Source organism: Astatotilapia calliptera, chromosome 1 (genome assembly GCF_964374335.1).
Source record: "Astatotilapia calliptera chromosome 1, fAstCal68.1, whole genome shotgun sequence".
Taxonomy (NCBI): Eukaryota; Metazoa; Chordata; class Actinopteri; order Cichliformes; family Cichlidae; genus Astatotilapia; species Astatotilapia calliptera.
The window spans coordinates 8,077,922-8,222,100 of record NC_137422.1 but is presented as its reverse complement, the minus strand read 5'-3'; the positions used below and the strand labels follow the sequence as shown (position 1 = coordinate 8,222,100).

Genomic DNA, 144,179 nt, shown 5'->3' with positions numbered 1-144,179 from the left:
TGATCTTGGATGTAGTAAGCGACGTACGAAGAACGGGCCCCGGGTCATAACTTCTTACCTGAAGTTCAGTTCACCTGACACTCGGACCAGCGGCCGCCTCGGGTCTCTCCTCCTCCTGCCTCCCCTTTCCCTCATCCACCTGCTGGCCTCTGCGAAACCTCTGCCATAGCCACCACCAAACAACTGAGTTATTTTTACACATCGGCCAGCATCTGGCCAATCCACCACCTTTCATTGTTTATGCTGTTACAAGAAAAAACAAAACAACAAACAAACAAAAAAACAAACCATTGGCCGATAAAAACAAAAAATCACATCGGCCTACCGGGCATTTGCCCGGTATACCCAATGACCAGTCCAGCTATGCCTCTGTGACATTGACAATACAATTCTGGTTAAATGCATCGTCTGCTTCAACTTGCAATAGTTACCAGAAATATTTTGTGGATATGTCATGTATTTGTGATACTTTTTTCAAGTACTTTAATACATCCTGAAGTTTGTAAAATTATTTTTAGTACAGAAGCGAGCCAGGTTTAAGACTCAGGAGTCATTGTGTACGTGGGAAAACTTATCTTTCAGGGATTTTTACCAGAATTTTCTTGCACATAGCAAGTATTGTCTGAATGAGTGTAGTTTAGCCCAAAGCATCTCTTTTTCTACAAATCTAAACTAGTGATTTTGGAGACCAAATCAGAACCAAAATGAGTCTTGTGATATTATTCTGTTATTATATGTTACCTTATAGATGTAATCAAAATAGTTGAATTATGATATTGTTGTAGATCATATTATACCCTTTAAAATAGAGTGTGTGATCTGTATGTAGTTTAGTTCTCATTATACTTTTGAGTTAACAGAACATATTCACATATTAGTTCATTAGATAAATGTGCATCACTCTGTATCCTTGATCTGCTGGGAATGTGTTACACTGTTTTCTTGACATGCTTAATTGTTGAATCATGAAGAGAAGGTTGTAAGCAGGAGACTCTGTGTCTAAAGACAGGGGAGATAGATAGACCACATTCCACACCCCCACCTTACAGAAAGCAGAGAAACAACTGCCGAGGTCATAACATAGGCGCTGTAACAGAGAAAAAATGTGATGTTTTGGCTTTTACGACTAGCTGGGGGCCACTAGAGACTATAAAAAGCTGAGCAACCCGTCACCATTTTGAGACATGTGCCTGACCCTCTGGTAGCATCTCTCCCGTCCGGACGTTGTAATGCTCTTATTGTTGAATTGTATGCAAATAAATGATTGTTGATTGAGCATTTATACACCGAGTATTGTCCTTCCTTCAGCCCAAAGATTCAAAGAACTGCGTGTTTTCAACAACTTGGTGCCGTGTGACCCGGATCTTTGGTGTGCTGAGGAGGTGTAGATTTGGCCTTTGGTGAGATCGTGAGGCGAGGTGAACAGAGGACCGGTCCAAAAATAAAAAGGTAAGCACAGCCTGTTGTATTATAAATACCAAATGTGCATATTGGGCTTTCCAAATTAATCTGTTCACTGAGTCACATGTATTTTCACAGTAAATTTGTCGGTGTCTGGTTTTTGGCGCAAGATACTAACAACATAAGTTGAGGCTGAATTCCAGTGTGTTAAATAAACTGCTTCTACCGAGAAACTAATAAGACACTACGTTGAGCTAGTTGCAGTAAACTGCTTCTACCGAGAAACTAATAAGATATTACGTTGAGCTAGTTGCAGCCACTTTACCTTCCACATTTAATTTTGTCTAATACTGGCTTCTGTAGCAATAATACGTTAGAATTTATTCTGAAGACGCGGCCATTAGTTCAGTACATTGAAGTCGAGGTTTGAAGTTTGTTTATGATGTCGGTTACGTCCTGGCTTTTGCCGGCTGTGAAATAGAAGTTGATTTAAGGAAAAGCAGATGCTGGCTTCACGGTGCGGTTAAACACTGGCAACGCGAGAGCGAAACACGTCCGTAGGTTTGGTTTATGATACGGCGTGTTCCGGTGATATGCGGCCGTGAAGTGCAGTAGTGGTTGGTGCTAATTTTAGTACATTGAACAGAGGTTTGACGGTGGTTTGTGGCGTCAGTCGAGTTTTTTTTTTAAGGGCTGCGGTCATAAAACAAAGTAAAATTTTACTTGCCAAAGAAGTACATAGAGCAAAACCTGGTTTATGATGTCTGGTATAACTTCGGGGATGCAAGCATCACTTTTATGATGCGACTTTGCTCCGTTGTGGCGGTCATAAGCGCAGAGAAAAGGGTATTTTGGTCTATGGTGCAGTGTGCTTTAAGAAGATCTAATAGTTGAGCTCAGAGGTTTCTGTGTAAAATTCCCGCTGAGGAAAAGTGTTGTGTGTGTGAGTGTCAAAGCGCGCTCTGGGTGAGAGAGTGTGTGTGAAGCTGCGAGGCGCGCTCTGGGTGCTGTCTTGTGGGTGAAGCGCGCACTGAGGGAGAGTGTGACTGAGGCGCGCTCTGAGTGTGTTTTGTGTGGAGTGTGAAGCGTGAGCACAGTGACAGTGACGGTTAATGTGTTTGATTAGGAGGACATTAGAGCAAATACACATTTTAGGATCAAAGGTTGATGCCTAGTGTACCTGTGGAACTTTGCCTATGGAGTAGCGACCCTCCTGTCCAGGGACGCTTGGCCAGGACCGGCGGCGTCCGGGTGCCGAGGTGGTGACTTGGGGAGGTGAGGGCCCCCGCATAGCCACGGAAATAACACTGGAACGACCGTGTAATCACGGGTTCACATTTATTTCCGGACTAGAACAAGACACATTTTGCGAACAAACGTTGAGTCTAGATTTAGTAAAGAAATATAAAAAGGTTGAATTCCTCGTTTCAGTGGTTGAAATTGTTGTGTGCCTGTCCCCTGACGAGTGTGAAATTAGAATAAAGAGGGAATTTGGAGCCACATAGAGATAGACGGGCATAATTGGGTGTATTACTCTGTGGTGTAATAAAAATAAAAAGGAGAGATAGTAAGAGGTGTGCAGTGGAGAATTATGGAGGAGTACAGAGAGGAATGAGTTGGGAGACTGGCGTACAGTTTACGCTGTCAAGGTAGGCGGGTTGCCTGCTTATCTGTTTAACAGTGATGAAAATGAAATTAAATAAATCTCTTAGTGTGTTAATACAGGAAGCTGCGGACCTGGACCAACTGCCCCCACAAGCACAGCGGCCGAAGCAAAATTATAGGTAATGGGAACCACACCCAGCACGAATCAGCAGCTGTGAAAAAGACAGCAGCGAGGAGAGAATTAGAGGAGAAATTAAGAGAAGCTTTAACACATAAAATTGGGGCCAACGGACTTGTGGAGGTTGGGAAGGCGTCCGGAGCATCACAACAAAAAGGTGAAACAAAAACACACACAAGCAGAGAAATCTGAGAGAAAGGCTCCTTTTAAGGTAACGCCTAGTTTGAGAAAAGATAAAATTAACCTGCTTTTATACAAATGCACATACACGCAATGAAGAAACAGCTTACACTCATGAACACGTGAAGATTTTCCAGCAAGGTTAAAGAAAAATTAACATACTTAAATGATGAAGTCTATACATTACTGACAAAGAAACCCTCTGGGTTGCAGGACAACAATTTAACAAAAAAAAAAAAAAAGGAACACTGGTCTAACCAACCAGGCAAGACACAACAAATTTAGTGGTAAAAAGATTCAAATTGTGACATGTTTTCTGTTGATTGATTAATAAAAGTGATTACTGAATGAAAGAAAGTTCCTTTTTTGGGCTTTTAAACATGATCTTAAGAATTTTAACATATACCGGTGTTGTCCTGTCAACTTGGTGGGTTAGGAGTTGATTATATCGGGAGAAAAAAAAAAACAAAAAAAAGGGGGAGAGAAGGCTGACACAGGGCCTGGCCCCATTGCCTCCCCTCTGAATAACACAGCCAACACAACAACATTTTCCTGTTCGTTTGTTTTTGTTTTTTGTTTGTTTTTGTTTTGTTTTTGTTTTTTCTATACATATTTAATTACAGGCTGCTTTGCCGGCCCTGAAAGCCGAGGCTGACTGGACTCCTGCTCTCCCCCATACGTGACACTGACCAAATGCTGCAACAGCTGGACCCACAACAACGACCTGAGAATGTCAACAGACCTGCAGGAATGTGATCTCATGCAGCCGAGACGGAGAGCACTAAACCTAAGGCCCGTTTCACTACACGGGGGAAAATTCCCAGACTGCGTCAGCTGACAGAGCTGTAAAGAGACGCCCGCCAAGCCCGAATGAAAAGTAAGGCCGAGCGAAAGAATGCTGACCTTGATAACTTTGTAATAGATGTAGATGTAATCAAAATAGTTGAATTATGATATTGTTGTAGATCATATTATACCCTTTAAAATAGAGTGTGTGATCTGTATGTAGTTTAGTTCTCATTATACTTTTGAGTTAACAGAACATATTCACATATTAGTTCATTAGATAAATGTGCATCACTCTGTATCCTTGATCTGCTGGGAATGTGTTACACTGTTTTCTTGACATGCTTAATTGTTGAATCATGAAGAGAAGGTTGTAAGCAGGAGACTCTGTGTCTAAAGACAGGGGAGATAGATAGACCACATTCCACACCCCCACCTTACAGAAAGCAGAGAAACAACTGCCGAGGTCATAACATAGGCGCTGTAACAGAGAAAAAATGTGATGTTTTGGCTTTTACGACTAGCTGGGGGCCACTAGAGACTATAAAAAGCTGAGCAACCCGTCACCATTTTGAGACATGTGCCTGACCCTCTGGTAGCATCTCTCCCGTCCGGACGTTGTAATGCTCTTATTGTTGAATTGTATGCAAATAAATGATTGTTGATTGAGCATTTATACACCGAGTATTGTCCTTCCTTCAGCCCAAAGATTCAAAGAACTGCGTGTTTTCAACAGTCTGGATATAACACTTAACAGGTGGACAGCAGAAAAAAAAACACTTATTATTCAAGCTAATGCTATTGTTAATCAGTGCCTTAATCAGCTTTCTTTCTTTACCCTCTCCCTGTGATTAGCATTATACACAAGAAGCATTACATTTCAATCTAAAAGATAGGATAACTCTGCTCAATTTACATGGTTTTCTGGCTTACAAGTTTAGTGCTAGCTTCGTAAGCATGTAGGTAGTTACAAGGGAATAACAATCTTACATTAAGAAATGGTGTAATAATAGCTCTATATATTGTATAGATACACAGTAAGCACACACATATTATAGTATAAATGAAAAGTTTTAGGCTATATATGTGGGTCATATCTAAATCATAATCAAGCTTAGTCAACTTGGACAAAGTTGCATGTTTAGCTAGCTCCATGTTCAAGTTCCTGACGTAATCTTTGCCTAAATATAGTATTGCCATATTTTTGTACTCCGCTTTAAGACTGTGTACTGGATGAGACACTTTATTTTTATGTTGGTAACTTAATCTGTTTCCAGTTGCCTGGTAACCAGACTGAGCTACTTTCGTTTATAAGTTTCTAAAGCATGTAAATTAATTAAGTCAAAGCAGTAATTACATGAAACACAGCATTTGCAGGTAGTTGCTAATTAAAGCTCAAACATTTGTAACATTTGCTAATGTAATACCTCAAATTAGCCATAATTTTGTGTGAAACTTTAGAGGTTTAGATGTTTTTGGATATAAATTCCAGCTAGTTTTCTCCCATCATGTCTTGGCACATGTGCTACTGTTTAGATGTTCTTGTTTTATTGTTTATGGTTATGTTACTTTTAACTGGGGTCCGTTCTTCGTACCTCGCTTACTACATCCAAGATCAAATGACACATCCAAGATCAAATGACACATCCAAGATCAAATCATCGCGCTAACTTTGAGCTCGCTATTCCGGTTCTTCGAACACACGTGTTGTTGACGATTAGTATAGCTGGATGAAGTAATGTGAGATCACTGGGTGGCTTAACAGGGGCTACGCATCGATAGTAGAAACATTGATGGGCAACCCTTTGACTGGTCGGCGAAAATGTCGAAGGACCGCGCTCGGTATTTTTCAGCAGCAGAGCAAGAACTCTTGATTGAGGGATTTCAGGAGTTTCAGAGTTTCATTAAAACGCAAGGGAACACTGCAAAGGCTGCAAAAGCAAGGAGAGAGGGCTGGCAGAAAGTTGCTGACAAATTAAACTCGTAAGTAGGGATGGGTATCGTTTAGGTTTTATCCGATACCGGTGCCAAATCGGTACTTTTGAAACGGTGCCGGTGCTCAAACGGTGCTCAAACCGGTGCTTAAAGAATGGAGAACACAAAATTGGTCCAAAAAACTCTCATGTTCAGCTGGTTTTTGTAAAAAGATAACAATGTTAGCCTTTTCTGCAGCTATAGGGCATATATGGGATCACTCTTGGCTGGAAGCAGTGCTTAAACAATGGAAAAAACACAAACTTTATCCAAAAACCTCTCATGTTTAGCCGTTTCCCTCTTTTTCTTTGGTCATTTTAGCCTTTTTGGCCAGGGTGAAGGGAGTATCTGCCATCAAACAAGAAGACAGCCGCATGTAGCTATGATGATGTTTGCTAGTTCACCTTACCTGCATTAATGTAATAACGTGGTTAGCCTACTCAACGTAAATTACACACGAACAACATTAAGCTACTCACGCAGAGAAGAATGGCTGCTGCTGCATCATCATCCGTCATCATTTCTGCTACACTGGCAGGGCTAGGGGCCAGGACTCTATTCTTCGTGTTTTTGGGGATGTTGCTAACTCCGGGTCTGATAACAGGCACCACACCTGAGGTAGATGTGCACGGTGTGAGGTCTCGCAGCAAGCTATCAAATACAGCGCATTTCTTGGCTTTTAAAAAAAAACGCTATGCGTCGCCAGGTGTTTCATCGGATTCGAGGTGTTACCTCCTTTGACAGTATCACAGTATCAGCTTAAAGCACTTGTTGCAGGCTGCTGAGTTTGCATATTTTGCTGTGAAGTACAGCCAGACTTTTGACCGCGTCGCCTTAGGCATTTTTAATCTGTAGCTCTGCTCTAAAAGAACGTACGTACCTGGACCCGCCTACTATCCTCGGAAATGTAAAATGATTGGCTAGAAGTGTATCACAGCTCAGGAAAAAAAAAGCACCGAAATAAAGCACCGAAATGTGCGCTGCTTTACGGTCTGGTTACTACCGTTTATGTCAGAACCGGTGCCATGATGGCACCGGACACCGGTACCCATCCCTACTCGTAAGTAATTTAATAATAATAATAATAATGGATTGGATTTATATAGCGCTTTTCAAGGCACCCAAAGCGCTTTACAATGCCACTATTCATTCACTCTCACATTCACACACTGGTGGAGGCAAGCTACGGTTGTAGCCACAGCTGCCCTGGGGCAGACTGACAGAAGCCAGGCTGCCATATCGCGCCATCGGCCCCTCTGGCCAACACCAGTAGGCGGTAGGGTAAATTTATTATATTACACTATATTATATTATATTATATCATATTATATTATATTACATTATATCCTCATTCACATTAGAGCCACGACAGGACCCACCAGAACATGGGAACAAGTAAAAGTGAAATATAAGAATATTCTACAGAATGGTAATATTTATGTCACGGTTCGGGGCAGCAGCCGTGTGAAGAGTGGAAGGAGGACTCAAATGCAGCACTTATTCAGATGTGAAGGGTGATTTATTAACAATACCAGACATAAAGTGGAGATGGCAAACAGAACTAAGGATGAACTAAACTGGGATAAACTACACAAAGGAGTGGCAAACCTGAACATGAAGGGAGAACAGCAGGGAGAGCACGCAGGGGATTTCACAAGGTATGAATACAGACGACGCGACGAGGAACAGAGGCAAACACACACTATAAGTACACAGAGAGACACTGGGAAATCACACACAGGTGGGAGACACAGCTGGACCTGATTAACCTGACGAGACAGGGGAACACTAACACCAGGGACCAATAGAGGGAGCACAAACCAAAAACCCAGTATCTAAAATCCCAAAACACAAACCATCCCAAAACAGCCCAAGAATAATAAAGAGAATAATAACAATAAGGAACACAAACACAAAGTCACTGAGTCATGGCCGCAGGACCATGACAGTACCCCCCCTCAAGGGCTGGCCCCTGACAGCCACAGAAACACACCACCAGACCCGGGCGAGTGGCAGGGGGCCCAGGACGGAGGGACCGGGCCATGACCAAAACGAAGGCCCCAGAGTCCCAAACAAACGTTCACAAAACTCACAGGGGAGCCGAGTCCGAAGCACAGTTCAGGCGGCCGTCCACGAAGAAGGCCGTGGCGGCGCGTAAAGAGTTCGGGAGGCCGTCCACGAAGAAGGCCGTGACGGCGCGCAAAAAGTTCAGGGGGCCGACCGTGCGGAAGGCAACGGCGGCCGCTCAGGCGATGGCGGTCCGGGGGCCGGCCGTGCGGAAGGCAACGGCGGCCGCTCAGGCGAAGAGGGTCCGGGGGCCGGCCGTGCGGAAGGCAACGGCGGCCAGTCAGGCGACAGCGCCCGGCCAGTAGCCTAGCCAGCGGTCTAGAAAACGGCCGTTTAGCTCCAGACCCAAACGAGGCTGGGCCAGGCGAGGCTGAAGGCACGGAAGCCGGGGCCGCAGCGGGCGAACATGCTGAAGACGCTGCTGCAGGCGATGGTGCGGATGCTGAAGACGCTGCTGCAGGCGATGGTGCGGATGCTGAAGACGCTGCTGCAGGCGAAGATGCAGACACGAAGGCTGGACCAGACGAAGATGAAGCTGAAGCTGGACCAGGCGAGGCTGAAGCTGGGCCAGGCGTGGATGAAACCGGGCCAGGCGTGGATGAAGCCGGGCCAGGCGAGGATGAAGCCGGGCCAGGCGAGGATGAAGGCGAGGATGAAGCCGGGCCAGGCGAGGATGAAGGCGAGGATGAAGCCGGGTCAGGCGAGGATGAAGGCAAGGATGAAGCCGGACCAGGCGTGGATGAAGCCGGGCCAGGCGTGGATGAAGCCGGGCCAGGCGTGGATGAAGCCAGGCCAGGCGAGGATGAAGGCGAGGATGAAGCCGGGCCAGGCGAGAATGAAGGCGAGGATGAAGCCGGGCCAGGCGAGGATGAAGGCGAGGATGAAGCCGGACCAGGCGTGGATGAAACCGGGCCAGGCGTGGATGAAGCCGGGCCAGGCGTGGATGAAGCCGGGCCAGGCGAGGCTGCGTCCTCAGGCTGAGGAGTGGCAGTAGCAGGTGGTAGCGCTGCAGGTGGTGGTACTGCAGGAGGCGGCGCTGCAGCCACGGGTGGTGAAGCAGCCACAGGAGGCCGGACGGGCTCCTCGGGCCCCCCAGCTAGCGAAGCAGGAGGCTGGACAGGCTCCTCGGGCCCCCCAGCAGGCGAAGCAGGAGGCTGGACGGGCTCCTCGGGCCCCCCAGCAGGCGAAGCAGGAGGCTGGACGGGCTCCTTGGGCCCCCCAGCGAAAACAGCCGCAGAACCAGCGGGCACGTGGGCCTCTGGCACACATGAAACAAAACTAGGAGGTACGTGGGCCTCTGGCGCACGTGAAACAAAACCAGTAGGCACGTGGGCCTCTGGCGCACGTACAGAGGGCTGCAGCTGCGCAGAGCACTGACCCTGCTCAGGCAGTGACAGCCCGGTGCAGTTCACAGCTGGCATCTTGGCCTCCAGGGGTCCAGAGTAAGCTGAGGGCAGTAACCCAGCCTCTGGGGAAGCCCCGGAGTGAGCAACAGTCTCTAATGTTGCCAGCTTTTGAGGAACAGGTCCGTTGTAAAACAGTTCATCTCCCTGCTTAGAAACAGCGGTGGAAAAACAGTGTGAATATTGTGACTCAGCCATTAACTGAACTACGGGTTGCGGTGATGCAAGCGGTGGTGGTGGCTGAGTGGTTAACTGGAGCGGCGGCAGAACAGGTAATTGTGTCCTTGGGGAGGCTAGCGGTTGAGCTACAGACTGGGAGGCTTGTGGCTGGACACAGAACTGAGAACTAGCCCCAGAAAACAAAGTCCCGGAATCTGGGGAAGGCAATGCATCCCGCTCACTCACCGCATCGGGCTGCTCGAAAGTGAATGCAGACGGGGGGCGTAGTCCAAGGTCCAAAAGGAGAAACTCCCGCTCCCACGAACAAAGCGAGCCTAGAAGCCATGGGAGACCGGTCACCAGACGCTGTAGCCGCCTCTCTATAGCGCGCAGGGACTCCCCGCCCGGGTTTTCCAGCCATAGGTCGATGAGCTCCTGTGTGGCATCGATGAGATTCTCCCGTAGCTCCTTAGACGGATTAAGCGCTGCTGGGTCCATCTTGTGGTCGCGTCGTACTGTCACGGTTCGGGGCAGCGGCCGTGTGAAGAGTGGAAGGAGGACTCAAATGCAGCACTTATTCAGATGTGAAGGGTGATTTATTAACAATACCAGACATAAAGTGGAGATGGCAAACAGAACTAAGGACGAACTAAACTGGGATAAACTACACAAAGGAGTGGCAAACCTGAACATGAAGGGAGAACAGCAGGGAGAGCACGCAGGGGATTTCACAAGGTATGAATACAGACGACGCGACGAGGAACAGAGGCAAACACACACTATAAGTACACAGAGAGACACTGGGAAATCACACACAGGTGGGAGACACAGCTGGACCTGATTAACCTGACGAGACAGGGGAACACTAACACCAGGGACCAATAGAGGGAGCACAAACCCAAAACCCAGTATCTAAAATCCCAAAACACAAACCATCCCAAAACAGCCCAAGAATAATAAAGAGAATAATAACAATAAGGAACACAAACACAAAGTCACTGAGTCATGGCCGCAGGACCATGACAATTTATCACTTATATTGCTTTTAGTCTCTTGAAAAGAGACCCTGAAATAATCTGTTTGTTTGTTTATAACAGCAACCAAGAAAAGGGCAGAGCAGAAGAAGACAGGTGGTGGTCCTGCACCCCCTCGTCAACAAGTTGGTTAAGTAAATAATACCCTCACGGGAAAATCGATATCTCTCTATGAGCACACTGTTGCGCTGAGCTAAAGGATCCTGTCTATCCCGCAATATACGCTGAGTTCTGAAAACTCTCCTTATCAATCTTGCACCTTCCGCAATGGGTTGGTCGCGTATACGGACAGGACATGGCTGCGACAGACTTCCCAAATCCACCTTCGCTTTTATAGCCGTGGTCTCTCATCTTGATTACACGAAGTAATTTACAATTACAACTCTAAAATATGACTTACATCTGAAATAATCAAATACATGAAATAGAATGATTAATAGTACATTTCCCTTTTTTTAGGAAATGACCTGTATGTATCTGTATGGAATCAATAAAAGAATCAAGTACTGCATTATCTTTAGTTACATTGATAATATTTATTTGTGGAAAAACAGTGGTAAAATATTGCTGTTGCTTTCGTATACATGAAGCGGACATACCTGAGTGTACGCGATCTAATCTTGTTTACATAAAGTAAACCTGCTCCTGGGGTCCGTTCTTCGTACCTCGCTAAGTAAGTTAGCTGGATTTGATTGTTGACGATTTCGCGTGATCTTGGATCGTTCGGTTCTCCGAAGCTCATCCGGGACTTGCTGTCATAGCAACAGATCCGTAAGCGTAAACCTGCTCGGGAGCAGGTTTACTTTATGTAAACAGGATTAGATCGCGGCCACGCAGGTATGTCCGCTTCATTTATACGAAAGCAACAGCGATATTTTTCCACTGTTTCACCATAAATAAATATTATCAATGTAACTAAAGATAATGCAGCACTTGATCCTTTTATTGATGTCACACAGATACATACAGGTCATTTCCTAAAAAAGGGAAATGAACTATTAACATTCTATTACATGTATGTGATTATTACAGATGTAATTCATATTTCAGAGTAGTAATTGTAAATTACTTCGTGTAATCAAGATGAGAGACCACGGCTATAAAAGCGAAGGTGGATTTGGGAAGTCTGTCGCAGCCATGTCCTGTCCGTATACGCGACCAACCCATTGCGGAAGGTGCAAGATTGATAAGGAGAGTCCTCAGAATTCAGCGTATATTGCGGGATAGACAGAATCCTTTAGCTCAGCGCGACAGTGTGCTCATAGAGAGATATCGATATTCCCGTGAGGGTATTATTTACTTAACCAACTTGTTGACGAGGGGGTGCAGGACCACCACCTGTCTTTTTTTCCTCTGCCCTTTTCTTGGTTGCTGTTATGAACAAACTAACAGAGTATTACAGGCCAGTATTACCTTGCCAAGAGACGCAAAGCAATCTAAGAGATAAATATTACCATTCTGTAGAATACTCCTGTATTCCACTTTTACTTGTTCCCATGTTCTTGTGGGTCCTGTTGTGGCTCTAATGTGAAAGGGGATATAATATAACATATTATAATATAATATAATGCCATATGATATTGGACAATATAGTGTCATATGATAGATCTACCCTACCGCCTACTGGTGTTGGCCAGAGGGGCCGATGGCGCGATATGGCAGCCTGGCTACAACCGTAGCTGCCTCCACCAGTGTGTGAATGTGGGAGTGAATGAATAGTGGTATCGTAAAGCGCTTTGGGTGCCTTGGAAAGCGCTATATAAATCCAATCCATTATTATTATTATTATTAAATTACCTAAGAGTTTGATTTGTCAGCAACTTTCTGCCAGCCCTCTCTCCTTGCTTTTGCAGCCTTTGCAGTGTTCTCTTGCGTTTTAATTAAACTCTGAAACTCCTGAAATCCCTCACTCATGAGTTCTTGCTCTGCTGCCGGAAAATACCGAGCACGCCCCTTCGACATTTTCGCCGACCAATCAGCGGGTTGCCGATCAATGTTTCTACTATCGATGCGTAGCCCCTTTTACGACACCCAGTGATGTCACATTCCTGCGTCCAGCTGTAGTAATCGTCAACAGCAGGTGTGTTCGGGGAACCGGATTAGCGAGCTCACGGTTAGCGCGATGATTTGATCTTGGATGTGTCATTTGATCTTGGATGTAGTAAGCGACGTACGAAGAACGGGCCCCTGTTCTCTTAATTATTGTGTTTATCCTGCGGTACAAAGTCACTGACAGTTATTATTTTATAGAAATAATGCAGTTCCATAAGTGAGTTCTGTTGTGCTGTTATTGACCCTCGAAGCACAGTGTGGCACAAGCCTTTTAATAAAGAGCTCCCCCTACCAGCTTGGGGTCAAACAGCAAGCTCAATTCCTGTGTGGTGCTTCCTTGTTAAGATTCTTCTGCTTGCCACAATACAAAAAGGATGAGAACCAAAAAGGGAGAAATGTGTGAACAAATGAGGGAGACTACAATCACAAATGTGCACTGTATTTTGTAGGCTGAATTTCTGTATTTCCCATGTGATTTCCTGGGTGCAAGTTTCATGACCTTTAAAGACTGCTACAGAAATCCAAAAAGGTGCACAAACCCAGAGTTTAAAAAAAACCCACACACACACAAAGAAACTGGACACACATGAGAGATAACAGCACACACCAGGCTGATTGGACACAGGTGAAAATAAGTGGATTCTTTTTTATTAACAGGTAAAACCAAAACTAGGGGAAGACAGGGAAACTAACACAAACACAAGAAACATTCACTTAGAAAGATGAGAAAGAATATCATAAATTTAAACAGATACTAAAACTAAAATACTGAACACAACCAAGCCTGTGGCAGGTGTATGGTAAGCTGCAAAAAATAGATTTGTTAAAGTTCAAAGAAACTCTAAATCTAAAGAACGAAGATGAAGAAGTCAGTTTTAAAAGGCGACCAAAGATAAATGAAACAGGAAGCATAAAGAATAAACTAAACTTAAAAAACAAAAACCTGACACAGACTTTAAATAAATTTCCTTTAGTTGGTAGAAGTTTGTTCCATTTAAGGAAAAGTAAAAGCCTTAACCTCACCAAGAGTAGCCTGGGTAGATGAAAAAACAAAAGCAGAGCACTACAATTCCATGCACTAAGCACACCTTTAATGTCTTCGTATGCTTTCTGTGGACTGGCCGGTAAGTGACTGTCAAAATGGTGTATTGTAGATTATCTAAAACAAAATTCAGTAAACAGTTTAAGCCTTGCTGCTAATTAGACTCCTGTGTTTATTACATGTGGAGAAACCATAGCAACACTGCTTCTGATAGCTGCCCTAGCAAATATTGACTGAAACTGCTGAAATTTCAAAAATGGATTGACTTACACCTTTTCTTGTGGTAAGAAGATTTGAAATGTGATGATACAAAACCCATTATCAGTGTTGGGGAGTAACGGAATACATGTACCGCCGTTACGTATTTAAAATACAAAATATGAGTAACTGTATTCCGTTACAGTTACCGCTTAAAAAGATGGTATTTAGAATACAGTTACTTTGTTGAAATAAATGGATTACACTGCGGTACTTTCCTGTTTCATTTTGTCGCGGGTCAGGACTGTTTGGGTTTTGTTTGACAGCTACGTTCTTTTGTTCCAGCCGGCAGCGTTACGGTTGCCATGGTTACAGGGCGACTCTCTCTTTCTGCGACTGTGTGTTTCCTGGGTGAGAGAGCGCCTTTTCGTTGTTGTTGTGCTAAGCTAACAGGCAGAATGCTACAAGCATAGCTCTAAAGAATGTAGCATCATGGGCAGTGTAGTCCGTGTTGCAGGGAGAATGGACTACTATACACGTTATGTGTCTGTGAGAAAAAGAAAAAGAAAAAATTGTGACTATGTTAATCCAGTTTCTTCCTCGTTCCTTAAATCCCACAAAAAAGCCTAAATTGATTAACTCTTCAAACACTGCCTTTATTCTAATTATCTAATGTGTATTTGTCGATAACAAAAGTTATGATCAAACAAATGGAAGGCCACAAAGCTATAAGCAATACTTCATACAACAGATTCACAGTATAAGTGAAATCACAAAAGTAGCAAAACCAGTGAAAAAACTGCTGGAAAAAACATAAAATGCATTAAGAAATCATCTGATATTAGATTCTTATTTAGTAATCCATGAACAGAGAACTAATTGGAGCTAGACCCAAGTGAAACCAGACCTGACTGCACCTTAATTAAAGCTGCTTTCTAGCTTGGATAATGTGATATCGATTCATTAAAATCCTGAATCGATTTTTTTATATAAATTTATTTTGCCCGAAATGCCAGAATCTCAGGTTAAACCTCACAAATTTTCAACAACCACCAAACAGCTAAAACAGTAAATGAGAGCAGGTACACGGATTCTGCACAAAGATGTAAACACAAAGCGCGGACCCGCTGAGACGTTGCCTTTCTCACCCGACAGGGTGCACCTTTAAGACCGATTGTCTGCATGATCAACTCGGTCACCTATAACATCTCCAAGTTTCTGGCTTCGAACCTCAACGAGCTGGTGGACAGCTCTGAACACCACATCCAGAACACCCTGGATTTTGTTGAGAAGGTGAGAGATGTCATTATGGAGGCAGATGAAACCATGGTCTCGCAAGACGTTACATCTCTCTTCACTTGCATCCCAGTCACGGAAGCATTGGAGGTAGTCTGTAAGAGATTACAGGATGACACCAACCTCAGCAACAGGACCACTCTCAGCATCGACCAAGTGTGTTTGCTTTTGGAACTGTGTTTTCATTCCACCTACTTCACATACAAGGTTCAGTTCTACAGGCAGAAACATGGGTGTGCCATGGGCTCCCCAGTTTCACCCATCGTGGCCAATTTGTACATGGAAGAAGTGGAAAAGAGGGCTTTGCTATCCTACCCTGGAACACCACCAAGCCATTGGTTCAGATATGTGGATGACACCTGGGTGAAAATCTGACTGCACTCAGAGCAAAGGGGGCTGAATAATTATGCACACCCCACTTTGCAGTTATTTATTTGTAAAAAATGTTTGGAATCATGTATGATTTTCGTTCCACTTCTCACGTGTACACCACTTTGTATTGGTCTTTCACGTGGAATTCCAATAAAATTGATTCATGTTTGTGGCTGTAATGTGACAAAATGTAGAAAAGTTCAAGGGGGCCAAATACTTTTGCAAGCCACTGTATACAGACATAGGATACAATCATTACAGTAAGATGCTACTCACACAGCACAGCAGATTCCCAGCTCAAACTTTTAAAAGGGAGAGGAATGTGCCAGTCACAGAATCTGAAAGTAGTACAAATTAAAGACATAAACAAATTTTCTCAGGTAACTCCCAAAGATCATGCCCTCAAGTCAAGGAGAAACAATTAGAACTGGCTTTAAGTGTGGACAGAGCAGTATTCTCTAATGTAGTGCCATTTAATTATCTGAACTTTCAGGGGCAGAAAGGCAAATAAATAAAAGAGTGTATAGACAGAAATCACTCAGTTATCTACACCAGTGGTGGAACAATACAAGTGCTCGCAAGCACAGGTAGTAAATAAGGTTGCTCTTTAACCATATGTTGTTCTTAACAGTGTTCTTATTTGTCAGCATAACTTGAAATTGAGTATTTTACAGGCATAAAATCATTTTCCCCATCTGCTGGTGAAGTCTTCTGCTCACTAAGGTCAGCTCAGTTCCTGACTTATCTCATGAGTTTTCATCATCTGATGAGAAAAGTCTTAAATAATTTTATGACAGATGAATACAGGCAGGAAACTGTGTCTGAGTCTAGTGTCATCTAGCCATTGGGCAGGCAACTTTTAACTGATGATGAAATAAACAAAGACGCTGCCGGGCAGTGAGTGGGCAAGACTGCCCCAATCAGAGTGATAAATGTCTGTATGTCACCACCCACAAAGAAGGAGATAAAGTAGTGTCTAAAGCATTAAACTTTTCTTCTACTGTAAAAAAGTGTAAGACATATCTGTTGCATGAGGAGAGGTACTAGCACTTGTACTAAAGAAAGAAAAGAAAAACTTTTAATTTGTATGCGCTTTCAACAGGTGGTAAATGATGCTAACCTGAAGCAAACAAAGGAAATTTCCCTTCCAGTTTGCAATAATTTGTTTGTTTGTTTGTTTGTTTGTTTGTTTGTTTGTTTGTTTGTTTGTTTGTTTGTTTGTTTGTTTGTTTGTTTGTTTGTTGTTAATGTGAATCTCCAGAGGTGTGGACTCGAGTCACATGACTTGGACTCGAGTCAGACTCGAGTCATTAATTTTATGACTTTAGACTTGACTTGAAAAAATGTTCTAAGACTTGTGACTTGACTTGGACTTTTACACCAATGACTTGGGACTTGAATTGGACTTGAACCGGTTTACTTGAAAAGACTTGATATTTTACCCCAAATATAAAATTTAACATGCATATTATATAGAGATTGAAAATGTGACGTCATTCACGGGTAGAACCGCAAAGGATTCTGGGAACTCGTGGCAAGAGGTACTAGCGCACACAGACTTTCAATTGAAATCAGTTATACAGCAATAAAAAGAAACACAAAAATGTCAAGAAGCTGTTGTATTATTAACTGCAATAGCCGGTCGCATGACAGCCACGGGAAGCCGACGGGTAAAGAGATCGGTTGTTATCGGATTACGTCGTTGAAGAGAAATTGTTCGAGCCATGTTTCCGAAGTAACAAAGACGCGACGGATGGCCTGGATTGCAGCCATTCAAAGATCAAATATAACGTCCTAGAACACTCCAGCTCACAGGTTAGTCTGCTCCAAGCATTTCCACACAGGTCAGTCTGCTGTTGTAGTTAATGCGTCATTTTTCTTAACATAATTGGTGATATAGGTTACAAGCAAGTCTGGCGCTGAACAGAAATTGTCGCGCTATGCTCCTTTATTTATTGTGCATAAATAGTGAATTGTCCTGACACAATATTGCGTTTCGCTTCTGTTATTATGGTACACTGACAAAAACACATACTTTTATTCACAGGATAAAACGGGTTTTTTTGTATCACTAATTGCCCAGTAGGATTACAGCATACAATATTATTGTCACTGCTACATTTCTGTGATGCTACCAGAAATTATTTCCACTACTAATTAATTATCGTTGAGCTCAAAGGTCCTATTAATAAACGGTTAAGGAATGTGTATTTATGACGACGATTTGTGAGACTGGTAAACTTATGATATGTACGATGGTCTTTCGTTCTACACGGTGCATTTCAAGGTCCTGCACCCATCCGTCGGTAAACTGTACCTGGGCTTGTTGCAGTGACCTGAAGTTACTAAACTTCATGAGTGTATGCACTCACTCCAAGAACCGTATAATTATAAATATGCATATAAATATGCTACGATGAGATAGCTGACTTCATCTAACTAGCAAATGTTGTCCAGGCTACTTTGGTGATGCAGTTTTTTTTTAATGTGTATGATATTTTTGTCATGCGATTTTAAAGCCGGTCCTACAAGCGCATCCAAGAATAACATGCAGCTTATCTCAGAACTATCAGTGAAAATTATTCTTGGAGCTAGGTTTAATTGAGCTGCATTTTAAAGAGGTGCAATTTCACAATTTGTGTATATTTTCTAAGTTCACTATTTTGTCATGTGTTGAGAAAAACACAGATTTAAAAATTACATGGTCTAATATTTACATTTAGCATATAACTGCAACATGCTTTTGTTCGTTTTTTTGAATGACTCGAAAGGACTTGAAATTCAAAGTTTCAGACTTGTGACTTGACTCGGACTTTTACACCAGTGACTTGAGACTCGACTCTGACTTGCCTGACATTACTTGAGACTTGACTTGAGACTTGAGGATAAAGACTTGAGACTTACTTGAGACTTGCAAAACAATGACTTGGTCCCACCTCTGTGAATCTCTCATTGGATAGTGAAGTACAAAATTCCACAGCCAGTGACATCTGATGAATTTAGTTTAGTAAATCTGGCCAGGTTGTGCAATTTAGAAAAATGTGTGTACTTTATGTTATTAATTTTGTGGGTTTTTTAATGCAAACTTATTCCAGACTTGTACTTCTGTATCCTCTGTTTATACTATCAGTTATTACTCAGAGTGATTAAACATTTTGGAGAAAAATCATAAAAATCTATTAAAAGTGCAGAATATCAAAAGACAAGAGAGATAACATTCACATGCAGAAAAATCAAAGCATTCTGTAGTAAAACAGTTGAACTAACTGTGCAAAAGTTTCTCGTTTTCTTTACTTTTTAAATTCCCTCTTTGCTCCTGCTGAGTGACTGCTGGCAGTTTTTGAAACAAAGCACTTTCAAAGAGAAAAACATTAAAGGTAATGAGGCAGATGTTGATTTTTTTTCCTCTGTGCTTGATGCTGGACTTTTCATGCTGCAGTACAGCATCAAAGGAAGCATGTAAAATATATTTAAACTGGTTATTACAATAAATGTGTTAGTAACACTTTTGTATTTCCCTATGATTTTGCTTAAAAAAAAAAAAATCTATCCGGTCATTTGCCTCTACATTTGTTTTACATTATAGTTCCAGAATTATTCACTCACCCATCCAAATCATTGAATTCAGGTGTTCCAATCACTTCCATGGCCAGAGCAGACTAAGTGGATGCTAAACTTTCTGCAGAGCCAACTGCTACAGACCATAGAATTGATATCCATGACCAAGCAGCTGCCATGTCCAAGCCTTACATTACCAACTGCAATTAAAAATATTGGATTCAGTGTAAAGCACACCACCACTGGACTCTAGAGCAGTGGAGAATCACCCTTCTGGCGTGATTGGATCTGGCAATCCAATGGATGAGTCTGGACTTGGAGGTTGCAAGAGGAACAGTACTTGTCTGACTGTACTGCACCAAGTGTAAAATTTGGTAGAGGAAAATTATAGCGTGGGGTTGTTTCTCAGGAGTTGGGCTCGGTCCCTTAGTTCTATTAAAAGGAACTCTTCCTGCTTCAGCATACCAAGACATTTTGGATAATTTCATACTCCCAACTTTGTGGGAACAGTTTGGGGATGGCCCCTTCCTGTTATAATGACTCCCCACTAGTGAATAAAGCAAGGTCCATAAAGACACGGATGAGCAAGTTTGGTGTGGAAGAAAATAACTGGCCTGCACAGAGTCCTGACCTTAACCCAACCGAACATCTTTGTTATGAATTAGAGCAGAGACTGTTCTAATAACTGATGTTGACCTTCTCGTCCAACATCAGTGTCTGACCTCACAAATGCTCTTCTGGAAGAATGGCCAAAAATTCCCATAAACACACTCCTAAACCATGTGGAATGGCCTCCCAGAAGAGTTGAAATTCATATAACTGCAAAGGGCAACCTGATATTATATGAAACCCTATGGGTTCACTCAAGTTCAAGTCCATATAAAGGCAGAGGAGCATATTTTAGCAATATAGTATACTTGTAAAAGCCTGCAAAAAAAAAACATGCTGTGCTCACAGCTCTTCTTGTATTTAGCCCTAATTCATGCTTAGGTGTTAGCATGTTCAGTTTGATGGTGAGCCTGACAATTCTACCAGCTAAACATGAGCAGGTCAGCAATCACCTCAAACTGCTTCTATCACCTAAGTTTGCATTCGTTTTAGTTTTAGCCAAACATAATCAAATATGGTTTTCTTTTTTTTGGAAGAAAATATATTTGAAATGCAATTTAAATGAATTTTGTTCACACATATAAAGTGTTTGCGTCAATGATAGTTTTGGCAATACTGAACTATATAAATGTATAAACAAAGACAGTTGAGCATTAACTTGTAGTCTAGTCTTGCTCAACATTGCTAAGGTCCTCTTAATTGTATGTGTGATACATAATAATGCACTATAATAATCAGTGTGTTGTGTTAAACTGAACAGGAACTGCAAATGTGTTGGATGTGAAAATATGCAGATTATCTGCTATAGTGAGCAGCATTTGTATCATCAAAGTTGTAGAGTGTTATCAGCCTGACCCAGTGAACGGCTTTTATCAGTTTTTTATCACACCAAGTATCACCCGTAGGCAACCTCATTTACTCCCTAACAGACTCAGTAAGTTGTTATTGCCTCATTTAACAGTGGTCATGTCATGTTGCTGAAGAGAAATAATGGATGGCTTGTTTCCACTTTAAAAGAGCAGCCAAAGTCCATATATTATACTTTCCGTGGGTCATTTTTGACCCCAGCAGACCCTTGTGTACTCACTGATGCCGAAAGTGTTACACTATATAGGGTTCCACTATAAATTAGCCGAGTTCAAGATGTGTCCTCTGTTTTAAATTTTGTTTTGACTGACCCATTTCTTGATAAAGTTTTGGCACCACAGTAATTGTTTGGGGTCAGAATAAAGATAATGTGTCAGGGTTAAAATGATCCTTGCACAACATTAGCAACATGTCAGAACAGTTGACATCCACTGGAGAATTTGTGTATTTACATTTACAAAACCAATCAGAGTTTTACTGAACTAACAGCAGCCTGTTATATAATCAGGGATACTCGAGAATGAGCATGATGGAAGATGAATCACCTATTAAAATACTAGTAGGGTACAAGAGGATGCCTATTAACCACACCTAAGTGATTACATCAGATAATGCAGTGATTCCTGACATTAGGGACAAAACAGGTTTTAATTTTCTAAAATATATTTTTAGATTTTTTAAAAAAAACATTTACATATAATTGTTACACAAAGTTTTGGCTGTCTCACCATGTTCTGGTACAATCTCCCAGGTGTAATAATTTACGTTTTTGCTGGAGCAGTGCAAGGTTTTTGTCAACACCATCAGACACAAAGAAATGCAGGGGTGGCTGTAGCTCAGGTGGCAGAGCAGGTCAGCCACTAATCAGAAGGTTGGTGGTTCGATCCCAGGCTGCATCCTGGCTGCATGCCAAATATCCTTAGGCAAGATACTAACCCCGTGTTTGCCTACTGGTGGTGGTCAGAGGGCCCAGTGGCGCCTGTGTCCGGCAGCCTCGCCTCTGTCAGTGCGCCCCAGGGCAGCTGTGGCTACAATGTAGCTTGCCATCGCCAGTGTGTGAATGTGTGTGTGAATGGGTGAATGACTGAATGTAGTGTAAAGTGCTTTGGGGTCCTATGGACTAGAAAAGCGCTATACAAATGCAGGCCATTTACCAAAAATATATATTTTAAATTAAGTTGTTTCAGCTATTTTGACTATTAGCAGCTTCTCTATTCTATTGTTTATGCACATATGTTTTCAAAGTAATTATACCGCATTTAAAAGTAAGATTGTTTTGGCTTTTTATTATTAGAGTTACAGTCATACATATTTTCAGAAGCTTATATTTAATCTGTATAAGAAACAATCATATTAAACAGCATGCAAATTACACATTTTTATTGAGAAAATTACGTATTTTTATTGGAAGATCATGAGGGAGGAAAATATATGGTTCTCCAAAAGAGAAAAATAAACAAAAACTCCATATTATGGAGTTGACAAGGTGCTGACGGTGGTGACACAAATCTGACGGTGGTGACACACTAGTAGAAAACAAGATATTATTTCTTTCAAAATGACCATTAAACCTTAACAACTTATGTAATATCACAAGACACATCATAACAATTCTGTTTTTGCACATGTCAAGTTCAACATCTTAATAGTTCACCAGCAAGTAGATACCTAATACTCCTTGATTCCTAAAGTACTCTGTGGTTGTGTGTTTAGACCCCCCTGTACTTTCTCTCCTTTTGTCTCTCTGTGCTTGTTTCCAAAATCTTCTCTTCTGCCTTTTTTCTCTTCCTGGTGTTCTTTATTTTTCCCTCTTTCACTCCATTTCTCCATCTTTCCCTTTCCTTTATGAGAAACTCTTTCTTCAACTCAGGCTGGCTGTTAATCTTCTCTCTCCTTCTTTTTTGATCATCCCTGTTCCTTCTCTTTCGTTTCTCTACTGACAGGTTCCCCTTTGCCATTCTAGCCTGAAATGTACCATCTTGTAATTAATATAATTTTTCTGACCCATATGCATTTATACAGATTAAGGATGAATATTCACAACACAATTATGTATTAAGCAATAGAAATGCTATCCGGTCTTTAAGTCTGATGTCATTAGCCGTTTCCAGGTCCAAGCTCCGCTGCAGATCCCAAAGTCAAAGGAACTCTGCGGCACCACTGAGAGTTACAAACTGTCTAAATTCTTTCATCTTTAATAAAAAGATCAGTGTGGCTGCTCTACCAGGTGGAACATCCAGGCATCCATGAAAACAGAATATATGAAATTTAATAGAGTTATAATAAATTGCTTGTTTCCACCTAAACATGATATACCAGCTCTGCTATTACTTCCAACATAAATGAAGACAGAAAACTAAACAGCAGTGACTTCTGTAGGGTTGCTAAAGTTGGGCTAGCTGGTATATAGTAATGTGCTATGTGATCACTAGCGACACAGCTACAGTGGCTTGCAAAAGTATTCGGCCCCCTTGAACTTTTCCACATTTTGTCACATTACAGCCACAAACATGAATCAATTTTATTGGAATTCCACGTGAAAGACCAATACAAAGTGGTGTACACGTGAGAAGTGGAATGAAAATCATACATGATTCCAAACATTTTTTACAAATAAATAACTGAAAAGTGGGGTGTGCGTAATTATTCAGCCCCCTGAGTCAATACTTTGTAGAACCACCTTTTGCTGCAATTACAGCTGCCAGTCTTTTAGGGTATGTCTCTACCAGCTTTGCACATCTAGAGACTGAAGTGCTTGCCCATTCTTCTTTGCAAAACAGCTCCAGCTCAGTCAGATTAGATGGACAGCGTTTGTGAACAGCAGTTTTCAGATCTTGCCACAGATTCTCGATTGGATTTAGATCTGGACTTTGACTGGGCCATTCTAACACATGGATATGTTTTGTTTTCAACCATTCCATTGTTGCCCTGGCTTTATGTTTAGGGTCGTTGTCCTGCTGGAAGGCGAACCTCCGCCCCAGTCTCAAGTCTTTTGCAGACTCCAAGAGGTTTTCTTCCAACATTGCCCTGTATTTGGCTCCATCCATCTTCCCATCAACTCTGACCAGCTTCCCTGTCCCTGCTGAAGAGAAGCACCCCCAGAGCATGATGCTGCCACCACCATATTTGACAGTGGGGATGGTGTGTTCAGAGTGATGTGCAGTGCTAGTTTTCGGCCACACATAGCGTTTTGCATTTTGACCAAAAAGTTCCATTTTGGTCTCATCTGACCAGAGCAGCTTCTTCCACATGTTTGCTGTGTCCCCCACATGGCTTGTGGCAAACTGCAAACGGGACTTCTTATGGTTTTCTGTTAACAATGGGTTTCTTCTTGCCACTCTTCCATAAAGGCCAACTTTGTGCAGTGCACGACTAATAGTTGTCCTATGGACAGATTCCCCCACCTGAGCTGTAGATCTCTGCAGCTCGTCCAGAGTCACCATGGGCCTCTTGGCTGCATTTCTGATCAGCGCTCTCCTTGTTCGGCCTGTGAGTTTAGGTGGACGGCCTTGTCTTGGTAGGTTTACAGTTGTGCCATACTCCTTCCATTTCTGAATGATCGCTTGAACAGTGCTTGGGAAATCTTTTTGTAGCCTAAGCCTGCTTTACATTTCTCAATAACTTTATCCCTGACCTGTCTGGTGTCTAAATCCAATCGAGAATCTGTGGCAAGATCTGAAAACTGCTGTTCACAAATGCTGTCCATCTAATCTGACTGAGCTGGAGCTGTTTTGCAAAGAAGAATGGGCAAGGACTTCAGTCTCTACATGTGCAAAGCTGGTAGAGACATACCCTAAAAGACTGGCAGCTGTAATTGCAGCAAAAGGTGGTTCTACAAAGTATTGACTCAAGGGGCTGAATAATTACGCACACCCCACTTTTCAGTTATTTATTTGTAAAAAATGTTTGGAATCATGTATTATTTTCATTCCACTTCTCACGTGTGCATCACTTTGTATTTGTCTTTCACGTGGAATTCCAATAAAATTGATTCATGTTTGTGGCTGTAATGTGACAAAATGTGAAAAAGTTCAAGGGGGCCGAATACTTTTGCAAGCCACTGTATGTTAGCATAATATAAACACAGTGAAGCTGGAGGATGAATGCTAACTTTTTTCCACTTGATAAAAGTTAACGTGAGGGTTCCCGATGGTTAGGCTGACAGTGATCACTGACTGTTTTTAGCGGCTTGTTCAGATGTAATAGAACAAGATAAAAAGCATTAAAACATTTTAACAGCACAACAGGCTTAATAAAGACAGAGTAGTTTAGGCCTGGAAGCAGGATTCATACATCATCACTTAAAGAACAGCTCTCAGGACACAGCTAGCTCAGTAGATGCCACATGATCGGAAGGTTGGGCATTCAAATCCAATGAACAGCAGCTATCCTAGATTGGTAGCTGCCCACTGCATCACTGAGTGAATGGGTTAAATGCAGAGAACTAAGCATTTTCCTACAGGATTAATAATGTATACATAAACAATGAGATTCAAGATAAGGCAAATTTGATAATATTTGACACATCTGTGAAGCAGAAATATCAGTAAATTACACAGGAAGTAATATATCTGAAATATTAGTAAAAAAATAACTTAACATAAATGGTGAATAGCACACTTTTGTGGAATTTGTCAACACCATTAGAAAAAGGGTCAACACCTGATGGTGTTGACATCTGATGGTGTTGACAAAATACCCTACTTTCTCTCATAACACATGTTTTTCTGACAAAAGCCATCTTGTTTTTCATCAGTTGCTTATGGCCTCTACATTCTACCTAAATTAAGCTCTTTTTACAAAAAAATAAAATAAAATCTTGGATTACATCGACTTTGGTGTTGACGCGCAATGGTTGTGACACAGAGTTTTATCAGAAAGGTGTGCAATAAATGAAAAAAAAAACAAATAAATTATCACAGCAGTGACCTCATGGCATGTCTATCAAACAGGAAGTGGTAAAGGGGTCTTCAGAGTGTAAGCTACCCAACATTAATTCCTGATTTTTTTGTACTTTAAAAAAAATCTGATGGTGTTGACAAAAACTCTGGACACGATTTTAATCACTTAAAAAATATTTAAAAATAAATTTTCAATTGCATATTTTGATATTATATAAGGTATTGACTTAAATACTTAGTGACGAGAGCCATGATGTTTAATTTTACATTACTTTTAATTTTTTTTCTGTATTTTAATATTATCACACCTGCTTCTGGACAATGGATTTTTAAGGTACTGGTAATATATATTTACCATTTAAAATAAATATATATTTATAAAAAATGCAAAATCATACTTTTGTTGTATAAACATTGCCTTGGTTTGTCTTTTAGGCAGTTGGGTTAACACTTGTATGCATATTTTTAACCACAAAATTGGGTTTTATCTGCCGGACATGTTTTGTCCCTCATCTCAAGAATCACTGAATGGCCATTCAGTCAGTTGAGGGTATTCAATGTAGGTCAACGAGTGACATGCTTGCAGGAGCTTTTAAATTATTATCATTATACTTTCCACTTCTTCTGTGATTTCTCAGTCGACAGCAAACAGTATGATATATTTTCATATGGCTATGATGCCTTCAGTACTTTAGCGGCTCAATGTAAGAGCAGACTGACAGACTGATTTGCAGAGGGGATTTATTGTCTCAGCCAAATTTCCGTTTTGTTATTGTTCATAGCTCTGCAAGCTCAGCATGTGTGCTGTCTGAAAAGAAGCCAGTGACAACAAGGAAAACAATAACATTTATTTATTGATTCATAGGGTATATATTTCATGATATAATAGCGATATATTATAATTGGCAAAGATACTATAATCCAATAGCATTTCTATACATAAATACAAAATCTGAGGTAGAGCCTCAAAGATTGATGAAGTTGAAAATAAATAAATGCATTTCACATATATTATATATATTTTCTTTCTTGTTTTTTTTTTGTTTTGTTTTGTTTTGGGGGGTTTACACACATCACACACATTTTAAAACATAATTGTTATAGTGTATATCTACTCTTAATTTTAAAATTAAATTGATGTCATGGGCTTTTGGAGGCACATATCTATATCCATAGGCAGCAGTACCTCGCATAGAACACACAGAAATATATGACATTACTCAAGTAATTAGAAATTTAACCTATGCATTCATAGGTCACACAATAAAGTGCCAAAAAGACACAACAGACGTAACAATAGGAATACTGGTACCATATGAGACAGACAGCTATTGTGTGATGTTATTTCTGAAATACATATAATATTCTACCATAAGAGGACATCTATAAGGCCAATGGTTACCTGAAGATGTTTTGTAACATATTGGCAAACATCAAAGAACACTACATGTTATATGAATGGCAGTATCTCGACCTCCTATACGCAGATGACACATTCCTTTTTTCTTTTAAAGATTGCTTTCTGTTTTCACTACAACCCTTATATAAATTGCTCTTTCTTTGGTTACTTATACTGCCCAAAGTTGACTTGCAGGCTAAGCAAATTAGCAGTTCTTTTTGGTTGCTGTTGTTGTTGTTTTGATTCTTTCACCTATGTAAAAGGACAACAGCAACCTTCTGTTTCTTTATGTAGAACATAAAGTTACCTAAAGTAAACATGCACTGTATTATACTATCGGGAGGAAAAGGACAAAGATTATTATACATGGACATCAAGTTACAGCAACACAAACTGCACATGCAAGCTCTTCATTACATTATATGGCTCCATGTGGTTTCAACTAAACCCTAATTTAGTTTTGTTTGTTTTTTTCTGAAAAATAAAGGCAGAGAATCTCTATAGAAATTGAACATAACAGGGCACAGAACAAGGCCCCGAGTGAAAGCATTAAAATCTCTCTCAGGGCAAAAAAGGCTTTAATCATTCAAGTCTTATAGCAATACGCAAACGGTCTACTACATCCAACATGATTTAAAATGCCAACCTGCTCATTTGGCCAGCCCTGCTCTAATTTGCATGAAAGCCATAGAGTTCAATGTTTTTTTTGGAGCAGATTAGTGTTCATAGTCTGCTTTACCCAGCTCGAGTTAATAATTTGTTCTCCAAGATCCCCACATCATCAGAAATGAGAACTAGGTGCATCAAACATCCTGTAAATCTCCTCTGCCTGTTTCAGCAATCTACTTTAAGACTGACCATGCAAACATCTGATTGACAGGTAAGTGGAAGTTCATTTGAACTAATATATAGACAAACACACACATACAAGCATACACAGACATACATTATTATCACATTGGAACAAATAGAGCTAAATGCACTACATATTACCCAAAGCAACACTGCCTAGCAAGCACACTATTTAACATCAGGGTATTTGTGCTCATCGATTGATCGCGTTTTGTTTTCAAACCATAAAACCTCTTTGATCACAATCTGTGCTATGTACATGTCAAGTTCTTGAAAATACATGGCTTAGAGAAATAGTTAAGGAGACATTTAAACTCTTGTCTACTGTTATAGAATCTATACCTGCAGCCTCCATTAAGAACGCTTACGCCACTCCACAATTCATCACCTGCAGTGTTAAAAGCATAGTAAAGCCAATTAGGAATTTTGTCAGCATGAAAATGCATATCCAACTGGTCAAATTGTGGAAAGTACTAATTGCTTTCGAGTGGATACATGGTGTTACTTTGAAGGTAATTGGTTGGCAGCCCACAAAGTAAAAGTTGGCTGCCACACATGTGACATTTCAAGAGGGTGCAAAGCCTGTCTGTCTACCTGCTGAGCTTTACTGAACTGTTCTTCAAGTTGCTGTGGCGTTACATAAGGAGATGACTTTTACGCCCCCAGAAACAGTGGCTCATTTGTGCTGAGGATATCTTAACAGGATGAGTTAAAGGGAAATATGTGCTAAATTACAGCATTATGGCTAATTCTACAGGATCACAGTGTGAGTAGAAGTTGGTGAGAGCTCAGAATTTTCTTCCTTTTAGAATGAAACTAATCAGTGCATTGATGATCAACAAAACTGTTTCAAGAGCTAATTAAAGTTCCAGTTTTGAAATGTGACTTTCTTTTTAATTAATTTTACTCATAATGACCCTCCTTTAGCAGTGCACAGGGTTGGTCAAAACAGGCTAAATCACTTGTGTATCTTTTATATTCATTGCACCGAAGCAACAGCAAGCAAAACCAAAGCAGTGCTGCATTGAGATTATCTGACCTTTTGCAACACACTTCCACACCGTTCCCATTATAATTAAGCACTGGGGTGGCTCTGCTGTTTTCTGTGCACTGGCTGCTACTGTTCCCACAGCTACCAGAGTAGTCTGAAGGGATCGAGTATACCTGAGACCCTGTTTTCATGAGGACACACGTAGAAGCGAGGCATACGTCTGAAATGACAAAGAGGTCTCAAGAGCTCTACCACAAACAACAAGAGACAAAGTACACTTCCAGGATAGAAGGAGGCCATTTTCTAATCTTCATCTGCTCACATATAGCAGCAGTTCCTAATTTTTTGAGGACAGGACAACAACACACGCTTACTACTTAAAGAAAGTCTTTTTTTTGTACAAAATATTCCACAACTAGGGTTCAGAGAGGCATTACTGCCCCTCCCACACACACGCAGACACACAAATGCGAGTCCCTGTCTTGCTACCTCTATCACTGCTATATATATATATATATATATATATATATATATATATATATATATATATATATATATATATATATATATATATATATATATATTACACTGTTACTCTACTGATGCGATGTATATTGGAAAGAAGGTTTCGTCAGCTGGCTTAGCACTTTCACAAATACACGTCTAAAATATATGCACAAATAGCGACTACTAGGTTTTCAGACCTTAGAAGGTTAAATGGCCACGTTATCACCTTCTAGAGGAAGGCTAGACTACTCCTACGTTAGGAATGTGCTACTTTAAATTCTAGGACAATACAGCAGGAATACAACTTAATAAATAGACAAAGAGAGAGGGTATCACAAATGGTCCCTCGGGTTCAGAATGAAAAATAAACCCAAGTTTGTACCATACTGTAGAGTCATCTGAGGCCAAAGTGTATCTATGGAAAGTAGTAATCAGGATGCATTCGCTACTCTACCGGGATGTAAGAGGCACAAATTGCAGATCTTATAATCTATTTTTGACAAAGCAATAGCGACTGAGTGGAAGCCCATATGAATATACATATATACTGCTGGATAGGAACAAAATGTGATAACAGAGCAAATTGTGTTTTTTGTTTTCTTTCCAGGCAGTTGATATTATTTGTATTGCCGATGGAATTTTGTACACAGATGGAACCAAACAAAGATCCCCACTGAGCTCGTTGTGCCGTTTTTTGTTTTTGGGGGGTTTTTTTCTCTGTCGCTCAATTTTCTTTTTGTTTTCCTGTGTCTGCTTGCACCAAGATGATTCATTATCTGTACACACGAATTTGATGGCACGCACATACACTTAAACTCACGCGCGCACACACAGAGAAATACACACAACTCCATAGGGAGCAACTAGGGTGAGTCTAATATTGCAAGTGCAGTCTGAGCTGTGTCATTTTATGACACAATTTTTCTCTTGGAATAAAGATCCCTGGGAAGGGTTCTGGAGTAATCAGCGGTCATGTGTGGGAGGCAATGGTAGCCCATTAAGAGTGTACAAAGCAGCAGTGGAAGAGTAGACTCCACTTGGGCAGCTACTCCTCCCTGAGAGAAGAAAGGACATGATGCAGACATAAAGGAAGAAGAGAAGGAGCTTGTTTCCACATCCACGATAAAGCAAAGAAGACAAGAAGCAAAGAAGGCTTAAGTACAGAGCAGGAGAGAGAGAGAAGGGAGAAGACGTGGGGATGGAGACGATTCCCACCACCCACCAGTGCCTCCTACAGGGCTTGGAAGTGGTGGATGTGGTGCTGTCAGGATGGCTGCTACTGGTAAGAACCAAGCTGGAAGTCCTTGGGGGGCAGCTTGAGGCCCAGGGAGCTGGTTCCCAGTGGGTCGATCATGTTCTGGTAGCGTTCTCCACGGTGCTTCATCAGGAAAGGACCCCAGTCAGGCTGAGGGGAGCAGACCAGCTTCAGGCGCTGCATGACAACAGGAAACACAGAGCACTTACAGGTAGCGATAATACATGAACTGCTCTCTTTAACAAATGCTGGCCTCTTGTTAAATTACTTTTTTTTTGGCTTTTGCCCTGACTTTTAACACATTGATAAAGCTACTTCTTGCACATTTAACATGTCCATAAATATTCACAGCCTTTGCTCAATACTTTGTTGATGCACCTTTGGCAGGAAGTACAGCCTCAAATTTTTCTGAGTATGATTCTAAAAGCTTTGCACACATATTTTTTGTTCTTCTTCTTTGCAGAACCTGGTTGGATGGGGGAGCATCGGTGCACAGCCATTTTCTGATCTCTCAAGAGGTGTTCATTCAGCCAAACGGGACAGGCAGAAAAAAAAAAAAAAAAAAAAAAAAAAGGTGTTCATTCAAAGACATTCATAGAGTGGTCCTGAAGCCAATCTTTTGTTATCTTGGCTGCGTGTTGGGGTTCACTATTATTTTGGAAAATGAGCCTTCGTCCCTACCCTCACCTATGGCCACGAGCTGTGGGTAGTGACCGAAAGAACGAGATCGCGGATACAAGCGGCAGAAATGAGCTTCCTCCGAAGGGTGGCTGGCCTCTCCCTTAGAGATAGGGTGAGAAGTTCGGCCATCCAGGAGGGGCTCAGAGTAGAGCAGCTGCTGCTCCACATCGAAAGGAGCCAGCTGAGGTGGTTCGGGCATCTGACAAGGATGCCCCCTGGGCGCCTCCTGGGTGAGGTGTTCCAGGCATGTCCCACTGGGAGGAGGCCCCGGGGCAGACCCAGGACACGCTGGAGAGATTACATCTCTCGGCTGGCCTGGGAACGCCTTGGTATTCCCCCGGACAAGCTGGAGGAGGTGGCTGGGGAGAGGGAGGTCTGGGCCTCTTTGCTTAGGCTGCTGCCCCCGCGACCCGACCCCGGACAAAGCGGATGACGATGGATGGATGGATGGATGGATGGATGAGCCTTCAGTTAATGAGATGGGACCAAGAACTACATGTGGACAGGTGTGTACCTTTCCAAATCATGTCCAATCAACTGAATTACCACAGCTGGACTTCAGTTAAGTTGTAGAAACATCTGAAAGATCAGCGGTGGAAACAGGAAGGACCCGAGCTCAATTTTGAGTGTCATGGCAAAGGCTGTGAAGATTTGTGTATGTGCTTCATTTTGTTTGATTTTTAATAAATTTGCAAAAATTTCAAGCAAACTTTTTGACTTTGTCACTATGGGGCATTGTGTGCAGAATTTCGAGGTGAAAAAGGATTTGACACTGTGATGATTACGCGTTAATTATGATCAAGAAAAGCAAAGCAAATCAAATGTAGCGTTAGAGGTGTGTGATAGAGGCTGCTGTCAGATACAGAGCGCACAAAGATGTTAGACCAGAAAGGCCCGTTCGTCATCATCATCATCCATTAATCAAAGCATTTTAAAGAGACCCACAAGACTCCCAGAAAAAATGTTCAAATTAATACTCAGCCTGCAGCCTTCCTCTCTCTGCTAATGAGCGAAGGATGAGACTATTGATTTCCTCGACAGTGCGCGCGCCTGTGTGTGTGTGTGTGTGTGTGTGTGTGTGTGTGTGTGGGCGTGAGAGAGAAAGAGACAAAGATGCATGTGGGACAGTGTGTGCGTAGCAGACAAACCCAAAACATTACGTGACAGTTTTATCACAATTATTACCTCGATGATGGTGCCGGGGGCCAGGTGCATCTTAATGACGAACATGATGGGGATCCAGATTACAGAGCAGATGACCATGAGCCAGCCCATAACCATGGACCAGGTGGGGTAGGTGTAGTCCTCATATGTCATCACCTTCCACTGGTAGAGACTCAGCCCCAGGATGCCCTGCACACGCCCGGAAATCCGAGAAACATTTGTTAGATGAAATGTCACAGCACGGTATTTCAACTGCTGTTACCTGATGCTGCTCAACTGTGCAGTGATTGTCAGCACTGACTGGTATGGACTGTGTAGTAGCTTAACTGCACTGACCTCAGGGTCCAAGGCTAAAACTTTGTCTGCTGTTCTATATCAATGAGAAAATTAGATCTTTAGTTGTATTATATGCAGAGAGTACAAAAACAGGAAAGGCAGGAGTGGGTCGGGGGGGTGGAAAAAGTATAAAAAAGTGAATTTGGTTTGAAAGGATTAGAATAAGACCAAAAGGAATACAAACAGAGAAAAAATGGCAGACAGAACTAGGTTAGCCGGAGGCTGTGCATCAATGAGCTCCCGGAGGAAATGTGATCTCGAGAGAGAGAGAGAGAGAGAGCAGCAAGATGGCCAGCCGCCTCGACTGCTGCTCCATTTGTCATCGTCACCTCTGCTTTGGAGGCACAGTAGTTTCCATTACGACTACTAACATTAATGCTGGCCAGTGTCCAGCTCTTACGTGCCTTTGTAGTGAACTTCGACTACACAGAATTCTACGTAAAGACTCTCAGCTTTACAGAGACAGGTTTCTTTGGAGATATGTGTATACTCTCTACTGATCATGTACATGTTCAGTGCAGATCAAACGCTGACACATTTGGAATTTGGCAGCTTCAGTTTTGAAATGACAATCAACGTGAGAACCTGTGACATGACGGGAATGTGAAGGAGGAAATAATTTTTCGATTTCTGAGTACAGGAGCAATTTCTCCTCTGTTCCTTTATGATTGCAAATCAATGAACTTGAAAGAAGACAGTGAAAATAGAGGCATTTTGGGCTGCACATGTTCATATGTGCCCATGTGTACGAGTGTCTGTGTGCGTGTGTGTGTGTGTGTGTGTGTGAGCGTGTGTGTGTGTGTGTGAGTGAGTGTGCGTGTATGCGCATACCAGGGAATGAGATGAGCAAAAACAAACATACCGTCAGAATGGTTGGAGTCACAAAGGCCCAGCACAGTCTCCAGAATCGGTTTGGCTGGAAACCAATCATCATTTCAATGTCCTCACAAAACCTCTGTAGGCCTGCAAAGGAAGAAGAAAAAAGAGAAGAAATAAAAGAAGAGAAATGGGTGGTTTCCAGAGAGAAGGCATGGAGTGTGACCTGGGTTTGATAACGTCCCTTTAAAAAAAAGGATCGGTAAATTCAATCTGTCCTTATGAGCACATGTGAATGCGTTTCTGTGGTCCCTGGAAAAAGTGAGTGAGCAGATGGCTTCATTCCTCTGCCTTTATTGACGGATAACTGTGAGTGACATGAAGTGGCAGAGTCACACAATCATTTCAATATGTCACCTGCACTGATGACAAACTGGAGGCGAGCTTTGCTTCTTGGTAACAGCCTTCTGATACACACCTGAGCTCTCTGCCTGTGTGTGTGACAGAGACTTGTGCATTACAACAGAGACTCCTAGTGGTCACCGCAGGATTAACAAGTGAGAATTCGTTTCCAGCACGAAGGAGCTTTGGACGATTGTCCCCTTTTGCAGATACGCATAATTGAGATGCAGAAACCCGTTATTTTAACTATGCTGTTCTTTTCAGTTTGATTTTTTTTCTTGTTAAAACTGCTACAGCCTGAAGATATTTTGATTTTATCTGTTTTACTATGACAAAGGATTTTAAGTTCAGGAATAGAAATGCCTCAAAAACCACCAACATTCTCTGCTGCACCCTGCACTGACAGTAATATTTTAGGGTCTCTCGGCTGATTATACAGTTTGGCCCTGCTGTCTGTGGAAATGTGTCACAGAAGCAAAGTCAAAGCAAAGAAATTACACACACAATATCAGATATCTAGATTTTCAGAAGAGAAAGGTATTCTTGCATTTATTATTCTATTATATGCACATGCCTCTCTGAACACACAATCAAACTGGCACTGGCTTTTTATGTAAGAAATACAAATGAAAAAAAAGTGGGTATAGGTATGTCACCTATTGGTTTGACTGAAAAAACAACAGACTTATAAAATAACAACTTGGCAACCGTAAGTTTGCCCAAAAGGCCATGAAATCATCAGAGAAGTATTCACTAGATCAAATTTAATCTGTCCTTATGATCTTATCTGTCTACATTTGCAACCAGAGCAGTCGCCCCCTATTGACCATTAAACAGAATGCAGATTAAAGGTACTGTCTGTGGAAAGAAAAAATCACAGCTGTGACTTCACATGCTGAACCTAGAGTGGCCTTAAAGTGAGCTTTCATGGCAGCTCGTGTACTTACCATAGAGGTACGAAATCCCCACCAGCTCAAAGATAGCAATGATGACCAAAGAATAGGAGGCCGCAAACGTGTCCACCAACTGGAGCATGTACATCCCACTCTGTAACAAACACACACACACACACAGAAAATATTACAAAATCTATTCAGCCTTCATCCTGCAATGTCATCCCTCCTGTCACCCGACACTTGGATTTGTCCACGGTCACAACTTCCTTTTAATAAGACTCAGCCTACTGTTCCAATCATTGCACCTGACATCTGAAGGCCAGAACTTTGCTTGACATGCAGAAAAATTGGCATTGTATTCAAAGTCAGAGTCAAGGAGAATCAAGGTGCAAGGAGAATGCTCAAGTATCCACTGTGAACCCAGAGTGCAGCAGAGCACATACCTCTGTGATCATGGGAAATCCCAGGATGAAGAAAGAGACGCAGCAGACCAGGGTGAAGATCGGCTTGTGTTTCCTCAGGTATTTGGGGTACTCATCTGACACAGAGGTGACTATGGTCTCGATGGTGGCAAACTGGGATGGAGATGAGAAGGGGGGAATATTAAAGAGAACTAGGGAGGAAATGTGTTTAACCATGGCAGATGTTTAATAAACACATTGTTCAAACATTGCATTTTCTGAAAACAATCGCCAACTCTTTATGATTCCTATTTAATATTAATACTTTTGGCAACAGCTTACAGTAATCCTGCTTGGCTCCACTACAGAATCACTAACAATTGTCCACCCAGGCCAGGGCGTAGCAGCAATTCCACTAAATAAAAAGCCTCAAGTCAGCAAGTTTACCTCATCTGAATCCAAGCGGCCGCTGCTGTCATAACTTTAGCATCCAGCATTTGTCTTCGGTTCATCCAATAAACACATAATTTCATTTATTTCGCAAACAAATAAAGAACATTATTCTAACCCTGAGCAGAAGAACTTCTGAAAACAAATAAGTATGAAGGATTTAGTTTACAATGGATAGACTTTGATAGGATGAGCCTGTCTAGAGAATTGCAAATGTAACATGATGGTAAAAGGGACTCGGAACCCAGAGGACAGCAGCGGATGAATACATAAACATGAAAATTGAGCGAGGGTTGTATAGTGTGTGCGTATGCATAAGTTTATTGTAGAAATGGCGCTGCCATCAAGCTATCTGTCACTTCCCCACTTCTTCCTTTTCCTCCTGAGCTCCCAAAACTAATTTCCCGTCAACATCCCAAGCCTATTACTGCTGAGCTGCGTTCCACGACAAAACCACAGCAGCAGCACTCTCCTCTGTGCTGCTGCTGCCAAGGCAAAGTAACATCATCATTTACTGTTACTGTTTACTTGTGTCTTAATGCACCACTGTGCCCTCTGCTCCTCTGCTCAGCTCAGGAGCATCACAATGCACTTGAAGGAGTTTGTGTTTTATCAGGAACTGTTTACCCAGGATCATGGCGGGAGGTGCTCTGGACTTTAAAAACATCCCGAAGACGAAAAGTGTTTGTTCGCTGAAGCTGCGTGAGGCATAACTCAGCGCAGTAACCGATATCATGGCTAGTGGGTCCAAATGAAACCATTTTGGGTTCTTTTAGGAAAACATAGTGCTGACATGGAGCAATAATATAGTCAGTTTGAAGTTTTTCAGTATACTTGTCTTTCACTTTTACATTTATGGATCTCCTTTTTAAAATGTAAAGGCACAGGCCACTTTGTAAGCTATTGCTTTTTGACACAAAAATCTAACCATCCAATCATGTGGCAACAACTGTTCAAAACAACCTGCGGAAGTTCAAACCTAGTGATGCTGATGCTGAATGAAGCTGTCATGTTAAAATCTCTGAGAAATGTTTCCAGCAACTTGTTGAATTCATGAAAAATTAAAGCAGTCCTGAAGGGAAAAGGGGCCCAAAACTGATGTACTGCATTTTGAGTAAAATGCAAATGAAAAATATAAAAACAATGGTTTATTTACACGCTTAATTAATCATTAAGGAAAATAAGCTTGGTATGAACTGAAAGTATACTAATCCATTCAGTATTATTTGGTCAGCTTCCATTAAATGTAATGTTTTACATTATCCACTGAGAATTTTGGACATAAACATTTTTAATGTAGAATAGCTTCCTGAAAATGAATTATATCTTAAATCTGTGCAGTTATTGTTGGTATTCTCCACACTCCATATGCTCAAACTGCAGCTGGAGTGGTTTTATTAATATTACGATTGATCTTTCCATCATTTCTGTGATGGAATGGTTAACAAAATGAATTCTTATCACCCACAGTGTAAAGCACTGTGTTCACATATCACATTTGATTGTTGTTTTTACTTCCTGATGTTGCTCCAAGACTTTAAGGTCAACCTAGTTTCACTCACTCCAATCACACAGACTCCCCTCTGTTCAAGTACCTGGAGAGCTCAGGCACTTCAGGTGAAATCAGTCACAGCGGGTGCTGTGCATTTGTAATTATGTTAATTGGGTCAATGTGTGCAGTGTGCAGTGTTTATACATCAGCTACCAAACCCAAATGTTAACCTCGGAGCAAACAAAAGTCAAGAGACTCGTGTTTCTGACTGTCACAAACTTTGAGATCTTCAGCAAAATTAAAACAAAGTGGGCCTGAATACCTACCACAGCAGAAACAGATCATTTACCTGACAGACCAACGTCTCACGACACCTCGTTTACAAACACATTACACATTAAAAATGAACACTGGCATCAAGGTCGAGATTGGTTTCCCTAATCTTGACCCTTGAACGAAACAACCTCCCCTCACTGCGCTTTTTATTCATATTTTTTATATTAATTATTGCTTGAAAATGTTTACAATTATCCCCAACTCTGCACTTCACAGAGCTTTTTAGCCATTATCAGCTCATTTTTTCATTTTATGTTTTAAGTGACACACAACTGGACTATACAAGCTTTGGCAGAAAGAGACTACTAAATATTCCTTTTGTATTTATAAGTTATATTCGTTAATAAAGAAAATCAAACTTTGTGCTCCTCGTTTGTGCTTGTAATTTTAAAAAAAACGAATATTTTAACATTCTTGTAATCTTGCTCAGAAGTGAGAGTGTCACTTTTTCTTAAATACGTGTTGCCCTCAAGCCTTTTCTCCCCATTTCTCCTTCTTGCCTCCATCTCAGTTGGGACGCACTAAGATGTGAGGAAACAGGGCGAGGAAGACAATCAAAGACGAACACACTGAGAGATGAGGTGAGAGATGTTTCTCTCAAGCACAAGAACAAGATCATCTCATCCTCTACGCAAACACTGTGGTGGACAAGAGGGTGATGATTGGTTTCATAGGTAGTGTGGAGCTCTTCTGCCACCAACTGGCTAAAAAAAAAAGGAAACTCTTTTCTTGTTTGCATGTCTTGCTCAGATTCGGGTAAGAAGATTGACATCATCTTTAGCAGATGGAGAGCTTGTGCAGGATTTTACTCCAGCAGTAGAGCAAAGACTAAAAGTGATGTTTCATGTTCTTTAACATGTAAGTTCAAATAGAGTTACTTAAAAGTCATTTTATGGGCAAATTGTTTGCCTGTTTCCAGCTATAACTTCCAAATGCCATAGCTCATATTTAAACTTGGAACTTGATTTTTTTTTTCATTAGTATTAAGAGGATGTAAAGGTTACCATAGTATCCAGGCCAAGGGTCAGGAGCATAAGGAAAAAGATGATTGCCCAGAAAGGAGACAGGGGAAGTCTGGTCAGAGCCTCTGGATACACCACGAAAGCTATACCTGGACCTAACACACACACACACACACACACAGACAAACATATATACTACATGTATGGTATTTCAATAGGAATACATAGACACTGTCTCAAGTGCAGATAAAAGCGGTGCTGACCTCATGCTACTGCCGGCCAGTTTGGGAGCTTACCTTCATCAGCCACCTTCTCTATTGGCACCTTTAACTCATGTGCCATAAAACCAATGACAGAGAAGATGACAAACCCAGCAAATATACTGGTGGCGCTGTTTGTGCATGTCACTATGATAGTGTCCCTGCAATGAAAAGGAAAACAAGAAGAGAAAGGAGAAACGTGAAGTGAGCAAATATATTTGTTGTGACTTCAAGAGTTTTTAAGTATTTAAAACATAGAAATATGAATATGAAAACTGTCCAGTGGTGCCAAAGTCCTTCTAGAACCAGGTCTCGGGATGAGGAAGCCATCTTGCAACGTCTCTTGGCACTTATTTGGGCGGTTATTTTGAAGCATTGCCTAAATTCATTTGAATTAAAATGATCACTGGAACATAAAAATCTCATTACCATCGAGTCAAATTGGATTTTTTGTTTATTAATGTTTGCCAACTTTGCCACAGAGTAATGATTTGAAAAGCTTTTCATAAGAAGTCAAACTTCTTTCACCATCTTTACGGCAACTGAATTCTCAAACATTTCATCGATCTGAGTGTCACATCCCTCTGATAATGTCTCTGATGCTCTCATACTTAGAGCCCTGTCTTGTGTACAACATTTAAAAAACACAATTGGCAAATATATAATAGTGGATAATACTACTAAGCTTTCATTTATAGTAATGAACCATGTGTATATTCAGTTAATGTGCAGATATTGTGACTGCATGGAGTAAATATATATATATATATATATATATATATATATATATATATATATATATATATATATATATATTTCTTGTGAATCAAAAAAGTTTCACACATTTAGGCTTTTGCATTTTTTTTCTTCAAATGCTGTGGATTACTTTAGCGATAAAACAAAGCACAGGAAGAACAAATTGAGAGAAAATGAAAGAAACAGCTTGCTGCAAAAAGTCACATTTATTACTGACATTTCATCCTACCAGACATTCAGACACATTCAGACATAGCGTCATGCATCTGTGGTGACAGGTGGAATTTGTCTGCCAGAAGCATAGTTTACCTTTTATGTGTTTACCTGTAGCAGTTATTGTGGAACTTATTGTAAGAAGACAGCGTGATGAGGCCGCCCCAAGCAGCCGACAGGGAGAAGAAGATCTGAGTGGCAGCGTCTTTCCACACCTAAGGGAGAGAGGAGCAGCTGCAGGAGAAGGGCAAGAACTGGAAGGCCTCTTTTCTGTCTGTACTTTAGTGTTTGTAGAATTCAGTGAGGAAATTCTGGTTACCTTTGCATCATTTAGTTTCTCCCATTTTGGTGTGATAAAGTAGAGGATGCCGTCAGCCGCACCGGGGAGGGTCACTCCTCTGATCAGGAGGATGACGAGCACCACGTAAGGGAACGTGGCGGTGAAATACACCACCTAATGAGAAAAGAAAAGAAATGAGCAACATCAGCACACACACACACATGCAAAGATAAAACAGTTTTTTTCATAAAACGGTCAAAGTCAGTAAACTTTGTAAGATCATTTATATCCCTCTCTTTGTGTGTGGACTTTTAAACATTTAGTTTTTCAAGAGTTAGCTGTTTCTCATCAAAAAAAAAACACTATTATTAACATATATATTAGGATTATATTAGGATCACTTTTGATCCAGATTGTGCTGCAAACAGGAATTTGTACACTAAAAAAATCCCAAGTTTACAATTATTACAGAAAAACCTCTGACACAGGCCTGAAGCTCCACTCCACAGTGACAGGCTTATGTGTGCTGCAGCTCATCTCTATGTCCACCAGAGGGCACCACAATACAACAATCGCAACTTTATTCAGTTTCTGGGTGTTGTTTTGGTCTGAGACCATAAGACTGTCTTTTTAAAGCAGCTCTAACATTCACCTGGGCTTGAACAGCATTTTATATATTTATAAATTATATATTTATGTATTTATTTTTTCCTTCTTTTGCTTTCTTTAAACTAAGAAAATAGCTTTCAGTTATTTTAAGTAACATTTAAGTATTTCTTACGAGAGAAAAAAACTCAAACACGGAGTTTAAAAGAATCGCTGTGAAGTAGATAATTTATTAAACACAATATAATGCACTTGTTTTGCGTTTCTCTAGACTCTGGGTATTTGCATATGAAATTTTTCTTGGAAATAAACTCAGATCTGCGTTATTTTTACATTTTTGGAAATGACAGTTTTTCCTCATAAAAGGTTGTGTGTCACATACTTCATCACTAGGTGGCGATATTATCATTAAAGGGAACGCAATCAAAGGAAAACTAATAGCAGCATGTCTTCTGAGCTTCAAACTTCAAGCAGAAAGACATCGGAAGGCAGGTTTTAGTTTTGTTTTTAGTTTGTTACCTTTCCCGATGACTTGATTCCTTTGGCTAAAGAGGCGTAGACAATGAGCCAGGCCAAGAAGAGACAGCCGGCCAGAGGCCAGCGGATGTCTCCTGGATATTCAATCCCTTTGGAAATGTGCAGCACATTGTACCTGCAGGTGTTATTCAAACAGAAAGGTTAAGTCTAAAAAACAAAAAACAATGCAGATCAAAAGTTCATGCTGACACTTTTTGTTTTTGTTTGTTTGTTTGTTTGTTTGTTTTTTCATTTTGCCGAGTCATTTATTACAGAGTCCCAAACATGTCAGAGGGTCTGCCAGAGATGTAAGATTTATGTAAGTTGGTTTTTTTTGCCCAACTTTTGACACAAATCTCCATAAATCATCATTAATTATATATTGCGAGGATAGCCTCGTTGTGTTTAAAGATATTAAGCTGAATGAGTGCAATAAGAGAGAACTACAAAGTCTCTGTACAGTTTTTTCCTTGTATATGGAAAACAGTACGATTACCCCACTCCGGACTTGATTTCTTTCCTTCTGCTTTTTCTGTCTTTATATTGTTGTTAAAGTGTACATAAACATGTTTTCATAAAATGCTGCAGGACTTTTTATTATTATTATTGTGCTGTACTTTTTTGTACATTTTTGAGATTATTTTTGCAGTGTTTTACGTGAATATCTCCTATGTGGGTGATTTTGTGGGGTATGAAATTAAAAGATTAATTTGTGGCTTCAGGCAACTATCTGGACATGTACTTGTGTGTTGTCACATTAAAAGGAAATGCAAAATGTAAAACAAGAAGATATAAAACTAGAATTATTAGGAATAAACCTTATCTAAGTGTCCATGAACTTTTTACTGAAGCAAAATGATCACTTTTTTGATGGCTTGAGAACTGCAGAGAATGGTTTTAAAAAAATATCAGATTCTGTCTTTCATCCAGTCATAAATGTATTTTTTTTTTTTAATCTGGCTAAAAGTGTATAGATCTTTTTTTCAGGAATTGAAAACAACATTTTATTTTGGCCAGAGGATTCACTCACTTGAAGTATTCCTCGCTGGGGCTGACATATGTCTTGTTTCCATCCATACTCATGTTTAGCAGCTTTGTCAGGTTTCCCGCTGTGTTTGCCAACGTGCAGAAAGTGGAGTTCTTGATGGACGTGATGTTTCTGTCCCGCAGGATGCATGAGTCTGTTCCAATCAGAAATCAATACACGTCAGCTTGGAGAGGCTGGCAGAGAGCTGCTGTGGGACACAACTTACTGCCCGCTCAGGTACACACTCTGAATTGGGGTGAAGAGATGGATGTGAGTAAGAAGTGGGAGGAAAAGGCCAGATGGATACAGTGTACAGTGTAGTGTAGCCTCACTGGAAACTTCTTCCACTTGTATTTGTTAAAATCCTGCACTGCTGAATATGATTAAATAAATGTTTCTGAGCCCTGTTCTCACTATTTATATTTTTTTTTCATGCAAACAAGGTAGACAGAAGTAGGTTTAAGCTTTTTATATGACTCTATTTTCAGTCATTTCAAGCTTAATGATTAATGGGCCTTAATGATTCAGGACGTTTTTTTAATTGCGCTTTGCACACTTGTGCAACTCGTTGTTGTTGTTGTTTTTTTGTTGTTGTTGTTGTTGTTTGTTCGTTTTTTGGAGGGGGGCACTCAGTGGACAACATGCGATGACATGACATGAATCCTTTATGACCCTAGGCCACAAATATAGCTTTAAAAATTACATTGTAGTGTAATATTACTCCATATACATATTTTAATATATCCACATCTCTTTGGCATAAAAGGGAAACATTAAAGTATGCATATAACAGATTATTTTTGCAGAGCTTGTGCATTGCATTGCAAACCTGTTCAGACCTCGCTCACCCACACGATAAAATCATATATGTAAACACATTAACATACGTCAGGCTACATAGTTCACGTTTTTGCTCCCTCTTGTCTGCTTCATCATTCAAAAGACGCAGACATGCAGACCCGAATAGGCCTTCCCGTTTCATCCAGCAGGGGTCAGTCTCGGGCTCACTGCAGCACTGCAGCAGCTCAGCCTGTACAGTAAATTTGTCAAGCAAGCAGTTTTTGTGCTGAATTCACAGAATCGCTAAAGGCAAATATTACACAAAGTGAAGCCTCTTTCGACTTTTATTCGATGCAAATCGACGCCAAGACGCCTTCGATTCTCCGCTTTTATGTTTTCTTTGCTAAAATATAATTTTATCCACAGTTTAATTCAGTGTCAGACCACTAACAGGCTGCTTCTGCCCCATGCTGCAGCTTTAAAACATGAAGCAATGCTTTAATCTGACAGAATCACACAAAAGAATAATCGAAGATATAAATATAGCGTGTTTCAGGTGGGATTTTATCTCCCTGGGGCCTTCATCCCCTACTTTACTGGTCTCTAACAATCCAACCGGATCATATAGAAAACAAACTGGGTGCTCTTAAGTTTAAGTATTTTTCAGAGTGAAACGCCGCAGAGATCACAGGTCAGTATTCATTATACTGCAGGACACCTTAGCTGAGGGAGGCATGACGCATTGCGTATTGTGGAGAGTGGGGTGCTTTTCTAGTGTGTGTGTGTGTGTATGTGTGTGTGAAGGTGTGTGTCTTACCTAACAGCAGCATGTCTTTGTCCTTACATTCCACCGTGTTCCACTCATTCCTACAGTTAGCCCATGGCAGTGAGCCCTTCAACGAAGCGAACAGGTAGTACAGTGTCCAGCACATTATAATATTATAGTATATGGCTATCAAGACAGATATTATCAACATGGCAATCCCGCAACCTAAAATAAATAAATGAGACGAAATAGATAAATTACTCTTAAGGAAAGTGGAGAACTCGTGATTATAAAATGTATTTATTTTTTATTTGGGTTTTATATGTTTATTTCTTTTTTATTTCTTTTTTTAAAATTATATTTCTTAAAGATGAGGAGATGGGCCAGTTTACCTTGCAGAGCGGGGATGCATTTCCACACTGACACTGGCCCTTGGCTTGCAAACTGGCCGAGGGAAACCTCCAACAAAAAGATTGGGATCCCAGCGATGCCCAGCATGGTCAGGTAGGGGATCAAAAAAGCTCCTGCGGGGAATTAAAGACCAGGCTACAGAGCGGAGTTTCAGAAGCACCAAAGTCTGAACCTAACTATAGAATAAAGTGAAAATCATCAAACGTGAAGTGTGTACTTGGCTGCTTCTAAAAAAAACATTCGGCATATGGGGAAAACATACGGCAGCTTTTAATGACTTCTGCAACATTTAAGGATATTATTTGATAATAACTCCTATATAAAGCAGTTATAACAAGGACAAGAATGCCAGTTAAAATAATGAGAGTCGATTTTGCTTGCGATGTAAGCACATTATATCTGCGCACCACCAGAGGAAATCCCAGCACTATAACCTATTTTTTAAATTCATTTTCAACATAGTTCTCTTAGCATTCGCATGCTTACAGGCCTAACAGGATAAAGGAATGAATGGGGCTAATTCCGGCCTTGACTGAAATTTTTATTTTATTATTTAAAACACACACACACACACATAAAGTCTTACCTCCCCCGTTTTGGAAGGCAAGATAAGGAAACCTCCACACGTTTCCCAGTCCCACTGCATAGCCAACCATGGACAGAATAAAATCCAGTTTATTAGACCAGTTTCCTCTGGCCTTATTCTCATCTCCCCCTTCGTCATCATCTTCGTTAACCTGAGGGGGGAAAACACTGACTGAGTCTCTAAAATGTTTTGAAAAAGTAATAATAATCTTTTTTTTTTTTAAGCTAAGTGTAACCACAAGAAGAAGCACTCAGGCTAACTCATCTCCCATCAACAAAAAGCATTCTCTAGTTTAAAAACAAATTATAAATACATAATTAAAAAGAGTAACTCATCATTCTGGTGGGAATTGTCCTTTACAGACAATAATATTACATGCTCACTGATCAAAGCGCGTTTTTTCCACATTCATCATGCTGACTGAAAATCTGGAACATTTTTATTTACAAAATGTTGACGAATCCGATCCAAAACACTTTTTTTGGGCCATCTACATTTTGTTCACTGTGTTCGTTATGTTTTAATTTTGTTCCGTTTTACACACGACAATCAGAATTCCATAGCGGCTCTCAAAGCTTACACACGTAACTCGTCTCATCCTCTGCTACGCTTAAGGGCCGTTACCTCCACCAAACACAAAAAATCTTCGTGGAATTTCATGCGGAGATTAAAAACATTTCCTGAGGATCGATTCAGGAGAACTTTTTTTTTTTTTTTTTACACAGCAGAACCTCATTTATCAGATTCAGGAAATAGACTGTGTTGAATATATAGATTCCGATTCACAAACATTGCGCTGCATGGGAATGTGTCTGTGTGTCTGCTTCTGTAAGTGTGAGCGTGTGAAATGGTAGGGGTGGTGGGGGATGCCCTCCTGGGGATTGGAAACAATCCGCAGTCTCCTGTAATACAGCGCTGTCTATCAGCCGGATAACACCTGGGCTTTTGGGCCATACCAAGTGTGGGCAGGGAACACCGAGAATACCGCGAGAGTATGATTCAGTTCTCTTTTTTTCATTAACCATGTTATCACCACCAAGCACAAATCAAGTTTAGAATTGTAACTAAAATAATAAGAAAAATAAAAAACACCGGAAACAGCCATAGGTTTATGTCTAAAGGGGCGATCTAATCGTGAATAAACAAAACAGCCCAGTGCGCGCGCTTTGTTTTCCTCATGTTTAGCTGACATAAGCGGTTTTTAAAGTTTTGATCAGACACCGCAGACTGCTGCAGAGCATCAGAACAGACGCTGCGCAAATCAAGGACAGCAAATAGCTCAGGGTCCACCCAAATTACAACACATGCGTGATTCAACCCGGTATCACTGCGAAGAGGTTCACCATAGTCTGTTACACCTGTGGGCGTTCCGCGCGCTTACAATCTTTGCATACTCTGAATGAACCACTCTCACTCCCAATACAGGCTTTCCCGAACCGGTGCATGAAAGAAAAATAACTAAATGAAGACCACGAACTATGTATCAGACAATACTGTTTAAGCATCCCGACAACGAACCCACGGTCTGTCCTCACAATGACGGTTCCCTCTTAAGATCCACTTTTAAAGAATCCTCTGATTCAGCTCAGAAGTTCTGGGGCTACAAATGAACAGCTTAACACGTCCGTCACAAATCAATGCCTGGGGTAGCTACCACATTTTTTTTAGAGTTCCACAGATTGTTATTCACAGCAGAGATATTACTAAAGGTCTGCGTGGCACTGTCCCCCTGTTTGGAGGCAGCAGGTTAATCCAGTCAGCTCTCCGATCAGCCACGAGCGGAAACACATCCACACCGCACCTGCCTCCACAGCGGCCGCCCTCCGTTAAGGTAACGGTTCATTTAGCTGACTTACCCCCGCCACGGTTCCAGGCTGAACAGACGTGTTCCCATCTGTTCCCAGTATGATGGTGGTCTGGCTCATAGACGTCCAGTTGCCTGCGGTGTTGTTCTGCTCAGCGGTGGCCCGGAGCGGGTCGCCGTACTGGGCGGACCCCCCGCGGGCCGAACCGATGGAATCCTTCCTCAAGGCCGAATTAACGGCAACGGATCCGGGGACGGCCGGCGGGGTGTTTTTAAACGTCCCGTATTCTTTATTGCTGTCCGGTTCCCCCGGTTTATTTTCCGCGGGACAAAAAGTGTTGCGCTCGTTACAAGGAGGCGGCGGCTGAGGCGCCGGGTGATGGCGAGGAGTGGACGGCGGGCACGCTGCCGTGTTGTCCGGTTTGTTTCCTGTAAGTCCCGCGGCTCCGTCGGACTGCTGCGCAGGGATGTAGCCGGTGGGAGCGCTGGCCGGTTGTTTGGCCATGTCTCTGTGGTCAGACAGATCCTGGAATATGGGAGCGACAGATCAGCGAGATAAAAGGAAAAAGCAGGGCAGAAACCATGAAACCAGCAGGCGTTTGCAGGCCATCGCTGCTCTGGGACTAAAAACAAACAAACAAACAAAAAATCATAATAAAAATTACGCTCTTTCCCTTTTCTGTTGTATGCTGTGGCTCTGGTCGCTCCATAGTTTCAGCTCAATGTCTGCCGGTGTGTGTGTGTGTGTGTGTGTGTGTGTGTGTGTGTGTGTGTGTGTGTGTGTGTGTGTGTGTGTGTGTGTGTGTGTGTGTGTGGAGAAAGTGCTTCTTGTGCTTGTTGGAGGGAGGGGGTTGCTTTTGCTTCTCCGGTTCTCGCTTTCTGCAAGATTCTTTAATTTTACGCCCCATTTCCCCCCTCATGTCATTCAGCCACACACATCCACTGATTTTTATGGGCAATAGACAAGCTGCTGCGGGTCTCTCGGTGGCTTCGCTCTCCCCGCAGGCATGCAAGATCGCCGGCGTTACCAGCGGTGAGCAGACCACGGGCGTGGAATTACAAATGACTCCCCTGAAATGTAACTTTGGGGGGGGGGGGGGGGGGGGGGGGGGGCAACAGGAATAAATCCTTAAAAGAAAAGAAAAATTACTGACCGGTTTGTTGTTTTCTTAGTTGTGTTTTTAGCGGGGGACTAACTACCTGGCTTCCGTTTAAGTCTGTAGAAAGCGAGTAAATTGAGAAAAAAAAGGTTACAAAAATAGACATGATCAACCAAATGTTAACTTTCCCATTGAAATCTTTCTCTAAAAACGGAAATAAAGAAATAAAAAGGTTAGGTGACACAGAAGAGAAAAGGCGGTTAAAGTTTTTCAGTGTGAAACCACAGCTGCATTTCAGCACCACGGACAGCTCGAGCGCCTGAAAGCGTTAAACAGTGCCCCCCTGCAAGAAAAGTGCCAGATTAGCATAAAAACAGAAGAGAATACACTCAGATGACAGAGGATAGATAGATGAAACTGCAGGAGAATAGTTACACGAATTAGTTTGGAACACTTACCATTTTTTGCAGAGCTCTGCCAGCAGGCTGGAAACAGCTGTAAAGGGAAAAAAAACCCGATGAGGAGACGACTAGAAGCGGACTGGTTGTAGCTCCGCAAAGTACCAACTGCAAAGCTTTTCTATAGCTCCGTGGGAAAGAGTGGGGTTTGCGTCAGTGCAGAGCAAGGTGCCCTTCCTGTGACATTTTCTTGATAATAGGAGTTTGATAAATCATTGGCCTTGGATTCGGATTTTTAAAGGGACAACAGGAGAACAAGACGACGGGGGCGCGTGTGTGCGTGCGTGAATTGTCTGGTTACGCACGTTGAATGCGTGAGCGCCGGACAGAGCCTTCCAAAACCTGATTAATACACTTGTCTCTAAGGAAGTGTGGGATGTTTACACGCATGCAGGGGAGCGTCCCACTTGATCTCACGTGGCTTGTCTGGATAAAGATTTCCAGGTTTGGGTAATTATTGGGGGGAATTTGAATAGACTGGAGCGCACCGAGGCCTAAGTAATGTTTGCATTGTGCTGAGCCAGGATAAGCCAGTAGTTCCAATTAGCGTAGCAACATCAAATACTTTATTTTACAGAAAAGAAACTAAGACTGTGCCTTAAGCTGACAATCAAAGATGAGGGAGTTCTTTATAGTTATTCTCATAAATTCACATTCAACAATTACAATTAGACACACACACACACATTTTCAGAAGTTGTATGGGTGGAATACACCATGTGCTAAAAATGGCCTGAACTATAAATAGTTTTTCCACTTGGCGGGTTTTACGCACAAAGCTCTGGGCTCTATACGTTCCTTCGTGCGTCACCAATAGGAAACTGATCAAATACAGAGAAAAAAAAGTGGGCGAGGTCTTGACAAAGCTACTCATTTGTTAAAGTCTTACGCAAGAAGATTTCTGTTTTTTTTTTTAAGTTAAAGTCACGTGTTTTAAGGGGAGCCGGAGCCAACCACTGGAGCCTGCACTGGAAGCAGTGACACCCCAAAGAGGCGGAGGGGGGCATACTGTACAGTCTAAAACACTGCATTGCGTATTCTCCGAATCTCGCTGTACACGTGTCCCGTGAGTTGTGTTTTACCCCCAAACTAAAACCCCACTGGTGAACTGATGATTTAAGAATGGAGCGTTAATTATGAGCTTAAATGAAAACAAAGGCCACGGGACGGGTGGTAAACTGTGTCGGAAACAAGCCAAACTGGCTCCTCTTGATCCTTTCCGGCAACGTAGACATAAGTTTGCTCACAAGAGTGAAGTCAAGTCAGGTCAATCCCAGTGAACGGAAAAATAATTAGTGCGTCGCTGCCAGTCAAGTACGTTGTTTAACCAGGTAGCGTTCACTAACATGCGATACAAATCTCAAAGAGCCTCTAAAAACAATAAAATAAATAAACGAAAATAATAATTTATGTTTTAAACTAACTTGCTATACTGTGAACTGGTCGTTACGGCGTTTTTCTTCTCTAAGCACTCGGAGCGCTTTTAAAAACGTCATCTGAACCGCTGTAATAAACTAGTACATTAAATGTCCGTTTAATGACCTGATTCTTTTTCTTTTTAAGTTATTAATTTATTTATGTATTTTGGACAGCTGGGGAAGTTTGGGGCAGTTTCTGCTCGCCCGCTGTGATCGGTGTGGTACCAGCAGGACACGCGAGGGTCTCACTCGGGGCCTTTCGCTTGCTATGCACGCCGGGCTGCTTGCGCTTGTAAATCTCCGTCCGTTCCAGATAAGAGTCTGGAGCGGCTGTATTAGCCACAGCCTTGAGTTTAATTATACTGTCAACAGAGAATAATTGTAATTGATTTCTGCTCCTCTTCCAGAGACCGCTGTGCGCGCGGACTGACACACATACACACGCGCGCGCACATACACGCCCACTGCCAAAAAGACCCCGGTTTGTTGTATTTTCTTTAGAAACAGCGTGGTTTACACTACTTGCACACGCGCACCAATATATATATATATATATATATATATATATATATATATATATATATATATATATATATATATATATATATACACACACACACATATATATGTGTGTGTGTTTTTTCATTACTTTGAGCGGACTGCATCCTAACGGAGGATGTGAACTGCCTCTCGCCGAGTGTCTCCTCGTGCTCGTTAATTATGTGAGCTCTTGTAATTAATTGATCACTCCCCCTGTCGCCTGAGCGATAAGAAGCCGCACCAATTCTAATGCCTGGGAAGCCGTGATTCAGCGGAGGGGGGTGAGCTGGGGGGGGGGGGGGGGGGGTCATGCCGAGGCGCACGACTCCCATTATCAGCATCCTCATCAGTCGGCCCTGACAGAGCCTTCACACACTGCAGTTCAAGTTCGTCCAGTGACAAAGACCCCAAGGTGTTTATAAATAAATTGGGTTCGTTTCATTTAAGGAGCTATTTCGTTGTAAGTAAAGAAAATTCTTTGAGCTTCAGGATTGTTTTCTCCTTCTGTTTGACGTTCGTTTTCATTATTATTTCAGACACAGTGATCCAACCCAAAGCAATGAATGTGTCATAAATATGTTGCTTTGTAAATGAGCGTTTAAGTGCAATAGATTTACAAAATTGATTACCTCTCAGAATGAGCGTCATTTTTTTACAGAATAATGTGGAGAAAACGAATGGCACAGGCTGTGAGACAATAAACATAATCAATTGTGAACAAAGGCGCGTTATTAGGCTCTTTTAAGGCTTTTAATCACGGCGGTGCCAGCTTTGTGAATTCTTTTTTTCGTCAGTTTTATCAAAGGACACATCAGTGCTTGTTTATTATGAAACAACACCGCAGAAAATGTGGGAATGATGCTGAACGATTTCCGTAAAAGTCTCTAGATGCAGGTCCCTCGCAGTCCAGCCAAAAATGAAACTACTGAATGGAGCGTAGTTAAAGAGCTGACTCCACGCAACCAAAATCCCACGAATCCAACTTTGCAAGAAAAAATAAAACATGTACACAAAAAAAGCATTCGCCCTGCTTGATGTCACCTTGTACAGCACACTGTAGGAATAGAATGCCAGAGACGACAGGGAAGCGGTAGAAATGTGACCGTCAAATCATCATTAAGACAGGGAGCCAGGCCCAGAGTCCGCTGCTCCCCTCACAGATGACTCCTCTTTCTCGGGGGGGGGGGGGGGGGGGGGGGGGGGGGGGTTAATTGTAAGCAGACCTGCTCGGTGAAGTATGTAAAGAGGCTTCAGTCAGCCTTTTTAAAGCTTAAATTCATTTTTGCATTGTCCCAGTAAACTCACGGAAGATGGATGATGCCCCTGCTGAGGTATCACACAGCTCAAAGTAGGACAATAAGGAGGGATACCTGGCAAGCGCACACAATCTGTAACAAAGAGCAGCCTCCTTTGGATGAGGCAGAGATGCATGTGAGTGATGATTTGAAGAATTAGTGAAATTAGTAAAATTGCGGATTTGAAGAGAAAGACTTAAGGTTGCACCTGACGCTGTCTTTAACTGTTAAACAATCTTCAGACATCAAGGTTGCATGTATAGTGGCTTCAGAAAAATATCCAGCCTCTCTGATTGCTGAACTGACTTTAAATGGTTTAGACAAGAGTTTGGCCAGCTGATATCCTCTACTTAATGATCCCCAATGGAAATCTTTTCTTTATAAAAATATGCTCTGCCTTTGGTGCTCCACTTTGTGCTTCTTGATTAACATTGACTGAATTTGATTTGAGACCCTCTGTGACACATAAAAGTCTAGATGTATTTTAAAGGCAGCAAACATTCACACTGCTTGTGCACACTGAGTCATGATGTCTATGGAACACCGTAGAACTACAAGATGACTGTGATGGTTTCCACAAGCACAGTGATTACCCAAGATTACCCCAGGAAAAAAAGATTCTAATTATATTATAAGATAAATCTTAAAAACTCTTTTGGGTAGAACTCAAGCAACTTTGAGTCACTCATTTTTTCTTTACATCTTGATTTCTGGGCTTCAGACTTGTAATTCGTTTTATTGACTTATTGACAAAGATAACTTAAGGCATGAACCAATGCTGTGTTCGCAAATAACAGACAACTTAGTAAAGAACAAATTTTAAATGGTATGTTCAGGCCAAAGCGGCCAAAACTTCATCAGAAATGGTCTCAGTGGAAGGATGGCCATCAAGAAGCCATCATTAAGAAAGGGAGGGGAAAAGGCTGAAGTATACCAAATTACACCAAAACTGGAATGGAAATCTGTGGCAACAGGTCTGATGCAGTGATGAACTCAAAAAGTGTCTATAGCTATCTGTAAAACATGGTTCCTGGTGGTAATATGATGCTACGGGCTTGATTCTTGGCAGCAGGGACAGTGACACTCATCCTAACCGAGAGAAGAGTAAATTCAGGCATAAACCTAACCCAGATAAACCTGCGCTAAATGTCCACAGAACCTGTGGCTGGTGTGATGGCTCCTGTTTCAGTATGACAGACTTGAAGCTATAACTGTGAGGGGAAAAAAAAAAAGATGGACATTAAAGGTGGAAAATGAACATTTTTTACTCTAATGGGAAAATGTCAATTTTATCAAGGTAAAATTAAATAAATAAAACAATTAAGTGCACAAAGAGCAAAGAAGCCTTGATCCTTTGTTAACCATTTGCAGTTACTATTTCAACAGCATGCATTTGGCAGTATGTGTAAAAATAAACACAGTCACGCTGAATGTGCATTTTTGTGTAGTTACACTGAATGTGCACAAAAAGACACTGACAAGGAGGAAATCTCATATTACAGTATGTTTTATTTCAAAAGCCAAGAACAATACCAACATTTAAAACACTTAAGGTATTAATTCTTTCGAACTACTCGTGGCAAGGACCATGTGATGGTTGTCCTTATTGGAGGCTATAAGTCTGCTTCCTGTCTCGGAGTTCAAAGGTAACCCACAGTGAGCGTGGATCCTTCTTGTTTTTGCGCACAGTGATCTTTCCCTGAAGCTCTTCCCCTAAAGAAAATATCAAAGACAGCGAAATATGAGTACAGTACACCTTTTTATACTGAAGTCACATTACATTTAACTGGAGGGTCTCTCCCTCTTTCTCTTTGAAGGGATGCGTCATCATTAACTCATCTGTGAGCTGAAATCTACCCCTGAGGGATAACTTTCCACAAGAAGTAGAACTTTGCTCAAAATATAAAGGCTGTTAATAAGACACATTACAGTAAATCATCAGTTTTGAAGTAATATGAATTAAAAGAAATCAAATATAAACAGTTACAGCCAAAAACCACGTAAAAATCTGCAAATGAAACTCAGAGTTTAAAGAAAGACAAGATTTTTACCATCAGTTTGTCTTAATATATTCTAGTCAGGTAGGATTACTAACAAAGGCAGGAAGTCCCAAAGCACTGAACCAAAACTGAGAGGAAAAAAAAGAGCATTTTTTGTAAAAGAGGGACAGTGTTTCAGTATTTTCTACATTCTATAGTGTTAGCAAACAACAAAGAAACACCAAAACACCAAAATGCTATAAAGTATACATGCAGCTACATATGTCATATTTGCTCAAGTGCACTACTGATGTGTGTGGATTTTGTTTTTATTCACCTTGTAGAAATTTCAGGGAAATAAAACTGGACATATCATGCACTGATAAAAAATAAATAAATGAATGAATAAATCAAAAGACAGAAAACAATTAGACTGAAATCAATCCGTGTGTCCATAGTAAACCAGAAATGAGTAACTGCTCATAAAAACAAGTCTTCCTGATGCCTTGCAGCACTACAGTGCTGCTGAGCTCAGGCCTTTGCAGTATGAGTTGAACGCACTGTCGCTTACAGAAATGATGATGTGTGTAAAGGCAATGTGGTTTAATGTATGTTAATAAGCAAGATTGTCTGTGAGCGTGCGTGTATGAATGCAGATGTGTCGCGATCCCCAGATGGCAGCAAGGAGGCAGCGCGTCTACAGTGCGATGCACGAGTGATCGGTGAGGCTGTGAGAAGGCACTGCTGATTATGACGCATAATCACTCTGATTAACTTCACGTTTGACTGCTGGAGGTAAATGAATGTTTACCCAAATGGCAAACAAGCATCCTCTCACGCTCTCCATCCCCGGCCTGCCTCCTCTCCGCATGCTGCGCGCTCCACATAGCTGGAGGTTAGAGGAGGACGACGAGAGAAAATGCTGACAGTGGAGCTTTCTCCAGCAAACTGTCCGCCATCGCTGCTGTCATGTCTTACTCGTTTCCATGCCAACGGTGCTGTCACAGAATCTGCTGCTGGTGCTGTGCTCTGGGGCTGTCACTTCACTACAAGGAGGGCAAACAGCCGTGGCGTTTCTCTGTGGGGGCTTTTACAAAAACAAAAACCACTGTGTGACAAATTGTAATGGAACATAAGAATATTCCATATTTGGGTGTGGAAAGTGGGGGCCACTGCTATGTTGGGAGAGAACAGTGGTGAAAACTTTCTAGTTTATTACAACCTTATTACTGAATCACTTTCAGAAAGAGTATTTAAAAACAAGTAACCAAACCAAAAGTACACATGACAAGAAATCTTAGAGGAGAATATTGTTTGGTGCTGTCTTACTAAAATAAGCAAAGCAGTCACTTGAAGGGAGTGATGCTGTTCCAAGACCTGCATATATCATTCAGCATTAACACACCAGCACTCACAGATGGTAAAGTTACCCATGCCATGTGCAATAGTGCACACTGATCCTACTGGAAATGCTCTCTTTTTAACTGTGCGTTGATAGCATATGTTTCTATATTAAAATTGCCCATAGGTGTGAGTGTCTCTCTGTGTTAGCCCTGCACCAGGTTGGTGGCCTCTCCAGGGTTTACCCCGCATCTCACCCTATGGTAGCTGAGCTAGGCACCAATTGTTTTATTAAAGCTGCTCCTTTAAGGACCCAAAGATCATCAACAAATAACCAAATTAATTTTCAGATGTTCCAACAGGTATTTTTCAGCAGCTCGTCCAGTCTTTTGTTGCCCTTGATCTGTTTCTAATTTGTGAATGGCAGAAAAAAAAGGGTTTACACAGCATCGCAACCTTTTTAGGAAATAAAGTTGTACTAGTTAGTTAATCATTTATTATTAATCTCTGGCTCTCTTCCATAGCACATCTTCCTTCCCTCACTCCCAACCGGTCGCAGCAGATGGCCGCTCCTCCCTGAGCCTGGATCTGCTGGAGATTTCTTCCTGTTAAAAGGGAGTTTTTCCTTCTCACCGTTGCCTGTAGCACTTACTCATAGCGGGTCACATATGATTGCTCGGGTTTTCTCTGTCTTCTTTGTATTATTGTAGGTTCTTTACCTTACAATATCAAGCGCCTTGAGGCAACCGTTATTTAGATTTGGTGGTATAAAAATAAAATAAAATTGAATTACTACACTGGTTAATAACTTTTGTAATGTTCTTTTTTCATGCCAATCATCCAGTTTGTTTTTTTATAATTAATAAAACTTTACCAAAAGATTTCTACAAAAGACAATACACAGAAATGTTGCAAACCTGAAAACAAGATACATCCCATAGTAATAAACTGAAAGACACCATTCTGCCCTCGACTCCACCCCCAACTTAATAAACTTGGTCATCGGTCAACAATATAGAAGCAAAACTACCCAACCGTGAAGGAAAAGGTCACTGACACACATGCCTAGTTTGTCTTTTCCTGTGTCTCTACAAAGGCTGAAGTCTGGTCTCTGTGCATTTGACTTATAAAATGAGACAATTTCCACAATCTAAAGCTGATAAAGAAAACCATTAGAAATCAGTCAATGATAGCTATGAAACAAACTCTCTTTCCTTATCCTTGTTTTTTAGGAACTGAATATACCTAAGCCATAAGTTTCTAGAGGACTGGGTTTTGCCTTACTGGTAGTCTTGTAATGGAGTGTGGTGGTTTTGGGAGGCTGCAGTCAAACTTCACTTGATAAGAGGTTGATAAAGGCCAAAGAAATAATTGCTTGACCTTTGGTAACCTTTTGTTAAAACAGCACTGAAAGGAAAATAAAAATGTCTTGTGACCAAAGACTCATGCTCTCTAAGCTGTCCGTCTAATGTCAGCTGTGTATTGCAGCATACAAACAACCCATGACAGAGTGTCTTTTCAGTCATGGTGTATGCAAGCAGCTCTGCTGTAATCAGTCAGTGCAAACTCCCAGTGGAAGAGGGCCTCGTGCTTTCAGTAAACTGGCCGTTCAGAACCTTGGAGAAAGAGTTAACCATGTGTGGAAATGAGTCGGGGAACGGTGTCGGGCTTTCACTGCGATGTCATACATCACCGTGCCAGTATCATTAAGCACCACCAGGCCCACAGAAAGCGCCCATGTCAGCCCAGTGCAGCGTTTCTCCATGAAATTACACCAGAGTTATATGTGATTCATTTAAACTGTTGTCATTCACATTTCACTTAGCACTCCTGTAGTCTCCTGTAGAACTAGTACCACCATCTCCCTCTAAAAATCTTTTTCTAAAAGTGTAAAGAAAGGGAATACAAGGAGAGGAGGGAAAGTCGCAGAGAGTATAAAGAGGGACGCGCGCACAGTTAATTTAGCAACACAACAGAGCTAAAAATAGTTCATTTCAAGCACGTTCACTCTTAAAGCTTCTGGGGATCCTTCTGTCATCCTGATGTATATTTTTATACAAAAGGGCAAGCCACAGCAGCTGACTTCACCTGACACTGATGTGATGCTCATAGCGACATTTCACTCACAATTCTCTGGCATACTCCCTTATGCTCCAATCTGCTTTCATCTAATCCTTTTCTGCTTCTCAGGTCTCGTTCAGCGCACAGCGAAGAGGCAGAGGTGCAGAGATGATGGATTGTATATCCCGAGCACCGGTCTGCACTCACAACTGATCCATGTGTTGAATTACAACCCTGAAGAACTTTAAGCTTAGCTCGGCCACTGCTGCTCGACAGCTCAAGGACCCTCAGAGTTCAAACAGGATAGAGGGGGAGGGTTGAGGAGGTAAAGAGGTGTTTAAACTGTGCCTGGAGAGGTGAGGCAGGGAGGGAGGGGTGAGGATATTTGGAAGAGCTACGGTTCCACTCAGGACACACGAGGTGAGTCATGAAAATGGGGGCAGGAATAAAGACTACCTGACTGACCAATGAAAGCCTGGATGATGATGCACGCCCATGTTTTAGCTGCTCTGACTAGCTCTGAGCACGTAACCAGGGCACTGCTTCAGCTCAAGGTACTTTCTTGGACCGAAACAAAAAAAAGGCAAAGAAGAAAATGTGACCTTTCTCCAGTGAACATTAAGCAGGTAAAACTGTGAAAAACAGACCCTCCTCTTCAATACTAGAGCTACACAAACACACCAGAGCATGACAAATGATTTTCTGTTTAATTTATTACGCTGCCAGTCGGGAGGATTTGCAGCGATGTTTTGTTCCAGGCTGCTGCGTGCCTACTCTCTCTTGAGCAAGGGCCTCCCACAGAAGTGCGGCCTTAGAGTTAATTACTGCTGCACCTCGTACAAACACATCAAATGAGATTTGGTCCCGCCACGATAAATCACCACAGCCTGAGCCAATATGAAACACAACCACTGGCTGTTTATGCTCAGCCCTTACTTCGGCCAATCAGAGCTAAAAGTGCTTCTCAGTCATAACCCGAGAGGAGAGGCCATTGTGTGTGTGTGTGTGTGTGTGTAACAGAGACTTTTATCATCTTCAAGGTGACTTTAGAAAGTTTTCTCTTACAGCTAAGGGGAAGTTTAGTACAGAACTATGCAAAAACAATTGTGCATTTCAGTGTGTAAAGAAGAATGTGTGTATATGGGTGTTGTAAAAGTACACCATGGGAGCCTAGCAGGCAGCCGGTGAATGCTGTTAAAAACTCCATTTCTGGTTTACAGCCCCTGGAGGAGGCTGGAGACCGTTAGGGTGCTGGGGTAGAGGAAGCACATCAATAACCTGCTTCTCCCTTCATTTTATTCTTCCATTTAACTTTTTCTGCTTGCACTGCTCGGTTCAAGCTTGAGACGCATGCACAAACTGATGGATCTTTATGGACTTAATCTGTCCAATTTGAGGCAGAATCTTCTAGGCTGAAAAAGCTCAGGCTACAAACACATCTGTGTCTGTGTGTTTAATGGTGCAACATGACATTATGCCTTCTAGATAATGCAGGATTAGGTAAAATAGGCACTGATCAAAGAAGACCAGAGTGAGACAGAACATGTGTAGAGGTGGGAGGAATGAACAAGTTTAAGTCTACAAACTGAGGTCTAGTGGCCTCTAGAGGTAGTCATATCCATTACACTCCAAAAATAACCAGAGCTCAGAAGTTTCTACAGGAAAGGTAACATCCTATGAAGGATTACCAGAGCCAGAAGCTGATGGCAGCACATGCAAAAGAGGAGTATACCTAGACACACCACCAGCCAGCTGCCTTCCAGACTTATATTCAAATCTGCTGTTTCGTTTTAAATTGTAATTTTTTTAACCCAAATTAGCAAAAACTATAACTGTCAGCTTGTAGATGTTACTGTTTGATTTTCTGACATTAATATGCTCAGACTGCCAATGGCCAGTCTGTGAACAGACTGGCCATTGGCACATGAGGTTTTTTACATTTTTGGTGTTCACCGGTTGTGTACAGGATAGTTGTTTATTGGAGGTCCCGAAAACATGATAACACACATGATAATAAGCATTAATGTACACCGCATATTTAAAGGAAATCGGCTCTTTAGTTTCCTGAAATCTAGAAATCTACAAAAATGCACACAAATAATAATACTACTACTACTAATAATAATAATAATGAAGCCCTGTTTTGTCATAAGCCCATAGAACAGTTTTGGTGCTCCTTAAATCTTTGAACTTGAAATAAACAGAATTCTGCCTCAAAAAAAAACTTGACCTGATTTAAATGATCTCCTGTTCATGATCATATTGCTAGTCTGAGGTCACTCTCTGGTGGACCATTTCTGATGAATTTCACTTTGTGCCCTGAGATTTCACCTGAGATGGACCTTAGACCTAATTTTTGACTATTCTTATTACCAACATGTCTTTTACCAAAAAATAGGCTGATGCATTCATATTATCGCTGTCGCTCTTCATTTTTTGGCATAAGGAGAGGGATGGGACAGTAAAGTCTAGCATTGTGCATGCTCTAAAGGATGGCACTGCTTCAGATGGTAAAAATGATCTGCGGTGTTATATGCCTTGCAGTGTATACTACAGGACAAAATCTCTTCTCTCTAAAAAAAGAGCAGAGCATATCACCACAAACATTTCATACAAACTGTTAAGCACGATAGAGGAGGGGTGATGATTTGGGCTTGTTTTGTAGCCACAGGATCTGGTTAACATGGAGTGATTGCACCTACCATGAACTCCCCCTGATTAAGATATTTTTCAGTCTAATGTCAGGCCATCTGTCTGAGAGCTACAGCCTTGCTGCAACAGGACTATGATCTTTAGCATAGCAACAAATCTCTGGCTGAAGAAGGAAAAAACAAAATCAAGGTGGCCCAGTCAAAATGCTAACTGTAACATAATTGAAATGCTGTAGTAGGTCTGTAAGAGAGCTGTACATAAATTAATGACAACAAACATCAATGAAATGAGAAAACACTGTAAAAAAAAGTGTGGTCAGCATTGCTCAACAATGTATTAGACTGACAAAATTAAACAGAAAAGTAAAACTTAAAATTATTACTGCTAAAGGTTCCACAGACTACTAAATCGTGGGTTGAACTTTGTGTTTTTCACACTATTCTTTTTCACATGACCATGTCATGCACTATTATGTGAAAAAATCTGGTGCATAATGCTTCTTGGTATCACTGTGCAGCTTCCTAGTTCTGTTCTGTTTTAGCATACTATTCTTCTCTGCTCTCTCTCTGATGCATTTATCTTCCCTAGGATAATGCAAAGCCCGTGATAGCGTCTGTGCAGCATCAGAAGTTTTGACATTCTTATCACCCTGGGTGCTGGCCTCGCAGGCTGAGCACGGCTAGGAGTAGCTGGACATCAAGCGGCTCTGTCCCCACACAGGTCATTTATTACAGCAGACTAAGTCTGATATCTGGCCACTGAGTGGACAGCCAGTCTCAAAGCTCATCCATTCCCACTTCAGCAGACATATCCATGATTCCCATTATGATAACATAGAGAGAAAGAGTTTACAGCAGTAATAAATGTGAAATCATCCAGACATTATGTATTACAGTGGTGTGAAAAAGTGTTTACCCCCCTCCTGATTTCCCTTTCTTTTTTATGTTTTTCACATCTAAATGTTTCATATTGTCAAACAAATTTAAATACTAGACAAAGATAACACAAGTAAACACAAAATGTTTTTTCCAAATGAAAGTGTTTATTATTAAAGGGGAAAAAATCCAAACCTACACGGCCCTGTGTGAAAAGGCGATTTCCCCCATAAACCTAATAACTGTTTGGGCCAACCTTCGCAGCAACAACTGCAAACAAGCGTTTGCGATAACTGACAATGAACCTTTTACATGGCTGTGGAGGAATTTTGGCCCACTCATGTTTGCAGAATTGTTGTAATTCAGCCACGGTGGAAGGTTTTCGAGCATGAACCACCTTTCTTAAGGTCGTGCCGCAGCATCTCAATCGGATTTAGATCAGGATTTTGATGGTTTAAGAAAAACAAATGAAGACTTTGGAGTGGCCTAGTCAGAGGTGGACTTGCTGGTGTGTTTTAGATCATTTTCCTGTTGCAGAACTCAAATCCGCTTGAGGTCACAAACAGATGGCCAAATATTTTCCTTAAGGATGTTTTGGTGACAGCAAAATTCACAGTTCCATTTACCACAGCAAGTCTTCAACGTCCTGAGGCAGCGAAACAGCCCCAAACCATTATATGACCACCATATTTTCTGTTGGTATGATGTTCCTTTTCTGGAATGCTGTGATACTTTTACGTCAGATGTAATGGGACACACACCTTCCAAAAAATTAAACTTTTGTCTTGTCAGTCGACAGAATATTGGGGAGTCTTGGGGATCATGAACATGTTTTTTGCCAAAACTGAGACAAGCCATTACATTCCTTTTGCTCAGCAGTGGTTTTGTCTTGGTACTCTGCCATGCAGGCCACTTTTGCCCAGTCTCTTTCTTATGGTAGAGACATGAACACTGACCTTAACCTTAAGTGAGGCCTGCAGTTCTCTGGATGTTTTCTGGGATATTTTATGACCCCTTGGGTGAATTGTTGCTGTGCTCTTGGGTGAATTTTGGCTGGCCAGCCACCCCGGTAAAGTTCCATGTTTTTGCCATTTGTGGATAATGGCTCTCAATGTGGTAGGCTGGAGTCCCACGGCTTTAGAAACAGCTTTATAACCTTTTCCAAGCTAAGATATCTCATTTATTTTGTTGTTCATTTTTTCCTGAATTTCCTTGGTATGTTGTCGGGCTTTTGAGGATCTTTTGGTCTACTTCACTTTGTCAGGCAGGTCCTACTTAAGCGATTTCTTGATTAAGAACAGGTGTGGCAGTAATCAGGTGTGGGTGTGGCTAGAGAAATTAAACTCAGCTGTCCCAAGATGTGATATACCACACTTAGTTTATATTATAACACACCTTCATTTAGAAACTGCATTTTGTGTTTACTTGTGTTATCTTTGTCTGGTATTTAGTGTGACAAACATACAAAAAAACAGGAAATTAGGAAGGGGCAAATACTTTTTCACACCACTGTATATAAACTGATATACTGTGACGGGAATACCATTTTTGAATGCAACACTAGCAGCAATAATCGTTTCTTTTACAATAAAGAGAAAAGAACTGGCTGGTTGAGTTTGAGAATCAGCACCATGTCTGAAAAGGAAAACATGCTGGAACCTTCAAATTCTTCAACCATTTCTGAGATGAAAAGACTTTTTAATAAGGTGATCTGACTTTGTTTTTCCTTTTTGTTTTCTAACAGCAAAACCCCTGTGTGTTAAACTGAGGAAGAATGCCTTTACTGCCAGCCACTGGAGAGCCAGCTTTATCTGAGGGATGAAATTTTAGGTTTAGCCGGCCCTCAATTTTTGAAACACCTTTTAAACCTAGTTGAGGCTTAAGATTTAGTTTTAGGGATATAGTTAGAATTAGGTTAAGAGTTGTACGGTTACTTGTGATCGTTAAACTTGGAAATGTTTAAGTGAATATAATAAAATAAATGATGAAATAAATGTCCTCACAACAACAAACACACTGACACACTTGTGTCACGCTTGTGTCACACTTTTGTGCTTATATGAGGGTTTAGTAACTGATGGCATTTTGTAAAGTGTGAGAGCCACACCACAAGGGGCCTTGACATGATAGCATAATGGCTCTGAGTACCCTGCCGTGGGCATCTGCTTGTGATTCTAATGGACACACATGACACCATAAAACAAAATGTCTTCTAATAATGTACTTCTGCGTCAGTGTCCTCACAATGAAGTGAAATCTGTAATATTTAAAAAAATATAGCTATTAGATGAATCACTGTATGATGCTGTTAGTGAACACAAGACACAGGACAAGACGTCCAGTTCAGTTTGGTGGAGATTGGGCTTAAAGAAAGTCATTTCCATAAACAATCATACAAATACGACTCACATCAAGCTCTATCAGTTAACTGTCTTTTAACGTGCTGATACAGCGATTCCGCAGATATTTGACTGGCCAGTTACAAAACGCCTCCCTTGTAACATATCATGATTCAGAGGCCTGCAGCTGGCTATCAGATGAAGTTTTACATGGTGCCTCTGATGGCTGAATGCGATTTGTTTTGATCCCTCGCTGTCACTGTGTTTGACGGATAATGGGTGTCAACCAGCCTCACTACATCTCCACCACAGACAGATTACTGACTGCAACACGCTATGACGCACCCCAAAGGGTCCAGAAGAGTGAAATGATATCATGAGAATTACCACACCTGAATATTAAATGCAAACCTGCCTATAAAATATGTAAATAAGAGTAAAAAAAATTAAACTGAACTGAGTAGATAGTAGCACTAAACGTTGCACAGTGTCGTAAAGTGTTTCTCAGGGAAGTGTTGACTCACCGGCTTGGACAGACACAGGTTTCTCCAACAGGAACACGGTCTGTTTCCAGTGTGTCTTTGTGACCTGAGGACCAGTGGAGAACATCACCTAGTAATGTGGAGAGGGAAAAAACATTAGCAGAGCATCCTAAAGTCAGTACTGAGTTTCTATAAAGGAGGATCACTTTGTCATTTTGTATTATTGTGCAAAAAAACAAAACATTTGAATGCTTAAGGACTTCAAATCTATTTATAGGGCCAGATTTTTGTGAAAGAAATTAGCATTAATGTGAAACTATTTCAAAAGAGGAAACCATGTTTTTTTGATTCCTGTCAAATATGCCACAGAAAGCAGAAAAAAAAGGTGAGGTGAGTTTCTGTTAAAGCTGACCCACTCTTACAGCTATTGGTCTCTGAATCATTTATAGCTGAGTATGTACAATAAACAGAATCTTACTGAAATTCAAATCAATAGAATGCAACTTGAGTTTCAGGTAAAAGAGGAAGTGCAATCAGAAGGCGTGTCTGTGCTGCTCACACAGCTTGGCATCGCCTGTTCCAACTGGCCGGCTCTGCTGGGTAAGTGCTTGTATCAGCAGTCGGCTAGGACGCCCGTCGATTGCCAGCGAATGCCTCAGGGAGGAGGAACACGCTAAAGCGTGAACATAATTGAGTTTCCGTTAAATGGCTCGGTCGCTGCTTACCTTGTTGCTGCAGCCTTTGTCGAAGAAAATGTCAAAGTAGCCCACAATTGCCTGCAATGAAATATGAGGGGTGTGTTAGAATGTGACAGTACAATAAACCCCTGGATTTGTTTGACTACACTGCAACGGTGACATGCAGAGCTGAGAGAGCGAGTGCGCACGAGGCTGGAGGCAGACCATGTCTCGAGATATTAATGAGCAATATGAGCCACATGATAAGGACTGGGTTCAAGAACAAGACAGTAAAAACAAACTGGGAGAAAAAAAAACTTTCGATATGCACCCTTATCTTTGTGTTTAAAGTGCTCCTTAAAGGAGAAAGCGCAATTCAGCTTTGTCATGTTATTCTTACGTGTGAGAGTTGGGCATATTGATGCAAATATCAATAGTATCAATAGTATTGATATCAAGGCTGGTATTGCTATTGGATCAATACTAGCATGATAGGATCGATACTTTGATCAATACTGCCACTAAGTTTAGTAGGAAGCCAACTAAACTGCATTAATTTAAAAAATAATATAAAATAAACCTTAAACATGCACAATGAAAAATGTTTGAACCTTTTTGTGTTGACTTTCTGTTTTGTTTCTAGCCTATAGAACATTTAAAGCACAGACATTGACAGAGACATGATCAGATGGATATTTACATTCCAGGCCTCCAAACTTGGTGGTCATTAAAATATGTTCAGAATTTGAAAACTGAACATGATTCATCTCATGAATCACGACACACTGCTCTCCACTGGTATTGGTATCGGCAGTACTGGCCCTCTATTTACAGGGCCAGTGTGCAGTATTGCACAGCCCTAGTGTGTGGTCTGTAGAGCCACAGTGGCAATGCCAGCTTACATATAGTAGATATCAAAATGAGTTGTATGGGAACTGCATTCTATTTTCTTCAGCCCCACTTCTTCTCAAAAACAACTTGCTTTCTCATTTAGGCTGAGTCAACAACATGTCCCCGCGTGCTCCCTCTCACCTCGCTTGAGACTTGTCACTGGACAAAAGAAACAAATTACCGCATGAGGCAACACTGGGCGAAATTTGCTGACAGTAACAAAAATATATACCTTAGATTGTTATATGAAATTATCAAAGGTGGCTATTTTGGTGGCAGTGTTCCAATAATGTAAAAAAAAAAATCTCAAAAGTCAGGAAAAGAAGAAAAGGAAAGGTTAAGGAAAATGAATGACGCTTTACTCCATACATTTGAATTTAAATCAACAATTCCCACAAGGAAAAGGGAAATCGGACATCTGAAAAATCTCTGGTCCAATAATGAGCTTTTAACATGTCTTACAGTTGTGTAAATTCACTAAAAACCAGCAAGGAAGTGTGGTTTTTGCTCCAAAACATGCTCTGTAGTCCTGCAGCGCCATAAACACATTTGACTGAAAAACAAACTGAGGGAAAGTCTTTAGGTGACCATTGTCAAATATGAGGTGTAACCCCCCCCAGGTTTGTTTTCCTCTCATATCTGCCCCCACTGGAGGAACAAAGCCACTCTATCAATCTCAGGAGCGCACTTGTAGTGGCAATGATGCAGAACTAATAGCTTTTAATCCTGATGCAGCTGACAACTTGGAGGCCGGCTCTCTGAGACAAAGAAGAGCTGAATCAATGCAAGAGAGGAAAATAGTATACAGAAGAGAGGAAAGGAAGCTGTAAAGGTAGGAAAACAGACAAAAGGTAGGGAGACAAAAACTGCAAGGTAATGGAAGATGGGGAATGGAGGATGGGGAAACCATTTAAATGCCACAGGGAATGCTGCTTCTTCTTTCAAGACATAAAATACAGTACCATCCGTTCACAGCTTCTGTAAAACTCTCCAAACAATTTCAGATTTTTTTGCAATACTAAAAGTATTTGCAGCACACTCAAAAATACACATACGCAACCCTGATAATCATGCTGCTGTCAGAAGCTGCGTTCAATAAACTCCACGCACTGAGGCTTCAATCAACCTTTATCGACTGAGACAGGCAGGGGCAGCACCGCAAGTCGCAGCTAAACCGTGAGAAAAGAACCCAAAGTGGATAAAAGAGCATGTCAACCCAATGCAATTATGGCTTTTAATGAACGCTACAGAAAAGCTCGCTGCTCAGGTAATTAGGAAATTAGCTGTAATTACTCGTCAGGCAGAGCAGATTCACCTCTCTCAGCCAGAGAGGCAGAGATCATCCTCATCACGCCTCGTCGATGACAATGCCTCATAAGCGAGATTGATTGTCACTTCTTGCGTTGTGCAACTTTCACACAGCCAGCGAGACGGGCAATTAAAATTTAGGCCAGAGAAACTTGCAAATACACAAACAGCTTAGCAGCTCAGAGCCCCATTAAAATCGCAACTGAAAAAACAGGATGTAACAGCCTCATAAATAAAACAGAAGAAGATCAAATGAGGTCTGGATGACTCTCACCTGATTTGTACATGTTTTAGCACTTTTTTAATTAAAGAGGAAGAGAAGAACTTATCAAACTTACCCGGGTGTCCGAAATGACTTAGTAAAAGCTTGAAAGTTCAACTTCAGATGGGTATTGAAAACAGTAAAAAGAAGTTTGTTTATTTTCGCATGGAAAAAAAAAAGGTGAATTCCCTGAAATGGAAATTATTTTAGTATTTAAACAGACAACAGGCATCATGTCACAGATTACAGAGTTGTTATAGCTAGCCAGAGGGCAAATATTTGCCCATGTACTCCCATATTTATTTTGAGCCTTGTCTCTGTCCACCTGATGAATTTAAGCATGGTAATCTCTCTCTTTATTCCTCAGTTTCTCCAAAAACTGGGAAGGATACTAAATTACAGCACGGCATATAGCGTTTTTAAGACAAATACTAATGCCGATATTTTGATAAAAGTATTGGTCTCAGCATTTATGTCAGTTTTATGAGCTTATAATGTGACAATGCTGTCACTGATAACTTGCTCACACACACTTCCTGACTTTGCTCAGATTCCAAACACGTGTGTGGTCATCAGGGACACTAAAGAGTACGCTCATGTGCACAAACTATACACCATCAACACTCATAAATAACATGATTGAATGGCGTTTCTCACACATCTTTGCTTTTTTACTTTACATTTATCGACAGTTAATGGTACCAGTACTGGCAACGAGCAAATAGCTAATAACGACCGATATAAGACCGCCGCCCATGCTAAACAGTGATCTCTATGCTAAATGTTACAATTTTCTTCACCAGTAGATGGACTGCTCCATCTACTAAGCAGGTAGCAAATAGTAGGTGTTTGCTGGAAAAAAGCAGTCCTGTTTGGCGTTAAACAAAAAAAATTTTGTGTCATACCTGACATCTTATGAAATCAGATAAAAGCCTATGTTTCCTACCATATAGGGGATGAAGACAAAAAGGGATCAAAAACATAAGACAGAGGAGAGGAAGCACAGAGCCACATACACACACAACCACACACCAAAAACAGGACAAATCAGAACGAGCGCTTTTCATTTTCATCAGCGTTTAGCCTTGGGCCCCGGCTCTGTCTGTGATAAGTGATGACAGTGGGATTCTTGGCGGCCCACAGAGGAGGCTCTGCAAGACTGCAGCTCTCCGGCCCCCATTCTCCAGGAAGAACAGGGGGAAAATTAATAATTATCATCATGGATAACACCAACAGGGAGCAATTCATCATCGCTCCTCTTTCGCCTGGCTATGTGTCAGCGAGCCGCGTGGCCCGTCCAGATACTATTATACGGTGGTGGGGAGGGGGATGCATGAAAAGAGAGGGTGGGTTAAAAGGACGGAAAGGAAGGGGCGGTGAGGTGGAGGGAGGGAGGGGGCGGGAGAATAGAGGGCTAATGCGCTTTTGATGGGGTTTATCCAGGCGTGGAGGCTTCAAGCACGACCACCTCACGAGCAAGATGTTGTGAATTCCTCCCCCCTTCCCCCTACGTTTCTCCTCTCAGCCTCGCCATTCAACTGCAGCCGTGAGGCTCAGGTGGAGCACGAGTCAGCACACCTGCAGGTGGTGTTCCTCATTCGTGATGCTCTACAGTAACAGTTAGAGAAGGTCGAGAGGCAAGCTGTACAAAACCGACTGTTTGCTCCACTGCTGAGCTTTGCTCCTGAGTGCTTGATGAATGCACGAGTGGAGGGCATGTTAAAATAGCATAGTCACACGGCATGAAGACAAACTCCAGCTTTGTCACTTTAAAGCCTTTACCTTTGGGCGTTGGTCACTGTTAATTTGTTTGTCCCAAAGTGTGGGACACAGTAACAAGTAATAAGAGAAATTCAGTTTGAAATTAAGTATATCTTGGAAGGGCCGCAGCGCTCTTGACTTTGGGAATGGCTGCTCTAAATCACTAATCAGGCCAAAGGCTCTTTTAATTATCTACATCCTGTATTTACTGACTCATTTTATACAGGTCACAATTTTGTTTAATTAACAGGTTTACCAAATTTAGTAGATTGGTATTGCATTGGTCAGCAAATGCCCTTTTTAAATACTGAACCGGAAATAGTGCCATTATATGCTGTCAGTGCTGAATGTTACAACCACTATTCATAAATACATACTAGAATTACCACTGTTAGAATCACTATGGCTACTAATCAGTGTTAAGGACCTGGTGGATATCAGTTTCCTTTGACCTAACTTGAGGGAGCCCAGAACAAGCTTTATACAACTTTGTGATCACATATAATAATAATAACAGTAGTAATAGTGAACTGTATCGATGTTAGACAATGCTATTTGAAGGGAAAACACATTCTAAGCACATTTTTTTCCTCAATCAAATATAATCTAGCCAATTAAAGTGCTGCGTGTATTACCCTTCTGTAGACAGACATGCAGACTTTTAAGTTTAAACTCAGAACACTTCCTCTGTAACTTTCAGGACATTTGCATAAATCAGTGTGCTGATGATGATTTGTAAGTGGAAATAACCTGCCAAGGCAGTTTTTTTCTGACAATCAACTGATAGCTTAACTCAAAATGCTGCATAGTGCTGCATTGTTAAGAGTTAGAGTGGATTTCTGAAAATTGTCCTTGAAGTTGAAGAGTACCTGTCCTGTCAGTCCAGAAGGCCACCCCCCCTCCCTTATACACCCAATTCAAATTTGATGGAAAGCAGGTAAGAGATGGATTGCTCACTTTTTTTTCTCTGTAGCGCTACAGTAGCTATGTCAGCAGCACCGAGACAGCAGTGTTAAAATTAAATACAGACAGAAACTTATTCTCTCCTGCTATGCCATCAGCATTCATCTTTTCCACCCTTAGGAGAGGGGGTGAGATATTTTGCTACTCACTCTACAGTTTAGGTAAATGGATCATGATGGCAGCAATGCTTTAGAGGGTTAAGCCAAAAAAAAAGATACAGATGCCAGACCAGTCAGAGTTTTAATGAAAATTTCAGCACATATAGTTTGTATGCAGCAGGTAGATTTCAACGTTTGCATGTAAACAGGGTGCAAAGTGTGTGGAATTCAAGAGGGAGGAAAGGAAAAAGGGACTGGGAAAAAACAGCAAGAGTGAAAGGATTTGTCTTGTGCGTGAGCGGCGCAGACGCAGGGGTTGTGCTGTTCATTTAATGCAAGGTTAGGCAGGCTGAGCTGATGAATGGACTGTCGACAGGAGAACAAAAGCAGGCGCTCCATCACAGGACAGGAGAAGCAGCTCTCCCTCACCAATCCCTGAGCACTGGTCCAGGAGCAGTTTACCCTTCACACACCCCAATCTTAACTACTACTGAGGAGCTGTGGCCAATACTGACTACAGGTCAGTGTCTTTATGGTAACAACATGCTACTCCCACAGGGCAACAGTCCGTCTGTAAATCCTGAGACAAGCAGGCTGGATACTCAAGGCAGGTATTTACAATTTACACGAGTGACACTTAGAGTACTTGCATTATAAATGCAAAAAAACAAAACAACCCTACATGAAACAAGCATGACTGAACGATAAATTGTACACATCAGACGTACACACACATACAGTATCTGTCCTCCTACATACATCACAGCAACCGAGAATAATAAGACATGTGAAACAACAGGAAGAAAGCAGGACAAAGTATTGCCAAAAAATAACAATAAACTGAAAAACCACTTCCGTAATGTATGATCCTATCATCTGTTACCTCTAACATGACTGGACTTACAATCCAGAAATAGAAACGGGATGTTTTCAATTACAGAGCAGAGAAGACAGGAAAAATGAAAGGATGTTTACAAATCCCATTAAATCCACCAGCCTTACCCAGGGAGCACAAGCCAGATAATAACCACCTATTGATTATCCATTAAACCCATACACCAGTGCGGTAACACTGCAGCATAGTACAAAGCTGCTTCAACACAATAGGCCTTGTTATGGACAAATCACTTCTCTCCAAGCCCACAGTAGTGAGGCTCTTCTTTAGCTGGGTGGTTATTATTGGTGTTGCAGAGAGAAATGTGTCTGTGATGCTGTAGGAAGTTCATGGAATTGGGTGGCATGACTGGAGGGGCTGATGGTGGCTGCCAGAGCCAGTCCAAATGGACTCATAAAGCATTCTTCATGCTTTGGTGCCATGCACTTCAATTTTGTACTGAAGTTTTTGGTCAAGCTGACCTACTCACAGGTTCAACTAGGAGTCAGATAATGCCTCACACAGGACTACAGTTGTTCTCATCATTCCACATGTGCTTTGAGTGCTAAAAATAAATAAAATTAACAGGTTGAGCAAACTTTTGGAAGGACATGCACGAATGTGGTTTGAATATTACCAGTTAACAAGGCTGGATTAGCTTTGAAATCCTCTCTTTTAATATGTGCTTACGTGTTTTTAACCCACAAAGTATTTGTGGGTGATGAAATAATTAATTATGTATGACATGGAAAGCAAAGCAGGCCATGTACACTGACTATGTTGTATGGCATGCAATACAAAATCACATTAGCCTGGTGTCTCCAATTCAAGCTGAAACTCTATTCAACATCCAACTGAGAGACAATACAGAGACATAATATATCAGCACGTGCTGACAGATATCTCTTCTGTTTGTACCACCTTGTTCCTTTCACGCAGTATTTCTGATAAATGGTTGCGGATGTACAATGTTGTTTCAGGGGCTTTTTGTGTAGCATGTGGACAGACTACAAATGAACAAAAGCCAGTACGTATATATCTGACTTACCGTGCAGTCTGTGGTGTTTGTTATCTTCAAGTGGAAATCTGATGAAAACTCCAGCTCAGACAGACACACTCTGTTACAGTCAATTGTCTGTAGGGAAAAGGCAAAACTGCATTTAAAAAAAGATTAATAATAATAATGACAGTGTGAACTGTGACGTAATTCAAAGAATAACAGAAAAAACTTGTTGGTATACTTTGCTTTTGAATTTTACATAGAGTCTGTGACAGAGTTTGTTTGTTCATAACAGCAGAGTTGGTCAAATCAAAGCTCTTCACCAAGTTTGGGCGAGTAGAGATTTCTTATAATAGTGTGGCTATCTTACAAAATCTCCCCAGTAGTTCTCTATTGTCACTATGTCTGAGAGAACCAATGCTGACATGTTGGAAATAACATACCTGTACACAGAATTGTTTACTGAGAAAATTAAATGTGCTGTACATGATGCCTTTGTTAATCTATGTTGTGTTTTAGAAGTCAATGCGAACATGTTAGCATCAGTGCTTTGTTCAGGTACTGCCTGGCAAATTGAAAACTGGCATATTTTCCTGCCATCACTGTGTTTTTTTGGTACAAAGCTATGATTTCACTCACTATAAATGGTGATTTTTTTAAATAAATTGCATTTCTGTTAGGAATCTCATGCAAATATATGCTTAGGAAAAAGTTGGAAAGTAATTATATTTTGACTAACTCGAGCTGGCCGAAAAAAACAAAAAATGTCTCCCTACTGGAGACAAATAGCTGACTGCAGCCCAGTTAAAGGGCGCTTTAAAGGGTACTATCGCCTACAATTGTCACAAAAGAGGAAATGATTCCTAAATCATATCCTGCACCTGTCTATTATCCTGTCAAGGGTGGGAAAAATGACTTTCCTCTACAGCATTCTGACAATCATCCGACATTATTTATATAGCAACTCTAATTAGATACACTCTCCCACTGAGCACCCAGATCAGTTAAATGAATCATGTTACTTTATAACAGTTATGGTGACTAATTAGGGCTGTGACAATTTACTTACTACAGCTTTCAGTAGTAACTGGAAGCTGAGAGCCAAAAGCAGAAAATTGAGTACATGCCAAGAACACTTCTCTTTGTTCATTTTAGCGATTGCGAGGACTCAAAAATAGAGGATATTGTTTTTACATTCATCACTCAGATACTAGAATTAGATCAGACTAAAGACCAAAGATCAAAGACATTCCTTTGTTTCTGACCACCTCCCCAGCCAGTCTGCTGGTGGGGGAGGCTATAGTGTTTTATTATGGGACATCCTATGTGAGGGTTCTGTTTTGTTGTTTAGTAATGCTTGTGTTCTCAGAATAAAAGACTGCAAGGAAGGCTGTTTATTTGAAGTTGGCTAGGAGACAGGTGAGGAGTGGTTAGCTCCAAGAGCCTGGTTCCAACCAGCCTCCCTTGCTAGCAAGTAAAAACCAGTTAAAGCTGTTCATCTTGCTTCCTTGCTTTGTTAACGGGAATAAGTTTCTAAACCAGCGGGGCCTGTGGAAGCGCAGACCCAACAAGTTGTACTGCTATAGTGGGGAAAATAATTATTTGGTCTTCTGCTCAATTTGTAAGTTTGCTCTCTCAAAAAGAAATGAGAGAGGCAGAATATCTTGGCTGCCACTTGGCAACTTGAAGTTTCAGTTCCTTCTCCAGATTTTCTACAGGACTGAGGTCTGGAGACTGGCTAGGCCACTCCATGGCCTGGATGTGCTTCTTCTTTAACAACTCCTTTGTTGCCTTGGCAGTATGTTTTGGGTCATTATCACACCGGAAGACCAATCAGCACTGTTTAGGCTGTGGAAAGGAGGTTCTCTTCCAAGACATGGTCCCATCTATTGGCAGTGAAGTAATCCTGTATCCTTAGCAGAAAAACATCCCCATGACATAATGTTTCCACCTCCATGCTTGACTTTGGGGATAGTGTTCTTTGGGTCGTACATTTCTCTCCCTCTAAACTTAGCGGGTCAAGTTCATGCCAAAGAGCTTGATTTTGGTTTCCTGTGATCACAGCACTGTCTCACAAGCCTTCTATGACTCATCTAGATATTCACTGACAAACTTGAGACAGGCCTGTACATGTGCCTTCTTGAGCAGAAGGACCTTGCAGACGCTGCAAGATTACAATCCATTACAGTGTAGTGTTTCTGATGGTGTAGTTGGTGCCTGTGGTCTCAACTGCCTTCAGATCATCAACAAACTTCTCCCGTGTAGTTCTGAGCTGATCCATCACCTTTCTCATGATCATCCTCACGCCATGAGGCAGGGAGACTGAAATTGTTTATATTTCTTCTATTTCCAAAAGGCTGCACCAATATTTGTCTAATCAAGCTTCTTGCTGATAGTCTTGTAGCCCATTCCAGCCTAGTGTAGCTCTACAACCTTGTCCCTGGCCCTTTGACAGCTCTGTGTTCTTGGCAATGGTGGTGGAGATGTTGGCATGGAAGAAACTGTGGACAGTGCTTTAAGCATACGAGTTGAGATCTGTAGTATCTGTAGTTAAGTGATTAATTGTAACCTTTGGGTACACAGCCAATCTGTGGAAGCCAGAATTCTGGCTGGGTAGTAACTTTTATGTAATGTGTTTTTTGATTTGTTTGTTTGTTTATGTTGTTTGCATTTTTTCTCTCTCTCTATTAAAATTAAACTATCATAAAAATTAGAGAGACTGTTAATTTCTTTGTAAATGAGCAAACTTACAAATTTAGCAGGGAATCGAATAATGATTTCCCCTATTGTATGTAGCAAACATTGTGCTTTTCTTAAGAAACAATTTGGAATACCAAGGAGCAAAATGACTTCTTAAGCTATTTATGATTGGAAACAACTGCATAACATAAGGCAGGTTTAAAGGGAGCGAATTAAACATTGCTCAGATTGAACATTGCTATCTCTTCTCACTGTGAGTAAAAAAAAACTTATCTGCTTAGCTGGAATATATAATTCCATGAAAGGGCTCTCAATTTTCCGGAGTAGCAGCCAGCTTTAATGGAATGTTATTGGATCGTATCAAAGGGAGGCAATAGATGGGAGTCCTTGTAATTTGGGCAGAGGGGCTGTCTATTTGTCACTGGAGGGGAGAAACTATCGATTAGAGGTTTCAAATTCCATTACATCAAGTTCTACCCTCATTCATCACATTCTGAGATGGGTGGAGGACACGGTACTTAGCAAACAGGCCAACTGGCAAAAAAAAATCCCACATATAAAAGGTATTAGAGAAAAGAGGAAAGAGCAATCCTTCTGAGATATATCCACAAAAGGTGTTCTTAGATATGAGACTCCTTGTGTCTTTATCTGCATATTCTCTGTATACCACTCTCCCACCAGCACAGCTAAAACTACTCTGTCCTCAGTGTGCTGAGAGTAATGAAGTTTCCTTAAGAAGAACTTAAAAAAGGATTAGACAGATCAATCACCCAGCTCTACAGCATCACCACACACACACATGCACATACACACACAAGCTATAAGGCCCTATCTCTCTATACAGCTAACTGCAGCTCTCGTTCTCTGTCGATTTTTTAACTGCCTGAGCCCTGAAGACTCTATTTCTCCCATTTGTGTGTACAGGTGTATTGCTGCAGAACATTTTTACTTGTTCGTGTCATCAAACGAAGACAAAATTGAATATCTGCTCTCTAATCACTGCAACACAAATAAGGCAGAACAATAAAAAAAGTCAAAGTTGTAAGCTTGATCAAAAATATCTGTGCAAAGTCAGATAAAGAGAAAAAATAGAGTTTAACTTAAAGAGACAAAAAGTTTCTAGTAGTTATTTTGGTTGACAAGTCACGTTTAATTATCTACTGTGTGTCCAGCCAAAAACAACCCCAAATAAATACAGAGACAAGCCAACCATTCAGGTTGTATTGTCATTTTATTTGGTAAAGGACATTACTTTTACTTTTAAATATCAGCCTTGCCACTGGATTTGCAAAGGAGCTACACAGAAGGTTGAATGTTTACCTGTATGACTGTAGGTTCAGAGATGAGTGTGTCTGCTTTCAACACTTCCACCACAGCCTCTGGCACCACAGCCTTCTTCATGCATGTCATGTTAAAGCCATATACATCATCCCAGAATGCAATGCGGTCTTGATGCTTCTGTACATCACCCACAGCTGCCAGGCTGATGTTACAAAGGTCTGGGTACACTGTGAGGAAGCGAAACAAACAAATGAACAAAATTAGTAAAACAGCATCACCACTGTTTGATCAGTAAGCCTCAACACTCACATCCAGCAGAGAAACTGCCAAATTTGGGCTAAAGTCAAATAGCCAAAAACCAAAACAAAAGACACTTAACTTATATCTCTTTTCCATAACATGAATATTCCTTCAAATCCTTTCTTGACCTTGTAAAGATTGACAACAGTTGCTCATCCTTCAGCACATGCATACTTTCTCTTCCTGGCCACTTTGAGCTTTTTCATCGATCTATTAATATTTACTTTAAATCTTGCCTATATTTCAGCTTTCAGACTCTTTGACTGATGTAATATTGCTTAAGGATGATGATAAAGGCACGCAATAGAGCAACACTAAAAATGAGGAGACAACTACGTCAAATAGAGATTAAATAAAATATTCTTTCTCGCTTTTAGTTTTTTAATGTAGCTATTGATCTTTGTTTACTCATCATACATACTGCTTTACAGAAGGCACAATCTCATAAATACTGAACTATGAATATTGTAATAGTGCATTCACAATATACAACATACCACGATGTAATACTTTAAAATACAAAACACAACATCAATGTGTGAGGATCTTCCTGTGATGGGTGGTGCATCGCTTTGGTAAGGGATGGTGCTGTGTACCCTATGAGATGCAGCTGAATTGACCACTTGCACTTATAGTTGTGGGTGGAGTCAGCGGAATTGATAACATTTGGTATAAGAGAGCAAACAAATAGAAATTCCCCAAATTCTTATCATGGTTGCCACTTAGATCTTTTTGAGTATCCCCACAACTAGTTCGTGAGTCGTTGCTGGAATGATGGCATTCACAAAGAGCAACACAGTGCTGGACTGAAAACCTCTTTGCAAATACTTTATTTGCAAGCAGATTGCTGTGGTTGCTCAGAGTTTTTGTGGAAGATGAAGACTTGTCTGCAAGCACTCCTAAATTACTCTTTCACCAGTAGTGAAAGTATGAAAAGTACGATAACAACCAGAAATGAAGACCGTCTACCTTCAAAGTAAAATCTCTAAAAAGTTGTTGGCTACAGTAATACATGCAACTTTTACTTTGAAGGCGGATGTTCTCCATTTCTGGTCTCAATTGCACTACTTCCAAGTTTTACTCCTGCTCGGCTACAGGGAGTGCAGAATTATTAGGCAAGTTGTATTTTTGAGGAATAATTTTATTATTGAACAACAACCATGTTCTCAATGAACCCAAAAAAGAACCCATTTGGCCATAGGTGAGTAGGCCTAATTCCTACTGAATATGATGCACGACTTCCCACGACTCTCCATCCTGGCAAAGAAATATCTTTGCATCCCAGCCACAAGTGCCTCATCAGAAAGGCTCTTCAGCACTGGTGGAAATGTTGTCAACTGCCTGCGTGCATCCCTGAAGCCTGATCATGTCAATAGGCTGGTGTTTTTGGCTAAAAACCTTTGAGAGGTTGCAGGAACCATGTTTTGTTGAGCCATTTTGAGATTGTATGGGACTTGGGCCTACTAGTTTTTATTTATTTCTTATAAAAGTTACTACTTTCAGTGTTTCACTTTATTTTTGTTCAGGCAGCAACTTTAGTTGACATACTTCAATGTCAGTTTGATGCAATTGTGCATTGTGTGGCTACACAGCTTGCCTTGATGTTTGGTTATTTGTATGCATAAATACAGGGAGTGCAGAATTATTAGGCAAGTTGTATTTTTGAGGAATAATTTTATTATTGAACAACAACCATGTTCTCAATGAACCCAAAAACTCATTAATATCAAAGCTGAATGTTTTTGGAAGTAGTTTTTAGTTTGTTTTTAGTTTTAGCTATTTTAGGGGGATATCTGTGTGTGCAGGTGACTATTACTGTGCATAATTATTAGGCAACTTAACAAAAAACAAATATATACCCATTTCAATCATTTATTTTCACCAGTGAAACCAATATAATCTGCACCGACTCCATTGTTCCAGCTCAGACTGTTCATTGTTACCCAAATAACAAGCCGTGGGTGACTAAGGACATCAAAGCCCTCCTCAACAACAAGAAGAGGGCTTTCAGAGGGGGCAACAAAGAGGAGGTGAGGAAGATCCAGGTGTTACTAAAGGACAAGATCAGAGAGACTAAGGAAAATTACAGGAGGAAGCTGGAGTGGAAACTCCAGCAGAACAGCATGAGAGAGGTGTGGAGGGGCATGAAGACCATCACTGGATTCAGGCCAACCAACAGCAGGGGAACTGAGGGAGGTGAGAATAGAGCCAATGAGTTGAATCTGTTTTTCAATAGATTCGACACCACAGTGTCTGCTCCCACCCCCACAACCTCACCTGCAGTCAGCCTGGAATCCAGAGCCACACCACTGTGCCAGCCTCTCTCTTCACATGTTGCCTCCTGTGAGATTCCTGACACCCCTCATCACCTTCACTCAATACCAGGTTGAGATGCAAATGAGGAGACTTCACTCAGGCAAGTCTGCTGGACCAGACGGAGTGAGTCCCCTTGTCCTCAAGACCTGTGCCCCCCAGCTGTGTGGAGTCTTTCATAAACTGTTTATGCTGAGTCTGAGTCTGCAGAGGGTCCCGGTGATGTGGAAGACATCATGCCTCGTCCCTGTACCAAAGACGCCTCGTCCCAGTGGCCCCCAGGATTACAGGCCCATGGCACTGACCTCCCACATCATGAAGACCCTGGAAAGGCTCATCCTGGACCAGCTGCGACCCATAGTAAGACCACATCTGGATCCCCTTCAGTTCGCTTATCAGCCTCGTCTCGGAACAGAGGACGCCATCATCTACCTGCTCAATCGTGTCTACACCCATCTGGACCAGCCGGCGAGCACTGTGAGGGTCATGTTTTTTGACTTTTCTAGTGCTTTCAACACCATCAGGCCGACCCTCCTGGGTGATAAGTTAGCAGCGATGCAGGTGGATGCTTCTCTGGTGTCCTGGATTGTTGATTACCTGACAGGAAGACCACAATATGTACGTCTCCCACAGTGTGTGTCTGACAAGGTGATTAGCAACACAGGGGCACCACAGGGGACTGTCCTCTCCCCCTTCCTCTTCACCCTCTACACCACAGACTTCAGCCACTGCACAGAGACCTGCCATCTTCAGAAGTTTTCTGATGACTCTGCGGTGGTTGGATGCATCAGCAGGGATGATGAGACAGAGTACCGGGCTGTGGTCGACTCCTTTGTCACGTGGTGTGAGCAGAATCATCTGCAGCTCAACGTGGCAAAGACCAAGGAACTGATCGTGGACTTCAGGAAGACCAGGAAACACTTGACCCCTGTTTCAATCCAGGGGGTCAGTGTTGACATTGTGGACGACTATAAATACCTTGGAGTACACATTGACAATAAACTGGACTGGGCTAAAAACACCACAGCACTTTACAGGAAGGGCCAGAGTCGTCTCTATTTTTTGAGGCGACTGAGGTCCTTCAACATCTGCCAGAAAATGCTGAGGATTTTCTATGAGTCTGTTGTGGCCAGTGCGATCCTCTATGCTGTTGCATGCTGGGGGAGCAGGCTGAGGGTCGCAGATGCCAACAGACTTAATAAACTGATCCGTAAGGCCAGCAATGTTGTGGGGATGGAGCTGGACTCCCTCAAGGTGGTGTCGGAGAGGCGGATGCTGTCCAAGATAAAGACAATGTTGGATAACACCTCCCACCCACTCCATGACATGTTGGTCAGCCACAGGAGCTCGTTCAGTGAGAGACTGAGATTACCGAAAAGCACCACTGAACGACACAGGAAATCATTCCTGCCTGTGGCCATCTCCCTGTACAACGCATCCACTTAACACACTGTTTGCTGCTACAGCTACACATGTTTCTTTTCCAAATATTTATTTATAAGTGACTTATGTATGTATGTATGTATGTATGTATGTATGTATGTATATATATGTATATATTGTACTATTCTTAGTTAGCGTATTGTCTGTCTTGTCTTAATGTTGGTTTAAAATGGAGCACTGTAACAAAAAATAATTTCCCCCAGGGATCAATAAAGTATTCTGATTCTGATTCTGATTCTGATATATAACATCTCCACATTCACAAATATACATTTCTGACATTCAAAAACAAAACAAAAACAAGTCAGTGACCAATATAGCGACCTTTCTTTGCAAGGACACTCAAAAGCCTGCCATCCATGGATTCTGTCAGTGTTTTGATCTGTTCACCATCAACATTGCGTGCAGCAGCAACCACGGCCTCCCAGACACTGTTCAGAGAGGTGTACTGTTTTCCCTCCTTGTAAATCTCACATTTGATGATGGACCACAGGTTCTCAATGGGGTTCAGATCAGGTGAACAAGGTGGCAATGTCATTAGTTTTTCTTCTTTTATACCCTTTCTTGCCAGCCACGCTGTGGAGTACTTGGACGCGTGTGATGGAGCATTGTCCTGCATGAAAATCATGTTTTTCTTGAAGGATGCAGACTTCTTCCTGTACCACTGCTTGAAGAAGGTGTCTTCCAGAAACTGGCAGTAGGACTGGGAGTTGAGCTTGACTCCATCCTCAACCCGAAAAGGCCCCACAAGCTCATCTTTGATGATACCAGCCCAAACCAGTACTCCACCTCCACCTTGCTGGCGTCTGAGTCGGACTGGAGCTCTCTGACCTTTACCAATCCAGCCACGGGCCCATCCTTCTGGCCCATCAAGACTCACTCTCATTTCATCAGTCCATAAAACCTTAGAAAAATCAGTCTTGAGATATTTCTTGGCCCAGTCTTGACGTTTCAGCTTGTGTGTCTTGTTCAGTGGTGGTCGTCTTTCAGCCTTTCTTACCTTGGCCATGTCTCTGAGTATTGCACACCTTGTGCTTTTGGGCACTCCAGTGATGTTGCAGCTCTGAAATATGGCCAAACTGGTGGCAAGTGGCATCTTGGCAGCTGCACGCTTGACTTTTCTCAGTTCATGGGCAGTTATTTTGCGCCTTGGTTTTTCCACACGCTTCTTGCGACCCTGTTGACTATTTTGAATGAAACGCTTGATTGTTTGATGATCATGCTTCAGAAGCTTTGCAATTTTGAGACTGCTGCATCCCTCTGCAAGATATCTCACTATTTTTGACTTTTCTGAGCCTGTCATGTCCTTCTTTTGACCCATTTTGCCAAAGGAAAGGACGTTGCCTAATAATTATGCACACCTGATATAGGGTGTTGATGTCATTAGACCACACCCCTTCTCATTACAGAGATGCACATCACCTAATATGCTTAATTGGTAGTAGGCTTTCGAGCCTATACAGTTGGAGTAAGACAACATGCATGAAGAGGATGATGTGGACAAAATACTCATTTGCCTAATAATTCTGCACTCCCTGTATATATGTGTGTGTGTGTATGTATGTATATATATGTATATGTATATATATGTATATATGTATATGTATATACAATAATTCTGCACTCCCTGTAGTAGTTAACAAGTGTTTGTAGACAAGTCAGCATCTTCCAACTAAAGTTGACTGCGGCACCCTGTCTGCTGATGCTACACCCTGTTTGCAGTCTATTTCAGTCACCTTTTTCGCTCACTATGTGTTTATACACCTCGCTGTATTCAGTTATTAGTTATTATTAATCTCTGGCTCTCTTCCATAGTGTGTCTTTGCCCTGTCTTCCTCCCCTCACCCCCAACTGGTTCCAGCAGATGGGCTCCACTCCCTGAGCCTAGTTCTGCTGGACATTTCTTTCTGTTAAAGGGCAGTTTTTCCTTCCCACTGTCACCTAAGCACTTGCTCATAGGAGTCTGTGGTGGGGCATGATCTGCGCGCCAGCTGCAGGGGAGACAGATGCACCTGAGCGACATTCGCAATCACGCCTCGCCGGCATAAAGAGTCCGTACTGGATCCCCATGTGGTAAAAAAAAAAACAGGATAAATCCCCCAAAAGCATTTTAAACAGTGATATGCCCCTCCTCAGTTGGTAATGCATTTAAATTGAATTTAACTGTTGCTCTAATTTTCCGAACAATACAAAACACACTCCAGTAAAATAACAGCATCAAACATATGTATCACTGTCCACAGTTTTGAAGGACACTGAATCTGTATCCTGAACACTTGGAAGGCTGCCCAGACAACAATGAGAGAATATTCTGGGATTTTATTTACTCCACTCAAAAGATCATTAATCACAACTAAAGGAGAGAGTGAAAAAATCTGCTCCCATAAATGTCTGTTCTCTGTGATGAGACATCCTTAATGTCAGCAAATTTAATAACTCACAAACTATTCAACAAATTTAATCAGAGAACGCCTTAAGATCCTGGGGGTGTGGAGTTTTGCATCAATTTCATGAAGCTCCTTTAATGACTGTATCCATCACATGTGCACAAAACACTGGCCTGATTACCACTTTGTCCTACTTTCATTCTTCACACTTTACTTTAATACTAAATGGCTCAAGACAAAGGGTGTGGACACACATCCAATTCCAAAACCATGGCTAGCCTCCACTCTTCAGAAACGTTTCCCACAAAAATGAAATTCACTCAAACTTTCAGTTTGAAAGCATAAAAGAAGTCAAGTACTAATGCTTTATCTCCATTAAGTAGCAGCACTCAAACTGCACTCACAGTTCTGTGCACAGAGTTCCCTAAGAAATATCTTGTCAAGAAGTTAGCATTGTGCACTGGATAACTTCTGTCCACCAACATCTAAATATTACTGCTGTCCACCAAGAAACTGCATAGGAAGCATGAGCATCCAAAAAGACTTAAACTTGTGAGATTTGAGACACTCTCCTGACAGTCCAAGTTTTAATGAGTCAAGTTTCTCTACTGCACAAATTACTTTACAAAAGAAGAGGGAAAAAATAGTTAACTAATTTTCCCCTTCAAGCAGACACAAAGACAAAAAAACACAACAACAAAAAAACACAACCAACAACTTCCTTCTGTCCATTATCCCTTTCATTACTTTAGGTGCTAATGAAAGTTCCACAGCATCAATAACAGTGTTAGTCTGCCTGCACTTGCCTGCTCTCGCTCTCTCTCTCTCATTCAGCAGCAACACTGATAACTATGCTGTGTGATAAAGAATGAGGGAGAAAAAGCTAAAATCGGTGTGATCCCAGACTACGACTGATTCATTACTTGTGGAAAAGCAGATTGAGGATTGTTACAGAAACATATGAAATGGTAGCCTTTTGAGGCAATTTAAGATTGTGGTGTGACCCCAAAACTTTAACTGACACAAAATAATTACTGATAAAAAATAAGCACATTTTAAAAATTATTTTCCAAATTTTTTTACAATATCCTGCCGCCTCATAGGAAAAAAACTCTTATAAGATGTATTATAATTATATAACACTGTCTATCAAATGAACTATCTGCATCACAAAATGAGCATTAAACATGAGTTAATGTCTTGTCATTGTATTTTCACATCTGAATAAATTTCTTTGGATGACTAATATGCTTGGTGATTAAGTTAGAGCTGAGATGCTTGAAGCCATTGCTGTTCCTACTGTGAAGCAACATTAGTCAACACTGAGGCCTAGGGCCTAAACTAGAGTTCAAAACACTCATGAGGATATAAAACTACTCCTGCTACTAGTAATGCAAGTATCAGCCCCTGTGCTAAAGACATCTATAACAAACAACCAAAAAATAAACAATGTTTAGTACCTAACTAGAGACCACCTTGTGACTCAAGCCATGATGGACATACATCTGGGGTTTGTTTTGATGTCAACTATATACCCGTAAAGAGTTTTTGGTACAGGATAGCTGTTCCACAGACAGACATATTAATGCCTGCCAAAGTACTCAAAGTCACCTTTGAGGTAATCCCTGCTACAGTAGGCGTGTCCAGCACTAGACTTTGCCAAGGGGACACACACGCACAGACACACAAACGCACGTCCAAGGACACAAAGGTCACACTAACATTATCTTCATGTCACTTATTTCTCCTCTGCAACAAATGCAAAGTGATTAAAAAAAATTTGTATGATGAACAATCACAGGAAAAACAAACTCTTTGAGTTCTAAGATTTTATATGTCACGACATAATAAAAAATAATCTGGTTCTTAACAGGTCTTAAAATCAGATAAATACGACTTCAGATGGCCTGCAAAACATGAATTACATCACGTATTCTTTATTTCACAATTTCTATAGGAATCATTTCTACATGGAGAAGTGCCGCAATCAAATGCACTTGATTAACTGATCATAGGCAAGTGTGAGCAGCTCTTTGAAAGCAAACTTTTGGTGTTTTTCGGTTTGTGCGTCTGAAGTATTCAACACAATGCCAAGGAGGAAAAATGTAGTGCAATGATCTTAGAGAAGCAAATGGGGCTATAAGGCCATTTACAAACAATTTCAAGTCCATCGTTTTATAGTGAGAAAGATTATTCCCAACTGAAAAACATTCAAGATGTGTTCCTCTCTTGCCATGAGTGGACATCCCACCAAATTCTCCCCAAGGTCAAACTGAGCAATTCTTAGAGAAACTTCTCTTCTCTCTGAAAACTACATGGTAGCACAGCTTAGGTTTGCATCTGAACAAACCACAAGATTTCAAGAACAAAGTCCTTTGAACAGACGAGATCGAAGTGACGATGTTTGGCCAAAATGCACATCGCCACATTTGGGGAAAACCAAACACAGCATATCAACACAAACACCTCATACATGCATGGTGGTGGAGAGGTGATGATTTGGGCTTGTTTGCAGCCACAGGAACTACGCAATCAGTGACTAGACCATGAACTCCACTGTATACCAGTACTAGTATTAAATTTGAAGCCATCTGTTGGACAGCTGAACTTGGATGAAACAGGGTAACCGCAACAATCACGCAATATCCTGTGCTGCTGTTCATCTCAGGATGTATCTCATTTTAGAACCTGTAATGAGTAGGGATGGGTATTGTTTAGGTTTTATCCGATACCGGTGCCAAATCGGTACTTTTGAAACGGTGCCGGTGCTCAAACGGTGCTCAAACCGGTGCTTAAAGAATGGAGAACACAAAATTGGTCCAAAAACCTCTCATGTTCAGCTGGTTTTTGTAAAAAGATAACAATGTTAGCCTCTTCTGCAGCTATAGGGGATTTATGGCATAACTCTTGGCTGGAAGCAGTGCTTAAACAATGGAAAAAACACAAACTTTGTCCTAAACCTCTCATGTTTAACTGTTTTCCACTTTTTCTTTGGTCATTTTAGCCTTTTTGGCCAGGGTGAAGGGAGTATCTGCCATCAAACAAGAAGACAGCCGCATGTAGCTATGATGATGTTTGCTAGTTCACCTTACATGCATTAATGTAATAACGTGGTTAGCCTACTCAACGTAAATTACACACGAACAACATTAAGCTACTCGCCCAGAGAAGAATGGCTGCTGCTGCATCATCATCCGTCATCATTTCTGCTACACTGGCAGGGCTAGGGGCCAGGACTCTCCTCTTCGTGTTTTTGGGGGATGTTGCTAACTCCGGGTCTGATAACAGGCAACCCACCCGCAGTAGATGTGCACGGTGTGAGGTCTCGCAGCAAGCTATAAAATACGGCGCATTTCTGGGCTTTTAAAAAAAAACACGCTATGCGTCTCCAGGTGTTTCATCGGATTTGAGGTGTTACCTCCTTTGACAGTATCACAGTATCAGCTTAAAGCACTTGTTGCTGCTGAGTTTGCATCTTTTGCTGTGAAGTACAGCCAGACTTTGACTGGTCCTCCTTGGGCATTTTTAATCTCTAGCTCTGCTCTAAAAGAAAGTACGTACCTGGCCCCGCCTACTATCCTCGGAAACGTAAAATGATTGGCTAGAAGTGTATCACAGCTCAGGAAAAAAAAGCACCGAAATAAAGCACCGAAATGTGCGCTGCTTTTCGGTCTGGTTACTACCGTACCCATCCCTAGTAATGACAATATTTTTGTTATTATGTCCCAATATGCAAAACCCTAGAATGAAGCAACACTTGGAAATGATGGAAAAAGGACAATATTTTGAGATTTTTTTTAACATAAAAACAACATGAAACAAAATCAATTTATCAAGTACTTTATGTAATAAAGAAAAGGGTAAAGAATAAAATATTATAAGCAATGGATTGTTTAATTGTAATATACGTGTAATGTGACAAACCTGGCCTTGTTTTTCCTGTGAAGCATACCATAAACTTTTGCACAGAAGATATTTATAGATTTAAAATTATCACATTTGAATCATTGTTGCTGGCATACGTGTTTGTGTTCAGTCTCACATGACCTTCGACCCACCAGGCTATAAAATGCGTGAATGGATAGTGACAGCTCAGTGATGGGTATCTCATGGCTTCTCATTATTAGCTGAAGCCTGCCTGTGACCCTGTGAGTGTCACTATACCTAATGACTGTGCACACACATTTTCACCAACACATAGGCACGTAAACATTGGACTTGTCACTTCATTTTACTCTGATTACTGAACCGAGTTAGGGCCAGGTGAGGGGAGAGGTGCTGATTGGGCAGAATCTGGACTGATGGTTTGAGAGAAAGACTGAAAAAGAAATGAAGACTGAGAGATGAATGGGCAAAGGAGGGGGTATTGTGGAATAGCTGAGAAAGAAACGTGCCGGGGGGGGCGTCCCCAGATTCATGGCTTTGACATCTGCGTCCTTCTCGACTCACTGCTCGCAGCCCATTTCTCATGCCCCCTCCATGCCTACCCCCCCACCTCTCTCTCCTTCTCTCACCATCTCCCCCATTGGTCGGCTGTGAATGAGGGAAAGACGGTGTGGGCGGGAGCATGGGACAAAACAGATCCCTTTTCCCTGGACGCTGTGCTGCGCCAGGCAAGCAGGGACACATTTAAGGATGAAGGGGAGGTTAATGTAGTGGGGAGAATGAGAGAGCTGCTGTAACTCTCTTCTAATGTAGCTTAAACACACATACAGCAGCAGTGCTGCAGGGCTGGACTAATAACTCAGCTAAGACGTGCACACACACTGAAAATCTTAAAACAAACTCGAGAACAGAAGTTGATCAATTTAAGGTGACACAACAACTTTACTATTGCCAAATACTGGTAAATTTGAACAGCTTAAGGTGCTGTCTAGCTGTACTTATACAGAATATTTGCAGTGTTTATTTGCACAAATACTGCCTTGGGGATGTTTACCACAGAGGGAAGCCTCCACTCATATTACTGTCACAGGTAACTAACTTCTTTTTAGTGTCTGGCACCCTGCATACCAAATTAGCCATTTATTAGCAATCTTCTGCTGACTTCATTTACAGTTTTCGGGGAAAGAACCGTTAACCCGGCTTCATAAAGGCAGAAAGCCGAGTAAATCATTAGCTCACAATCTTGTCCAGGCTGATCAGACTGTAGTTTATCAAATCAAAGATATCTGAGAGAGCCAAAAATGAAAAAGCATGAAATACTTTTATAACACAAAAATAATTACCATCATTTGTCCCTCCTAGCGTGTTTTATTATTCATTATTATTATATCTAAGCAATGAACTCCTAAAAACTCCTTTGGGAATAGTGAAGCCACAATGGGAGCAGGGAGGAACATGCTGCTGGAATTACTTTGTCAAAAGTAACATGCAATAACTTGATTGAGCTGTCTGTAGGTAAGTGTAGAAGATAATGAACTATGAGAAGTGCATTTATGGGAAAACAAAAGTCACTTAATCACGCTGCTGTTACATGCAAGTAATCTAAATGAGGGTACCTCGGGTTAACTTTGGATTTTATATCCTGTTGATGACATTACAGACAGACACTCAAATGCTCCACTGCTTTAAGTCCATGTTGCTGTCAGATGTTTTTCTTGTTTTTGAGTGTTTTCATTTGACATTCTGCAGTTCTGGTGGAGCGACGGTTCAGTAGAGGCAATGAGAGCAGCTTGTGCTATGACCATAAGGCTCATGATGAACCATACGTTATCTTGACCTTTAAGCTTTGCTTCACGTACTTCAAACGTTCACTTGTCTGATTTCTCTCACTAACAGATCTGTCTCTATACGCATTCTGGCTGTCCCTCTGTGTGTGTACATGTGTGTACATGTGTGTGCATGTGAGACCTCGCTCTCATTTCCCCAAGAGCCACTAAAGGCACTGTGGTGGAACCGTTCTTTAGCTCCCTCACATTTGGCACATGTCATTAAATTGGGACTTTGGCAGGGGTGGGGTGACCTGAGAGAGAGGTCTTTCCATGTGTGTCAGGCTGTAGTTTCCATTATAAGGTCCAATCATTTTGACCCAAATATCCTAAAAACACCTAACCAAGTTGCTACTGAGGCAAAAATCGAAAGTTTGGAGGCCAAACTCTGCATCAATGTGTACCATCTGACATAAGTAAAAAATAGAAGGAAACCAATCCAAACAATCCCTGTTAATATAATAGCCACTGATGACTTCCATTAACTGGCTGACACTGATACATCCACAGTAAAATTAAACTGGCCTGTGAATTCAATTGCATCCCTTTGGTCTCAGTCTGAAACAGGAATTACAAAGTTACACACACACACACACACACACACACACACACACACACACACACACACACACACACACACACACACACAAACACACACACACACACTCAGTTTTGAGTGATTAACACATTCGCATGCACTCCCATTTCTCTGAAGAACATTTCTCAATGTAATCCTATCATTAGCCTAACAACTGGCTGTGATGTAACCATCCTTTCTGCTGTCTTGATCTTGTAATGATGACTTAACGCAACAGAAGATGTGACGTACCCGAGCCCCCGTCAGCCAAGTAGAGGTCTCTGGCATACAGGACAGAGTCCAACATGGATTCAAACAGCAAGAAGTAACCCTAGGAGGAGAGGAAATACACATCACTATCCCAACATCTTAAAGTTAGAGTTAGGGGTTAATGAACAAAAAAAGAGGTTAGAACATGTTTCTCAAGGAGTTCATGGCAGGGTTATTTTTTTTAATCTGACATGGCCATGACTGTGAATCAAGGGATATCTGCAACCCAGCATCCATGGATCTGACCTCGGGTTGACCTTGTGTTCTGCTCCAGTAGGTGGCACATTAACCGTGGTATTATTCCATTAATGCTGAAATAGATTTTTGTCCACATCTTATTGGCTTCGACCTGAGTGGCAGATACTGCTGACAAATGGCCTTTTCCACCTACTGCCAGTCCAACCAAAGGATCAACCAATCAGAAAAGCCTGGCCACTTCGGTATGTTATTTTTCAGCATATGATTTGGGCGGGTTCAAACATATGGGGAGGTTACATCTCCATCTGGGATGTTGAGGCAGAGACAAATCAGTACATGCACATCCTGTAACTGATGATCCACGACAGTCTTTTCAAAGCTGTCAAAGCATTGACTGACTTTCTCAGGAATGAAGACGCCCATGACTGCTTTCAGATCTGTATTTTAAGCTCAACATTTTAAGGCTTACATGCCTGAGTTTGTCTTTTACCAAGTTCAATTGTGCTGTGATTTAACTGATGGGCAGTTTAATATTTCAGAAATGGCTTGCTAGCACTATAGTGAAGAGTCCTCTACAAGTGAGACAGCTGATTAAATCTGTAGTGTGAACTCAATATGATGGAAAAACTTCTGGAAAAAACAGACTGATTTATGTTTAAGAATCCAGTATCTCTACATTACCTTCAGTGGAGGGAAAGAGGGACAAGGAGAGGTGAGGTCCAGGACAGAAGATAAAAAGTGAATGAGCGGTGTGTGTGTGTGGGTTAGTAGGCATGTATGATTAAGGACAAAACAGAGGGGAAGAAGACAGAGTGATACTGAGGAAATGCAGTGGCCGGCACAATAGCAACTCACTGAGATAAGAGCCTTATTATTCAAATAAAGACAATCTCTCGCTGGAGGTAGAAGAGGTGGGGGAGACGAACAGGGAAATAGCTCTGATTTATAACTGGAACTCCAAAATCGTCACCATCTCTGTCATGGGCTGACGCTGATAATGATGACAGTGATGAAACAGATATAACCGTCACATCCTCCACAAGGAGATAAACAGAGAGATTGTTTCCCTTTATCAACACTACACCAGTCTCAAACCAAAGTCAGGCCTGCGGATCGCCTGTTTGCTGACTGTTGTGGTCCAGTCAATGTCCTTAGCTGCAGAGCGAGTCGTTTTTAAACCCCTTGCACAGAGCACACTAGTCTTGTAATTTAGAGCCCAATTTCACGGGACACTGGTTCACTTGAAGGAAGGAGGACATAAGAGAGAGATGCCTGAAAGCAGTCACACCTTGTTTTTATCATCAACAATGCTCCAAAATTACTGACCCCCACACCAACACCACTGCCACACCGCTGGCCGCTTTGCATGTCCTTCCAACATCAACTACCACACCTCCCTAACTTATACATCTGCACAGCAAAATCTCCAGTGTTAAATTAACACTGGAGAGTGTCTATATGGGCCCACACCTCTGAGTGTTAAATACAACACTGTTGAGTGTTAAATTAACACTTTTGACAGTGTTATATGTTTAAAAGTAACCTAGTCAGTTTTGAAGATTAACAATGGCTAACACTGAGCAGTGCTGATTTTCTAACACTGGAATATTTCTAACATTTTGAGTTATTTTCCAGTGTTAGAAAATCAGCACTGCTCAGTGTTAGTCTTTGTTAATCTTCAAAACTGACTAGGTTACTTTTAAACATATAACACTGTCAACAGTGTTGTATTTAACACTCAGAGGTGTGGACCCATATAGACACTCTCCAGTGTTAATTTAACACTGGAGATTTTGCTGTGTGCGATGTTAATGACCAAATAATAAAAAATACATGGAGACACTGGTCTATTTCAGTTCACACAGGACAATAAGGCTTCAGTATTTAGGTTTGCCTGACAAGAAAACTTTAAGCAACAAGAAGCCATCGGTGAACATGTGTTAAAAGTTATCCCGGGCTATTAGTAAGACAATAAAATTGTATTATGCAGCATATGATGGGCCTATAACAAGTTAAAAGCCAGGCAGTGAAGATTATTCACTGTAATCTGCACACTAACTTAGCGTTTACCTTCCCAGAGAAGTAACTACATGTCCCTGGTCCACTAAGTAAGGATAATGCCTCAGTTAAGTGACTTTTAATAGGCTGCAGCTTGCTCAAAAAGCTAATGCAATAGCTAGTAATCTTGCAGTAAATGCTGTTTCTCTTGTTTTCACAGCTCTAACAAACACTGTATAGAGTCAACCAACTCTGAAACATTCTCTTTCCTAGATTACAGTGGTAACAGTTGGTCAGGATTTAATAGCTCCAAGAGCAACACGATTCACTCTGTGATGACAGAGCAGTGTATCCACACCAAGTACAAATGATGGCATTTCACTTCTTTCTGGAAATGCTTCACTCTAGGTGTAGGTTATTGATATTTATATTTAAGTTATTGATATTTATATTTAAAAGTACAATACTGTAATTTTCTGCTGCTCATTCCTGTGCAATATCCCATCTGCCCTCCCGTCATATTTCTTTTCAAGATTTTCTTATTTAATCACCAGTGTACATATATTTATATTTATAGATACATATATATTTAGTCATCTTTTCTCTTTTACCATGTCTCTCTAATATTTTGCTCCTTACTATTTTTCTATTTTTTTTATTATTTTATTTTATTATATTTTATTATATTTTCTCCTACTGTACCATGCTGCTGAGTGACTGCTGCTCGTCAAACACATTTCATTGCAATGTTGACCCTGTGCTAACTTGCATATGACAAATAAAACTGAAAACTGTATAATTTGTAATGACATGACTCCCCTCACCTTACCTCCAACTGGTTGCAGCAGGTGGCTGCTGCTCCCTGAGCCTGGTTCTGTTGGCAGTTTCTTCGTATTAAAAGGGAGTTTTTCCTTCCCGCTGTCACAAAGTGCTTGCTCATAGGAGGCCGTCTAATTGTTGGGGGGGGGGGGGGTTCTCTGTAATATTGTAGGGTCTTTGCCTTACAATATAAAGCGTCTTGAGGTGACCGATGACCAAGACTTACAAAATAGACTTAATTTTTTATTCAATAACCAAAAGCGAGTGACTGAGACCATAAACGTAGCAGAAAGGTGTTTACAGTGGTAAAGTCAGAAAGCTGTTTTCTCGTGGACTTCTATAGTACCCAAATTATTTTTGTAACCACAGCTAATGCCATCTGGTGGCCTTCAGATTGAATACAGGCTTTAGGCACTTCACATTTGGTTAGGTTTGGGGTTTTTCTTTGTACCTGGAAGCTACATCCATTATTTTACACACACAAACACACACAAATTAATGCTACATTAAGTCTGCATTAGGTCTGTGTGACTGTGGTTAAAAAATTTAGGCAACTTGCATTTCATACTTTTATACTAAACACGCATGTTAATATGTATCACGACTGGAATCTATGCATGTTCTTTCCTATTCAGCTGCTTCTCATTTTCTTTCAGTTACCTCACGGTTTACAAACCAGGCTGGAGACCATCTCTGTACTAAAAACAGATGAAATTGACATGATCTCAAAACAAGTTTTCTTTTACAGCCAAAGTTCTATTATCTTTATTTACAGCACATAAAATGAGTATTGAACACATCTCCAATTTTCTAAGTAAATATATTTTTTAAAGTGCTACAAAAGCCTTTGTTGGTAATGACAGCTTTAAAACACCTGGAGAAAGTAGTTGCATGCATTGCTCAGGTGTGATTTCTTCCAGTCTTCAAATCCTGAAGGTTCTGTTTTCTATTGCTGTTTTTTTTTTTTTTGCCTGTCCCGTTTTGCTCTTTTGCCGTTTATTGCTGTTTGCTATGTATCTGCTGCCTCTTGGTCTTCTTTTACGTTCTTTTAATGTAACCTTTCATTGTTACACTGATGACCTGCAGCTTTATGTTCCTCTAACCATTGGAAATTGTGCTGAAGTCTCTAAACTAGAACCTTGTCTATGTGCAATTAGGGGCTGGTTATCGGATAACTTCTTGCTACTAAATACTGATAAGACAGAGTTGATGGTCATTGGACCACAAAAATTTCAGCACTTGTCCCAAAGTTTCATCTTGAAAATTGATGACAATGTCATAAATTGCAGGGACAAGGTAAAAAAAACTTGGGCGTGTGGTTTGACATGGTGCTCTCCTTCGAGTCTCATGTAAAAGAGATAACAAAGACCACCTTTTATCATTTGTGGAGCATAGCCAAAATCAGACAAGTTTTGTCAAGCGACAATGCAGAGGTTCTTGTCCATGCATTTGTGTCTTCACGTATAGATTATTGTAATGCTCTTCTTTCTGGGCTACTAAAGAAAAGTTTTAGAGGTCTACAGATGGTGCAAAATGCAGCTGCTTGGGAAATTTGGCACATTACCCCTTGTGGTGGGGCGTGGTCTGCGGTGCCGTGCAGACGCACCTGCACGGCATCCGCAATCACGCCCGCCGTGTTAAAACACGGGGACTCAGGGGTTGGTGGGGGGTTGTGGTGTGAGGTGATGTAAAAAAAATGTCTCAAAACACTGATCCCTGGACCCGCCGTGCCTCCCTTCCTGGGTTTCGGCACCACTGTAAACGACCACGGCAGACCCTGGTGCACGTTCATGCTTTGCAGCATACTTTATTAACACTTTCAGGGTTGCTGTACATCCGCACCCAGAGCTCAGCTCTCCCGCTGCCAGCTCAACATAACGACCACAACAACAACGCCAACCACAGGACCCAGTACAATATTTAATTCGGTGGGGTGTGATTGCGGATGCCGTGCAGGTGCGTCCGCCTCCTCTGCACGGCACCGCAGACCACGCCCCACCACACCCCTGTAATGAGATCTCTTCATTGGCTATCTTGTCAGGTTCCAGCAGATTTTAAGGTCCTGCTGCTCACCTATAAGGCTTTAAATGGATTGGCACCTTCATACCTCTCCGACCTTTTATACCTTTATGTTTCATCCCGTGCTCTATGATCTCAGGACTCTGGCCTTCTAAAGGTTCCTAGAGCCAGAAAAAAGACAACTGGAGAGCGTGCTTTTTCTTTTCGTGCCCCGTTTCTATGGAACACCCTCCCTCAAGATATTAGGCAGGAATGCTCTGTGGAGGTTTTTAAAACTAAGTTGAAGACACATTTGTTCACCCTATCTTACATGTCTTAATTCTATGACTTGTTTTTAACTTGTATTGTGTTTTTTATTTGTATTGCTATGTATCGCTTTTATTTATTTATGTTTTTAGTTTCAGATAGCTGTACAGCACTTTGTTTGAAAGCGCTTTATAAATAAAGTTATTATTATTATTATTATTATTATTATTATTATTATTATTATTATTATTATGGGGGCCCTTCTGTGAACTTTAGTTATTTCCATAGATTTTCAGTCGGATTCAGGTCTGGTGATTGGTAGGGCCATTCTAGCAGCTTTTTCTTTCTTTCAAACCAACTGAGAGTTTCCTGGAATGTGTGTTTGGGATCAGTGTCTAGCTGAAAAGTCCACCCGTCTTTATCATCCTGGTAGATGGCAGCAATTTCTTTTTTCTTTTTTTATCAAGAATGTCTCTGTTCACTTTTCCAATTATTCTTTCCTCAATTAAATGAAGCTTGCCAGTGCCGTATGCTGGAAAAAAGAGCCCCTCACCATTATGTTCCCACCTCCAACTAACATGGTGTGTATTACAGCATCCAAAGAGCATCCAATTTTGGTCTCATCTGACCAGACTATAGTCTCCCAGTATTTCACAGGTTTGTCTAAATGTTCTTCAGTAAACTTTAAATGTGCTTCAACGTGTTTTTTCTTTAGCAATCCAGTCTTCAGTCTTGTTTCTGCAGCTCTCCACAAGTGATCCTTGGGTCTTGGACAACTGTTCTGATTGTTATTTCTACTCCTCTGTCTAAAATCTTGCGGGAGCACCTGGTCGTGGACGGTTCATGGTGAAATTATGTTCTTTCCACTTCCGGATGATAGTGCCAAAAGTGCTCACTGGAACCTTCAGTAGTTTTGAAATTCTTCTGTAACCAGTGCCATTAGTATGTTTTGAAACAATAAGGTTGTAAAGGTCATGAGAGACCTCGTGAGGTGTTTCTTATGTGACATCTTGGTAATGAGACACCTTTTTATAGGCCATCAGATGGGACTGAAACAGCTGATATTAATTTGCACTAAGTGGCAGGATTGCTTTCTAATTACTGATAGATTTATGCTGGTGTTATGACTTTCCATGTCTTTTTGCACCCCCTTTCTTCATATGTTCAATACATTTTCCCTGGTTCATATTTCATCATTACACACAACTTAAATATAACCTAATTTATGGACATCTATGTTTTGATCTCTTTGCATTTGCAGATTGGATGGGTTGTTACCGACATCTGGTAAGAAGTTCATGTCAATGGCAACTTTAGCAATATATTTACTTCAGTACTTATTTTACCAGCTGTATACACTGTCCCTGACAAGTTGGTTAATCAATACCAGTGAATAAGAATAGAGGGATGAGCCTGAGTTGTTTTGTTTTTTTAATAGTTCCATGAAAAGTAAACCAAGAAAGAGTTTATTTTTCCCCTCTTCATTTTTTGAACTGCACTTTATATGTATTGACTTGTGTTAAGAAAAACAAGATTAAATCTCACCACTACAGTGACTTACTAACTTTTTTTATACCATTTCCACATATTGATCCACCTGCCTGAAGGGCTCAGTACCACAGACAGGCAAGCTAAGTGCGAGGAAACAGCTCCCTTGACTTCCTTTCAGACAGTCAGGCTGTTTGGATACTTGACACTATAGTCACTGTGCATTTCCATAAAAGAGACTAATGAAAACCTAATGAGAATGGGCTGTAGCAGCTTATACCCATTAACCAAATTAGCATATAAAACACAATCGCCCTGAGTGGGATAATACACATGCATCTATACATATACACACACACACACACACACACACACACACACACACACACACACACACACACACACACACACACACACACACATATATACACACACACACACACACACACATATATATGTATATGTATGTATGTATGTATGTATATATATATATATATATATATATATATATATATATATATATATATATATAGATATAGATATATATAGATATATAGATATATATATAGATATATATATATATATACATACATACATACAGTGGGGCAAAAAAGTATTTAGTCAGCCACCGATTGTGCAAGTTCCCCCACTTAAAATGATGACAGAGGTCAGTAATTTGCACCAGAGGTACACTTCAACTGTGAGAGACAGAATGTGAAAAAAAAAATCCATGAATTCACATGGTAGGATTTGTAAAGAATTTATTCGTAAATCAGGGTGGAAAATAAGTATTTGGTCACTTCAAACAAGGAAAATCTCTGGCTCTCACAGACCTGTAACGTCTTCTGTAAGAAGCTTTTCTGTCCCCCACTCGTTACCTGTATGAATGGCACCTGTTTGAACTCATCATCTGTATAAAAGACACCTGTCCACAGCCTCAAACAGTCAGACTCCAAACTCCGCCATGGCCAAGACCAAAGAGCTTTCGAAGGACACCAGGAAAAGTATTGTAGACCTGCACCAGACTGGGAAGAGTGAATCTACAATAGGCAAGCAGCTTGGTGTGAAAAAATCAACTGTGGGAGCAATCATCAGAAAATGGAAGACATACAAGACCACTGATAATCTCCCTCGATCTGGGGCTCCACGCAAGATCTCATCCCGTGGGGTCAAAATGATCATGAGAACGGTGAGCAAAGATCCCAGAACCACACGGGGGGACCTGGTGAATGACCTGCAGAGAGCTGGGACCAAAGTAACAAAGGTCACCATCAGTAAGACACTACAACGGCAGGGAATCAAATCCCGCAGTGCCAGACGTGTTCCGCTGCTGAAGCCAGTGCATGTCTAGGCCCGTCTGAAGTTTGCCAGAGAGCACATGGATGATACAGCAGAGGATTGGAAGAATGTCATGTGGTCAGATGAAACCAAAGTAGAACTTTTTGGTATAAACTCAACTCGTCGTGTTTGGAGGAAGAAGAATACTGAGTTGCATCCCAAGAACACCATACCTACTGTGAAGCATGGGGGTGGAAACATCATGCTATGGGGCTGTTTTTCTGCCAAGGGGACAGGACGACTGATCCGTGTTAAGGACAGAATGAATGGGGCCATGTATCGTGAGATTTTGAGCCAAAACCTCCTTCCATCAGTGAGAACTTTGAAGATGAAACGCGGCTGGGTCTTCCAACATGACAATGATCCAAAACACACCGCCCGGGCAACAAAGGAGTGGCTCCGTAAGAAGCATCTGAAAGTCCTGGAGTGGCCTAGCCAGTCTCCAGACCTCAACCCCATAGAAAATCTGTGGCGGGAGTTGAAAGTCCGTGTTGCTCGGCGACAGCCCCAAAACATCACTGCTCTCGAGAAGATCTGCATGGAGGAATGGGCCAAAATACCAGCTACTGTGTGTGCAAACCTGGTAAAGACCTATAGTAAACGTTTGACCTCTGTTATTGCCAACAAAGGTTATGTTACAAAGTATTGAGTTGTATTTTTGCTATTGACCAAATACTTATTTTCCACCCTGATTTACGAATAAATTCTTTACAAATCCTACCATGTGGATTCATGGATTTTTTTTTCACATTCTGTCTCTCACAGTTGAAGTGTACCTCTGGTGCAAATTACTGACCTCTGTCATCATTTTAGGTGGGGGAACTTGCACAATCGGTGGCTGACTAAATACTTTTTTGCCCCACTGTATATATATATATATATAAAACACCCAGCACGCCCCTGCGGGCGGTTTATCCTTCAAGCTCGGGTCCTCTACCAGAGGCCTGGGAGCTTGAGGGTCCTGCGCAGTATCTTAGCTGTTCCCAGGACTGCGCTCTTCTGGACAGAGATCTCCGATGTTATTCCCGGGATCTGCTGGAGCCACTCGCCTAGCTTGGGAGTCACCGCACCTAGTGCTCCGATTACCACGGGGACCACCGTTACCTTCACCCTCCACATCCTCTCAAGCTCTTCTCTGAGCCCTTGGTATTTCTCCAGCTTCTCGTGTTCCTTCTTCCTGATATTGCTGTCATTCGGAACCGCTACATCGATCACTACGGCCGTCTTCTTCTGTTTGTCTACCACCACTATGTCCGGTTGGTTAGCCACCACCATTTTGTCCGTCTGCATCTGGAAGTCCCACAGGATCTTAGCTCGGTCATTCTCCACCACCCTTGGGGGCATCTCCCATTTTGACCTCGGGACTTCCAGTTTATACTCGGCACAGATGTTCCTGTACACTATGCCGGCCACTTGGTTATGGCGTTCCATGTATGCCTTGCCTGCTAGCATCTTGCACCCTGCTGTTATGTGCTGGATTGTCTCTGGGGCATCTTTACACAGCCTGCACCTGGGGTCTTGCCTGGTGTGATAGACCCCAGCCTCTATGGATCTTGTACTCAGAGCTTGTTTTTGTGCTGCCATGATTAGTGCCTCTGTGCTGTCTTTCAGTCCAGCTTTGTCCAGCCACTGGTAGGATTTCTGGATATCAGCCACCTCCTCTATCTGCCGGTGGTACATACCGTGCAGGGGCCTGTCCTTCCATGATGGTTCCTCGTCTCCCTCCTTTTTCTTGGGTTTCTGCTGCCTGAGGTATTCACTGAGCACTCGGTCAGTTGGGGCCATCTTCCCAATGTATTCTTGGATGTTCGTTGTATATACATATACATATATACATTAGAGCTGGGCGATATAAGATTTTTTCATATCACGATATGTTTTTTTCATTTCAGGCGATAACGATATCTATCACGATATAAGCCAAATAACTATATTTGTAAGATTTAAATGTGCCGTTGCTCACAAGTAAAATGTGAAATAATCAGCAGCTTGTTTTTATTTAAATATTTATTTCCCATAATAAGTTCAACAGGGTAGATGTACTTAAGGAACATGAGACTTTTTCAGATAAATAAAGGCAAATATTGCAAACTACACAAAAGGCAGCCGCTAAAGCGTTTAAGTTTCAAAATAGAACAAACGAAATAGACTAAACTGTCAATTCCACTTAGAAACAAAATATTAATTCTAAAAATAAATCTTAGTTTGTTTTACAGAAGAACAGACAAAACTGACTAACTTTTGTCAATATCAAATAAACTGAGAACTAAAAGGAAATTCTCAATCTCTCCTTGTTGTATAGCTGAGCTTTTCAAACAGTTTTAACAGTTACTTTAGTCTGACAAAAGCCGAATGACGAATTAGCGCTTCCAGTCAGAGACTGAGGCTACGTCCACACGTACACGGGTATTTTTGAAAACTGAGATTTTCCGTTTTCGTTTTAAAAAATAATCCCGTCCACACATAAAAGGCAGAAATGAAGGAAAACGCTGCTATGAAGATGCCAAAGCAGCAGGTGGCACTAGATTCCTAACCGTGCAGAAATGTTGGCCAATCAGAAGTCTAGAAGCCTCGGTGGGAAAAAGTAAACAAAGCTGGGGCATAGAAGCAGAACCGAGTCGTATGTGTGGAGGGACAGTAACTGTTTGTATATGTAAGCATTTAAACACTGCAGAGAGTAGAATTAACAGTATTGTAGAAATTCATTTCACTGAAACAATAACGTGGCGCACAGTGTGACGTCAAAAAATGCGCACACCTTTGACGCTGCCTTTTCTCCGTTTTTCTAGTCCACACGTAAATGCAAAAACTGAGTTTTCAAAAATCTTCGTTTTCAGTGACCAAAAACGCCGTTTACGTGTGGACGAAAGGTGCAAACGCATAGAAAAATCTGCGTTTTCAAAAATACCCGGGTACGTGTGGACGTAGCGCATGCACCAGTTTATTGTATTTCCAGACTTGCTTTCGGCACAATTTACAGTGCGCGCTACTCTGTTTTTTGTCAGACTTGAAATAGCCGAAATACCTTCACACTACGGAACTTCTATGGCTCTTCCATTCGACAGTCTCTCCGGCATTGGAACCATCATCTGTTTTCTCTTCGGTCACGCTCGGTTGATTTTTCTAGTCGGCACACTCATTTCCTCCATTACCCGGGCGGTACGGTGGCTGGCTGCTTCCCAAACAAATACACATGTGCGGCTTGGCACTTGTGCTGTACGTAACAAGTCACGTGACGTGACGCTGCGGCTGTGATTGGTTCGGCTCTGCGCTACTTAATTTGGATTGGCTGTTCTTTTTTTTTTTTCTTTTTTTTTTAAGAGGACAAGAGCGGCAAGGTCTATCGCGATAGTTTAATTTTTCTATCGAGAAAAAGTTATATCGCGATACATATCGTTATCGTTCTATCACCCAGCTCTAATATACATATATATACACACACATATATACATATATACACACACACACACACACACACACACACACACATATATACATATATACACACACACACACACACACACATATATACATATATACACACACACACACACACACACACACACACATATATACATACACACACACACACACACACACACACACACACACACACACACACAGATAGATAGATAGATAGATAGATAGATAGATAGATAGATAGATAGATAGATATATCTACATAAAGGAAAAAAATATGTATTTCTTTTTTCCTTTCTTTTTCAGTTTTACATCTGTCAAGAATAGATTAGATATTTAGATATTTCACTGGGTTGTTATCTCTTAAGCATAAGTATTCTTTAGAAACTCTACAAAGAAAACTTTTATAATTACTGTGTCTTCATGTATGTACTTGGTGAAGACGTATTGAAAACTTTGTATCTAATAGCTACACATTTTGTGCCTATCAACCCTTTGGAGATTGAGTTGCTTTCTGTTATTGCTAGCATGAAGAATTTTGGTACAAAATCTGCATCAGCAATTTACACTTTCCTCCGCTCCTCAGTACCTCCTCTCTCCTTCTGCACTCACAACACGTTTTCCTCAATTACTGCAGATCATCATCGCTTCCAGTCCCAGGAGGGCCAAGGCAAAATAAAGGAGATGGTGTGCATGAATGAATGCATGTGTGGGGGAATAGGTCCATGCTTCACTGAACACTCAAGGCAGCACCTCTACATCAATGAGCCTCTTCTGTACCATCCAGGATTGGATGACACTGAATTATCATCAACATATCACACACACAAATCCCTGTAATAGATTTTTAGGGTGTTAACGCTTGGCGAATGCAGTATAATTTCCATTTAAAGACATGCAAATGAGAGATAGAGATGGAAGATAGTGTATTTGCAGTGCAGGTACAAGGTTATTAGAGGCCGTATTAGAGACTGAAATCAATTAGGTTTTTAGATGGTGGTAAGAGTTTCACACAACCAACTAGAACTGTTTTATTAAGTTTGCAAAATATTTTAAAGTTTAGTGTTTTAATGTATAATACAAGACTTTTAACTTCAGTTTTATAAGGTGCCATCAGCTGCTGAGAAGAGAATCTTTATCAAGTCAGCAGTATTTTTTAATATAATATTCTATAATATAATATATTGTTATTATTATATAATATACTATAATATAATCTATAATGTCAGATGTAATGAAAAAAACATTAACATTACTCTAAGATTATTTCAGGTTGGAATAACTACAAATAAGCAAAACCAGTTTGTGTATCTGAAACAATCTTAGAAATCTTGTAAATCTTGTTTTTGCATTACATCAGACAACTTAAAACAGCATCACACACTTTCCCAGGTATTGTTATCGAGTTTGAAACTCTATTATCGTGACCCTACTGAGGACATAATTTACAGTAAAGAAAACTAGTTGGTATGTTTTTGCAGCAGCAAGCAGTAACTTCTATGAGCATGTGGACATCGCCTCACCACCAATGGCCTGTTATATAACAAGGAGCAGAAGTTTTTAGTTTTTACAGCTGGCTGAAAACCACCTGAAGTATTTGAAGGTCTTGTGGAAGTAAGCGCGGCCAATAAATCCTCATTAGAGCGCGGACACACCTGTGCCACTTACACTGTTGTGTGTGTCTGCTTGTTTGTGCGTGTGACAATTTTGCTGCATCTCAGTCCTTCTGTGAGTGTCTGTGTGTGTTTCTGTTGCGTTTTTGTATAAGTGTGTGTCTGGGACTGACTGACAGACTAAAGGACAGGATGACTGATGACTACCACCCTTTTCTTGGGCAGGTGAGGCTGCCAGCACTGATAATGAGGCTAAAGAGGAAGAACTGCCTTTAATTTGACTTTACCCCCACACAGCGACTCAGACCTGATTATTGTTTAGACCGGAAAAAGTTGGTAGAATTTATTCAATAGAGTTAATAGCAATCAACTGATTTCCCAAAATGTGGTCATCTTTTAAGTCTCAATCACAGAAAAACACAATCTAACGAAAGCAGATGCACTTATTGTTTGTATCCTGCACATAACGAGTAATCACTCCCGGTCAGAGACTGTAAAGTCTATTTTGAATGTGTTCCTCATTTATTAATATAAAGAGGAGACCTTTACATACCACTTCTAACAGACCATATATGCCAGCGACTGTAAGAGCCATCACGGTAGGTTCTTGTATGAAACATGTTTATAACCAGAAGAAGAGAGTTCATGACTTTCACACTGTCGCATATACAGGCAGACAAATGCAGATCATAGAACAAAATTATCCTTGTTGTGGTTTATTACTAATATGAAGATTTAAATACGTATTTTAAGACTTTTTAAGCGAGATTCAAGTATTATACAAGAAAAGTTTGTTAAAGCCAACTCTCCTGTCTCCTTACAAGTCTGCATGTCTGTGCCATTAAACACTATCAATCACCATCTTTGATTGATCTCTGACTAACAATCTTCACTTAGCCTTAGAGAAACTCAGCTGTCCTCCCCCCCCCCATCAGCTCACTGGTCTCTTATCTGCTCGGCACTGTTTGTTTTTTGGTGTGCTGACAAACACGACCGATCAATGCTCTGAGTTATGAAATGACAGTGGTGTTGCTGAAGGCAGTCTCTCAAACACTGCCACAGTAGACAAGGCACTCATTTGCCCCCTTCACCACCACCACCACTACAGATACTCCACATTCATCACCCATCTCCGTCTATTAGCCCTGCAACCACTATCTGCTCGATAAACTCTAACAGCTGGACATAACTTTGTCTCTCTTCAACCATAATTACTCGAACTTTAACCTTAGCTTAGTGAAGCTCTTTCATTAAATATGCTTCAGATAGATAAAAATAGACAAATCTTTTCTTTTAATGTAAAATTCATCATCACAAAATCCAGGTTAGGAAAAACATGTTTTGAGGTTATTCAAATATGACATGGTTCCTTTGCCACATCAACCACAATACGTTCTCTTGATCTACAAAGCTTACATTTAGCCTAGTTAAGCCTATTTAGTCTACAAATTACAATTAGAGCGTGCCACAGAAACTTACTGTGGTGTGGCTGCTCTACGCTACTACTCTGTTTTTAATTCTGATCTTTTTATTCAACTTTTGTTGAATAAAAACAACACACCACAGGAAAGAACAAAAAGCTTGCAGATTCTCTGCACTACAGAGATGTTAGTTGCTAATCTATTCTTAGTTACTAAATTCCCTCCTGTGCATGTCTGCCTTTGCTTTGACCCAATTAGGGCACTCTCTGTAGTATACCCCGAGAGCCTATTCTGCACTAATGTGTGTGTATTGAGTTGGGTCAGACAACACCAGTGGTAAGCATTAAGACCTTGCTAGAACAGGGCATTACCAAAAAAATGCCCAACACATACAGATTCTGATGTGGGCTTCATTCCTGAATAAGTGGCCTGGTCACATTTCCACAGAAGTTGAGACTTTAGTCTTATCACATCAAAAGTAGTAACATTTACAACTGACTTTAAACATAACACAAGTCTGAACTCATTAACAGAGAACATCTTAACTTGTCTTCTTGAGTCACTCGATTCACTAAAGTTGTGATTGTTCTGTCTCAGTCTCATGCTGCACAAAATGACCTCACTAAAAGCTTTGAAAAAGCTTTGAAACCTTTTTGTGTTCTTGAGCTCCTTCTCACTCAGTGCCCAAAACACAACCCTCTCTGGCTTTTCAATGGTGAATTCAATGTCAGATTAACAATACACGCCATCTGTCTACAATGTGACTACAATACATGACTGTAATCTGTGATTTGATAAAATATCAGATGAAGTCAGTTTGTTGCTTCTGGCTGTTATTACATCTGCAGTGTCACACAGCAGCAGGAGCCTCCCACGAGCCTCATCACAGTGAGAATTGTGTGCATTTACACAGACAGCACAAGAGCGGTCACTCCATTAATCAATCAAATAAACATCTCTGATATGAAGACACACATCTATCTGAATCTATCAGCAAGTTACTTCAGTTTGAAAGGTCTGAACTATTAATTCACTGTGTTCTCTCAAATTATTAATAACTATGAAAATATAGCAACTATGATAAAAACCTGTAACTTGGTGCAATATAATTCACTTGATTAACTGTTGAGGCATATTACATGTACAGTATTACAGTGAAACCCTCCAACCGTAATGCCAGCTTCATTATTTTTTCTTTTTTTAAAGATGTGGGTGAATAAAAGAATTCAAATGAAAAATGCATCCACCACATCTCCACACACTCTCTCAGACATTAAGGCACGACCTGGATATAAGACCGTTTACCCTAGCCACAGAGCCTACTTCCTTTGACAACTGTCATTTTTCCTTTTTATACAGGCAGATCGGAGGGCAGCTTCTCAAGTCCAAGCCACTCTGAGAAATGTCTACCATCGCTGCCCTGATGAGAAGTGACTGGAGAATTCTTAGATTTATTATCAGTCTGTGAGCCAGTGTCATCAGAGATTACGCCCCCTATCCTTCAACGGTCCACTGGCATGTCAGCCACCGAATTTCAATTTCCCCCTTTAGAGGATAGGAAGGCTCTGCGTGGCGACCCCTGCTTGTGACCCTGGGGTTTCACAGTGGATGGAGGAGGTAGTGGAGGGGGGACAGATACGGGATGCTCATGAATTAGGTATGACTTCAGCAGTGCATTCAACTTTGGCTGTCCCGCATGTATCGCTGAGCAGAATCTGTCTGATAAATGGCCATCACAGCGAAGGAAGACTGCTCCTCCAGCTCCAGGTAAGATATTCAGAGAAGCTCATGGCCGAATTTAGGCTGCCCGAGCCGTATTTAAAACATAAATCCATCCTGCTGCCACCTTGGATTCTGAATCCTTATTAGCCTGTAAACACTCACTCAAAAATTAACCTCATATTATGAGTGTATTTTTTTAGAAGAGATCTGTTAAAAGAGTTCCATTTCTCGGGCGGAAAATGAGTTTATGACCTATGATGGACCCACAAATCTTAGAAACATGGTGTCTAAGGAGATAATTCCTCTGGATGGCATCACATTGGCCTCCAGTAACACTGTAAGAAATCTTGGAGTCACTTTTTAGCAGGATTTGCTTTTCAGTGCTCATATACAGTGGGGCAAAAAAGTATTTAGTCAGCCACCGATTGTGCAAGTTCCCCCACTTAAAATGATGACAGAGGTCAGTAATTTGCACCAGAGGTACACTTCAACTGTGAGAGACAGAATGTGAAAAAAAAAATCCATGAATTCACATGGTAGGATTTGTAAAGAATTTATTCGTAAATCAGGGTGGAAAATAAGTATTTGGTCACCTCAAACAAGGAAAATCTCTGGCTCTCACAGACCTGTAACGTCTTCTGTAAGAAGCTTTTCTGTCCCCCACTCGTTACCTGTATGAATGGCACCTGTTTGAACTCATCATCTGTATAAAAGACACCTGTCCATAGCCTCAAACAGTCAGACTCCAAACTCCGCCATGGCCAAGACCAAAGAGCTTTCGAAGGACACCAGGAAAAGTATTGTAGACCTGCACCAGACTGGGAAGAGTGAATCTACAATAGGCAAGCAGCTTGGTGTGAAAAAATCAACTGTGGGAGCAATCATCAGAAAATGGAAGACATACAAGACCACTGATAATCTCCCTCGTTCTGGGGCTCCACGCAAGATCTCATCCCGTGGGGTCAAAATGATCATGAGAACGGTGAGCAAAGATCCCAGAACCACACGGGGGGACCTGGTGAATGACCTGCAGAGAGCTGGGACCAAAGTAACAAAGGTCACCATCAGTAACACACTACAACGGCAGGGAATCAAATCCCGCAGTGCCAGACGTGTTCCGCTGCTGAAGCCAGTGCATGTCCAGACCCGTCTGAAGTTTGCCAGAGAGCACATGGATGATACAGCAGAGGATTGGAAGAATGTCATGTGGTCAGATGAAACCAAAGTAGAACTTTTTGGTATAAACTCAACTCGTCGTGTTTGGAGGAAGAAGAATACTGAGTTGCATCCCAAGAACACCATACCTACTGTGAAGCATGGGGGTGGAAACATCATGCTATGGGGCTGTTTTCCTCCCAGGGGGACAGGACGACTGATCCGTGTTAAGGACAGAATGAATGGGGCCATGTATCGTGAGATTTTGAGCCAAAACCTCCTTCCATCAGTGAGAACTTTGAAGATGAAACAAGGCTGGGTCTTCCAACATGACAATGATCCAAAACACACCGCCCGGGCAACAAAGGAGTGGCTCCGTAAGAAGCATTTGAAAGTCCTGGAGTGGCCTAGCCAGTCTCCAGACCTCAACCCCATAGAAAATCTGTGGCGGGAGTTGAAAGTCCGTGTTGCTCGGCGACAGCCCCAAAACATCACTGCTCTCGAGAAGATCTGCATGGAGGAATGGGCCAAAATACCAGCTACTGTGTGTGCAAACCTGGTAAAGACCTATAGTAAACGTTTGACCTCTGTTATTGTAACATAACCTTTGTTGGCAAAGTATTGAGTTGTATTTTTGTTATTGACCAAATACTTATTTTCCACCCTGCTTTACAAATAAATTCTTTACAAATCCTACCATGTGGATTCATGGATTTTTTTTTCACATTCTGTCTCTCACAGTTGAAGTGTACCTCTGGTGCAAATTACTGACCTCTGTCATCATTTTAGGTGGGGGAACTTGCACAATCGGTGGCTGACTAAATACTTTTTTGCCCCACTGTATGTAGGATATTTATAATTTAACAAATAAATACGACTGCTTTCTTGCATTTGTGCAATATCGCCCTGTCTCAGAGTGATGTTGAAAAACTAGTTCAAACATTTCTGGTCTATTGTAATCCATTATTATCCGATTATCCTAAAAACTGCCTGAAAAGGCTTCAGTTGATCCAACATGCTGCAGCAAGTTATACAGCTTACATGTACTTATTTATGTAAGGTACGATTATTGTCAACTATTGATTTAAGAGTAGATCAAAAACCAGGTAGACAGCACCCCCAAAGTGAAATAGACCCAGTACAGTGCTCCCTGCAATTGTTGTCTGGTTTGCTAGTGTAGCTAAGTAAATGCCAATACATACTGCAAGAGCTTAGACAGAGAGGCAGTCTCCATTAAACTAGTGCATTTTGTCAAGACCTCAGGAAACTGAATATGAAGATCAGCTAGTTACAAACTGTCACTTGTGGATTTATGTGTAAATATGTACTGACCATCCATTCTGAGATGATGATGTCAACCTTCTCTACAGGGAGCTTGATATCTTCTATGCGACCTTTGATCAGTGTAATTTTATCCTCCAGCTGGTTGGACCTGTAGAAAATACAGACATATGTCTAATATTAATTTTATATCAACCTACATTAAACAAATTAAACATTTTCCACAGAATTCTGAAACCCTAACAACACCCAACACCCCGAAATTAATGGTCTTAAAGATTAAATCTTCATGAAATTAAGGGGAAAAGGGATTTTGAGGGAAGAAAAATTCCTTGCACAGCATGAAAAACCTCGGATCTAAATTTTAAGTTTCTGCTGATGCTGACAGAATATTTCCTACTGCTGCACCAATATAACTGGCAATAAATAAATAAATAAGTCAACTGTTACGTGTTTGTCAGTGAGCACTTCTTCAACGTGGCATCTAAAAACCAAGGCAAAGGTTATTCCTAGTATTTTTTAATTAAATAAAAAATAAGAATAATTCTGTATATAATATTTTATTTTATGGTATTAAACCCGAGGAGTCACATTTTAATATTACACAGCACTCCCACTGTCACTTCAAGTTAACTTTGATTAGGTTTGTAACCATTCTGAAACAGAGACCACAAACCGCATTACAAAGATCTGCAACATCATACTACAACTCCATTTTCCTGTACCGTGATAGCTCTGCAGAGCAGTTAATGGCAGGTTAAAGCACGCTAGTCCGGTGAAAACTGCAACGTGTAAAGTTTGACCACTGGAACAATCTGTTCTCCCTGGTCTGGTCTGGATCAAATAAACCAAAATGCAGACATAAAAAGTGCCCTAAGCCATAGATTATAGTCCCCTGTAGGTTCAGACAGCTGAAGACACCACAAATATTTAACTGTTACTATTATACAAGCTTCTGGACCAGGTGGAGGCACATTCCATATATTAGCTATAAATCTGGAAGATTTATCGCTCTTTTACCATTCTTGCTTAGACCCCAGTGACCCCTTACATAATCACAGATGCAAAACAAACAGCACCAGCTAAAGTTAATAAAACTATGGTCGACTATTTCCCCTTTTTTGAGTAACATCAAAACTTGTCGTGGTTTGTGCAGGGGCATATTCGCTGTTCTGTGTATTTCCAGCCTGTGGACCGGCGATGTGTCAGGTTCAGGTAAGCACTGTGAGATCAGTGCTGCTGTTTAAATGATCCTTCCTTTCAGACCAGCCAGTTTGGGCATCAATCTCTGTGAATATTCCATTATCATGACAGCTAATGTTACAGAGGACAGAACAATTACTCACAGCGGCCCAGAGTGCATTTCTGTAGCAGCGATCCTTATCTTGAACTGTCTCTCCCCTCTCAGCTGCTCTTCTACTGCTGCTATCACCTTCTTCCAGAATGCAATGGCCCCCACCTACACCCTACACCCCACCCGCCCACCACCACCCTTTCACAAGAAGGAAACACTGTAATCTCATTATTGGGGTAATTTAGAGGACAATGTCAGGACTCTAGGGAGAGAGTCGTGTCTGCGCAGCTTTGTAGGTATATGTGTGTGCGTGTGTGTGTGCGTGTGCGTGTGTTGGAGAGAAAGAGGAAGTGAGGAAAAGGAAAAAGAGAGGCTTTACATGACAGTGAACCTAGTAATTTTTTTAAAGAATAGCACAGACCAAACGTGGCTAAAACACCCCGATTTACTTTCGTTAATGCTGCATTTCTGGGCAAACCACAGGCAAATACTTGCTAAAAAATCATCCATGCCTTCAGTTCATGCCGCCATTAACTTTGCTCACTCAGAAAAAACAGCGTCTCACATTTTTACGCTTTATTGTCAGAATAAATTACGTCTTATCAGCTAATCCATCAATTCCATCCATTTTTTAAAAGTATTTAGACAGTATCTATTAAGGACGTGACTGTGAAGGGAGGAAGTCACATAGAGCTTTTCATTTAAACTTTGGCGATGGAGTGGAAACAGGAGATGGATGCTCCTGCCCAACCAACAGGAGCCACTTTAATTACAATCCCGATATTAACATCAGGAGGAAGTGACGGACACACACAGGGGCCAGCTCTACGTGCATATACACACACACACGCACACAGAAATAAAATCACAACCCAAAGAAGCCATGGGTGGATTTTTGTATGCATTGCTGTATTTACGTGTGTGTGCACATGTGTGGATGTATGCTTTTTTTTTTTTTAAAAAGAAGAAAAAAAAAGGGTGGAGTGCTGGAGGATGTACAACATCTTTCTTTAGTTGAATCCTCACCGCTGGCAAACCTGCAATGCAGCCTGCATGCCAACACACACTCCAACAGCTATTCAGTGGGCTGTAAAATTAAAACGTCCTCTTCCCTTAGAAAACCCTGTTGTTTTGCTTATACTGCACTGTCTTACATAACGGAAATAATAGCTGTCATAATGGCCCCCAACTCAAAAAACCATTTAGGAGGCAGGGGTATGATAGTGGCTGCAGGTAGACGGAAGGAGAGCAGAAGCTGTTGTTGAGGTAAATGGACTCCACTGTGGAGTATCAGCTGCAGAAATACAGGAAACACGCGGCACATGAAATTGGACCGAGGACTTTATTAAAAGGGAATCAACAGGGGGTTCATCTGCATGTTCATCTGTGTATCTCTGTGTGTTGGGGCAGTGTTGGGGGTGACTCTAGACTTCAGACTGGAGATACTGCAGAGGAGAGGAGTGAACGAGTCAGATCACAGGTGTAAATTATGTACATTATGGCCAGGCAGCTGACAGCAGCTCTATTGAAGTCAACCAGCTGAAACAAATAAAAGGTAGCTGGAGGTCACACAAACCTCCACTCTCACCATCTTCTGCTGCACACAAAGGGAAGAAGATCTGCGTACTCTCTTGGCTCCACAGGGGCCGATATGAGGTGAGGGTCACACGACTCACAGGGGCTTGTACCAAATCTGATTAGTACTGACTGACTATTTGCACTTAAGTTGTAAAAAATGTAATTTTTCATTGCTGTGAGCACCGCAAAGGAAATTCTGCTGACAGCTCATGTGTTTTGGTGGAGCTGAACAGAAACAGAGTGCACAGGAAGAGTCTCACCTGACTATGTCCATGGCCTGGTAGATGATTTCGGACTGATCCACCGCTATAACCTTTTTGGCCCCAGCTTGTGCAGCAAACATTGATAATATGCCAGTGCCACAGCCCACATCAAGCACCACCTAAAGGATGCGATGGAGTCAAAATGAGAAATTACCCACAAACATGGAAAGCTCTTCACAGTCAAGGGGTTCAAAAACAAACACTTAAACAGGAGCATTTAACAGTGTTTACGATTGATTTCTTCATAATTCTTGTCATGTCCATGCGCTGCTGACCCCAAAAGGTCATCCAACACAATAACAACAGAGATCACGAAGGGAAACGCGATCACGTTACAGCTTTAAGGATAAAAGATTCTAGCCTATGCAAGTTATTACAAAAGAAAAAATCAAATATAACTGGAGGAAATAAAGACATGATTCTTATTTGGATTTTCTTTGACAACCCAAATAACTGCTAAAATGACAGCTGCCATATTTTGCTGGCAATGCCACTTGCACATTTCTGAGAATGTTTTTCTACACTTCCAGGGAACAGATAAGTCAACCACGTCCAGTCTATGGCTCTGTAATAACTTAACAAAAGACTTTACACTCACTTATTGAAATTTTCAGTTTTAACATTTAACCTCATCAAATTTTCAATTCAATTTTGTTCATATACAGCCAAACAGCAACAACAGTCATCTCAAGATGCTTTTTATTATACGGTAAAGACCCTAAAATGATACAGAGAAAACCCCAGCAATCAACCAACCCCCTATGAGCAAACACCTGGCAACAGAGGGAAGGAGAAACTACTTTTTAACAGGAAGAAACATCCAGCAGAATCAGGCTCAGGGAGACGGCCATCTGCTGTGACCAGTAGAAGGTGAGGGGAGGAGACCAGGACAAAAGACAGGCAGTGGAAGAGAGCCAGAGATGAATAATAACTAATGATTAAAGTGTGAAAAGAAACATTGCATCATGAGAACTCTGAGCAGCCTCGGCCTATAGCAGTGTAACGAACTAAATGTTATATCAAAAAGGAACGTTTGAAGCCTAATCTTAAAAGTAGAGAAGGTGTCTGTCTCCTGAATTCAAACTGGCAGCTGCTTTCACAGAAGAGGGACCTGAAAGCTGAAGCATCTGCCTCACATTCTACTTTTTAATACCCACGTTACAACAAGTAAACCAGCACTCTGAGACCAACATGCTCTATTGTGGTGAAATGGAACTATGAGGTCTTTAAAATATGATGGGGCCTGATTATTCAAGACCTTGTATGTGAGGAGAAGGATTTTTAACATGGAGCTAATAATGAGAAGGCAGTAATATGCTCACCTGGGCAAAATATGCTCTCTCTCTCTCTCTCTAGTCCCTGTCAGTACTCTCACTGCATCATTTTGGATCAACTGAAGACTTTTCAGGGAATTTTAGGACACCTACCCACCAGTTTTGGCCAGTGTGGTCAGAAGTGAGCTCACTTTAACCACATTTGACAGTGATGTCACACAGGCTCTTCTATTGGCAAACTATAATCAGATAGGAACTGATATTACATTACATGGCTACTAATAATCAAACGATTATTAAAAAAAGAAACAAAGAAACAAAAGTTGGGTTTTTTCTTTCGCTGATGTCTTGCTGTTTCAACTTCAAAGACCGCATCAACATCTGGATTACTTAATGAATTCATGTTAAGCATGTTCTAAAGAACTTGCTCAAACTGCTGTTTAAACCCTTATTTTCTCTCAGCTTTTTCGCTCTTTGCATTTTTTAATCACCTCTATTTCAGGTTCCCATTGCTTTCACTTAATTTGTTCTTGTTCATCACCAACTGAGTTAAATGACTGAGACATGGACGCAGCGACTACATGCCCCAAATGTATAACACTGTGTGACTCTGTGTCTCTATTTAAGGAAACTCCCTGGTTACAATCCTGCTGTCTTTATGGGTTCACAGAGGGTCGCCAACATAGCGCTAACACAACAGAACGCAACTCCTCGCTTGATCTGCAACAAAAATATCCTGCTTGGTTCTGTTACCGGTTACTGAAGAAGGAGACGCTTCAACTCTCTGCCGACTGCTTCAGCCTGACAGGGATAATGGACGTTCCCATCAACACATCCTTCCTCCCCCCTCTACCGCCTCATCACAGCACTAACCAGCAGCGACCCATATAATGGATGGTCATGATACAGGCCACTGCTTCCCACAGCTAAAAGCAATGGAAAAGAGACGGATAGGGTGGGGGGGTGGGGCGGTTAGTTGGAAGGGTTTGTGCTATGGGGTTGGTGGTGGATTGCATGTGTCTGTTATCAGGACTGTGCAGTCCATATTTAGACATGCTAATAAAGTCATGATGTGTTTTAAATCGGACACCGCGGCGCATTATTAATGTCTTTTTCTGGAAAATGCACATTCCTGTTTACAGGCTTGAGTGAACATTAAACTGGCTAACTCATACATGTAAACACACATTAATGTGTACACACGCAATTTCATTTGCTTGGATGACTCACCTTATCTCTGAACACTTCAGGGTTGCTGTACATGAAGTCTCGGTAACTCTCCGTGCGTACTTTATCCTGTGGATAGAATATACAAGCTGCTCTTGAATTAAAGAAAGGATTGCTTGTAATCTACAGTCATGTTTATGTTGTAACAAAGCTTTGAATTCAAGGTTGTCTACAAACTTAAAAAATAAGTAAATCCAGGCAAGTAAAGCTTTTTCCATATAGGGGTATATAACAGCAGGTTACAACAGTCTGTGTTGGTTTCCTGAACATTTATGAGCAAAACGCTGGGATAATAACAACTGGAAGGACACTGGAGGTCAGGTCAGGACTCGCTGATTAATCTGCCAATCATATCTGCCCACAAATCCAAGCACCTTCGCTCTGAGGGAAAAGCTATAAACGAAATACAGTAACACGGCTTAATACATGTTAGAACAGATATGAATCTGGACTTTTGACTTTGAAAGATTACAAGAAACAGATTTTAGAACCTTCAGTTCATGGAGTTTGGCAGAAGTTAAGCGGCCCCCAAGTACCGATATACACTTCCGATTTTTCCTGTTTCCATTTTTGCTAATGGAAACAGGAAAAATCGGAAGGGTATATCGGTAATAGTAACTCTGATTTTGTCTCCTGAAGAAAACAAGACAATAATTAAATAACAACTAATGCATAAGGATGAAAACTATGATGAAATGTACTGACACTTGAATCAGTACATTTGATGAAAATGTTCTGGAGAGATGAGATCCAATCAGATCTAATTAAGTTGTACAACTAGCTCCCATGCTCCCCGTTTATCATGAAAACAATACTCCAAAACTGGCTTTTGTGCAGCCATTTCCCTCATTACCAGGTTTCAAAAATATATTTTATTAATTTGGTGAAGAAGTGGCTCTGGTGACTTGCCGAGTGACATCACGGACCGGCCAATCAAACCTAATGAATAACTCTAAAAAGCGAGTTAAGTTGAGCCAAGCCAAGTAGGTAATAATGGAGAAGGGCTAAAAATATCCCAATCAACACAACAAAGTTAGCATTTCATGCCTGATTACTTTAAGATATTTAAGATAGATTTAAGATAATGCCCTTTCAAAACCAAAATTAAATGAAAAACTAAAATGATCAAGAAATACTGAAGATTTTAATCATTCAGCTTTTTTGAAAAGCAATCCAGGCTAATGTTGTCTGTGGCCAATTAAAAGTTGTTTTAAAAATTAAACCCTGACACTCATGAAACATGTCATTCTCTTTTACATGACATCTCTCACTCTCTGTCTCTCTTACACACTCACACACACACACACACACACACACACACAGACTGCGTCATAGGTAATTCAATTCATGCCAACCTGTGAAACATTCTACTGCAAAGCCCCCCATCACGTGCTCCTGGCCCCTCCTGACGCTTTGATGGACTTTAAAGCTTGACGCAGAAACATGACGCAAAACTTAACCGTGCTTAGCACCAATCAGGACAGCCAAAAGGATATGTAAGCACTGCGGTAAGTAGAACAGGACTTGAGGAGAGGGAGAACTCTCTCTCACACACACACACACACACACACACACACACACACACACACACACACACACACACAGAGCTTGCTTTCAGGTTTCAGCACTTCAGGAGTGTAAAAATTAATTTGCACACTTAAAGCTCCGCTATGCAGAGGCATGAGCGCTGCTTCACATAAGAGATCAGCACGTACTGCTGATTTGTCACTTTGGAGCGCTTGTGTCGTCCTCAGTATTAATTCATACATGAAGATGATCGCTTTCATTTATAAGCTATATGAAGATCTTTTAGCCAAGATGCACGCCAATGAACTCAGCTTCATTTCTGTGCCCAGGGGAAATTATTCCAAAGACTGCAAAGAGACCTGCAGGCCTGGTCACTGTGTGTGTGTGTGTGTGTGTGTCTGTGTGTGTTTACACAACTCAGACCTTCAGCATCTCTTCGTGGATGCTGTAATGTCCATAGGAGCTGAAGTAGGCCTCGTCCTCGTCCTCACGGAGCTCCGCCACAGCGCCCAGGGTGCCAGACCTGCTTGTTTCCGCATTCAGCACCAACCCCTGAGCCAGCACCCTGAAAGAACATCGCACAGATCGCCATTTAACTTCTCTTATTAGCACAAGGGACAAGAGCAGCGACCAGAAAGGAGAACGCACACACAGCCTTCATGCAGGACGAAGCAGTAAATGGAGGAGATGGAGCATTCATCTTTCTACCTCTCACCCAAATCCCCCCCCCCCCCCCCCCCTCCAAACCCCTCCTCCCCCACAGCTCACCCTTTCTGCAATATTCCCTTATTGCTCCCCTACCTACCTTTCCTCCTCACTTTAACCTCCATGCTGCAGTGGAATTTTCCCTTCTGTTTTTTTTTTATCTTTTCCCTTCCTCCAAACTTCTTCCACAAGGTACTCTAGTTAATGTTTCTGCAATACTGCGTTCACTGTGTCCCCCTGCTGGAGCTCAGAGAGCAGTGCAAATGCAACGTATTACACTGACTAAACTGCAAGTTCTGAATAATGTATTAAAAAATAAATAAATAAAAGGCCACAATTTAAAACCTAACACAATCACCCTGACATCAATGAAGATGAAACTGCAGAAAAGTCACTGACTTGAGTTTGTGCAGGTCATCCATGGCTCTGGCCAGTGCCTCCTCCGAAGAGCGGGCTCTCTCCTCCGCAGCCTGCGCCCTGTGCACAAGTGCATTATGGGGATCGGCCCCAGATGCCAGGCATGACCTCTCGCTGCCACAGAGCTCCTCGGGGTCTGACAAAAACACAGACAGAGAGATAGATATGTTTGGATGTTAAATGGGGAAAAAGTTTTCCTTTTAAGGACAACTGAGTGAAAACATGAGCGACAACACGTAGTGATCAAGCCTGTGGCATACAATAAGAAGTATGCAGGACATGGCTGTTGTTTTGGCTTAGAGTGTGCATTTTATGTATTTATGTGTTTTTCTTACATTGATGATACAGGCAGAAATAGAGCATAAGTGCAACTATTAAAATAAGCATTAACATAAGCAAGTCAGGACTTTGCAATAGAGCTGACATTACACAGTCTTCTGTGTAATACTGTTAATCATGCAGAAGAAGCAGTCCTAAAAGATGAGAACCAGCAGATGAAACTGAATATGTTGATACTGTGCTGGGAGACACAGCAAACCTTCTGGAAATGGCATGTTATTGATGTGCAATAGTTATTCCAGCAGTTTCCAGTAGCCTTATGCCCTATCATGCAATCATGATAATCACAAATATTTTATATTTTCGTTGCTGGTGTTGCGGTATGAACAGTGACCAGCCGATTCTCCACTCAACTGAATATCAAAACAGCAGAAACAGCCAGACATGTTCTCTGACCTGTGCATAAAAGCCGCGCTAACAGAACAGAGATCTGTTGATAGAAAATGCAGCTACTCAAAAATCAAAAACTAAGATCTGTGTTTTAAAACTGCTTCTGTACCTGTTTGCAGCAGCGGGTCATCCTGAAGGACTGGCTGCAGGAAGTCTTCGCTCTCCCAGGGTAAAGGAGCATCTGGCAACCCATTCAGACTGGATGCTTTACATTTCTATACACACAAAAAATGTATGTTTTCATAAATCTGAAAACTCTCAATTTTTTTTTTAGATATTCATTCTTCACACATAAACAGTAGAAACATTCACATCCTGATATTTCACAGCATGATGTTCAATTCAGTTTGAAAACAGCACTCACTGTTGACCGTATAAAGTTGATCATTTTTATGTATCCGTAGTCATCTAAATCTAATGAGGGACAGAAAGTTGAGACATTTCATGAGAACAGAACAGCCATCTGCTCCTTTGGTGATGCAGGAAAAAAATCAATATCTACTTACTGTAATTTCTTATTAGATCTACAATGTTGACCTGGTGCTCAGCTGTACAGTGCTGCAGGGTGGCATTTACAGAACTTAGCAACCTGAAAAAAATAAGACAGACAGGAAGACTTGTTTAGTTATAAGCCATAAAAATCAAAAACTGAATCTTTGATTGTTTTTTTTCTTTCATAGTAGAGTAGTAACTTGGGTATCCAGTTATTTTACATAACAGCAAACAAACCTGACTGAAAAAGCAAAAAACACAGAAGACACGGGGTGGAGATTTGCGTCAATAACTACCTTAAAAGCTGGAACCAGTACATACATTACTTTTACAACAATCAGCATAATATTACGATATTTGTCGTGTCAATACTATATCAATACATAGACACCAAATATCATTACTGTATTAAATTAAATTAAATACTGGGAATAATAAGAACAAAGGGGCTCATCTCGTCTGCTAGGAGGCAACCTTTCTGCAAATAGTTATGGTCTGACTCAGACTGACTGTAGTCACTCTCAGAGAGATTGTCGAGTGTTGTCAAATAATTGCTGTGTAATTTACAAATGCAGACAGATTGCCAATATGTTTCCATCTGAATGAGTCTTGGTCAATGAGCACAACTCGAGGGGACACAACACAACTCAGCTGGTCATATTCCTACAGAACAGGAAGGCTGCTGAGCGCAAACATAATTATTAAATGCAAATTTCTGTTAAATGTGAATTTCTGTCTATGCATACCACAACAGATATACGACTTCCGTTGATTTATCACAGTTAATTGATGTATTGTCAGAAACAGACTGCATGTAGTTGCCAACTTGACCCTATTCAATTGTCGACTGAGTATCTTATGGCACAATTTATGGCAGGATTTAGTGACAGTGTTGATGTGCTTGACAATCTCGTTTTGCACTGAACAAAAAAAAGTTGCAGTATGTGAGATAACGTCATCTTATTGGACAAAGCAGAGGCCATAATTTTGCATTAGAAAAGGGTGATAAATCTTAAATACTTAAAAAAAACAATACTATTGTATTATGGGGCATCTTGTGATTTCCACCTCTACAATGTAGTAGGGTAGCCTTGGAGATATGCAGCAATATGTTAGTGGTTCTTCTTTTGTCTGCTAGTGCTGGTGCTGGGAACTTGAGTACCTGGTTGTGTCTCCAGGTGTATCTGCCACGCGTTACACTGGTACTACAAGTAACGAGTATGTGCTTAAGACTGACTGAAGCTGAACATAGCTGACAGGCTGCACCCTCCCCTACTCAAAGGTTTAAGATTTCAGGTGATGGAAGGACATCATATGTTGCACAGCTGAGGTAGTACTCAAAAACAGCTCTTTTGATGGTGAAGCTTGCTGAGGTTTGCATAATGTCAAAGGAACTTGTCTTTATTCTGACCATGAGTTATTTGCACTGACACAAAAGTACAATTATTACACATGAATTGAAAGTTTAGGGCCACTTAGTGTGTGAAAGTTATATCTGTATGTTTTGTTACACGATCTCTTTTAGGTAAAGCATCTTCAGATCTGAGAAACTCAAAATGCGTGTAAACGTGTCGCCAATCATTCTAAGAAAAGCAGTGACAGACAGGTCCAGAGCAGGGTGATCTCACCTGTCACAGAACAAACAGGTAACCGGCTGACTGTCCTCCTCCATCCACTGCCACTGCTCTTCATCATCAACGTCATCATCATCATCACCGTCTGAGAGCTCAGGCATATCCTCAGCAGCTCCATCGACGTCTGCCAAAGTTAAATCTCATGAGTGTAAACGCAGATGTAAAAGCAGCTGTGTGACGAAACTAGAAACACTATTCTTCACCAAAGTCAATAACACAAATGAGCTAGCTCAAAGAAGAGTATGTGTGTTTGATTAATACAGTTATTTCTCACTCACGTGGGTCTGTGTACTCTGCCATGATGTCGCTTTGAGTCCGGAGGACTTCCTGGTGACGTTTAGTGACGTAATAAATGGGACGGGCCCATTCCAAAGAAGAACTTCCACATACAAACCACCAGATGTCGCCAACGTTTAACTAAGGTAACACGTAAATAACGTGGTTTGTATAATGTTTTGTTGGGTGTTTGCAGGTACATTACAAACAGGTACATGCACTGGTTTAGGTTAGTTTTAGCTGTGGGTGCTACCAAAGCGGTCAGATTATAGTTATCTGAAACTTTTGAGGTACTTTCTAATGTCAAAATATCCGTTTTTTTCCTTTTTTTATCCATTTAAATTCAAGGTATATAACTGCAGGAGTGATTATGGCAGCATTATTACACACATGGGTGTTTTTTTTACCATAAACAGTGTGACCTCTCTAAACATTAAAACATGACAATAGGCAGAGTGATAACAAAATCAAACTATTAGGGTAGTGTTATTATGTCAAAGGTGGGGCCAGGTTTCACAATGAGCTCACCTGAAACCCTGGCTGATTGGGACCCACACCCAGTTTCACACCTTGGCTCAGGCGATTAGAGGATCATCAGGGGGTCCTTTTGTCCCTCTGTGGGGGGATACTCCCACTAGGTTTAAATCTGGGACTTCCCACCATTTGACCTTAGAACTGAAGAAGCTTCTCGGATGAGAGGTGAAATGTCTTCAAGCAACTTAAAGAAGTCCTGACGCTTTTCTTTGCAAGCTCATTTGACTATGATGACCTGGATGACTGAGAACCTTCACAGACGTAGTGTTATTATGTTTTTGGACCCCATCTGGGCTGTTTAGAGGGTTACAATCATCCCAAGGTTGCAGCATAAGACTAGGTGCTCTGTATTTTAGCTTACTGAATTGCCTGATTTTTTTTTTTTTTTTATGCATTAAAGGTAATCTTTTGTTTTTGTTTAGTTTTCAGTCTTAGTGAGGTAGAGGACCATCTTGCTGGAAGAGTAGGCCCCTTTGAAAGCAACTGGGACACCACTATTAAGGATGCTATTTTGGTTTGCCATGGGACACACCCATTGTTCCAGCACTAAAAAAGGACCGTGGAGTCTGAATCTGTGGAGACTCTTTAGTAACACTAACTACAGTGTTGGCAGCAGGGCAGTACCCCCAGATTGATGATTTGTTTGCTTGAATGAATGGAGGACTGAAATTCAGAATTCAAAATTTTTCTCTGTCAAGCTTACTTATAGATCCATGTAGAAGAGCAGTCGTGTGAAATGCTGACTAGTATCACACATAAAGGGCTTTTTTTAGACACTGCCTTGTAGCAGTTCTGCTGAGCTCTGTCAGCACTGTTCCAGTGAACAATGGATCAAATCCTGAGTGAGTTATTAACAGTGTAGAGTTATCTCAATAATATTCTGCACACTGGAGCAGTTGAGGACCAGCACCCGCACAACTTGGATAGAACCTACAAAGAAAGAATATGTCTTGAGTGTCCATGAAGGGAAATGTTTTTCCAGTCATCTGTGGAATGTTTGGGATATGTGATTGATGCTAATTGACTACATACTGCTGCACTGAAACTCACAGCCATTGCTGATGCACTTCCACCACAAAACATTACTCTGTTGCCAAAATAGAAAATCAAAGATCTAAATGGATTCTTTCATTAGTAACTCGAGTTGTTTCCCTAAGAGTTTGTCAGATCATTGAATTATTTTTAAGGGTATTTTGTCCTTCCTTCATTTCTGCACACTTCTGCTCCACAGCCTTTTCTATTTTATTTGTCATTTTAAGTTCCTTACGTTACTTTTGTCAACTGATGTTCTCCTTTTCAATATATCAGGTTAAAAAGGGTATCCCTTTGAGTTTTTTACGGAGCTCTGTAACTTCAGCTGGCAGAGCCAGATTTGACATGCTGAAGAAGAATGAAGTTAAATGAGAAAAAGAAGCCCTTCTTTTCTCCTTTAACTTCATTCTTCCTCTTCTCCAATGTTTCCTCTTTTGAGAACTTTGACTTCGGCACCTCAAGCTTCATCTGCAGTGGTATTTTAGTTGATAAGAGACTTTCTCTCTGCTTTCAGTCACATGTAATTTACCATATAAGCATTCAGATCTTCTACAATCTCATTGTGCATCTGAATTTCTTGAATCACCAATTTTGGACCTCCTTACAGAGCGCTTTGATTTTATTTTGAAGGGAAATACATTATATAGCTGGTATTCTGCCTGTTTCTTTTTGCAGAGGAAGTGGGGATATATCGCACTGTGTACATTGAGATATTTAAATAGTTTCTCATGAATGACAAGTGACCTATAGGTCACTTGTCATTCTGTATATTGGATTGGATTGATATTATTATATATAATAATAACACCAACTGCTATGGTACTATGGAGATACAGTCAGCATTTTTCATTTATGTTTATAAGAACAAAATATTATAATGTAGGTTTGAGTATGGTTAAAGTAAGTTTAATCCAGTAGTTAGTTAGTTGGTTGGTTGGTTAGTTGGTTAGTTGGTTAGTTGGTTAGTTAGTTAGTTGGCGGTAGCCTGCATTTGACTTTAAAAAATTAATGTCAGTATATATTTGCAAATACAGGAGTCTGGTTTTAATTATTTCATAAATATTTTTCATTCACCAGTTGCCCACATTTTCCCACTTTCCAAAAATATCAACCTTATCTGGAAACTCTAAACTCTAAATATGGCAGGGATACATCTGATGGGACTTTCCTCAGAAGTTGTTGACAGTAAATCTAATCAACCACTAGAGGGCGACAATGATCATGACATGCACTGATTTTTTTTTTTTAATCTTTTGTGATTGTAGATTAAATTCAATAGTAAATACCTGACTGGATATTAAAATCAAAGGAACTTCAAACCCTGCAGATGGAGCAGTTTTCCCTCAGTGTCAAATGCCATGATGCAGCAGTTCTGCTTTGTTGTTGTTGTTTTCAAATTTGGGCTGAGAAATGTAGAAATTTACAAATAAACATATCGATGAGTCACTAAATTATGTAGAAATGGTTCAGGCATTGCATTTGTTTTAAGATCAAGGTGGAGACAGAACAAATGCTTCTTGATGGTATTTGATTCCAGGGGTTGTGTTACAGGGTATGAATAGTTTTAATGTCTTTATTCTGTGTGCTTATTGTTTTGGTTTTATCCACGTTTCTATAGATTTTGGATGCTTTTATTGTGAAAGGTTTTTACTTCCTACCCGCATCTTAATCAAAGAAATTGTCCACACCTGCTCGTGCATAGATGGTGGGAGGTGGTGGCAGTCATGTGCAGAAGTGCACAAGCGTGAAGTTGGATGCAAAGGGGCTCTGCCCTGGAAGTGTTGCTGGATATGATGAAGGAGGTGGACCAAGTAAGGAGGCTCTTTCCCAGTGAGACACAACTGGTGAAACGTGATTTCTGTAATGGTGGTTTCAAGACTGCGGCATGTGTTGTATAAGTGGGACTAATACCTTGGGTTTAGTTTTAGTATTTTATTGGCTTGTAAACGTTTAGAAATACTAGATAATAGCTAGACTCTGCAAGAGCTGCGCTCAATGCGACATACTCCATGCTCACCTAAACCGGAAGTCCTATTGTAAACTTTTAAATGCTAATCTTGGGTTTGTACTCCTTGGCTACCACTGCCTTTTTTTTTTCTTTTCTTTTTTTTTTTCTTTAGATGCTCTCCTACCGATGGAAAAGGACCCCCCCCCCCTCCCTCCTCACAGTTATGTTAACATTAATGTTAGTTTCTCTTTTCACTGTATATTTCTGTCATCTGTCAATTTTTCTTCCTTTCTGTGACTCCACAAGAAGCAAAGACATCCCAGGCGCTCCTCTTGCTCATGGTGACACACGGTGAAGGAAAACTGTGTATATTTAAAAAAAAGTTTGCACCTTAACTGAACACACATAAGCGAGTGCTCATCTAACAAGAGAAACGTATATTTGGTTCCCATATCAAGCAAAATCCAGCGATTGATTTATCTCTTTAGTTCAGAAAAAAAAAATCCCTGCAGTTTAATTATTGTTTGAAAAAATAAGCTGCTATCTGCAGAATAAATGATCACATGTTAGCCATATAGAATACTTATTGCTTTCTGTGCTGGAGGTTTCTGTACATTATGTTATTACCACAGGAGGCTGAAGTTAAAACACAATGACACAGCATAACTCACACTTGTTGGTACTGATGTAATCCTAACTGTGGATGACTTGGAGGTTGATACAACAACGGACGATCTCAAGAAGTAAATTCATTTTAAACGTGTCTGTGATAAAACCATTTTTGTGTACTTGGAATGACAATTCATGAAGAACGAAATGGAAGAAATGTTGACATAAATCAGATTTGTCTCAGTCTGATTCATTAATGAAGGTATCTCCCTGTACATTTTTGTTTCTCTTGATTCATATTTAGATTTGTTGCCTGACTAACTTATATAATTATTTTTTAAAAACAAACACAATGCAATACATGAAAAAAACATGAACATCCCAACAGCGGAGGCTTTATTTCCACAACAATAAATCTTTTACTGATATTTTGGGTCATCACTGTAAAGGGGATCCGTCTCCTTTCCTTTTTTCAGTTACAAAAGAAGATGGAAAGAGCTGTCTAATCTTTCAACTCTGAGCTTTCTGTTCCGGAACAGCTGATCAAAGTTGGTTCAATCAATTGTCAATCAATTTAGAGTACCTCTGAGGTAAGGGTGTGTAATTCACTTCAGTTTTATTAAATAGTGCCAAATCACAACAATAGCCCCTGAATTATCTCTAAAAATATGAAGTTACTGCTCTGCTTATCTCAGCTCTGGTCTTTGTTTTATTTGCCCACCCAAACATGGCAAGCTATTGCCTGGTTTTGTAGCCGTGTCTGTAACGTTCCTGGTGGGTAAGCAGACAATAGTTAATTGGAAAGAGATAGCTTGGTAAAAGTGACAGGGCATTATATTTTGAAATGCTTTTTCTTGCATACTAAGCAGGGGTGAGATGAAGGCAGATGTGGCGACTCCTAAAGGGGAGAGCTGAAAAGAAGAAGAAAATTAAAGGAGACAGGAGTCCAGGAATTCTGAACTGCTGGGGATATACTGTCTCTTCTTATTCAACCAAATGGAGAAAAAAATAAATAGTTGACTCTCCCTTATGAATAGTGACCCAAAACATACTTTTAAAGTTTAAAGTTTTTTTGCACTTTAAAAGTAAAAAGTTCTGTAATACCGAGATTCAATCATCATCAGTCTGACTGATCTTCATTTCACCTGCTGATGACAAAATTAAAGTGAGATAGGGAGACCCGCAAACACAAAAACAACTGAAGATACATCTGTGACAAAGGCAATCAATCCCATTCTCTGGTGATGTCCAGATGAGCTATTAAAAATGAAAACTAAATTATGATTGTTGTTTTGTCCAGTCACATTTAGCCTCTAAAAGAATATGAGACTGTGTATTTAGACTCCCGTTTGGCCTAGAAGCATAGAAAAAGCAGCACCACCTTACACCACCATATGAGTAAATTAGGCTGGAAGCAACCTGATGAAACAGGCTTTTAAGACCCATAAACATATTCTGAACTCCAAACGTTTATAGAGAGATGCATGTGTTTGTCATTATGGACTAATTACTTCAAGGTCATGATGGCAACACACACAAAAGTGCAGGAGGGATTGTTTCTCAATTTCAGAGGTAAATTCCCTTTCTTTATGTTACCTTGTGGCTACTTTTAGTCATTTTGGTGGTTTGTTACAAGGCACACTTGTGCAGTAGCCATACTGCAGTTTTTTTAGATTAAAAGAAAGGAAGAGAAATACCCAACATTCAAGTCTTTATGGGAATTAATATAAAAAGCAAAATACTGAGTACACATTGAAGTTATTACATATCAAATGTGACAGTGAGCCAAAGCACACAACAGCAAGACTCTAAAACGGTCTAAATTTAATTCAGCTGCCAATAATGTCAAAGTATTCATCTGTGTTTCTGTGACCAAAATGTATACCGACCACCGACTGCTGATCCCAACAAATATTTCTAGTGAACAAATCCTTGTCTGTAAGATGTATTACAGCATTTAGTCACAAGAGGGCGCTGCTGCAACAAAGAGGAAAAGGGGGCGATTCATCCCAAATACAAGCGTTTCACTGGATTTGCATTTAGCTTGAAGTCCATCAAAACGAAATAACGAGGAGGCAAAACCGAAAACTGAGATAGACCTAAGACGTGACAGTGACACCGCTCTGTCACGCATGTTCAAATGAAGTTAGTGTCTCTTAAAGATGGGAAGTGGGGGTATCACCTGCTTTATCAACTTCAAATAAATCTGCAACTTTCAATTCTAACACTTGTGAAACGGGTGTACAAAATTCAGTATGCAAAATATATCTGTTAAAGATCACTTTACATATAAAAAATAAACATGTGATATTGCATTGTACTGTTAAAATCAAGACTATGACATTTATTATGCGGCAAAAAGAAAATGTCTATAAAAAAATGCAGGAAAAAGAACAAACACAGATTTTACCTTTCTGTTTCTTGGAAAATACACTGCACTAATAATAGAGGTGTGGAGAAACCCTGGAGTTGTACAAAAGCACACAAAGAGTTTTGTGGATTCATTACATGAAATCAATTTGCGGATCATTTGTTTTTAATAAGCAGTTTTTGCCTGGGGGTCACTGTGGCTCAGGAAGTAGAGCAGGTCATCTACTAATATTAGAAAGAAATTAGAAATAGAAAAAACTGAGAGAGCAGGTAAATGAGACGTGTTGTATAAACTGTCATGAGTACATTTATTGTAAATATGACAATTATGCAGCACCTCCAGTACAGAAATTGTAATACATGCATCACACATTGGGATCTTGGTGTGTGCAAAGTAAAACCTATGCACACAAGATATCTTTACATTGATCCATACATTCATCCTGCAGATATGGAAACATTTCCCTGAATTAAACACACATAGTTACATTTGTATTATAATTTAATGAACAGGTTAAATGTCATTATCTCAATCTAGTGTTCAGTAAACGTTTACTTTAAGGCAGTGGTTAATATGTTGGAGCACAAATGATGAAGACTGAAAGGCCTGGCACTACTACTTCTTTTTCACTTCTTTAAAGACAAAAACCTTTGGATTTCTGACAACTGCAAAACGCCATGATGTTGGTTTGATGGGCATTCGAGGATATAATAACCCTGAAATATGATGACATTTCCTTAAATAAAAAAGAAACTAAAGTTAATATTTATCTTTAAGCAACTTCTCATACACACCTTTGAGTTTTTTATACTTTTGGAAAGTTACTTGGCTTCAATTTCTTACAAGTTTATAGGACTTGAAAATATAGAGACACCTTAAATATTTTTTAAACACAGATGATTTTTTTTAAATACAGATGAATTATAGATAACCACCCACTTAGGTTATTCACAGCATCACAGGTGTCTCCTGTCAAATGTAAAGGTTTATGTGTCTCTCTGAAAGTTTGAGTGCAAACTGAACATGTTTTTTCCCACCCCTGTAAATTTTCCTGCTCTCTTATTTCCCTGTACTTTTCCCCAGAGTGGCGATGTCTTTATTCTCCAGGATCTCCATCTTCTGCTCGGGCTGAAGCACAGTGTTTGACACCATTGCTTTGGCCACCTCTTGGATTGGGACAGACATGGATCTATATCCCACAGCAGAAACGGCGCTAAAGAACTTCCTCGCCATCCACTCAGTGGGACGACTCTCCTGCCTATCCACCAACAAAACCCTGCGGAGGAGAAGTACAAAAGGTGAGACTGAGAGATTGTATTTGGTTAGATCACACTGACTGATGAAATGCCACTTCAACTTCAGAAGAATGAATTTACAAGAGTTTAATTACAGAAAAGTCACACTGTGCCATGTTCATTGTGAGTTTCCCTAAGTTGTTGCCACATTAGCAGAAGTCACACGCGACTCTTCTTTTAGAGAATGATCATCCCAGATTTTACTTTTTTATTGTTCTAATCAATTCTATGCAGCCACAGCCCTGTATATTTTCTAGGTAGGTGTTCCTCATCCCTTCAATTCATGTAATTTGCAGCAGCCTATTTACTAGGTATACCTCGCTGATACCTGGTTGTACTCGCTTTGGCCTTTAGACCTTTAGTTATTATTTTTTAATACAAGGCAGGAAGGGTCCATGATTTCATCTTGTTTATGCGATGAAAAATGTCACAGTAGAAATAAAGACTAATTTTTCCCATCTTCCATTATCCAGCTTTGGTGAGCTTGTGTGAACTAAGACCTCAGTTTCTGAAATACTCAGACGAGTTTGTACAAACAGCCATGTTCATACTCAATTTACCTTTCGTCCTCATTCTGATGCTAAGTTGAGCAGTTAAATGTACCTAATAAAATGTCTTGTGAGTGTATATTTACAGGCTCTGTAACAGCCAGTACAATCTAGTTTCTAAGAAAGAGGGTTTGTTTTGTGATGACTCGTGTAATTTTGGGGGGCTATGTGCTATTTTCAAATAAATTGATGGTTTAAAAAGCACTCCATCCTGCTCCTGTTTACATTTTTTACACAGCGTCTTGCTTCTTTTTGAAAAGAGGTTCTAAGTGAGATCACTCACCCTGGTCTGTAAATGGCGAATCTGTCAAAACCAAGGGCCTCGATGTCTGCCTCTACTTGTCCCTGGAAGAACAGTCATTAATTTTAGGACTCCAAGAAAGTTTAGCTAAGGAAATTTCAGGATGTTAAGTCAATAACATACTTTGACTTTGAGGTAAAGGAAGCCGCTTTTTTTATCTGCTCCCCTGGAAGACTCCAGGTGGAACTGTGTACAGCCTCCAGCCTTGGCGAGCTCAGCTGATTTTAGAACATAGTCATGATCAACTCTGACGAATCCTTCCTGAAACAGAATAATAATAATAATAATGGATTGGATTGATATAGCGCTTTTCAAGGCACCCAAAGCGCTTTACAATACCACTATTCATTCACTCTCACATTCATACACTGGTGGAGGCAAGCTACAGAAGAAGAATGCAGTTAATGAAATAGGACCCCCAAAAAAGACCAACATTTTTTACATTTTAACTTTGGTGATTGTCACTGATGTATATCATTTCCATATGTATAATATGGGTAAGTATTTTTCATTAGGAGCTCTTAAATAAGTCATTGTAGCCAAATAATACCTCCATGATTTAGAAGTGCTCTGAGAGACATGATATGTAATAACATTGCTGCTTCTAAATTACCTCAAAGCAATGTTTTATAACTTAGTGGCATAAAAGATATTACAAAATAAGCTAGTGTCTATAAAACAGCCCATGAGCCTTGTCAATTTATTAGCTGTGTTAATGGAAATGTTAGCCAAATTAATGTGGGTGAAACGGCTCAGTTATTGTTACTGTTGAGTCATAGTTACTGTTCACAAACTAAGGTTTGGCTATGGCCGACAGCCACAGTGAAACAGTAAAATCTTATCATTTGGTTGTCAAGTTCCCGTGTTGGATTGAGACCACTCACAGCTCCTGCTTTAGCTCTGGTTGTTCCCAGACAGCAGTATCCAACATCATGGCCCTGGAAGGCAGCAGCATAATCATCAAGCTTCTCAAAGTCGACCACCTCTTGGACCTGGGGCCACAGAAAACAGTGCTTAAGAAAAAAAATTTTTTTTACGGGCCTTATTATTGCAGGTTTGGTCAACTGATCAGCCCACTAACCAGGTTTTCATAAGTTTTGCCCTCAAAGGTGAGCTGCCTCCTTCCAATAAGAGTAATCTTAGAGAAGATATTATGCTCCAGCAGCTCTTGAAGCAACAGCTTGCCAGTTTCCCCTGAAGCGCCTAGGATGAAACAGCTTTTGTTCTGCTGCCTGAAGTTTTCCTCTAGGGTCTTGATGTCCTCAGCCATACTGTTAACAACAGAGTCATGTAAATATCACGCGTTTAATGCACATGTAAATCTGAACAGTACCGTTTAGCACCTCGGTGGACAGCTATAATCGAGGGTGAAACAAAGTATTAAATACTGGTGAATAGTGACTACCAGTTATGATTATTTGTGCTAAATTTACGGAATTCAGAAATCGGTGTTAAGGGGACTGCGACTACCAAGAGGAAAGATCACTTTGAATTCATCTACTCCCAAATGGAGTTTGGCTTGACCGATCTGACAGTGGTATATTTAGCATGTATGTACAGCTCGGTTTTGAGTATAAATTCGGTAACGTTAACAAAGACGAGTGCGTGTCATTACCTCGTGTATTTAACCGTTTCGGAATCTTCGAAATAATTTAAGGTCGCTGCGATGAAAACAACCAGGACAGTGAAAAATCCTAACGTCTTCCCCAGGGTGGTGCACAGCAGTTTAATAACAGGCATCGCTGATAGCAACGATTAAAGTGCTGCAACACTTCCTGGTTGCTTCATAGTTACACAAACGGATGTCTTCCTGCTTCGTTGATAGGCCGAGGAAGAAATTTGAAACGACAGCGTGCCGCTGACAGGTTAATACACGAAACCAACTCACACTAGACTACTAACTTTATGTTTGTATTAAACTGTAGCATGATATATAAGCAAACCAAAGGGGTGGTATAAACACGCCTCGCTCAGCTCCACCGCAGACAACGCTTTACGGACAGCGCATGCGCATGCGCTCTAGCGATTTGTAATGCATCCAGCTGTTAGTTTGTGCACAATCTTTATATCTCCTATACCATGACGTGTGTGTGTGTGTTTGTTTGTTGTTGTTGGTTTTGCGACAAAAGTGTGTCTTTGCATTGCCCCGCACAGTAAAGCGGTTTATGCTGCAGAAACTGGAGGTGTACAGTTTAAGGGTGTGACATTCAACGTTTTCAAGCTCTTGGTAAACTAATGTTAATTAGTTGATGCTGATGTTAATCGCATCAGCATCATATTTTTGCTGTGTAGCAGAGAGAAGTATCCTGCTGAAAGAGGCCACAGCCAAGGGCAGGAATATCATTTCCATGAAAGGGTGTAGATGCTCTGCAGGACTTAGGTAGGTGCAACGTGTCAAAGTACATCCACATGGATGGCAGTACCCAAGGTATCCCAGCAGAACATTGCCCAAAGCAACACCCTGCCTCTGCCAACATGCCTTCTTCCCATTGTGCGTCCTGGTGCCAGGCGTTTCCCAGTTAAGTGACATACATGCACGTGGCCATCCATGTGACATTAGAGAAAACATGATTCATCAAACCAGGCCACCACCTTCTTTTGCTCCATGGTCCAGTTCTGATGCTCATGTATCCATTTTTGCTGCTTTATGTACTGAACAAGGACTGGTCTGCAGCTAGTTAGTTAGTTAAGTTTATTTAATTAAGGACAGCACATAAGACAATGTTATATGATAAAACAATCCAACCGTTTGTGGCCCGAGTTCCACAAAGGTCTTCTAGCTAAAGGCTAGAAAACCCAGTCTGTGTTTGGACTTTTTAAAAAAAAAATACAACAGAAATAAAACGAATCTGTCCACAAATACACACACACACACACACACACACTCAGAGTTACTATACCTAATAACGGGGGATACATGGCGATGTATCGTGTTATTCAGCCACAGCAAAGCAGGCTGGTTTACATCAGTGTCCAGAGATTTGTTTTTGTTTCAGCTATTGTTTCACCTGGGAATTAAAAACTCTAGGATCTGTTAAACATTTTTTATTGCAGATGGTAAACTGTTCCAATAATCTGAGGACCTTTGAGTGAGAATGAGGATTGACCAAATGATGTTTTCTTTTGGTACACTCAAAAAAATGAAACGTTGACTTTAATTAAAATTATTTTGTCAACAGGTTCCACGAAATTGAATTATGTTAGTTTAAAGCAAAAATCTTTAGTTCATCTAATTTAAAAAAACTACTTAAGATTAACAAGACATATTTAAGACTAACTAAATCAAGTTATGTTGTATGAACAAAGATGATATATTTTCAGGTTAGATAGTTTAGATTAGTTACTTCAACACATTTCTTATTTGTGGCAGTAAAATGTTAAATTTAAGTTAGATTAATTCAAATATTATATTTTCAGCCACCTTGTGCTTTATTAATTAGTTTTACATAAATCTATTTTGTCAACAGGTTCCACACAAATGAATTAAGTACATCCAACTTATTTTTTAACATTTCTTTTATTGCCAACACATTCAGTGAGCATTTGTGTAAACCCAGTCCAAAATAAAACACAACAGCTCATTAGGGTTAGTAATTAACAGTATGTAGACAGATGCAACATCAAGACTTTAAATTAAATGTCTGTATCTACCAGAAATAGAAGAGAGAAAAAAAAACGCATTGAAGATCACATAACACATTGATAAGATGACACTTGAGTTATGCACATGTGATGCTAGTAAGGTCTGTGAGTGTTTTTTTCTTTTAGTGTCTAAAATGGATAGCAAAGTTGCTATTTGCAATGATTGCTTAGGGTCAGTCCAGTAACACAATGCCAATGAAGTGCTTTCCTTTAACAATGCAAAGTGAAGTGTCCACCTCAACAGCCACAATTTAAAAAAAATTTATGTAACAACAACAACAACAACAATAATAATAATAATAATAATAATAATAAATAGTCCACTGATATTAGCAATCAAAGAAAATTACATCACCATCCCAAATAAAACTTTAACAAAACATGCCAACATTATGGTCTAACAATAAAACAGCTTGTCAGCGTTCAGTTTTTTTGCAACAGCACAGCAGTAACCATTTAACACTTGCCACTGTCAACATTTATTTTACTAGTGTTTGGGCAAAAAACTTCAGATGTAAACATTTTAACATGGAAACAATTGTTCGTCTTTAAAAGTCCACAAAATATACATTCATCCTGCATTCCCAACTTGGATGATCTGATATCCTCGTGTTGGTGTTGTTCCCAGACCATCATGAAAATGTTGTCACATTGTTGTGACGTTATTCTTTTGCGCGCCAAGCCATTCGTGCATTTATGAAATTCCAATGTTGCAAGGACAATATCAATTCTGCTTACTGTTTATTAAAGGGTTACGGTTAGGGTTAGGGTCAGTTGATCGGCGGACAGAGGCGGTTTCACGCAGCTTAAGTACAGTTTTTTGTTTTACGCCGGTTTTTCCCGAAGTCGCAAAAGTATGACGTCACAACATTCTGATTGGTCACTTGCAATGTTGATCCTGGAACAACATTTAGTATGATGATCTGGGAACAACACCAACACGAGGATATCAGATCAACCTCCTAACTTACCCTTATTTTTAGTATGTATTGCAATTACCTTTACAGTGCACACAATGTAACACAAACTGAATATGAACATATTTCCACCTCATAACAATATGCCTTGAACGCTAATATACACACCACCCTTCAACATTTCTGGTGCAGTATCATCTCTCAATTAAATCCTTTAAATCTCAATACTTTTGATTGTCTCTTACTAGCCCCCCACAACAGTAAAATCTCTCAAATTGTAGTAGTTTACAAACTTTTCAAAATGTTCTAAATTTCTCTTAAATGTAATTTTCCCGTTATCTGTCATTTACAAATTACCATTTTATTGCCATTCAGCCTCCGAAAAACTTCTGTCCATCTGACAGAACATTCATCATCCAAATTAAAGGTTGGCTTATTCATTCAGTGTATTCTTGAGCAACTGTACCTTGGTCAAGAGTATGCTGACATACAGATGAAGGAAGAGCTTCTGAAGTACTTCAAAGAAAGCTTTCAGTCTTGAGGTTAACTGAGATTCAGTGCATATATCCCACCCATTAAGAGTGCACATGCAGAGGCCAGGTCTTCCAGGTCATGCAGGACACACTAGATGGTTATACCCACATCGGCTGGAGGAGTGCTGGCATCAGCTCTTTCGATGGTAAAGATAGCAAGGGTAATTTGTTCCAGCTCCCTCTGAACAGCTGTAGCTTAGACACAAAAACATAGAAAAATGGCATCCAGTTTTAAAAAAAGAAAGAAAAAGGGCCACTATTTCAGACTACAGATTCAACGATAAATATAAATAGTTTGGGTATACAAGAAGATTTCCCAAAACATTTAAACAGGTTCCATGCAAATTACAACAACAACAACATTACAACATGCAACAACATTAGTTATTCAAAATTTGGTTTAATACAGATAAAAAACTAAACTAAAATTACCAACCAATTATTCTTTGAAGAGGATGCTTGGGTCTTCATTCAGGTAAAAAGGTAGTGCCCTGAGGACACACTCCCTCCCCTTTTCAATACTTTCCTTCTGTAGAGAGTGGCAGAGATACAGGAAGAGAAAACAGATATACTTTAAGATGACAGAAACTCACATTATACGCAAAATGAATGACATATCCACTGCACAGATAGACATGTACACAAGACCAACTAATCATCACATGGACATGAATAGTTAACCTGTTGGGCAGGGTTTCCACCACATTATATATGTCCATAATGGAGGTAAAGACAAACTAATACATCATCTTTTTTGCATTCAAAACATAACATAAAAACATTCACTTCTGGTTTAACCTAAATCAAGGGATCAGATTTTACATATGTTTAGGTAATTTAAATTTTCCAACGTTTTGAGTACCAAACTTTGTCTTGCTTAATATAAATGTAAGTGCACTGTGCAGCTACCATACACTAGCTGTTTAAATTTGAAAATGATCTTATTAGCCATAATATTTTGCTACCAACAGAATAACGCACCTGTGTGGCTGGGGCCAAAGTTTGTCTAATTTTCTTCCCTGCAACGCCTCCTTTTTTCTTGAAGACTTTTATGAGCTGGTCAGTGTATTGGTCAAGTTGTGTAAAAAGCCTTGGAACATGTGCAGCAGTAGTAATCCTCACATATTCTGCTTCCACCTGAAAATATGTCAACAAACACAACATACTGTACTGTAAATATACATACTATATGTACACATATACAAACTAAAACTAATGTAGTAAGACCTCATTAAAGCTATAATTTTAACACAAACATTTACACAAAATGCTAATGGAGCCATTACAGCTTTTATTGTTATTTATCAAGTTCCAAAAAATATTGATCACAGCTGATCTGAAAAGAATTTCATGCCTCAGGCCCTTGAACTGCAACCTTTACAATGGTTCAGATGTGGAGAAGAAATAACAGGGGCATGGGATGGGTCACAAAAGAAAACTTAACTTATAAAACAGTTTTGTTTTTAAAAGTATAACAGTTCACATACCACATACAAGCTCAGCAGTACCACATACACCACATCAGTATAGGAGGGAGCAGGTAAAGGCAGGATCTGAGATTTATAAAGTAAAACAAGAAATTCATTACTTAATTTCAAGAAGCAAATTATTGTTTGAATTACAACTAAATAAAATACTACTCAGAAGAAAAGCAAGAGATTGACACTGCCATGTGCTAACTTTCTATAGAAGCAATTATCACCAGGTCTGTCGACCTCCATTGTCTGTCCACTCATATGTCTTGAATAATTTTATTTAAAAAATTAAGTGTGTACTTTCACAAACTGTAATTTATAACTACATTGATATGTATAACTCCGCTAGGAAACATGCTGTATTTACAGACCATTTTTACATAATACAGATTACTGATAGAGCAGAACAATGGTGTCACAGTGGCTTTCGCCCTTGACTTTTTGGATTTTAAATGTCACTTTATGCTATCCTTGCTATCCTATTCGATATTTCCGACTCTCGGATTACAGAAAAGGAATCCCAAGAAAGCAAATGGAAAAATAACCCCTTGAAAGAATAACCCCATGAACCCCTGTAGCTAATCCCTTAATAAAACAAAAAACAATAAAAATGTTTCTTACACAGTCCACAAAATAAGCATGTCCAGGACCCAGTAAAACTAATGTAAAACAAGCGCACGCAAACGATATAACATGTCTTGTAAGACAAACGCAAAATATAACCATGCTGGACATATAGATACTACACAACATAGTCAAAGAAAAAAAGTGGTCTTACCTCTCAAAGAAACAGTAGCTTGGCGCCAAAACAGCCTTTTTCAGTTAAATTTGAAGTCTTGCGCATGAGCAGGCACAAGCCGTGAAACCTTCTTGTTCTGCGCGGTTTCATTACAACTGTTTTTGCATTACTGCCACCTTGTGGATATACAAGGTATATCGATCCTAATTGACTTAACTTAAATGTTATGCGATCAAGTAACACATTAGTATTATGTACGTTGAATAATAGACACAATTACGTAGACTTGATTAGAAAAACATATGTTAACTTAACAAAAACATATATTTTAAGTAAAATGAAAATAAATAATTAATATACACTGAACAATCCACCTCATTCATTTTTTTGAGTGTAGTTCGCGGTCTCCATGAGCTACTCTTCTTGTTACTGCTGGCTTTTAGAATCATTCTGCTCACTAACTCTAGGACAAGACCATCGTTGCATTATACAACGGGAACAGTTTATGTTGATCTTAATGGTTCTGGATATCTTTCCTGTTTTAAAAGTTTTAAAATTAAGATGGGAACCTAAGATGACACCCAGATATCTAAACTCATCCACTTTTTGGATTTCTCTCTGATCAATCACAGTGGAAAAGTTATTCCAGACTTTACACCCAATTGTAAAACACATGAGATCGTTTTGTTGTAGTTCAGAGTCAAAGAGGGATTCTTGAAACACTTAGACACTCCCACCATCCCTCTGAGCTAGACCCAGGTTTAATTTAGTTTCTGACCCAGTCGGCTAGCCATGTCAAACTCACTCAAATCCTTCAGCTTCCCCATTTTCATGCTTGTAACACATCAACTCTGAGCACAAAATGTTCATTTGCTCTCTAAAATATCCCACCCATTAACAGAACACCATAAAAGACCAAAAACGGTCAATTAGACCTATGTTAGCCCTAGACCAGTAAGCTATACATAGGTAAATGACTATTTAACTGGAGCTGAACACACTTGTAATCGTTCAGTTAGAGTAGCTCATGCTGTTGAAAAGCATAGAAAGTTACATAGAAAATATGCTTACAAAATGTTCAACCTCATGTCGTGCCAGTGCTTTAGAGGAAAAATAGGTTAAAAGAAACCTTCACCTCCTAGGACCTGGCGTCCACATACGTGGACATCACATTTTGGGTTGTCTATACCAAAATACAAAATTTTGCTCTACAAGGGCCTGATATCAACTTACAAGGACATTATACTGCCACTGTTCTATCAAAATTTAAAACAAATGTCCACATATATGGATCTCATTTTTCTCAGAAACAAAAATCAGGTTAAAAAAATCAGGTAATTCTTTGTTTTTACATTCATCAGCTCCCAATCAGCCAAAATAGTAAAGAGAAATTAAAAATGCATGCCAAGAAAGAGTTCAGGTCTTAGGAGGTTAAGACAGAAGAAGAGGGGCAGGGGGAAGATATGCAGTAAAGGGCCTTGGGGTAGATTTGAACCTATAAGGCTCTGCATTAGCCTTGTAGCATATGGGTCACCTGCTCAACCCATCAAAGCTAAACTCTTCTCCACTACGTGTATTCTTAAATCGGTCAAAGGTATTTACACAGCAAGTGCTGTGAATCAGGGGGAAAAATTGTAACTGAAATATAATACACCAGGTCTCTTCTCCAAAAAGTGGAAGTTGTAGGGAAAAGCAACACTTTAGTCTATGGTGAAGAAATCCAGCGTGGTTCCAGAGTTGGACCAAACCTTAAAAAATGTCTTTGCCTTTTATCAGATCTTCAGGGGGTTTCATTAGTCAAAACCTCCACACAAAGAAAGCAAGTCCAGTCACATGCAATGAATTCATCAACACCCCATGTTTTTAACACTCCTGCCACTTTGAACACAAGGCATCGACCCAATCTAATAGAATATGATGGAGCCAGGGATGATCCTTTAAAGATGTCAGCAGTAAGAGACAGAAAGAAAAGAGGCTGAGGTTGACAGAAGAGGCCTTAAACTGGCACTCTGCTGAAATGAAATGTCGCCTCTTTGTTCCTTAGCCACGGGTGCTAATTGGAGCTAGCGGCAGGGAAGAAAGCTGCTGCTGGGCTCCTGTCTGTCGCACCTGTTGAGTCATTGTCTCTCACATTGATCAGACAGGAAGTTGGAGTAAGAAGGCTTATGCCTCGGTGGGTGCGTGGCAGATACGTGGTTCAATTTCCTTTTAGAACTCCGCCGTTGGAGGTGAAAATACCAATGGTGGTCAGTGGTCAATTGCATTTGACCATTGATTAGTCTCTAAAAGGACATATGGATCATAAAGAGTTGGTTTTCCATCAGTTGTTTGTTTTACTTTACAGTTATAGCATTTACCCAACAGTGCATAACAGGTTTGTTATGCAATGTTAACAAAAACATTGTTGTGCAAAACTAACTTTTACAATAGTTGGTGGGTAAGCATCATGATTTATTATGCTCTATGTTATATAATGGCCCCTAGCCATTGATGTCAGTACTTAAATTAATACCCAAATTCTCAATTTTTTATTTTGACTTTAGATGAAGGTAGAAAATTTGGTTGGCCAGAAATATTTAAAGACTTTTTTGGCTTATGCAGTTAGGAAACTACAGTTTTCACCTCATATACATTTTATTTGTGTTCAAAATGAGATATAATATAACTGTTTGAGCCTGCAGGTGTCACATAAAACATCTGCAATGCTTACATCAAACTGAACTTATCTGAAGTCTGCCAACACTTCAGCTTCAGAGTGCAATTTAAATATCGTAAAAAGTAATCTTCTGTAGAAAATACAATGTTTTAAAAGTTTCATTTCAAAGTGTTAACTGCTGACATATGATTGAACCCCTGAACACCAAACTAAAATGAACATATCTAATTATAGTTAAGATTTTGTGTGTGTGTGTGTGTATTTTCTGAAATGTATATTTCTTTGAAGCAAATAAAACAAGTGATACAACCAATTAAGACAAATAAAAAGCGCATACATGCATGCCTGCATATACACGTCACATACAGACACACACACACACACAATCTGTACACCAACACGGCTTAAGGCTTAAGGCCCGAGTTCCACAGACTCTGGAGTGTGATGCTAATGATGGTAATTAATGGAGCCTGACAGCACAATCTGCTGCCCATTGTCTCTCAATAAACAGCTTTACACATGAGCCTCAGAGGGGATGGGAGTTTTAAGCTGAGAGCTGAGACAGTGAGAGCAGGAGGCAGCCAGAGTGGAGGGTCAGACCTCAGGGGACAGCGCTCAAACTGAAGTGGGGGATTAGCTCAATTAGAAAGGCACTGTCTAATCAAGATGGAGGGTTCAGTGATATATATGGTGCGTCTGTGAGGGAGAAATGTGAGTGAAGCTCCATCATTAAAGCCGACTGTTGCCATCAGATGTTGCGGCGTCTAATAATGTTAACAGTAGTGAAAAAATGTGTCTTTTGTCTTTTTGCTGACCTTACATTCATTTGTTGCCATGCATTTCAATGGGAAATCATCTCCACTGTGTTCTGTGGTCCAAATGATAATATATCCATGAATACTTTAGGATGCCTAAAGTGACCTTGTTACTGGTCAGTGTCATTAGTTAAAAAAATCATATGGATTTTCTTTCTCCCCAGTTGATTCATTGATTTTATTAATCGACAGTGTTTTGTCACTACACATGTTTTGCACTTTGGCATGATAAAGACATATACACTTCACTGCACTATATATAAAAACATAAAAACATATATGTAGTACAGAGAACTCATTGTGCAGAAGTTATTCTGTGCAATGCAAAAAAGCTTTCCCCTTGCAGTTCCATCTAAGCAAGAAAAGCATGTGTTTTCTGAACTAAAATCCCTGTAAATATGTAGAGAAGATATAAAATATAACAAAAATCAAGTCACACAAAAACAGCCGGCCTATGTTTTACAAATTTTACAGAGTGCATCGAAATTAAAAAAGAGAAGGTTTAACTTTAAAGGCTTAAAAGGTCGGACCTGCCATCAAATCATCTGATCAGTTTTAAGTTTTAAAAATAATGGCATAGAAAGATAAAGGCCCAGTCTTCTTCAGGCTTGGCTTTGTTGCAGGCTCAGACATTAGCAATATGTTTGAGCCAAATCAAGGTATCAGCTGGACTCAGAGGAGCTTTCCTGCTCAAAGAGCCACAGCTAAGCAGCAATGACACCTGCTTTTTCCTTCTTTACGGAACAATGAGCTCATTAGAAGAGCAAACAGATTATCTGTGTTTTTCAATAGATGATCCTAAGGAGTCTGGGGGACCTAGCAGCTCCCAGCAGGTAGAGTTAAGATTGCCCATGCACATCTGGCTGACCTGCTGGTTACTGCTGTCTTAAAACTGTATATCTTTACTTTGCATCTTTTTGCACTTAAATAAGACAAATCGCAAAATCTATTATCTTCTCTGAAAACAGACTTCACTGTATGAAATCTAGGTTTAAACAAGACAACAACATGATTTATCTGGACCTTTGAACATCAAAGTGTCTCACATTGCTTGAAGCACGAGGCCATGTTTCCAAGTCTGCCAGTGCTGAAACTGAATGTTAACAGTGAAGTTATGAGGTAACTGCCAAAAGGGTCTGAGCTTTTGGCGATTTTAACCTGAGAGGTTTTGCATCTGCTTGTCTGTCAGGGTTTGCTGGAAAAAAATAACAAATAGTGGACTGTATGCATGCGTGCGTGTAGCATAAACAGAACCATGAGCAGCGATTGCATTCATTTTTATAATGTTTTTAGCCTATATTGTATTGTTTCAACAATACAGTTGAAACAATATAGTATATCTAGTAAGCATTCATTTAGCTAATAATTAATAATAACATTTTTCAAATTAGTATTAGTATTTAGTATTTATTTATTTATTGTCATTGTCAAGAACAATGAAATTGCGTTTGGGGCTTCCATACAACCCAAAAAAAAGAAGAAAATAATAAATACCCCTTAAAACCCAAGTGTACATATTTAACCCAGTGTGACTCCAATGCAATAAGACAATCCTTAGCAATAATGTTCGTAGAAATTCAGACAAAGACCTGAGAAACATGACAAAAATAATAAACAAATGGTGCTATTGCCATATGCTGGGATTGAGATGTCATAAAGAGACATAAAAAGGCAGAAAGGTGCAGAAAGATAGTCCTATGATTTTTTTAAAAGACATACTTTTCAATACTTTAAAGAGCAAGGCTGATACCAAATGCACTTTTATATTTATTTCCAATTTTATTTTCAGGTTATATTATTTATTTCAGATTTTTTTTTGTCAGTAATCTGCTGATATGCTGTATTGTGCCATTTGGTCAACATTTCCATTCCCATTTACTAAAAGTTGTTTCCTTACCAAATGTTTTCTGCTGCCTTTGTCTGAATGGATGTGTATTGGCCTTTGAGCCCATTTCACGAGTCTGGCTTTGTTAAAGTCAGACAGCTAACTGGTAGGGCCTTCCTTTTCCCTTGTTGCACGTATATTAGCTAGGGTTTACTAACCCTTTTCCAATATTTAATGCATTCCAAATGTATAATTAATTGAGATGTGGATTTATTTGAGTGTCTAACCTCCAGAACTCACTGAAATAGCAAATTGTAATTGACTGTCACTGACATTTTCTATTTGCCTTTTTTTTTCTCAATATTAGTTAACATGAAAAAGACAGATGATCATAGGATGGGATTTTTCCCAGGAGAAAATTAAACTTGAAACTGTTAAATCTATTTGGTCTTGTATGTAATAATAGCATAATACACCAAAGCCTCTTAGAGGATATCTGTGTTTGGCTTTGAGTTTTCACTATCAGATCTATTTGCTGTCTTAAATCTCCCTTTTGTGGCAGGACGGATGAAGCCTAATGACTCCTTTGAACTGCCGACATCCCCGGCAGATTGGATTCGGGAATGTCAGCCAACTAACCTTTAGTCTCTTTCCCACATGAAGCAACAGTGAAGGGCACGTAATACCTATCTTTCGATTCCTGTCCCTCTCCTGTATTCTTAATCAGTTAATTATTTTGTATATCACACACGCAGACATGAGGCTTTTATGGTAATAAGCCTATTGAGCTAGCCTACCACATTTTTAATGTTTTGTACAAATTACAACTTTATCTTTGGAAGAGAAAATATAAAGTCGCCAAATAGTTGCAGGTGATGTGATTTTCAACTTCTTTTGAACCTTGTAGGATTGTATTTGCTTAAACTACATGATCACTAATAAAACATGTTATCTTGACATAGTCATGCTTTTAAAAGTAGTGCCATGAATGAAATTCAGCCTTGTATTTGCACACTGTCGTATATCCAAAAATTCATTCATCCCCAAAATTACGCTTAATAATAATAATAATAATAATAATAATAATAATAATAATGGATTGCATTTATATAGCGCTTTTCAAGGCACCCAAAGCGCTTGTCCAATTCAGGGTCGAAATCACAATTCACAACAATTTAAAACTATGTGTAATGGGCTGCTCCCATACATTTATATTCATAGACTAGACTATATGCATATATATTGCTTTACATATCAGTACTGTAATTTAAATTAAGGGTCTGGTCATGTAGTAAGATGATAGAAATCTCCAGGTTAGACAAAACTTACTTGGAAATAAAAAGTTAGAATAGTAAAAGTTACAAATATGATCCAAATTCTATGCATCCATCACGTTCCCTGTTTCAGCTTTAACCTACTGCAGTTACTGTAGTGTGCATAAGCTATGTGATTGGTGGTTTTTCCAGGTGCACTCACTTCAGAGTTGTCTTCAAAGTGACTCATATACATTTTCATATGCTCTGTTTTTACTGGTAGGATATGCTGGCATAGTGCGAAGGGAAGGTAAAATGTGAAGAAAAAGAAGCATTGTCAAACTCGTGCTTTACCAAACTCATGCTGTCAAACTCTGTCCTCCCCTCTGTTTCTCTTAGCGTCTTATAAAACTGCCTGAATTTCTCCTTTGGATGGGCCATGCTGTCTTGTGGTGGTTTAAAGGGAGGGAAAAAGGGAGATCATGCTGGATCATGGCAGACCCACCACAGCACAGAGACCTCCCTGCCGATGAGCAAACACCACGACAAATGGCAGAGCTAGCTGGACAATCACTTGCTGAATGGAAGCTAATTAGCTGGAGTCTAATGCCAGTTTACTAACACCTGTATTAGCGTGCTCGCTCGGCAGGGAGTAAGGGCTGGCCAACAAGTGCTAATCCCTCATAAGCCCAAAGTACTCCTCCCAAACAGTGGCATTAACATATACTTCTCAAGCCAGCTGTTGCTAACCTGAACCCAAAAGAGATAGCTTCAGCAGTGATGTACTGCTAAAGAGGAGGGGAAAGATGTTAAATGGTCAATAACAGGTTACCTTAGCATTCCTGTAGACGTCCCCCACCCCCAAAATGTTGTGGACCACAAGTTATCCCCCTTTTTTGGGAATTTCCCCCACATCTCTCAAACCTACATTTTTCAGTCGCTTGGCTTCCTTGGCTGTCTTGCACTCTCCCATCCTCTCCCACTGCATGGGTGGTGGGCTGATTACCCAGTAGCCATGTGTGTATCAAGGCAAGTGCGAAGCCAATGTGTGTGTAAGGGATTAGTGAGCTTTAGCATTAACATCATGACTGGACTGGCTACATTCCCTCACTGCACTAATAATTTGAGGGGAGGAGAAAGCGGCTGGTCCATTAGTTCACTCTGTTTGCCCAAGAGTAGGCCGACTCTGATCCCCTAATTTCTCTCACCGATTCCAAGAGGATCTCTAGCTTTTGTGACAGAGGGATGCAAAGATAAAGGATGGGACTGAGGGGCACATTGATTCAGAGATCACCATCCTTGGGACATTCTGTGCACTTACCAAACTAATCAGTGTGTGTAAACACAGCGAGAGATGTTGAGAGTTGGCGGCTAAAAGACTGGGGTCTCTGAGGTTGATTAGGAAGACCTGTTGATGGACCACACTCAGTGTTGGTGTCCTCTGATCTGCAGACATCATGCAGAAAAACTGTGAGCCCCTTGGCTCATGTGTCATACTAGTTCTGACTGTGGGTGGCTCCAAGTGGGCCTGTTGTGGCCTCTGGTGCGCTTACAAAGTGTTAGCAGATCAGGTATCTGACGCTTCTGCCAAAGTCCTATAAAAAAAAAGTGCCTTGCATGCTTTTCAGTTTGTAAGAAAGCAGGAGTAAGATTATTGCGAGAAATCTGTTTTGGACAATACCATCATGTGCATCCCCTGACCTGTGTGTGCACAGGAAACCAGACACGTTTCCATGTAGTAATACTGAGACAGTGGAGTTTTTTGTACAAATTGTCCAGCTTTTTTGTTGTAGAACTCTCCTTCATTGTAAAAAGGCATCTGTAAACCTGGTCTAACTTTGTCTGTCTCCCTCCAAGGTTAAAATATAAAATAATTTTCAGCACTCATATAAAATCCCATGTTTGATCATACACTAATAACTAGTGACAATTTCTGAATCATTATATTTCACAAAAATGCAGAAATAAAACACAATATTTTTAACATGAAATTCTTGTAACACAGAAGGAAAAAAAATGTTATTGTTGCTCAACTTTCATGTTGAATTGAGCAAACGGAAATATTAACAGATAGTCTAATTTAAATTAAACAAACTTCTCGAGTATTCAGATGCTACTTTTGATGGTACAAAGGGCCGGTGAAAATTTCTGGCTTTTAGCTTTAATAGTTTTTGAGATGTTCATGTTCAACCATTACTTCAGATTTCAATGTGTGAAAAAATGACCCAAAGATGGGTCAACGGCCAATTAAAAAATAAAAAATAAAAAATAAAAAATCACAGCATTTATTATATATGTTTAAACTTTGGACCATAAAATGTTTGTGCAAATCAAAAAGAAGAAAGAAGAAAACAATCTAAAAGTTTGCTTATATCAGATGGATATATAATGGAGTATTTATTTTTACCTAAGTGCTTAAAAATGTGAGTTTCCCAAGCAAACAGAGAGGCAATAGGAAATGACATCATAAAGCTGTTTACTACTGAATTTAGAGAGCTTATTTTAAATTTCACAAGAAAAGGACATTATGCTAGTTTGTAAAATTTAGCATAGTATCCCAGCATGCAATGTCACACATCATAGTTGGTTCCTGCGACAAAGCTGTCCCTACACAAACACAAAAAATGTTCCAAATGCTGGGTGCATATTTTATATCCATCATAATTGAGTTTATCAAATGGCTGTTTATTAAGCAGAAACATTTTTAAATCTGTCCAGAATTTCTCACACACCTGGGTTACTTTTATATGGTTAGAGGTAATCTAAGAAAAACAGTAAAGTGAAGATTTTAGCTTTTGTAAGGAACACGGAAAATGAAGCAAACATAAAATCAGTTTTGACAAAGGGGGCTTGTATTAGAATATCCCATCAATCATCAGACCCTAAGCTGCATCCCAAGGGAATATTCTTCTGTTAGCACACTATGACTCAACATCATCTTCATTTTAAGTGGACATCAGTTCAGATGTCAGTATCAATTCCCCAAAGGCACAACCTCTACTAATACCCCTCACAGCCAATTAGGGGAAGTAATGGTAACAAACCTTCAATGGGAAAGCACAGTAGCTGGTTGGACCTACACATGCTACCCTACTAGCCACTGTCAGTTGGGACAGGGGCTAATGGGCAATCACAGGGGGGCTTATGTTGCAAATCAGCACAGATCCACAGGACTCTGCTGGGGATTCCTGTCCAGTGTTGCCTGATTCTGAAGCTTATGATCCAGTAATGGGTGCTTTGGTGGGTATCTGAGGGATCCTAAGGGAATATGATGTTAAACTGGCTCAGGCGTCCTCAGACTGAAAGGCTCTTTGATAGGCAAAGTAGTTGGGCAAAGAGAACATTGAGAAACAGGTCCCAGCTGATAGGATATGTCACTACTAACTTGTACTGAAGCAGATGACCCCTTGCTAACACAGCTCACAGAGACAACACTTTCAGTCTTGTCAGTGATAATATGTTGAATGTTTGCCAAACCTGGAGTTATCTGAATTAAAACTCTGATCTGCTTTGCACGATATTTGAACAGCTTTTAACTAATATGTAATTTGATGCGGCAGGGACTGAAA

The 144,179-nt window shown here is 40.6% G+C and overlaps 4 protein-coding genes and 1 long non-coding RNA gene across 6 annotated transcripts; all 5 read right to left on the bottom strand.

The window, feature by feature from the left end:
* Positions 1-29,487: 29,487 nt before the first annotated feature.
* Positions 29,488-44,037, bottom strand: LOC113027963 (sodium- and chloride-dependent glycine transporter 2). Its single transcript, XM_026177840.2, has 12 exons — positions 43,878-44,037; positions 42,284-42,434; positions 41,257-41,389; positions 40,171-40,305; positions 39,963-40,066; positions 38,919-39,043; positions 38,665-38,777; positions 35,425-35,556; positions 35,033-35,132; positions 33,730-33,830; positions 32,553-32,720; positions 29,488-30,863 (listed from the first exon to the last, which is right to left on the bottom strand). Exons 1-12 carry the CDS (start codon positions 44,035-44,037, stop codon positions 30,708-30,710), a joined length of 1,578 nt encoding a protein of 525 aa, XP_026033625.2. The 3' UTR covers positions 29,488-30,707.
* An 88-nt stretch (positions 44,038-44,125) lies between these two features.
* LOC145430161 (uncharacterized) lies at positions 44,126-47,602 on the bottom strand. The gene is made up of 3 exons (XM_080304687.1): positions 46,680-47,602; positions 44,824-44,974; positions 44,126-44,350 (listed from the first exon to the last, which is right to left on the bottom strand). The coding sequence occupies exons 1-3, from the start codon at positions 47,130-47,132 to the stop codon at positions 44,145-44,147; spliced, it is 810 nt and encodes a 269-aa protein (XP_080160813.1). The 5' UTR covers positions 47,133-47,602; the 3' UTR covers positions 44,126-44,144.
* A 5,325-nt stretch (positions 47,603-52,927) lies between these two features.
* prmt3 (protein arginine methyltransferase 3) lies at positions 52,928-118,222 on the bottom strand. Its single transcript, XM_026177820.2, has 16 exons — positions 118,120-118,222; positions 117,836-117,965; positions 116,222-116,304; positions 116,080-116,129; positions 115,825-115,930; positions 114,969-115,122; positions 114,288-114,429; positions 112,341-112,406; positions 109,834-109,955; positions 106,753-106,852; positions 87,966-88,044; positions 75,022-75,209; positions 71,050-71,136; positions 63,893-63,943; positions 63,210-63,297; positions 52,928-53,151 (listed from the first exon to the last, which is right to left on the bottom strand). Exons 1-16 carry the CDS (start codon positions 118,139-118,141, stop codon positions 53,042-53,044), a joined length of 1,578 nt encoding a protein of 525 aa, XP_026033605.1. The 5' UTR covers positions 118,142-118,222; the 3' UTR covers positions 52,928-53,041.
* Positions 118,223-124,899: 6,677 nt separating this feature from the next.
* htatip2 (HIV-1 Tat interactive protein 2) lies at positions 124,900-128,756 on the bottom strand. The gene is made up of 6 exons (XM_026177807.2): positions 128,371-128,756; positions 127,837-128,026; positions 127,640-127,747; positions 126,879-127,016; positions 126,738-126,799; positions 124,900-125,887 (listed from the first exon to the last, which is right to left on the bottom strand). The coding sequence occupies exons 1-6, from the start codon at positions 128,493-128,495 to the stop codon at positions 125,671-125,673; spliced, it is 840 nt and encodes a 279-aa protein (XP_026033592.1). The 5' UTR covers positions 128,496-128,756; the 3' UTR covers positions 124,900-125,670.
* A 2,988-nt stretch (positions 128,757-131,744) lies between these two features.
* LOC113022276 (uncharacterized) lies at positions 131,745-134,185 on the bottom strand. 2 transcript variants are annotated; one of them, XR_003272413.2, is made up of 5 exons: positions 134,101-134,185; positions 133,335-133,400; positions 132,829-132,984; positions 132,284-132,376; positions 131,745-132,042 (listed from the first exon to the last, which is right to left on the bottom strand). It is a non-coding gene; the product is annotated as an uncharacterized LOC113022276 (long non-coding RNA). The 2 variants fall into 2 exon arrangements; XR_013910408.1 differs by lacking the exon at positions 134,101-134,185 and adding an exon at positions 133,944-134,073.
* Between the last annotated feature and the right edge of the window lie 9,994 nt (positions 134,186-144,179).

What these genes read in the sequence shown, in the direction of transcription:
- LOC113027963 (XM_026177840.2), bottom strand. Translation starts at nt 44,037, where the DNA reads ATGTTGATAATATCTGTCTTGATAGCCATATACTATAATATTATAATG. An exon ending in GAATCAAGTCATCGGGAAAG is followed by an intron (nt 40,306 to 41,256) that starts GTAACAAACTAA and finishes TTTTCTCATTAG; the next exon opens with GTGGTGTATTTCACCGCCAC. An exon ending in AGAGAAGGTGGCTGATGAAG is followed by an intron (nt 38,778 to 38,918) that starts GTAAGCTCCCAA and finishes TGTGTGTGTTAG; the next exon opens with GTCCAGGTATAGCTTTCGTG.
- LOC145430161 (XM_080304687.1), bottom strand. Translation starts at nt 47,132, where the DNA reads ATGGCCAAACAACCGGCCAGCGCTCCCACCGGCTACATCCCTGCGCAG. An exon ending in AGCCTGGAACCGTGGCGGGG is followed by an intron (nt 44,975 to 46,679) that starts GTAAGTCAGCTA and finishes TTCCCCCCTCAG; the next exon opens with GTTAACGAAGATGATGACGA. An exon ending in TGCCTTCCAAAACGGGGGAG is followed by an intron (nt 44,351 to 44,823) that starts GTAAGACTTTAT and finishes AATTCCCCGCAG; the next exon opens with GAGCTTTTTTGATCCCCTAC.
- prmt3 (XM_026177820.2), bottom strand. Translation starts at nt 118,141, where the DNA reads ATGGCAGAGTACACAGACCCAC. An exon ending in GATGACCTGCACAAACTCAA is followed by an intron (nt 114,430 to 114,968) that starts GTCAGTGACTTT and finishes ATGTTCTTTCAG; the next exon opens with GGTGCTGGCTCAGGGGTTGG. An exon ending in ACCTGTGTCTGTCCAAGCCG is followed by an intron (nt 53,152 to 63,209) that starts GTGAGTCAACAC and finishes TATTTTCTTTAG; the next exon opens with GGGAAGAGCTTCAGGGAAAG.
- htatip2 (XM_026177807.2), bottom strand. Translation starts at nt 128,495, where the DNA reads ATGCCTGTTATTAAACTGCTGTGCACCACCCTGGGGAAGACGTTAGGA. An exon ending in TCCTTTACCTCAAAGTCAAA is followed by an intron (nt 126,800 to 126,878) that starts GTATGTTATTGA and finishes CTGTTCTTCCAG; the next exon opens with GGACAAGTAGAGGCAGACAT. An exon ending in TTCGCCATTTACAGACCAGG is followed by an intron (nt 125,888 to 126,737) that starts GTGAGTGATCTC and finishes TCTCCTCCGCAG; the next exon opens with GGTTTTGTTGGTGGATAGGC.